This window comes from Microcebus murinus, chromosome 16, assembly GCF_040939455.1.
Source record: "Microcebus murinus isolate Inina chromosome 16, M.murinus_Inina_mat1.0, whole genome shotgun sequence".
NCBI classification, from domain to species: domain Eukaryota; kingdom Metazoa; phylum Chordata; class Mammalia; order Primates; family Cheirogaleidae; genus Microcebus; species Microcebus murinus.
This window is the reverse complement of record NC_134119.1, coordinates 1,402,402-1,536,994: the sequence shown is the minus strand read 5'-3', so window position 1 is coordinate 1,536,994 and position 134,593 is coordinate 1,402,402. Positions and strand designations below refer to the sequence as shown.

At 63.3% G+C, this 134,593-nt stretch overlaps 4 protein-coding genes across 8 annotated transcripts in view; 2 read left to right on the top strand and 2 right to left on the bottom strand.

The window, feature by feature from the left end:
• HRH3 (histamine receptor H3) overlaps window positions 1-672 on the bottom strand; it is a 4,802-nt gene extending 4,130 nt beyond the window's left edge. The window contains exon 1 of the mRNA XM_012772903.3: window positions 417-672. Coding sequence (XP_012628357.1) covers window positions 417-672 — 256 coding nt within the window. The remainder of the gene's footprint in view (window positions 1-416) is intronic.
• A 15,327-nt stretch (window positions 673-15,999) lies between these two features.
• On the top strand, window positions 16,000-60,889 carry OSBPL2 (oxysterol binding protein like 2). 3 transcript variants are annotated; one of them, XM_076010820.1, is made up of 15 exons: window positions 16,000-16,094; window positions 30,604-30,774; window positions 30,932-31,052; window positions 34,900-35,044; window positions 38,312-38,387; window positions 43,925-44,059; window positions 44,713-44,810; window positions 49,165-49,347; window positions 50,955-51,062; window positions 51,653-51,742; window positions 53,257-53,380; window positions 54,889-55,017; window positions 56,856-56,979; window positions 57,865-57,955; window positions 59,530-60,889. In XM_076010820.1, exons 4-15 carry the CDS (start codon window positions 34,959-34,961, stop codon window positions 59,630-59,632), a joined length of 1,347 nt encoding a protein of 448 aa, XP_075866935.1. In that variant the 5' UTR covers window positions 16,000-16,094; window positions 30,604-30,774; window positions 30,932-31,052; window positions 34,900-34,958; the 3' UTR covers window positions 59,633-60,889. The 3 variants fall into 3 exon arrangements, with proteins under 3 accessions (XP_075866935.1, XP_075866933.1, XP_075866934.1); XM_076010819.1 differs by lacking the exon at window positions 30,932-31,052 and adding an exon at window positions 17,793-17,881 and having other exon boundaries at window positions 16,080-16,094; XM_076010818.1 differs by lacking the exon at window positions 30,932-31,052.
• A 6,174-nt stretch (window positions 60,890-67,063) lies between these two features.
• Window positions 67,064-72,772, top strand: ADRM1 (ADRM1 26S proteasome ubiquitin receptor). 3 transcript variants are annotated; one of them, XM_076010821.1, is made up of 10 exons: window positions 67,064-67,171; window positions 67,855-68,068; window positions 68,673-68,789; window positions 70,152-70,272; window positions 70,521-70,607; window positions 71,245-71,326; window positions 71,500-71,732; window positions 71,973-72,130; window positions 72,286-72,388; window positions 72,538-72,772. In XM_076010821.1, exons 1-10 carry the CDS (start codon window positions 67,125-67,127, stop codon window positions 72,642-72,644), a joined length of 1,269 nt encoding a protein of 422 aa, XP_075866936.1. In that variant the 5' UTR covers window positions 67,064-67,124; the 3' UTR covers window positions 72,645-72,772. The 3 variants fall into 3 exon arrangements, with proteins under 3 accessions (XP_075866936.1, XP_012628363.1, XP_020137664.1); XM_012772909.3 differs by having other exon boundaries at window positions 67,065-67,171; window positions 70,152-70,275; XM_020282075.2 differs by lacking the exon at window positions 67,064-67,171 and adding an exon at window positions 67,183-67,325 and having other exon boundaries at window positions 70,152-70,275.
• A 144-nt stretch (window positions 72,773-72,916) lies between these two features.
• Window positions 72,917-126,110, bottom strand: LAMA5 (laminin subunit alpha 5). Its single transcript, XM_012772904.3, has 80 exons — window positions 125,750-126,110; window positions 120,873-121,025; window positions 112,493-112,610; window positions 111,512-111,630; window positions 111,259-111,429; window positions 111,047-111,144; window positions 103,272-103,387; window positions 103,040-103,158; window positions 102,864-102,954; window positions 102,451-102,585; window positions 102,229-102,291; window positions 96,700-96,840; window positions 96,473-96,610; window positions 96,262-96,396; window positions 96,052-96,186; window positions 95,841-95,978; window positions 95,193-95,245; window positions 94,879-94,984; window positions 94,680-94,732; window positions 94,484-94,589; window positions 93,979-94,078; window positions 93,636-93,792; window positions 93,418-93,556; window positions 93,175-93,317; window positions 92,995-93,101; window positions 92,727-92,880; window positions 92,276-92,436; window positions 92,090-92,198; window positions 91,231-91,328; window positions 90,850-91,051; window positions 90,587-90,713; window positions 89,991-90,130; window positions 89,430-89,545; window positions 88,955-89,166; window positions 88,399-88,603; window positions 88,021-88,165; window positions 87,739-87,879; window positions 87,462-87,623; window positions 87,157-87,258; window positions 86,972-87,055; window positions 85,980-86,210; window positions 85,267-85,380; window positions 84,992-85,119; window positions 84,704-84,784; window positions 84,399-84,613; window positions 83,860-83,960; window positions 83,568-83,748; window positions 83,334-83,483; window positions 82,980-83,131; window positions 82,802-82,912; window positions 82,484-82,595; window positions 81,747-81,917; window positions 81,374-81,570; window positions 81,149-81,265; window positions 80,896-81,050; window positions 80,432-80,573; window positions 80,249-80,351; window positions 79,585-79,695; window positions 78,573-78,752; window positions 78,335-78,483; window positions 78,091-78,261; window positions 77,857-77,993; window positions 77,630-77,783; window positions 77,337-77,470; window positions 77,098-77,260; window positions 76,630-76,752; window positions 76,391-76,539; window positions 76,177-76,309; window positions 75,958-76,101; window positions 75,681-75,811; window positions 75,383-75,553; window positions 75,170-75,305; window positions 74,950-75,095; window positions 74,690-74,882; window positions 74,453-74,617; window positions 74,208-74,361; window positions 73,992-74,125; window positions 73,810-73,903; window positions 73,572-73,691; window positions 72,917-73,381 (listed from the first exon to the last, which is right to left on the bottom strand). The coding sequence occupies exons 1-80, from the start codon at window positions 126,047-126,049 to the stop codon at window positions 73,242-73,244; spliced, it is 11,085 nt and encodes a 3,694-aa protein (XP_012628358.3). The 5' UTR covers window positions 126,050-126,110; the 3' UTR covers window positions 72,917-73,241.
• Between the last annotated feature and the right edge of the window lie 8,483 nt (window positions 126,111-134,593).

Below are 134,593 nucleotides of genomic sequence, written 5' to 3'. Positions count from 1 at the left end.
CAACGCAGCTCTTAAAACCCCCTCCATGTCCCTTCCCCCAAACCTTCCCCGAACCTTCCCCAAACCGCCCCCCAGCTGCCTCCCCGCGTCCTGAGACCGCAGCAGCCTTTGTTTAGCTGCGCGCAGGAGCCAGCGCTGCACCCGCGCTCGCTGCGCCTTGCGCCTCGCTGAGCGCCCGCAGGCTCGCGCCCCTTCCTCGGGGACATCCCTCTCCAGCCCCCGTCCCGCGGCCCAGGTGGCACGGAACTTCACCAGTGCCCACCGCCCCATGGGTTGCGGACGTCCCCTTCCCAGGCCGGCCCCCTGGCGGGGCGCATGCCTGCCCGAGCCACCCAGGTCCGCGCTCCAATCCCCGCTGGCCGGGCCGGGCTGGGCGCCCTTGGGCTCCAGCGGCGGGCGAGGGCTGGGGGCTTTACCCACGAGGAAGTCGGAGATGGCAAGGTTGAGCAGGAAGAAGTTGTTCTGGGTGCGGAGGCTCGAGTCGGCCACGAAGGCAAGCATGACCAACGCGTTGCCCAGCACCGTGGCCACGATGAGCAGCGCCATGAGCGCGGCCAGCACCGCGGTCCAGGCGGCAGAGAAGCCTCGCGCCCCACCCGCCGCCGCCGCCGCCGCCTCGCCCGCCAGTGCCCCGGACGCGTTCAGCGGCCCGTCGGGCGGCGAGCGCTCCATGGCCCCCTAGGCTCACGCGGCGCCGGGACTCGGGGCAGGGCGCAGGTCGAGAGCCAGGCGGCCGGGAGGGGCCCCGGCCCGAGAGCCTCGTCTTTGCGGGCTCTCGGCCCGGTGTGGTTCCCCGGGGTGCGCCCGGCGCATGGTCCGCGGGGCCGGGGCCGGGCGGGCTGTGCCGAGGGCGCCGGGACCGGATTCCAAGCCGAGTGGGGCCGGCGGCGCGGCAGCTGCAGCAGGAGACGAGCCGGAGCAGAGCTGGAGCCCGAGCCACCGCAGGCGCGACCGTGCACCCCAAGCGCAGCGCGCAGCCGAGTGCGCCCCGCGCCCAGCCCGCCGCCCCCCGCGCCCCGGCAGCGCCCCCGCCATTGGCTGCCATCCTCGCCCCGCCCCCGCCCCGCCCCGCCCCCGCCCCGCCCGGCGCCGGCAGCACCACGGACAGCGCCGCGTGCCCGCCGGGCGGCTGGAGCCCAGCCCCTGTGCGCACCCGGGCGGGCGGCGGGCGGCGAGCCCAGCCGGGGCATGGCCGGGTCTGGGGGCTTGCCTGAGGTCAGCTGGCCGGCGCACTCGGGAGCTGGTGCCTGGGCTGCTCGGCCTCCCCGTGCCCTCGACCCTGGCGACCCCCGCCTGGCCCCTGTTGGAAGCCCGAGCGCCTGTGGGGATCTGGGGTGGGGCTGGGGTGAGGGGAAAGCCTGCGCCCACGCTCCAGGGAACTTGCCTGCGGGGCCCCTCCTCCTTTCATGCTTTGAGAACGTGCGTCCCGGGGGAAACTAAGGTCTGGAGGAGAAGGAATGGGGAGGGGGTCTCCAAGGGCAGGTGCCCAGGCCAGGGGTCCACTCCATCCCCTGTATGCATGGGACCCTGGGGCTCGGTCTCCCTGTGGGCAGGGCCGGGCGCAAGGTCCAGGGTGGCCTGCAAGGCGCAGACAGATGTGGAGTTACATAAGGGGAGACGAGGGGCCGGGGTGGACCCAGCCGAGAGGGGAGCGCCCACCCGGGGCTCAGGCCGCCCTGGCTGAGGGGTGAGCAGCTCCGAGCCCCGCCACGGACACCCCCGGTGGACAGCGCGGCAGGGCGGTCACTGCTGCAGCGGACAGACGAGGTCACTGCGCTCCGGGCGCAGCCAGGGCAGCGGCTGCGCTAGCACCTGCAGGAGGGGATGGGGGAGGAGAGACGGGGAGGCAGTGCCCCCTCCAGAGGCATGTGCTCAGATCCGCCTCAGGGTCACGGACGGATTCCGCCTGAGACGCGCACAGCAGACAGACAGACAGACAAGCCCACGCTCAGACACACAGACACCCAGGCTGGGGACATATCAGACAGCAGACAGGGAGGGGACAGTGCCAGGGGAGAGCCGCGCACTTCAGCGGGTGCCTCAAAGAGGACAGAAGCGCACGTGTCTGTGGGGGCGGGGTGGAGGTGGCGGGTGGGGGCGCCGCTGCAGGCAGGACCCCAGGTGCTGGCACACACGGGCACCCAACACGCACAGCAGCCTCCCGGTCACGTGGGGACCCGCCCCTCCCCTTGCCCCAAGTGGTGCTTCGGAAGCTCTGGGGAGCGCAGGGCTGGGCTCCCTCTTCTTCCCACCTGGGGCTGATTGCAAAGAGGAGCCCCCAGACCTGCGGCCCCAGCCGGCCCACCCACCGCAGGGCTTCTAGGCGGCTGCTCTGGGGGAGGGGTTTGGATTCCAGCTCTTCCTCTTCCCAGAAGCCCTCTCTGACCACCTGGCTGCATTCTCGCCCTCCGCCAGCAAACCATGCTCCTCCTGCGGCTCCCCCTTCCCCCCCTGCTTCCGCTCACCTCACCTCAGTGACCCCGGGGGCAGGGGCTGTGCCCGACGGCCCCTAGTGGTCAAGGTGGGACGTTCCTGGAGACAGGCAGCAAGGAGCTGCGGACCCCATCCAGCTGTCACCCCACCTTCCTGTGGCCTCTGTGGGGAGCCTGGCCCAGCCAGCAGCCCCCTGCTGAGCGGAGCCTCCCCCAGACCCTGCTCCTACCCAAGCCCCCTCCCCCCCCAGGCCGGCTCCCCAGGCAATGTCCCTGGGCCCCCCCCCCACAGAGGTCTCAGCAGGTGGTGTGGGGGGCTGGGGAGGGGATCAGCACTCACTCTCTCACTGGCTGGGGCCTTAGTGTCCCCAGCTTGGAATGGGGAACATAAGTTGGGACCCCAGGCAGGACCAAGGGTGAAGGGGCTCAGAGACCCGCCTAGCCGTCCTCCCTCCCCACCTCTCCTCACCTGTCACCCACAACTCTCCGGTGACGCCGGCAGAGGGAGCTTTCCTGGTGGTCTCTCCACCTGCAGCAGCTGGGGGACAGCCCAGGCCCCACCTGCCCACAGCTTTTCTGGGCAACTGCAGCCGATTGCCATGGTGACGGCGAGAGTCCCTCACACGTCGAGAGCACACGGTGTGTCCGGTGCTGGGACGCTGTGTCCTGCCCGTCTTCTCGCTGCACCCTGACAGGAAGTCTGGGGGGGCCCAGGGTTCAGAGCCCACACTGGTCCCGGCTGCGGGACCTTGGGATGTCACTGAATGTCTCTGAGCCCAGGGGGCTGGTGGTGGCCCTGCAGGTGCACACCATGCAGGCCAGACTCCAGTGAGCACTCGTGTGTGAGACCTCGCCAGCCCTGCCCCAAAGGCGGGCGGGCCCGGTGAGCCACCTGCCTGGCGTCACACGAGGCCTGGAGCGACTCTCTCAATGGCCACCCTCCTGGCCCAGCCCCGAGGCCAGCAAGTGAGCCAGCGTGACCAGCACCCATTCCCAGGGCCTTGGCCCTGCCTGGACAGGAGCCCGGTGTCCTCCGGGCTGGGGCCTGACTTGGGCAAGGCAGTGCAGGGGGGTGAGCCAGGTCTGCACGTGGCTGTCCACAAGACGTCTTGCCCTGGGGACTCTGTCCCCAGGAGTGGCTACCCCATTTGTGCACTGCATATGGAAAAAGAAAGTGGTGTAGGTGAGGTGGTCCATGGGTTCAGGGGCAGAGGCTGATGTCCTGGCAGGCTGGTGGGGGGCCTGCGAGGAAAAGGACAGGGCGTGGAGACAGGGAGCTCCGGGCCGTGCCGTGTGGACAGCCATGTGACCGTGGGCACAGCCTGCTGGGTTTTGGATCACACGTAAACGCCCACTGGAACGCATCTACCCCGAAGATGTGACATTCGCAAGCCTGTCATCGGCCACCCCGGAGCGGGTGTGATAGCACGAAGGCAGCGGCCACACGGGAGGCCCACGGACTCCCACCTCCCGGCCCAAGCGCAGCTGCTGCCCCGACCGCCTGGCTCCCAGCAGCAGCCCGACACCGCGCCCCCACTGGGTGCGGTCTTCCAGGAGAGCCACCGCAGGGGAGTGACCGCCGGCCCCTTCCGCGCTGGCCACAGGGCCGAGGACCTGCCCTCGTCTGCAGACCCCATGCCACAGTCCCGGGCCCCTGGTGTCCCGATCCACACGCGTGGGGTCCCACGTCGCAAAGCACACGTCCAGGACCCTCTGCCCAGCAAAGGAGGAGGGGGCGTGGTCCCGCGGCCACGGAGCTAACCCTGCCGTGTCACTGCCATGCCATCTGGGAGCCGCCAGCCTCACGGGGTGTGGGGACAGCCCTTCCAGAGGCACAGAGCTCGGGGGCAGTGGCCCTCGGGGACAAGCACCGCCCTGCAGGACGTGGATCAGGAAGCGGAGACCTTTACGTGGCACTGCGCCTGCCACAAGACCACGTGGCCAGGAGGCAGGACAGGGCGGGAGCCGCCCCCGTCCCCCCAGGGCCCCGCTGGGGACTTGGTGCTTTCGAAACGTCGCCTGTGCAGGGTCAGAGGTCGTGACTCCGAGGAGCACAGTCCCACCAGGGGGCACAGGAAGGGTCCCGCTGAACCCACGCCTCAGATATCTCCCAGGCACGTTGAGCTCCTCAGGCCTGGGGGCCAGCGGACACGGAGGGGGGTGACTGTTCGTCAGGGCCAGTGGCCCTGCAGGAGAAAGGGGACAGGGCCCTCTCAGGCAGCACCGTCCCCTGCCTGGCGACCCTGTGAGTGGACAGGAGCAGCCCGGGAAGGTGTAGCAGCCAGGGGCTCAGACCCCCGGATGACAGTCTCCCCCAGACCCGCAGAGGTGACAGCTGGGGTGGGGGTGGGAGTGGACAGTGGGGGTGTGCCCAGGACGGCCAGAGACCCGCTGCCCGTCCCTCGGTCTCTCCCAGGCGTCATCCCCACGAACCTCTGGCCCCCCCAACCCCGGCTTGGCATCGACTTCCTGGAGGGCCCACGCTGGCCAGGTCCCGATTTTGGAAGGGAGGCCATGGCGTCCCCGCTGGGCAGGAGAGTCCTGGGCAAAGGCTGAGAGGAGGGAGGGGAGGGAGGTGGTGTCTGGAGGGAACAGAGTTCCAGGCAGAGGGAACAGCAGGCTCAAAGGGCAAGAGGTGGGAGGTGTCTGGTATGTTCCCGGGACAGCGAGGGGGCCAGCGTGGCTGGGGCGCAGAGAGTGGGGGTGTGGGGGGACCTCTGAGCAGCAGGTCACATGGCACCTCGGGCTGATGTTCTCTCAGGTGAGACGGGAGCTCCCGGGGTGGGTGTGAGGGACATTTTAACAGGGTCCCCGGCCGTGGTGGGAGTGGTCTCCAGGAGGATGAGGGCAGGGGGGCAGAGGGGAGGCCTTTGCAAGAATCCTGGCAGGAGACGGTGGTGGCAGCGGGCGGCAGACCTGGCAAAGCCATCGTGTCAGGTTTAAGGGGGAGAGGGGTCCGGACAGGTGCCCAGTTTGGGCTCAAACACCTCAAAGGAGGCGTTGGTGGGAGTGAGACGGAGCAGGTCTGGGGGAACAGTGGGGTGCTCTGTTTGAGACCGCTGAGACGGAGTTGCGTGTCGGACATTGGAGTGAGCAGCCGGGGTCTGGGTGAAAGGAGCTCGGGCTGCAGCGGCCACGCTGGTGTCACCGGCGTCAGACTGCAGGGTGCCGTGCCGCCTGCCCGGCTGTCCTGGAGGCGGCTGTGGCTCCAGCGTCTCTCCGGGGCGGGTGGGGAAGCCCCTTCTCCCTGGAGCCAGGGGCTGCCCGGTGCTGTCGCTGCAGGACTCGGCCCCTGCTGTGCAGGGACGCAGCCGCTACTGAGAATGTCTGGCAGCAGGGCCCAGGGCCAGTGCAAGGTGACTGTCCCCGGCCATGGCCAAGGACTCGCCAGGGTCTGGGTCCAGCACCAGGCCACCTCTTCAAAGGAACCGTGATTTGCTTTGTCTTTCTGCCAGAGCTCATTTGAATATGGGAATGTAAATTTTTCTTTTTTTGTTCCATGTCTTTTTCTCCCCCTGGTGACATTCTGAGCCAGCTCTGGGTGCATCCGGATGAGCTCAGGGCTCGGGTGTGATAAGAGTGGCGTCTGAGGCCACCCATTCGGAATAAAAAGCTGAGTCTGAGTTTCTCTGCCTTTGGGGACAGGGCAGAATCGGGCCCACGGCCCAGGTGGCGGGACGGAGAGAGGGGCAGGAGATCCAGAGGTCTAGCTGCTGTAGTTTGGCTGCAAGTGACAGCACCCAACTCACAGAGGCCCAAGGAAGGAGCGTTTTTGTTTCCTCAGCTGCAAAGTCCGGAGTAACGGGCTTCAGGCACGGCTGCATCCAGAGCTCAGAGGGCGGCGGCTGCTCCCACCTTTCCCTGGGTTCACTCAAGGACAGGTGCAAGGGGCTGCCATAGAGCCCCCTCCGGCCTGGCTCGGGTAGTCTGGTGCCTGAGCTCACAGTGGCGGGAGTCAGGCCCCCTGAACCGCCCCCTGCAGCCCCCCACTCCCGGCACGCTGCAGACGGTGGTCCCTGCAGCGGCCCTGGCAGCCCAGGGGGGCCAAGCACTGTCCCCTGGGATGGTGGGCTTGGTCGGTGGGGGGGGACTGCGAGATGGCCCTCGCTCTGGGCTCTGTGCCTCCCACCGCCCGCTGCTGTGAGCACAGCCACAGAGACAGAGAGGAGGCCGAGGTGAAGGGTGAGGGAGTCAGAGTGAGGAGGCCACGGCCCTGTCCCTCGCCAGACCTGGTGGCTCTGGAGGCCCCCACAGGCTGCCCGGGAAGGAAGCCGGCAGCCCCTGGGTCTGCCCTCCGCACACCCAGAGGCACCAGCCGGCGTAGGGGCAGGGCTGTGCAGAGCACTGGGCTCCAACCGCGTCACCCTCCCGCCCGGCCCTTGGGACCTGGGTCTCCACCTGGGCCGGGGGAGGGGGGCTGAGGGCAGAGGGGACACAGGTGCCCGGCTGGGGGCTGGAGAGGGCAGGGGAGTTTGCAGAGCTGAGTGGAGCTGAACTCTCCCGACCCAGCGCTCTTCCCTCCTGAGGCCGGTGCCAAGTGGAGATGGCAGGCACCAGAGACGGGTCATCCTAGGAAGGCTGCCTGGAGGAGGCCTTGAGGACCGAGGGCTGGTCTGAAGGGCAGCGGCCCAGTACAGGGCGGCAACTGCTGGAGGAGCTGGCGGAGTTGGGGCACCTGCCTCCTGGAAGGTCCGTCTGGGAAAACCTGCAACGTCTGCCTCCCTCCAGCGGGTGAGCGTTTGCCGAAGGGTTTGCGGGCAGATGGCAAGGTCTGGGCTGCGTCTGCGCAGGCTCCCCCTGTGGGTTAGAAGCGAGTAAGTGACAGGAAAACAGAACTTTCTCTCCGCGCCGGAGCGCTGAGGCCGGCTCCGTTCGTGGCCCTTGGAAAGGCCCAGAGGCCCCGGGACAGCTGGAACCCAGCTGCAAACCCAAATGCAGCCGTGGGGGAGCCCGGCCCCAGCCCAGGAGCTTCCGGCTGTCCCCAAGAATAGTGTCTGCTGGCCCTCCTGTGGCTGGTCCCGCAGAGCCCCGCCAGCCAGGGCTGCCCGGGCCGGGCGCAAGCCCACACCTGACCCCACCTGCCCTGCACCCCCAGGGCCTTGGAACCAGGCACAGCCCGAGTCAGGACGTGGGCAGTAAGCGTCACCCCCGTGGGGTCACTGGGCCTGGCCAGAGGTAGGGACGGGCCACACTGAGCAAGCGCCCCGCTCTGCTTCTGGAACCTGCAGCCCAGTGTGGGGGGCAGCCCGCCCACCTCCCCCATTCCCGCCCCTGCACCTGCACCTCCAAGCCCCTTCCCAGACCCCACCCCTCGCTCAGCCCTGCCTGGCACCCCCAGGCTTCCCCTTCCCAGAAGCCCCTCGTGTTGCTCCGGGTCTCTGGATCTCTCCTGTGCCGTTCCCAGAGCCGCCGACCCTGGGGCCCGGGAGGTGCGAGTGCACGCGTGTGCACCTGCGTGTGCGCTCGCTCCCCGGGCGAACACATGGCGCCCTGACCCCTCACGGAGCCGGGGCTCCCGCCCCCCTCAGGCAGCCTCCACGGCAGAGCAGGGGCACCCTCGGTGGGGCTGGGGGGCTGCTCCCGGAGGAGTCCAGCCCTACTTGGACGCGACGGCTCCCAGGCCCCCGGACTCAGAGCAGCTCCCGGGGAACCAGCGCCCGCCAGGAGAATGAAAACTCACCGACTCCGCGGAGTGCTGGGCGCAGGGTCCAGCGGATGCAGGCATCCCTGGGCCATGCGGGAGGAAGGACAGGGCCTGGGGGACTCCCAAGGAGCGGGCTGGGGTGTGTTGCGTGCTCAAGCATGTCTCTGTGTGTGTGCATCTGTGTCAGCGCATGTCTGCGTGTGTGTCCGAGTGCACCTATGTATGTCTGCACGTGTCTGTCTGGCTGTCTGCGTGTGCGTGTCTGAGGGTCCGGCCGAGGGTGAGCCGTGGCGGAGGTGCCAGCAGGAAGCTGGCACTGCCCCGTTCCACCCTGCAGGGGACAGGCGGGGTGAAGACACGTGCCCGCCCGTACAGGATCTGGGCCAGGGCGGAGTGGGGAGGTTGCTCTGGAGGCTGAGCCCTCCCCGGGCGAGGCTCAGTCCCTGGCTGGCCCCACACGCATTCACTCGCAGCTGGGAACGAGGGGCCAAGCTGCCTGTGGGGCTGCCACGCCACGTGAGGGCGCCGGGAAGCAGGGAGAGGCCGGGGGCTTTGCTCCAGAGCTGGAGCAGTTTTCCTCTCCTCGCAACGCGCCAAGGCGGCCTCAGCGCGGCCCAGTGCAGCTGGGAATGCGGCCGTCCGCCGGAGCGAGGTCGTGAGCAGGAAGGGGCAGTGCTGGGTGCTGGCCCAGGACCTGGAGCCCCAGGTCACAGCTCCAGGTCACAGCCCACCTTCCGTGGGGCCCCCCGGGCTCTCATGGCAGCCGAGCCCCCTTTCCCACACCCGCCAGACCCCAGCCTGGGTCCGCCTCCTCCTGGCGTCGCGTAATCCCCTTGCTTTTCCTAAACGTGCTCTGCGGACCCGGGCAGAACTGGACATGTCCCCGTGATACGCACTGAGCCCGCTAGGCGGCTCCTCCCTCCCCAGGGCTCAGTGTCCCCGTCTACACCATGGTGCAGTGCAGGAGGGGAGGAGGGGTCCGGGAGAGGGGTCCCACGTGTGGAGGAGTGGGTGTATTGGCCCTTCACTGGCGGGGAGGAAAACCTTGGCATGCATCCACTGGTGGCACCTCCTTCAGGCATGGCTTGATCCAGGCGCCTGGCTGCTGTCATCAGAACCTGTGTCTCCCCAGCCCGGGCTAAGCCCCGCCCTCCTCCCAGGCAGCCACCCCTGTGGCGTGGCCCCTCCGGGCTGACAGCCCAGCTCGCAGTCCTGGGCGGATGGAAGTCCTCTGGCCTGAGCCCACGGCCTGAATCATCACCCTGAAGACATGAGTGACGTCCCAGGTCCCAGTCACGTGCCCTTGTCTGGGGCCAGAGGTGGGGTCAGCCTGCAGGTGGGTGGTCCCAAAGGAGATTCCTGGCTGTTCCGAGAAGATGGAGTGGGTGCCAGGCACAGCGCCAGGTCCCTATCACAGGAAGCTGCGGCAGTGCCCCCGGGCCCTCCCGAGAGCCCCACGACTTTGTCTCCACTGGGCCTCACCAGGCCGAGGAAACCGAGGCACAGAGAGCTTGGCAGCCTGCCCAAGACCTCCATGAGCAAATGGCTGGGCCTCGACCCACACGGGCTCCAGGTTCCCCGACTCCCAGGCACCTGCCCAGGCCAACCTGCGCCCACCTCCTGCAGACACGCGGGCATGTGTGAGCGCCTACCCTGTGCAGCTGTGCTAGGGCCCAGAAGGCAGAGTGCTCCTTGGCCGTGTCCCCCTGGCCCTGAGGACCTCCAAGTCCCGGGCCTCCTGGCGGTCGGCCTCCCCCTCGTGGGCAGCCCTGGCAAAGCGCCCAGCGCAGGCCTCTTACCGGCCCGCCATCTCTTCCCCAGGACAGACCCAGCCTGCTCGCCCGGCCTGTCACCATGCCTGAGCGGCCGCTGTCACCCAACCACTCCCGAAGCCCGAAACCGGAGGGGCAGCCCCGAGGCTGCTTCCCGCCCACGCCCTCCTTGCTCAGGACGGCAGAGCGTGCCGGGCGGGCCCTGAGCCTCTGGCCCCGGCTGCTCGGGACATCTGGAGGGAAACAGCAGAGCAGTGAAGCCGCAGGCATAGGGTGCCGCCGGCGAGCCACGGGGCGCCCGGGCACAGTCCCGCCCAGTGGCCGCCAGCCCTGCCTGCCCAGCGCCGTGAGCACGGGCTGACATGCACAGCTCTGCGGTGACAGGGCCTGGCACACGGTGACCCGGCTATCTTCCCTGACTCCCCGTCCCGGGGATGGGATGGGGAGCACCCCGTCTCCAGAAGGACCCCAGATGCTTGGCTGCCTCTTACCCAGGCCCCCCACCCAGCCCAGCCGACAGACAGAGCGTCTGTGCTGCCCCAGGGAGGGGTGGGCAGCGGCCGGTGCCCCTCCCCGCAGGAACCAACCGCACACACGGCCTCGGGCACCTCGACCCGTCCCCCTCTCGCGTTGGCCCCCAGGCGTGTTTACACCGTGCCCCTCCGCCCCCACGCCTGGCAGCTCCCCTGGCACCGGGGGCCCAGCCAGCGGCTCTGGCCAACGCACTTGGCTCCCGGCGAGTTAAATCTAACCCAGCGCAGCTGTCTCCCCGCCGGCTCCCGCCTGGCCCGCAGCCCCCGCACAGGCACGTGCCCAAACCCTCCCTCCCCACGTGGGCCCTCGGGAAGGGTGGGGACAGGGGCTGGAGCCCAGACTTGCCCACACCGGGCAAGCCCTTTGCCCAGTGGCCCCTGGGGTCTGTGCCCACTCTCAGCGGCACCCCGGGGCCTTGCGTGGGGCTGGCAGCGCAGCAGGTTCTTGGCAGGTGTGGTGAGAAAAGACAGGAATCCCCTTCCCATCAGTCGGGGTGCAGGCAGGAAGAGGGGACCCCCGGGGCGGCGCTGAAGCTGGCCGGGTACCAGGGCACGGGCGAGCAGAGCGAGCGAGGCGGGGAAGGTGGGCTGAGATCTGCTGGCGTCTGGCGTCGCCCCTCTCCCAAGGCAGTATCCTGGGCCCACACCTCACGAGTGCAGGGCGCTCGTGGTCCATGTCCAGAGATATCCACGTTTCCGTGCCCGGGGGAGACCCGGGCTGCAGGCAGGCCTGGCACAGGGCTCTGACTGATCCCAGCCTTAGGTGGGACCAGCAGGCAGCCCCCTCTGACAAGTGGCCACGCACAATCTTCTCCCCTTAGCCCCATGTTTTATTTAGGTTGGCAATGGACTCAGCCAGCATGCTGCTGTCCTACCAAAAGTGACACAGCCAGTGAGATGTGAGCAAGTGCCAGTGTCTCTTCAGGGACAGGTCCTCAAAGAGCGCTGACTTATCAGGTTGGGCAGCACTTTTGCCCTTTCTCTTTCCTCCTCCTTCTGGTCAGATATGCATGTGATGGCTGGAGGACCAGCGGCTATTCTGGGCCATGAGGTGACACTGAGGATGGAATCCAGGACTAGGAAAATGACACGAGACAGGAGCTGTGTCCCTGAGGGTGTGCAGTGGCCTGCCAGCCTGGACAGCCTGGGCGTGTGTCACATGAGAGAGAAGTACGTCTCTGTCTTCTTGAAGCCTCTGCTATTCTGGGCTTTCTCAGAAATGCAACTCTAGTCCTGAAGGGCAGGCAGCCAGGTTGGTGCAAATGTTCCCCCCAGCAAGGTAGGAGGCCGCTCCAGTGTCCTGCGAGAAACTTCATGGGGAAAAGGTGCCCAGTCCCAGTAAATCCTGGGTCCGCCTTAGGCCCTTCCTGTATCACGGGGCCCCCACGTTTACCAAGGATGAAGGGCTCTGGGAGGCCCCACGGTGGGGGACACCTGTTGGCCTTGTTTAAACACTTTTCCCAAACCTGCTTGACTGGGGAACCTTTCCCCAGAAGCAGAACAGCAGGCAGAAAGGCCTTGGGAGTCTGGGCCCCGGGCCATGCCGGCTTCGCCCCCACTCTCATGGGGCGGGTGTGGCGTCTGACCGAGATGGCACCCTCCACGGCGCTCAGCACAGGGCTGGGCACGCAGTGCGTACACACAGTAGGTGCAAGGGCGGCTGCCGCCAAGCTCAGAAGTGGAGCCCCCGGGCAACCCGTGAGCAGGGAAGTCCAGGCCCCTTCCTGGCCCCGATCCTCCTGTTCCGGCTGTTCTGGATGGACCGGCCTGTCCACTGGGCAGGTGGCTATCAGGGCAGATACAGAGGCTGCTGGGGGGGGGGGTGCTGCAGGTCAGGTGGGGGCCAGCCCAGGGAGAGGCAGTTTGCAAAGCTGCGGGGTAAAAGTTTGAGAATACAATACCATGTTTTTTCTTTTCTTTTCTTTTTTCTTTTTTCTTTTTTTTTTTCAGACAGAGTCTCACTTTGTTGCCTGGGCTAGAGTGAGTGCCGTGGCGTCAGCCTAGCTCACAGCAATCTCACACTCCTGGGCTCAAGCAATCCTCCTGCCTCAGCCTCCCCAGTAGCTGGGACTACAGGCATGCGCCACCATGCCCGGCTAATTTTTTGTGTATATATTTTTAGTTCTTCAATTAATTTCTTTCTATTTTTAGTAGAGACGGGGTCTCGCTCAGGCTGGTTTCGAACTCATGACCTTGAGCAATCCACCCGCCTCGGCCTCCCAGAGTGCCAGGATTACAGGCGTGAGCCACCATTACAGGCCCGGCCACCATTTTTTTTTCTTTTGGCAGAATTTAATGGGTGCAGATTGTTCAGGTCCCAAAGACATGGGGAAAAAAAAAAAAAAAAGCAAAAGCCCTTTGCTGCTGCTATTGATAACTTGTCTCTCTTCACGTGGTGGGTTCAAAACTAAAAATACTCCCCTTCCGATGACAGGGGAGCCAAGCGCTGTCACGTTGTGGAGGAGACTCAAAAGTTTCGGTGGGGAGGGATCAGCTTGAGCCACGTGAGGGCCACGGCCAGGCCTCGCCCTGGTGGCCCGGCCACCCTCCCGCCATCTGGGCTGCATCCACATAGAAGGTTCCGTGGCATTCCATGGGAGAAGTGGGGAACCGTCCTCTCCACAGGCCTGGGCAGAGCCGGGAGAGAGCTGGTGGCCAGCAATGCCAGCAATGCCGAGGACCTGCGTTCTTGGACGCCAAGCCCGTCTGGGGCCGCTGGGGGCGTGGACAGATAAGGAGATAACCCCAGGCGGGAATAGACAGGGAGGGAAGAGTGAAGCAGGGGAAAGGGCAGCAGCTTCACCGGTGGGACTGATACTGCCGTCCCTGGACCCTGTGACCCTGGGCAAGCTGCTGCTGCTGGCCAGGCCTCAGTGTCCCCGTCCAAAGGGGGAGCAACTGTCTCTGTTCTGTCTCCTTCATGGTGAGAGGGAAGGAAGCAGGCGACCCCAACGTGGCTGTGACTGCTGGGCCTGGCACGCAGGGCCTCGGGGAGGGTCAGGATAGCACCTGGGCGGTGACCGGCCCTGTGGTGGGGGAGGGAGGTGGTGCCCCCTCCTTGGCTGAGAGGACTGGCAGGGGGAGGCTCCTACAAATTCAGACAGGGAGCTCCTGCCACCATCCTGAGCATTCAGGCCTGGTCTGGCCCCAGAGTCCTGTTGAGACCTCAGGGCTCCATCCACGTTGCCCCCCGACATTCAGAAGGAGCTGAGACAGGGAGGCACCAAGGGTGGAGGGCAGCACAGTCGTCACTGTGGGGTTCACTCTTGGGGTCGGCTTGGTCAGTTCACGTGGGAGCAGACACCCCCAATCACCTACTAGACCAGCACTCCTCACACTCTAGGAGCACACAGGGCACACCCGCCTGCCAGCTGACCCTGCGCATGACCCCTGGCAGGGGGTCCAGGGGCCACAGCCACCCAGGAACACCTGGACATCTTGTCCACGTGCAGATCGTGGTCTGGGAGGCCTGGGCAGGGCTCTGTCTCTGTGACGGGCTCCTGGGCCAGCAGCCCCCTGACCGCACCGTGCCTGGAGCTGTGGGGGCCGCTGCTCCCAGCAGGGCCTGGGAGTCGCTCGACCTGTCTGAGGCTCATCTGTAAAATGGGACCAACGCTGCTCAGGACCCACTTGACCGGCCTCGGCAGACACGAAGCCAGACTCGGCTCCTGTCATCATCATCATCGCCATGGCATGGCCCATCTCTGTCTCCTTGTCCACGCCCACCTTCTGTCCCAGGGCAATCTTGCCTCTGGAATGGGCCTCTTGAGCTAAGGAAGACAATGAAAAACTCTCCTAAGCTGGTCCTAAGGCTCCCTCCCTCCACCCACTGCCCGAGGGAGGACTCCCACCCAATCCCAGGTGGGGACCAGGCAGGAGAAGGCAGTGGGGTCACTTGGAGCCCAGTTACTGCGTCTGTTAAAAGGGGTCAACCCCCATCCCAGGCCCAGGACCTTGGAGATCACGCCCCCGCCCCCACACCCAGGCCAGTGAAGCTGGCCGGGCAGCCCTGGGTGGCCTGGGCAGGTGAGGGTCCTTCTGCCTGCCCCTGACATTGTGCTCAGGGTTGGTGGAGCCCCTGAGGGGCACGTGCCCTGCACAGGGGCCAGAGTCCTGGAGACAGGTGTGCAGGGTGGTGGGTCTCCCAGACCCTGAGCCGTGGAGCCTGGTCATTGCTATGTCGACTGGCCTCATCGTCCTTGCCCTGGCTTAGGGCCCTGCGCACCTCCCCTTCTTTCTGCCGGCTGGAGTCGCTTTCTTCTGGGGTAACCATGGCAACGCCTTTGTTTCTGAGTCCGCCCGCCTCCCTCCCTGCTCTCTCTTCGGGAGAGGCGTAGAGGCTCCTTCCCAGTCCCCGCACGTCCCCAGCCGCTGGCAGACAGTGGGCCGCCCCTAGGATGGGGGGCGCCGTGTTCCGGGCCCTGCGCACAGGCCCCACGCGTCCACTCACTCACACCCCGATGTTTACCGAGGGCCCCAGCCTCTGCCACGGGGCCACAGAGGCCGCGGAGGCCTGTCCCCGCCCCAGGGTCCTGCTAAGGGCCACCTGGAAGGGGCAGACACGGTCCGAGGAGGGAGCACAGAGGCCCGACTGGCGCTGGCACCGTGGGGCCTTCAGAACCCGCTGCGGGATCGCGGGGTGGGCGCTCTCGCAGCGCGGGGGTCCTGCGCCCGCTCGGCTCCGCTTAAAGCCGGCTCAGGCAGGAGAGAAACTGGCAGCTCGTGTAACTGAAAGGCCAGGGCAGCGCCTGCTCACGCCCGCCTGCAGCGGCCCGGGCCTGTGCTCTTGCCTCCCCTGGCTGGCCTCACGCGGCACACCGCCGGGCCTCTGGCCTGCAGCCTCGGATTGCAACCCTGTGTCGCCGGCCGGGTTCCGGAGGGGTCCGCGGGCAGAGGGGCGAGTCTTTCGACCTCGGCGTCCCCTCTGGTCCCGACACGCTGACCCCACAGCGGGGGTCCCGGGGCAGAGTCTGCCTGGCCAGCCCGGGGTCACCGGCTGCCCCTGACCCAGCTGCTGTCACTGTGAGCGGCGGCCGGGCTCACGGCACCGCGCTGCCCTCAAACCAGCCCCGGGCGCAGGTGGGCGCCGGCAGAGGAGCCCGGTGTGCGAAGGGAACGCGGGGCTGCAGGCTCAGAGAGGTGCGTACGTCGCCCAGGGCCGCACAGCAGAGGGGCCCGACGTCCGCACGGGGGTAAGGCGGTGGGTGACAGCGGCGACTGCATGGCACGGTGGGGGGCAGCCACCCGCCGCGTCCCCGCACGTGCGGGAAGACCGCAGGGTGTGGCAGCCCGGGCGGGCCTCGGGGCAGCACCGCGCCGCACCGCGCCCCTCGCCGTTTGCAAACCCGCCGGCGCCGCAGCCACGCCCCCTGCCTCGCTCGCGCGGTCAGGATCTGCATAGCCCCGCCCCCTGCCGCGATGGGCTGGCCGCGCCGTCACTCCTCCGCGCGGGCGGGGCTCCGGGGGCGGAGGGCGGGGCCGCGGCGGCGACGCGATTAGCATAGTCCCGCCCCCGGCGCGGCCCTCGGGCCGGGTGCTGATTGGGCGGCCGGCGGTGACGCGGCGGCGCCGGGCGCAGCGAGTGGCGGGCGCGGGCTGTCAGTCGGCGGGGCGGCGGGCCGCACTTCCGCCTCGGTGTCAGTGGGTCGCGGGCCTGCCGGGCGGGGGCGGGGTGGGCGGCGAGCGCGGCGGGCGTCCGAGGCGCCGCGTCCAGGTGAGTGGCCCGCGGCCGCCCGGCGAAGGCGCGACCCCGGCGGGCAGCGGGTTCTGGCGGGCGGGGCGGGCGGGCCCCGGACCCGCAGGCCGCCCGGCCCCTTCCCGGCCCGGCCCAGGCCGCAGCCCGGCGCCGCGAGGAAACTTCGGGAGCCAAGTTGGGGCCCGGCGGGCCTCGGGCCGGGTCGGGCGCTGCCCCGGGCTGGGCGGGCGCCGCGCCCCGCTCCGCTCGGCCCTGCCGCTGCGCCCGTGCGGGGCGCGGGTCCGTCCGACGGCGCGGCCGGGGCCTGGCGGGCGCGGCGGAAGCAGGTGCGGCCGGGAGCACCGGCCCTCGCGACCTGCCGCGCCAGGCGCTGCCCTCGCGTCCCCGCCCGGTCCCCGCCGCGCCCTGCGCCCTGGTGGTGCCCTCCCTGCGTCGGTCTCCGCGGGCGGGACCTGCCGGTGAGAACTTTTGCCTGGCGCCCCCGGGCGAGCTGGCCCCGGAGGTGCCTGCTTCCTCCACAGCCGCCTCTCGGTGCTGGGCGTGTCGCAGACTTGGCGCAGGGAGACTGAGGCTGTCCCCGGGTCGCTGCCGCTGGCGTGCGTGGGGACCGCGGGCTGGCGGTGTCCCGCTGGCACGGGCCGAGTCCGGGCGTCCCCTCCCGGCAAGCTGGCTCACGTCTTCGCGGTCCCGTTCCAGCGGTCCTTGTGGAACAGGGCCTCCCGGAGTGCTAGGATGGTGGGCGCAGCCACGGTGCCTGGCCCAGAGTTCACACTCTCAAATGCCACCCTGTACTGCCTTTTCTTTCTTTCTTTCTTTTTTTTGACAGGGTTCTGGTCTGTCACCCAGGCTAGAGCGTATGGGATGTAGTGGTGTGATCGCCGCTACTCCACTGGTGGCCCTGGCCTGGGACCAGCAGCCTTTGGACGACCCCCTTTTCGGGGACTGCCTTTGCACGTCCTGAGAAGTGGTCTCCTTCGGGTTGGTGCCACGGACGTTTCTTGAATGCCTGCCGCGTGCCTGGCTGCATGCTGCACAGCCCCTCAGCCCGGCGGGGAAGTTGAGGCGCAGCTGAGAGCAGAGGTGCCCAGGCTGGCACAGTCCCGAATGGCAGGGGACCCGGGCGTTCTTGCGTTCCGTGGTGTCCTTCCTAGCGTTGTGCCAGGGCCGCTTTCCCTCTCTCTCAGACTCAGTTCCTTGGTCCTGACGTGTAGCGTTTACTTTGCTGATGCGAGGAACAGGTGAAGTCGTTACCTACAACACTCTCCGAGGCGGAGCGTGTGCTGGGGAATGCTAGTTCCCTTTCCCCGGGGTTGAGGACAGGAACCACCTCGGGGGCAGCACTTCCTCCTGTCCGCCTGGCACAGTGCCTGGGGTGGTGTTGTCATTTAAAGCGTGGCGATGAGTGAATGGGCGACTGAATCTCCGGAGTAGAATGTACCTTTCCTGTCCACCTGCTGGTAGCAGTTCTCACCTGAAGAGATGATACTTAACAATGACTGTCCCAGCACTGTTTCCAGCACGTTATAGTCTCTTCATTCAGGTAATGCTCTCAAGAGTCTGCGGGACTCTTGTGTTCACTCATGAGGAGGCTGAGGAATAGAGAGGTTAAGTAACTTACCCTAAATCACACAGCAGTAAATTATAATATGAACCAGAGATTTGAACCCAGGCAGTCTAGCTCCGGAGCTCACACTTTTTTTTTTTTTTTTGCGACAGAGTCTCGCCCCGGGTTGAATGTAGTGGCGTCATCACAGCTCACTGCAACCTCCAACTCCTGACTCAAGCATCCTGCCTCAGCCTCCCAGGTAGCTGGGACTACAGGGGTAAACACCACACCTGGCTAATTTTTCTATTTTTAGTAGAGATGGGATCTCTTTCTCTTGCTCAGGCTGGTCTCAAACCCCTGAGCTTAAGCAATCCTCCTGCCTCGGCCTCCCAGAGTGCTAGGATAATAGGTGCGAGCCACTGTGGCTGGCCCAGAGTTCACACTCTTAAATACCACCCTGTACTGCCTTTTCTTTTTTTCTTTTCTTTTCTTTTCTTTTTTTTTTTTGACAGGATTTTACTCTGTCACCCAGGATAGAGTGTATGGAATGTAGTGGTATGATCATAGCTCACTGCAGCCTCAAACTCCTGGGCTCAAACAATCCTCTTGGGCAGGGCGAGGTGGCTCACGCCTGTAATCCTAGCTCTCTGGGAGGCTGAGGCGGGCGGATTGCTCGAGGTCAGAAGTTCGAAACCAGCCTGAGCAAGAGCGAGACCCTGTCTCTACTATAAATAGAAAGAAACTAATTGGCCAACTAATATATATAGAAAAAATTAGCCGGGCATGGTGGCACATGCCTGTAGTCCCAGCTACTTGGGAGGCTGAGGCAGCAGGATTGCTTGAGCCCAGGTGTTTGAGGTTGCTGTGAGCTAGGCTGACGCCATGGCACTCACTCTAGCCTAGGCAACAAAGCGAGACTCTGTCTCAAAAAACAAAAAAAAACAATGCTCTTGTCTTAGCCTCACCAGTAGCTGGGACTACAGGTGCACACGCACCACTGCGCTTGGCTAATTTAAAAAAAAATTTTTTTTGTAGACATGGGGATCTCTCTGTGTTGCCCAGGCTAGTCTTGAACTCCTGGCTTCAGGTGATTCCTCCTGCCTCAGCCTCCCAAAGTTTTGGGCTTATAGGCATGAGCCACCACGCCTGGCCTATACTGCCTTTTAATACCAGGATTTTTCCTTTAACATTTTTGTTTATAACATTCTTCTAATCATGCTATGTGTCAGAACTCTGTTTCTTGTAGCATATATAACTAACAGATTTTCATTTTTTTGTGGGCCTGAGTGTTTATAAAATCATTTGTTTCTTCTAAAATAATTCTCCATCTGGCTCTCCAGGGTTTTGCTGAAGTACCCCACCTGCTGCCTCCTTCCTTTGTCACTAGCAGTCACTGGTGCTCACCACGTGGAAGGGGTGAATTGGGGGCCGGGGCGCCGACTGATGCGTGCAGTTCAAAGTATGAGGTTTTCGTTTTGAGTTCAGTTCTGAGTGGACTTCATGCAGTGAGTCTTAGAGTATACACTGAGGACATTTTTCTTCTCTCCTCCCAAGTGCATTTAGAAGGGTCAGACTCTGTTGTGCCTCACATCTTGAAGAGCTCTTTTAATGTTAAAAAGCGCCTTGGGGCTTTCATCCTAGCATCTGCCCTCCGTGCCCTCCACCAGGAAATGGCCGCTGAGTCTTGGGTGTGACCTTAAAACCTGCCTGACTTGGGAAGTTTTATTACGTTCAGTTAATTATAAAAGTGACATTTCTTTTTTTGATGAGGAGATTTTTAATACATTTCATGGACTCCCAGGCTGTCTTGTAACAGGGAATTACTCTCTCCTGAAAGTGATCTCTTGAGCGTCCCTGGGGAAGCCCCACCTCGTCTGGCTGCAGCGGAGTAAGGTCTCTTTTATTTATTTATTTTTTTTATTTTGGCATATCATGGGGGTACAGATTTTAAGGTTTCAATAAATGCCCTTTCCCCCCTCCCCCCACAATTCTGAGTCTCCAGCATGACCATCCCCCAGACGGTGCACATCTCACTCATTATGTATGTATATACCCACCCCCCTCCCCCCTGCCCAATACCCTATTACTGTAGTACCTATGTGTCCACTTAGGTGCTGCTCAGTTAATACCAGTTTGCTGGTGAGTACATGTGGTGCTTGTTTTTCCATTCTTGGGAAACCTCACTTAGTAGTATGGGTTCCAGCTCTAACCAGGAAAATATGAGATGTGCTATATGATCGTTGTTTCTTAGAGCTGAATAGTACTCCATGGTGTACATATACCACATTTTATTAATCCATTCTTGCATTGATGGGCACGTGGGCTGTTTCCACAGCCTCGCAATTATGAATTGTGCTGCTATAAACATTCGAGTGCAGGTGTCTTTTTTGTAGAGTGCCACGAGTAAGGTCTCTTAATGGCAGCAGTGCTGACCAGCCCTCAGGGGGCTGGCATGTGTCTGTCATGAGTGTAAGCGTTTCCGAAGGTGGTGTGGGGGGAGTGGGGCTCCCTGGGTCCCCCAGGTCCTGACTGTCGCTCTGCAGCTGTTGGGCAGAGGCAAGTCCCTGTTCACCGTTGCGGCGGGCCACTGTGAGGCTGTACGTGAGAGTGAACGTCAGGTGTCTGGCATGTCGCAGGCGCTCAGAATACCCTTGGTGGCCCCACCTGAGAGTGCTGAGACTGACGTCACCCCAACGATGACACCACACACACAAATGCAGTTTAGAAAGAAAGCCGAGGAAGTCTTTGCTAGGCAGATTTGTGTTCTTTTCGACATGTGTTACCATTGAATGACCATTCAAATGAGGGTCATGCTCATAGAAGAGCTCTGGGCAGGTGGGGACGTGGCTGCTCTAACTCAGGTGGGGCCTCTGTGGGCGGCTTTCGGGGTGGAGTTGTCCCTTCCCGGTCATTATCGCACTTCCTGGTGGGTGTGGACATTTGATTAGTATTGAGTACTCATGGTCAGGTGTGAGGTTTACTTCCAAAACTTAGTGCACTGTAGAATTGATCCGTAAAGGCTAAGAGGAAGCCAGTGTTTGCACATGACTCATGATTAAAAAATACCTAAACCCTAAGAGTTAATATTTTAATTCTAGTTTGACACTGTAAGTGCAGTTTCTGTGTGTACTGATGTGTGTCCCTGATATATTTTTACCTTTTCAGTTCTTGCTGATGAATGTCAGGTTTTGGTGCTGCAGCCTCAGGAGACTGTGGGTCTGGGTTTGAGTGCCGACATGGGCGCGTGGCGTGGTGCAGCGCGCTGGCCCGTCCCGCAGCTCTGGATGATAAATGTGTTAAACGGCTCTCGGAGACGTTTCCATGAACTTTTTGGCACTTCTTTCCTTTTCCTTCCAGATTCAGAAGAGAACGTGGGGTCATTCGGCAGGATTTGGCAGCGTGTGTGTTCTTTCCACCCGAGCTTCTGCTCACACGAGCACCACACCCGCGTGCCGTGCTCGGGAAGGGAGTGAGCCTTTAGAAAGGACCGGCCTGAGAACGGGGGCGTGTGGACGCCCGACGTGTGTCTGTTTCTCGGTGCTTCCTCCTCTGCCTTCCAGGGCACTTGCTGGCTTTACTTAGAGAAGCAAACTCTGGGATCGGTGCTGACGCGCTAGTGGCTGGCGCCACAGCGGGGAGGCCTGGCCTGGTCTCCTGGCCTCAGCTGTGCCCTCTCACCCAAGCGCCCAGGGGGCTCTGTCCCTGAAGCTGAGGGGCGTCAGTGTGGGAAGGGTCCGAGGGGCTCTTGGCTGGGCAGGCCCCGAGCGCATCGCTTTGCCAGAGGGGCCAGGACCCCGGCTTCAGAGGCGCCGGAGAGCACGTGTCCTGGGCTGGCTGGGGAGTCCTTGGGGAGCGCGGCCTAGAGGACAGCGGTCTGGGGACGTTGTCCTGGTTCTGGAGAGGTGGCAGCAGGCGGGAGGGAGGCTGTCATATGCGAAGTGAGTGGCTGAATAAACAGAGGGGTCAGGGCTGAGAAAGGGTCAGCTGGAACCTGGCCCCTGGCATTGCTGTGCTTGGCCAGAAAGTGACGTCCATACTGCCTCAAAACCAGGGTGGCTGTGTGAGTTGGTGTCCAAACCAGGAAATCGGAGGGTGAAGGGAGCACTGCTCACAATCACAGCGGGAGTCAGGCACGAATCGGGGCTGAAAGAGGACGTGGGCTGGATTGTCTCGGTGCCTGGCGTCTGCATGAGCTCTGGCTTTGTGTTGGCCTCTCCTGCTGCTGTGGAGCAAAGCCAGGCTCGAGATCTGACGGTCACCTGTATTCGGGATGCACGTCAACCGTGGGCGGTGTCACGACACCCGTGTGGGCAGGGCAGGGCAGGCGGCCGAGCTGGGCGCGGAGGGCGAAGTGCCGTTGGGCCCTGCCTCCTGCCACGCTGCCTCTGTGCCTCGGGCTTCGGGCTGCAGGGCTGAGGTTCATCAGCGCAGGAGGCTTCTGGGCCAGTGTGGGGTTTTCAAAGCTGGCTTCTCACCAGAAAAGCCTGGGAACCTGGTAGAGCGCAGGCCCAGGCCCCGAGTCTCTGCGTCTGAAGCTGCGTGTTGAGCAGGTTCCTGGGCACGTGCTGTGGCCCTCTGCACGCGGCCCCGGGCCTGTGCGGGCTCCCACTGTGCGGTCAGAACCCTTTTTAGGATCAAGGACTCTCTTGAGAACTTAGTGAATAATCTGAATCATCTTTCTGGGGGAAAAAATGAACACAGAACTTTGCAGTTTTTTCCTTTTTATTTCTTTCTCTTTTTTGTGGGGCTGGGGAGGGAGTGTTAGAGATTCATGGATTTCCCTGACCCTGGTTTAAACACCCACCCCCGCTGGTGCTCAAGAAGTGCAGCAGGGAGTGGCGTGGGCAGGCCTGACGCTGGGATGACAGACTTCTCAGCGCCATGAAACCGGTTAGCTGAGCACGGCTTGTGCAAGACGGGACGGAAGGGCCCAGAGCAGAGGTGTGGGGGAGGGAAGTGGAGCCACACTCCTTCCCGGTAGGGTTTCTCCCGGTGGGCTCCCTTCCTCCTGCTGTTTAATTTTCCCTCCTCCTCATGGCTCCATCCTGCGTCCAGCCCGGGAACCCGCTGTGCTAGCGGGAGTTTCTGACCGTCTGTCACACGTTTGCCGGGCTCTACTCCTCTTGCGGCCGAAGGGTTTGAGCCTGGGGGATGCCAGCAGTGGCAGGCCAGGCAGGGCCGACCGCCTTGGTCCACGGTTGCCCTCAGGGCACTTGGGCTGCCCTTGTGGTGGCTGTCTGAGAGCGGGAGCCTGCAGGCTTTGGCAAGTGTACCATCCAGAACTTTCTCACCCAGCCTCTTGGGCTGCGTTTGGACAGCTTTTTTCTGTGTTGCATAATGGTGAGGTTGATTAAAACAAATGTTTTTGTGGAAAAGAGCTTCTATTCATCTTGTGTGTGTTTGGAAATACATTGTACTGGGGTAAAAGATGATGCTCCCTGAAGTGTGGGATGTATTTTTGGCACTTACTATGCAATAGTGAGCAGTTCGATCCAGTCGAGGGGATTTATGGCCATGGGGCGGCGGGGGGCACTGGGCGGAGAGTCACTTGGGGAAGAATGCAGCTCTCCGGGCTGCTCTGCAGACCAAGCCGGCTTTACCCTTTGCCTGCCTGTGCGGGCCACCCTGTTGGTGCGGATAATGGTAAACAGTGGGCGCATAACGCTGTTGTTTACGCAGCACGGTAGGTAGGTTCGCTTGCTCTCTCAAGTCTAGAAACTTTCTGTTTCTTGTATGAATTCTTAAGTCAGGCTTGGGCCAGGAATGTGTGCGTGCCGATTTGTCAGAAGGAAGAGCCGAGACCTGTCCCGGCAGGAAGCGTTCTGTCCTGTCTGGTGGCGGCAGCTGATTGTGAGGCGCCGTGCGTAGCCCCACGCCGGGAAGAGCGTGCAGCCCTGCGGTGGTGGAGGCCTGGGCCGTGCCCGCTGGTTTTGCCCTCAGAAGAGCACTCGTGATGGTGCGTCACATGCAGCTGACGTACCCCGTTTGCCAGAGGGCGAGGGACCCGTGTTTGGTCAAGGTCACGCCTGGGTCCTTCCGCCGTCACCGAGGCAGGGTGTGTTTGAGGCCCCGGCCTGAGCGACCTGCAGCGCGTGCGTCACCAGCGAGGGTCTGCGGTCGTGGCCGAGGACAGGCAGCCGCGCCTCCCCCTTTGGAGAAATGTTTTTGTTGTGAGAGCAGGACTTGTTTATTTGATTCTAAATTTATGCACAATCTGTAAAAATAACCCCTGAGCTTTTACGGTGACAGCAATATTAAGGCTCGGTCTTTCCTGAACAATCAGCAAACGCACGTTTCAGCGGGCGGGGCTTGAGCCATCCCGGGGGTTCTGGAACTGAGGCTAAAGGGCTGGGCCTGGTTGGGGTCCTGCACAGGGGGTGGGTGTTTGGGGGCTGCTGTGTGGGACGGCTGCCGTTCCTGCTGCTCCCAACAGAGGCCTGGGCCTGAGAGTGCAGGCTGGTGACGCCCCCTGCGCCCCGCTGCCTCCCGCTGCCCTCCTCCGCCCTCTGGGGCCAGAGGTGCTTCCAGGGCCAAGCACAGCCCAGGGCGGCCGGGAGCGTTGCGGTCCGCGATGGACGCCGCTGGCCTTGCGGGCTGACCCCGCAGTCAGCGCTCACGATCCTGCCGCATTCCCAGCACTCGCAGTCGCGGGCGGCCAGCAGGGAGGGCACTGGACAGAGCAGACGAGGACGTTTCCGACACGCGAGGTTCTGCACTCGGCTGCAAAGCCGCAAGATGTTGACGCTCTGTGTTTTACAAGAGAAACTGGAGACCGGTGTGGTGATCAGCTGGACACCGGAGGGACGGGGCCTCCAGGCATCCCGGCGACGTGGGTGTCATTCGCAAAGTGGACGTGTAAAGACTGAAACGCTGGCCAGGTGTGGTGGCTCACGCCTGTGATCCTAGCACTCTGGGAGGCCAAGGCGGGAGGATTGCTCAAGGTCAGGAGTTTGAAACCAGCCTGAGCAAGATCGAGACCCTGTCTCTACTGAAAATAGAAAGAAATTAATTGGCCAATTAAAAATATATAGAAAAAATTGGCCGGGCATGGTGGCTGGCGCATGCCCGTAGTCCCAGCTACTCAGGAGGCTGAGGCAGAAGGATTGTTTGAGCCCAGGTGTTTGAGGCCACTGTGAGCTAGGCTGATGCCACGGCACTCTAGCCTGGGCAACAGAGTGAGACTCTGTTTAAAAAAAAAAAAGAAAGACTGAAACGCTAAAAAGCGGTGACCTCGATGGCAGTGCAGCTGAGAGGTGCCATCCACACCAGGAACGGGGTCTCCGAGAGGCCTGACCGCTGCTGCCCCAAGACTGAGGGGGCTCAGGGCCCCTCAGGTGGCTTCCTTGGCAGGTGCTGGGGGAAGAGAGAGCCTTGGGCTCCCTCGGCCCTCCGCGGCACACGGGTGCCACCCTGCTCTCAGGCTGCTGTCCCTCAGCGCGTCCGTGTCACTGGGCAGCCTTTGTCCTGCTCTCTGCGGGGTTTAATTTTCCCATCCTCCAGCCTTGATCCAGGAGACCGTCTGTCCTTTAATTCCTCCAGAAAGCTGGTTCTGTCCATTATGTGCTCAACTGTGACTCCAGGGCTCCTAAGTGACCCGTGTTTCCCGGTCTGGCTGCTCTGGCAGCGCTGAGCTGTTACTGTAGCATCCTTCCGGGGCTCTGAGCAGCCAGGTTGGGCCCTGCCAGGTCCCTGCTGGCCTCCGGGGAAGGAGTAGCTCTGTGGGGAGGCGACGGTGGCTTTGGTTTGCTCCTCGGCTGGCCCTGTGTAGCCCTTACTCTGCTCTGCGCCGGGTGGACTCGTCTGTCAGCCTTGACCTTAAGTGATGGCAGGTGTTCGGAAGAGCACGGTGGCGTTGCACCAGGAACTTGGCACGTGACTGCGGCTCGGTTGGCTCTGCCGCGGCGTGTCCTCCATGGGAGCTGGTTTATGTGCCCGTTGAGCATGTGCAGGTGCGGAGTTGCTGAGCTTCCCGCTCAGCTTGGGCACTTGAGTGGCCTTCCCGCACCTCCTGTGGCGGTGCCTGCTGTGTGGTCGTGTGGCGTGTGACCTCTTGGGGGGCAGGTCCAAGCCTCTGGTCCCCATCCCCTGCGGCTGCCCTGGTGCCCTGGTGCCCTGGTTTCTGAACCCCTTTGCCACCCGGAGGTGCCGCTCCGCACAGCTCAGCCAGGACCTGGGTGCCGAGTGGACCACAGTTTCCTGACTCCACTGGCCCACCGTGCATTCCCCGTGGGAATGAGCTAGACCGTCGGTGCTGGTTACTTTGGACTGTCAGGAGGGTCGGAAGGAGAAATGTTCTCTGAGGTTGGAGTGCTGGGATTTTTAGGGTCTTTTCTAGGACAGAACCCTGTCATTGTTAATAGCGGGGACTTCTTGCCTTTCAGCAGATGCCGCATAAGGTTAGAGGCTGGTGCGGTGTGCTCTGTGCATGGCTATGTGTTTGTTAGTGCTGCTCGCTGATATATTTTTAAATTATAAAATAAAACATATTATTTTGAGTAATTTAAATTTAGAACCTCAAAAGTGGTAGTAGCATCTTCCCGTCACAGGTGCACTTTCCCTGCTTGAGAAGGGCACCCAGGCAGCCTGCGTGCTTCTGGTGGGGACTCTGTGCGGTGGGCTTTCAGGACCTCGACCGTGGAGTCAGCGCAGGGTCCCCGGGCGGCCAGGCACGCCTCTCCAACTGCCAGACCTGCCTTTCTAAGAATGACGCAGAGAGGGACTTGCACTATGAGAGTGAGAACACAGGCTTCCATGCAAGTGGTGGGACAGGGACAGCACCTTCAGGGGAACTTGCCAGGGCTCCTTTCTGGGAATGGTGGGGAGCCTGGGCCTGCACCCCAAGAGGGCAGTAAGCTTCCCCGGCCCCACCCTGGCGCAAGAGGAGGAGGAGGTGCGAGGCGGCTCCAGCTCGTGCCTCTGGGCTTTTCTCTAGACTTAGGAAAGGCAGATGTGGGCCAGAGAAAGCCGGTCCGTACAGACACAAGACAACCCCAGCAAAGTCCTTTCCTGAAACACTGTCTCAAGGACCGTCTTCTGAGTGCAGAATAAAATCTGCATGTGGAAGAACATGCTCGGGAAATAACAGATCCTGCCTTTCTGCCAGTGCTCTTCTCCAGCAGTTGACTTTCTGCATGTTCTCAACTTCGACAGAATGCTCAGTTATGCAGCCCAACTTTTGCTTCCTTTAGCGGGAGAATCTTCACTCCAGAGGGATTTTCAGTCCCAGCCCCAGATCTCCCCCTCGGGTGTTTAGGCTGGGCCTGGGGCTCGGGGCCTTCTGGCTGTGGAGGAGGCCTGTGTGTCGGACCAGGCCTCTGAGAAGTCTGGGGCAGGCAGAGGGCAGATGGCAGGAAGGACGGAGGGCCTGGCCGGGCGCTGGGGACATCCGCGCCCAGAAGCCCACACTCTGCCTGCTCATCCTCCCTGGCCCAGGCTGGTGCTGGGCGCAGCCCCGGGTAGCTCTCTCAGGGGCTGCCCAGGAGAGGCTGTCCTGGGAGCACCTGTGGGTCCCAGTCCCCCCTCACCACCAGCTTTGTGGGGGCAGGGCCACCTTGTTTGCTCCAAGGCCTAGCACCGAGTGAGCTCCTGGCGCTTGCTGGACGAACAAATGAAATGCAGGACTTTTGCGCTGAGTTTTGGTTTTGGCACCAGGACTTTGTAATAGGTAAGGAAGCACGAGAAAAGGGGAAGGGAATGGCTCCTGACCTGCTTTTCATCGTGGGAGACGGCGCACACGAACCACGGGCGGAACCTGCGTGGCCCCCTGCGTGGCCCCCTGCGTGCCGCTCGGCGTCAGCAGTGTGCCAGCCCAGCCCGTCCTGTTCCACGCATCCCCCCATCTCAGAGAAGGCCCCAGCCCTGCTGCCATTTAACCCGTGCATATTTCAACGTGTAGCTCTAAAAGACAGGCTTCTTTAGAAAGATACTCTTATGATACTTTAAAAATGAACAGTGATCCTGTCATCAGATGTCCCCTCTGTTCAGATTCCCAGTGGTCCTACAGTGTTTCCACCTGACCCCAGCCACGTGGCCGGACCTGAATCCCACTCCAAGCATGGTGTTAGTTGGTGTGTGTTTTTTCCTTTTTTATTAGAGGCAGGGCCTCGCTCTGTCTCCCAGGCTGGAGTGCAGTGGCGCCGTTATAGCTCACTGCAGCCTCCAACTCCAGGGCTGGGTATGTCTTTTTTAAGGTAGTAGGTTTTTTTTCTGTTTTTTTGTTTGTTTGTTTTGAGACAGAGTCTCATTCTATTGCTCAGGCTAGAGTGCTGTGGCGTCAGCCTAGCTCACTGCAACCTCCAACTCCTGGGCTTAAGGGATCCTCCTGCCTCAGCCTCCCGAGTAGCTGGGACTGCAGGCATGCGCCACCATGCCTGGCTAATTTTTTCTATATATTTTTAGTTGTTCAGCCAATTTTTTTTCTATTTTTAGTGGAGACGGGGTCTCTCTCTTGTTCAGGCTGGTCTCGAACTCTTGAGCTCAAATGATCCACCTGCCTCGGCCTCCCGGAGTGCTAGGATTACAGGCGTGAGCCACCACACCCGGCCTAAGGTAGCTGTTTGGAGGTATAATTAGCATAGAATACACTGCACATACTTAACGTGCACAGTAAGTTTTGACACGTGTGTGCACCCACGAAACCGTCACCGTGCTCAAGATAGCCAGCGGTCCTCCCAGCTGTCTGTTGTGCTTTTTTCTTTATAATTTATTGCTGGAAGAATCTGGCTTTGTCCTGCCGGGGTCTTGCTGACCGTATCCCCGAGATGCAGTTTAACACGACACTCCCGCGTCCCTCAAGCCGCCACCCCGGGGAGACCTCGCGCGCCGCTCTCCTGTCCTCTGAGTGCCGTCTCCTGGAGAGGCGGGTCGTGTCCCGTGGGGCTCCCGGCTCTGGAGGCGGCTGGCGCGTCCTCATGGCATGTTTCCTGCGCTCCCCCGTTCTCTGTGCTCCCTCGTGTTGACAGGTGAAGCCCCGGCACGGCTGCTCTGGAGGCGGCGTGTGTGTCCCCAGGAGGCGCCTGGCGCCGGCTCTGCGCGTCAGTCCCGGGCGTGTCAGTCCCGGGCGCGTCAGAGCACCAGGTCCAGCAGCGACCCCTCAGCTGCGGTTCGGTGACACTGGGGCGGGGAAGGCAGGATGAAGGCTCGTGCTGTCCCCGTGTGTACTGTTGGCAGTTTTCATGACAGCGTGTGGGTTTGCCGGTGTCGTCATCCGGTGGTGCCCGCGCGGACTCTGGACCTCACACGTTGGCTGTGTCTCGGTCTCTCGCAGCCTTTGGTGCCTCGATCGTCTCAGCTCTGCAGCGGGAGCTGCCGTAGGTTCATTCTGAGTCTTTGACAGGACCCCACGTCCCAGTCTGCCCCGCTGTTGTGGCAGGACGCCACCCACTGGGCGGTTTGCCACGAGCAGACCTTCGCTGGCTCGTGGTTCTGGAGGAGGGAAGGCCCCGTCCAGGTGCCCGCACCTGCCGAGGGCCTTTCTGCAGCGCCATCCCCTGGCAGAGGGTGGTGGGGCCAGGAGAGGATGAGGGGCACGGCGCGGGAGGGGAGGTGTGCGAAAGGGGGGCTGAACGCGCCCCTTCACAGCAGACCCACCCGAGACCACGGCAAGGGTCCGCTCACGGAGGCAGAGCCCCCACCGCCCAGCGCCCCTTGGAGGTCCCGCTGCCTGGCGTGGCCACGAGGCCCATCCAGCCTGAGTTCTGGAGGGGACAGGCATTCAGACCGGAGCGCCCCAGTCATCCTGAGTCACGTCCTCACTTCCTGCGGGGTGAGGTGGGGCCCGGTGGATTCCCCTCCAGGGAACCCACTTCCTCCGGTGGCTTCCGGAGGGAAGTTGCCGGCGCCGCGGCTGGGCGTGTGGCGTCGGAGAGGAGCCAGCCGTGAGCAGCTTCTCCGACGTGCGAAGGAGAGCAGGTCGCACCCGAGAGCCGGGCTCTTTGTGCTGTTTCCAGAAGCCGTTTTGGCGCCAGGTTCTCGGGCGACTGGGAAGTCGGGAGAGAGGCAGAGACACGAAAGTCCTTGGGGAGAAGCGCAGCGGCTTCATCCCGAGTGAGCTGCCTCGTAGCTGCTCATTTGCCTTCGCTGTGGGCGCCAGAGCCCCAGAGACGAGCCGCTTCGGGGTGTCTCGGAGCACCGTGCGGCCACTCCGGCACGGAGGGCACGTCCCGCTCAGGGCCGCTCTCGCTGCCACCGCGCCGCCGGTCGCGCAGACCTGCAGAGAGCCCCGGGGCTCGGCTTTGATCTTTCTGACGCAACTAAACGTGCTTATTTTCAGAATAAGTTAGACCTTTTGGGACCGGGTTGACCTTTTGCTTCGTTGTCTTGTCATGTATAAAGTGCCGCTCTTCACAGTGGGGGGTGAACGTGCCTGGGTTCTGCTGGACACCGGGCTAAAACGACATTGAGAGAACTCAGGTTTACATCAGTTTATCCCGATAGCAGCTGATCTGTGTGGCACTCAATTCCCTAGAATTCAAAATTGGTTCCAGTGGATGTGAAACAAATATTTTAACTTATTTGTTATAAGATAAGTTTCCATTTATTAATAACCATGTGTTTCCAGCTTCTGAGGAAGGTTGCGATGACTTTCGGTAAAACTCCCTGAGCCGTGTGTGAGCCCTGGCGCCGGGCGCCTCGCGGGAACACGTCTGCGCTCACACCGCCCGCCCACGTGGCCTCCCCGAGCTAGCGCCTCGCTGTTTCTCACAGGGCTGTAGATGGTGATTTCCAGACACAGCTCTTCAAATACTGGCGCTTACTGATCTCTCATTCGCTGACCGGTCTTACATTGTATGATGTTTACAGTATGCTTCTTCTCATTTATGGTTTAGAAATTACGTATCTGTCACGAGGTAGGAGTTTGTTTTATTTCTTAGACGTAAGTGAGATGCATCCCAGGAATGGTGAATGGATACTTTAAAGATGTTTCTGAGCCGTGCGCGAAACTTCTGAAAGCTAAGTTTGCCAAAATGTTTTTCCCTTTAGATCCCAGCGTCTGTTGGATTTCTACCAAGAGAAAGTTTGTAGCGTCAAATTCCTTACACTGCTGGAGGGGCCAGACGCGATGATTCAGTAGAAGAGCTCAGACCCCGGCAGCGAGGGGGCCCGGACGCTGAAGGATGAATGGGGAGGAGGAATTCTTCGACGCCGTCACAGGTGGGTGGAGAGAGGAGGCGAGCGGGGGTGGGGGCGGCAATGGGAGCGTGGAAACCGCTGGATCCAGGTGTTGGACTCGGCATCTGGGTGCGAGGATGGCTCCACGGAGCCGCACACTCGAGGGTCACTTTAGACTAGACGCTGACTTTTCCTTAAGGCGCGACGTCCCGTCTCACACGTGGGAAAGCCTTGACTTTGCATCCAGGAGCCAGCCTGAGCGGGCGATGGGGCAGTCTTCGAGTCTCCCTGGGGGCTCGGTGATTTTGTCAGGATCCCAGGTGAGATGGTCAGTGTTCTTCTTTGTGCTTGACGATCGAAACCTTGTTGATGTCACCGCTGCAGCTCGTTTTGCCTCTCGCGTGCCGACGGGCGCGTCACCTGCTCACGGCGGCTCTCGCCGTCCCATAGCTGTTCAGCCGCTTCTCGCTCTTTTTTTTTTTTTGAGACAGTCTCACTCTGCCCAGGCTAGAGTGCCATGGTGTCAGCCTAGCTCACAGCAACCTCGAACTCCTGGGCTCAAGCCATCCTCCTGCCTCAGCCTCCCCAGTAGCTGGGACTACAGGCATGCGCCGCCATGCCCGGCTAATTTTTTTTCCTATATATATTAGTTGGCCAATTAATTTCTTTTTTTTTTTTAAATTTATAGTAGAGACAGGGCCTTGCTCAGGCTGGTTTCGAACTCCTGACCTTGAGCATTCCGCCTGCCTCAGCCTCCCAGAGTGCTGGGATTACAGGCGTGAGCCACCGCACCCGGCCCGCTTCTTGCTCTTTGCATGGCCAGTTGAAATAGTGGCGTGCGGCCTGTGGTCGGAGAGGAATCTGCGCCCCGGGGACGAGAACATGGCGGGTGACGAGAGCGTGGTGGGTGGAGGGGTGTGGCGTGTGGCCTGTGCTCGGAGAGGAATCTGCGTCCCGTGGACAAGAGTGTGGCGGGTGACGAGAGCGTGGCGGGTGATGAGAGTGTGGCGGGTGAGGAGAGCGTGGTGGGTGGAGGGGTGTGGCGTGCGGCCTGTGGTCGGAGAGGAATCTGCGCCCCATGGACAAGAGCATGGCGGGTGACGAGAGCGTGGTGGGTGGAGGGGTGTGGCGTGTGGCCTGTGCTCGGAGAGGAATCTGTGCCCTGTGGATGAGAGCGTGGCGGGTGATGAGAGCGTGGCGGGTGATGAGAGCGTGGCGGGTGACGAGAGTGTGGTGGGTGATGAGAGCCTGGCGGGTGGGGAGGTGGCGGGGAGGGGGCAGACCAGGGACGCAATGGGGTGGCAGGTTCACCTCGGCGGAGCGCCCGTCTCCTCCCTGACGCTAGGAGGTGGCGGGACAAGTCTTTACGTGCGAGACTGCTGGCTCAGCACTCCTCTGCTGCTCTCTGTCCCGCAGAGTCAGCGTCTGGTTTCCTCTCCGAGAGGCTGCCACTGCCGGAGTAATAGGCCCTCGAGGGACTGTGCTAGTGCGTTTCCTCCGCAGGGGCAGGAATACGGGAATGGCAGCTCGGAAGTGTCCCCACAGGCCGGGTGATGGTGGCGGTCTCTGGAAACACTTGTGTAGTTGCTGCCGTGCAAGGGTCTTCCTGACGGCCCCTCAGGGACACCGGTGGACGGCTCTGTTGAACTTCGGTTTCACGTGGCCCCGCTGGCTGGGCCGCAGTGGGCGTCACCGTCTGCACAGGCCGATGGGCCAGCCGCCCACGATCGTCTACTTACTCTCGTGCGAGGTCCCAGGAGAAGGGGACGCTGAGCTCCTGACCCTCTTCAGAGGCCAAGTTAGGTCATTCTTGTTCCTTCTCAGCTGGTGCTGGCCGAACTCCAGCCTCATCGGCGGCCGCCCTCAGCTGTTCCCACTCAGCGAGCGGCCGCCAGGTGGCCTCAGCCTCGGACCCCCTTGCTCTCCAATGGGAGGCCACGTCTGGTCATCGAGAGCCCCGCCTCAGCGTCCCTCCTCTCTAGGAGTCTGTAAGAAGTCCCCTTCACCGGGGCGTGTGTGACCCCTGCTCCCCCAAACACCTCTGAGCTTTCTGGGCACGGTCGTGGTGGTTTCTCCAGGGTTGTGGTGGCTCCCCCATGCAGGAACGACGCCCAGCGGGGCTGGGGAGACGCTGGTCCCGGTGGCAGTGCTTCTCCGAGTGTCCCCAAGATCAAGGCGGAAGGGACAGATGTCTGAGTGACAATAATTTCTCACCTTGGTCATTTGGCTCCAAAACAAGTAATAGAAAAGGAGAAAAATGCAAAGTCTCTTAATGCAGCGAACTGCCCGTCTATGATACGGAGTCTTCAGGGCTTCCCTGTCTGTGATATTAATCAGACTTGATAACTCATTTTAAAAGTGTTTAAGCCAAGCAGTTATGAAATGAACGACTCCATTAGGAAATGACTTTCTCTAAGAATCAGTACCACTCAAATGAAAGGTTTTAAAGTACGCGAACAATACGTACAGGATTACGGGCCACGAAAACACAAAGTGATTTAGTGGAAGTGGGCGTTTCCGAGTGACCAGATTACAGGTGATTTCAGCTTCCTCCTTTGCTCTTCCGTATTTCCTCTTTTTTTAATTTTTTTTGAGACAGTCTCACTCTGTTGCCTGGGCTAGAGTACCGTGGCGTCAGCCTAGCTTACAGCGACCTCAAACTCCTGGGCTCAAGCGATCCTCCTGCCTCAGCCTCCCGAGTAGTTGGGACTACAGGCATGTGCCACCATGCCCAGCTAATTTTTTCTATATATTTTTAGCTGTCCAATTAACTTCTTTCTATTTTTGGTAGAGATGGGGTCTTGCTCTTGCTCAGGCTGATCTTGAACTCCTGAGCTCAAACAATCTGCCTGCCTTAGCCTCCCAGAGTGCTGGGATTACAGGTGTGAGCCACTGCGCCTGGCCTGTATTTTGTCTTTCTGTTAATACGGTAAATGCATGTTCTGTGTTAAGATGTTGCGGTATTTGCATAGCGGTGGCCTAACTGGAGATGAGGCTTCACCTGGTGGAGTGCGCGGTTGCTGTATTTTCCAGGGGGGAAGATCCTGCGTGGTGGAGCACCCTTGTGCGGGGAGTGTTTCCAGGATTACTTCAGAGTGAGGATTAAGTAGATGCTGCTTTGGGGATAGGCAGCAAAAATTAGGGGTGATGGGCTAGTTCAGAAAATATTGATCATTTAAGAGGTCCGTTTTTGATGCGCCCTTTCAGAACCATCGGGCAGTGCGTCCCAACATTCTGTAAATGCGCCAGTGTAGAAGACACGCGCGAAGATGCTTTTGCTCGCTCCTAGGGAAGCGCAGCAGCAGATCTAGTCACACACCGGGTTTGACCGGTTCCCTGCCTGCCCTCCTAGGCCTGCCCTTCCCTTGTGGGGTCCTCATCCGTGTCGCCACCCGGCTCCCGCGGGCACTGTGCAGCCCCAGCCCTCGCTCCAGCCTGCTCCGTAGCACAGACCTGTACTGACTGAGTGGAAGGGAGACACTCTTCTTCTTTGCCTGTAGTCACCTTTTCCTTCCTAGAGAAGGACCTTGTGGCAGAGAAGGCCGGGAGCAGTGGCCAGGCCTCTCCTGGGACTGGGGGTCCCGGAACATGTCACACAAGTTCCAGATGGTTCATCCTCCAGAGCCCCTTCTGCATGGAGTCCACTCCAAGTCCAGCCCCCACGTGACGTTGCCTCGGTAGTTAGTGATGCGTTGGGGGCTGTGGAGGTCTCGTTCCTTTGAAACCTCATCACGGGCATATTTTAGAACAAGATGCAGAGCCTAGTTGCAAACCTCGTGCGAAGACGGGGCCCACTGCAGCCTAAAACTGGCTTTGAACTCTGTGCAGGCGGCCCACCCAGAGGGCGTGAGTCCTGGATTAAAGTGAAGTCCTCCCTTCAGGAGGATGGAACTTGTGCCCTGAAGCTGTACCTCCAGCCCCTGGTAGCGGAGCCTGGGATGTCTCATGCTCCAGGGGGAACAGCGTTCCCAGTCTCTGTTCCAAGCTAGCATGTTCCCGCGCTCTCTGCCACGGCCTTTATGTCTGGGGAAGCCGAAGTCATTCCAGATGTGTCCGTTAGAAACAACGTAGAGCGTTCGTAACCTGCTTGTGTGGTCGGAATTCCTGGAGGTAGGTTTTACATCTTCCAAGTCCAGCGAAAGTTACCGTTCTTCTTCCCCTGTGCAGGCTTCGACTCCGATAACTCTTCCGGGGAATTTTCCGAGGCAAATCCGAAAGTCACTGGGATGCTTGATTTGGACACCAGCAAAAGTGACAGGATCGGGAAAATTGGGGAGAGGCCCCCTCAAGAGAATGGAATGCAGAAGCACAGGTATGTCGTCTCATGTATCTTTTTAGAGTTTTCCAGAGTGCATGTGTCCTCACCCCACAGTGTCCCCCAGCCCAGGGGTGGTGGGCTGCAGCTCCCCCACGTGCCCCCGGTGCCAGCTGCTGCTCCAGGAGGCTGGCACCTCTGCTGGGCTCCTGCAGCTGGCGGGTGGCAGTTTTCTGACCAGCGATTCCCCGTCTGTGAGAGGCCGACACTCTCCTCCCTGCACCCCTGGACTCACGGTGAGCGGGGTTGGGTCGCAGGCTTTGTGCTGGCCAGCGGGCAGCACTCAGACCTCTGGTCCCCAGACCCCTTGCTGGTTTCCTGCAGATCTGCCTATTCTTCCCAGACAGCCAGATTCATCCTTTGTCTCCTGAGTTCTGTTGCCACGCATTGACCTCTGACGCGTGGAGATAGGAAGGGTTCGGTTAGCTTGGTGCAGTGAGACCGTGCTCCATTTTCCTCCTACCACGTTTTCACGTTCATGGTGGGAGATTCTGGGGACAGTGCCCATCGAGAGGGGTCTTCAGTCTTCGTCGGCAGAAGCAGGAAGGCAGGATGGGCCGGCGGGCGGGCAGAGGCTGCCCTGGGAGCTGCCGGCCTGGGAGGGTGGGGCTCTGCGCATCTGCGGTCTCATCCCTGTGGACGGGGCTGTCCCTGGTGGCTGCGTAAACGCCTGCTTGGTGGGTCCTTGTGGGTACCCTGAGTGCCTCACTAACCTGTTACTCATTCGCTTGCCCAGCAGATGTGAGAGCACCTCCCCTGGGGTCTGGGGCCCTCTCGGGTCTGGGCCTGCCATGCTCCCCGTCACCTGCTGGCACCTGACCTTCCTCCATGCCCAGTGGCCTGCGGCCAGCCCGAAGTGCCCTTGTCCTCCCACAGCCCCCGGCCCCGCCCCTTCCCTGATGCTCTGGCCCTTTAAATGCCGTCGGGCCCTTCTGTCTCTCCACGCCCTGACCCCACCCTCTGCCCCCCCACCACACGGAGTCCCTCCACTCCCCGACTCCCGCTCCCTGTCCCTGCTGCTGCATGCAGACCCACTTTTCAGAAGACAGATCTGGCCTTGCCGCCTCCCCGCTCTGCCGGGCAGGACCACGGGCGCAGCCTCACAGTCCTGGTCCCACGCAGCTCTGAACAGCACCCCCTGCGTGCACAGACACCGGCTCGGGCTGAGCTGTGGTGAGTGCCCAACAGCCTCCACGCCCGACTCCTGTGGCTCCTGCGCCCCAAGCCCTGTTGCCCCCGGTGCCCGCTACGGGCCTCTGGGTCCTTAGATGCGTCTGGACCTTCCCACGGCGAGTTCCTGTCCAGTCACGTGTTGGCCCGGGGCCTTCTTTCCTCCTCCCTGTCTCAGTTCCTTTTCTTCCCTCCCGCTTCTGTGCAACGGGCATGTCCTTGGGGGACCCTCTCCTGACTTCTGCAGCGCCAGGTCCCCTCCTGGCAGTGACCTCGGGTCCCTGAGTGCTCGCCCTTCATGGCGGGTGGAGCTGGGTGCTGCTTCCCAGGGCCAGGCACCAGGTCCCCTCCTGGCAGTGACCTCGGGTCCCTGAGTGCTCGCCCAGCATGGTGGGTGGAGCTGGGTGCTGCTTCCCGGTGCCAGGCGGCAGGTCCCCTCCTGGCAGTGACCTCGGGTCCCTGAGTGCTCGCCCAGCATGGTGGGTGGAGCTGGGTGCTGCTTCCTGGTGCCAGGCGGCAGGTCCCCTCCTGGCAGTGACCTCAGGTCCCCAAGTGCTCGCCCAGCGTGGCGGGTGGAACTGGATGCTGCTTCCCGGTGCCAGGCACCAGGTCCCCTCCTGGCAGTGACCTCGGGTCCCTGAGTGCTCGCCCAGCATGGTGGGTGGAGCTGGGTGCTGCTTCCCGGTGCCAGGCACCAGGTCCCCTCCTGGCAGTGACCTCGGGTCCCTGAGTGCTCGCCCAGCGTGGCGGGTGGAGCTGGGTGCTGCTTCCCAGTGCCAGGCACCAGGTCCCCTCCTGGCAGTGACTTCAGGTCCCCGAGTGCTCGCCCAGCATGGTGGGTGGAGCTGGGTGCTGCTTCCTGGTGCCAGGCACCAGGTCCCCTCCTGGCAGTGACCTCGGGTCCCCGAGTGCTCGCCCAGCGTGGCGGGTGGAGCTGGGTGCTGCTTCCCAGTGCCAGGCACCAGGTCCCCTCCTGGCAGTGACTTCAGGTCCCCGAGTGCTCGCCCAGCATGGTGGGTGGAGCTGGGTGCTGCTTCCTGGTGCCAGGCACCAGGTCCCCTCCTGGCAGTGACCTCGGGTCCCCGAGTGCTCGCCCAGCGTGGCGGGTGGAGCTGGGTGCTGCTTCCTGGTGCCAGGTGCCCATCGCTCAGGGGTTTTCTTTTCTGCTGGCCTCGAGGCTACTGATTCCTCTTCCTGTCCCCAAGACAAGCAGCTTCGACCGGGCTGCCCGATGTGGCGCTCCGGGGTGCAGCCGGGTCTGGGCTGGCAGGAGCACGTGCTCTCGCCGTCCTGGAGACGGAAGCCCTGGAGTCGGGCTCAGATGGCGCTTCAGAGCAGCCGCCAGGAACACGAGTTGGGTGGGAAAGCCCTGGGGTCCAGAGAGGGCTGTGGGCAGCGGGGGGGGGGGGGCGCGCACCCCCCACACCCCTGGTGCCCTGCCAGCGGCGTGTGTGGGTCTGGCAGGCCTCCCCTCAGAGCTTGGATTTACGCCTGTGCTCAGACACCTCCCCAGGTGGAGACTGTCTCTTTCTAGCGCCCCGTTCCCAGTGGCCCCCAGCCAAGGCAGCTGGGAGCAGGGTGGAGGATTAAAGTCTCGTGGCGCAGCCGTGACTGCCGCAGCCGTGACTGCCGGCCTCCGTTGCAGTTGGTTGGAAGGTTGCCTGCTAGGGATGCACCTCAGGAAAACAAACACGTGTTTTAAAGGGGCTGGAAAAGGTTTCTGATGCATGTGCCCCGGTGGCCTTGTGGCCCGCCCCGGCTGTGGTGCTGCCACTGCCCCAAGCGTCTGCTCTTCAGCGGGGGCCACCGCAGGGCCGTGAGGTGTGCAGGGGAGGGCCTCCCGGCCGTTGGCCTGTCCCCCCTCGGGGCGGGAAGCCGCAGCACAGCCGCTGCGGGGCCAGGACCCCTGGCCTGGTCGTCCTCCCCGTCCCCAGGAAGCCCCACCCAGAGACCCAAGAGCAGGCAGGCCAGAAGGCAGAAATTTCGTGTTCAAACGGGAAAATCAAAGAGAAAAGTGAGCATGGAGCAAAGTCGCCCATGGCGGGTGAGTCTCGTGTTGGAGCCACCCACACGCGTGCCTCTCGTGTCCCGCAGGACGTCCCTGCCCGCACCCATGTTCACCAGGAGCGACTTCAGCGTGTGGACCATCCTGAAGAAGTGCGTCGGCCTGGTGAGTATGGCGGCTCTGCGACCCCCGTGGGCTGAACGCCCTGCGCGCTGCGCGTTCACGAACAGCGCGGAGTTACGGCAGTAAAACGGGAAGAGAGACATGTGTCAGGGCAGTGGCGTGCCGTGGGTTGCACACGTGGCCTTGGAGCCATCACAGGCTCCTTTGGCCCGCCGTGCTGGGAGGGGCTCTTGGTCACGGGCCACCCCGCCATCCGCACAAAATGGTCCCTGGCCACGCAGGGCTGCAGGTGCAGCGTCTGCCACACACCTTTGTCAGGCACTCAGGGTTTGGGCAGAAAAGCTACTGGAGAGCGAGTGTCCAGAGCCTGGACTTTCGCTTTTATGGTCCTCACGCCCAGGCCTGCCCCACCCTGCCGCCCCCACCTGCCCGCTCTCGGCCGGCACCTGCCGCTGGGACTCAAGTTCATGCCTGCAGGTGCCGCAGGTCTGTTTCTCAGGTGTCCTCCTCCCGAGTTCTGGTGATGCCGTTTGTTTTTTGCTCTTGTCCACTTCAGTCCATTTTTCCCCAAAAGGAACTTCATTTTTTTCTTCAACTTTTTATTTTAAAATAGCCCAGAGTGTTCCCATGCACCACTGCCCAGCTTCCCCGGATGCTGGCATCTCACGGGGTAACCGTGGGACGCGGTTGGAACAGGACCCCTGCTTGCCCGAAGTCCGCGTCCCTGCAGTTCTTCCTGCCCCGCCCCCGGCTCCCTCCGCGTGTGGTCCTCCCCTTCCTGTGCCCCTCCACCGAAGGCACCAGCGCCTCAGTCCCTCCGTCTCTTAGGACCTTGCCGTTTTTTTTCTTCAGAGACAAGGTCTCACTCTGTCACCCAGGCTGGAGCTCAGCGGCATCATCACAGCTCACTGCAGCCTCGCGCTCCTGGGCTCAAGCTGTCCTCCTGCCTCAGCCTCCCACTTGTGCGCCACCATGCCCAGCTAATTTTCTGTTTTGAGTAGAGATGGGATCTTGCTATGTTGCCCAGGCTGCTCTTAAACTCTTGGGCTCAAGCGACCCTCCTGCCTTGGCCTCCCAAATGTCCCCGTTTATTTAGTTGCTCGAATTGTTGTACTTCGTCCTCAGGGAGCTCATCCAGGTCGAGTCCTTCCCCTTCTGCTGGGGTGCTCTTTTGCACACTTGCACTCAGGCACTAGAGGACGCTCTGGTTCAGCTTATGCTTTCCTGCTTCAGCCCTGGAACCAACCCCTTCTGCAAGGAGCCCGTTCTGGGAAATGGCATTGGGGAGCTGAGTCTGGGTGCGGGGTGCGCCCTGTGCTGCCCAAGGGCCGTTGCTTCGGGCCTCCCCCAGACAGAGCTGGAAAACGGAATGTGTGTCCCAGCCCACACATCTGTGCTGCTGTGCACATCCGTCTGTCGTCTGTTTTTTTTTGTTTTTTTTTTGAGGCAGAGTGTCACTCTGTTGCCTGGGCTAGAGTACCATTGCGTTAGCGTAGCTCACAGCAACCTCAAACTCCTGGACTTAAGCAATCCTCCTGCCTCAGCCTCCCGTGTAGCTGGGACTACAGGCATGCGCCACCATGCCTAATCTTTTCTATATATTTTTAGTTGGCCAATTAATTTCTTTTCTATTTATAGTAGAGACGGGGTCTTGCTCTTGCTCAGGCTGGTTTCAAACTCCTGACCTTGAGCGATCCGCCCGCCTCGGCCTCCCAGAGTGCTAGGATTACAGGCGTGAGCCACCGCGCCCGGCCTGTCTGTCATCTTTTAAGATAACACATCTGAGTTTTTTTTCTTTGAGCAGTATTTTCTCCTACATTTTTGACTATGTGGACAATTCAGGTCTTAACAAAAGTATCTGTCTGGAGATTGAGGACGAATGTCTTTTCATGCACTTGACAAACCACTTGATTCGAGACTCCAAGACCAAAGCACTTTTTCAACAGTGTGAGGCAATTTAGGTGGCGCTCCCTGAGTGAGCGACGGCAGGACGGACCGCGGTTGGCGCCGTGGCTCGCCCGTCACACGCCTTTCCAAAGCGCTCGTCTCCTGGGGTCCTGATGACACCCTCTTTTTACTGCTTCTCAGCTCATATCACAGAAGTGAACACGCGTGTTAATGTGGACGTCTCACACGCACGTGACCAGGCCGTGACAAGCCCGTTCGTCACAAGTGCCCGCGTGACCCGCTGTGGCCGGCGCGGCTCCCCCCGGGCCCCCGCGAGCCTCCTCGCAGTATTGCAAACTGAATCCCAGACATCTTTTCGTTGCGAACGTTTCGTATGTGTTGCTAAAGGAGTTTTTGACACAGACACTGTATTTTTATTCTACTTTAAAAATAATACAGTTCTTGGCCGGGCGCGGTGGCTCAGGCCTACAATCCTAGCACTCTGGGAGGCCGAGGCCGGCGGATTGCTCAAGGTCAGGAGTTCGAAACCAGCCTGAGCAAGAGCGAGACCCCGTCTCTACTATAAATAGAAATTAATTGGCCAACTACAAATATATATAAAAAATTAGCCGGGCATGGTGGCACATGCCTGTAGTCCCAGCTACTCGGGAGGCTGAGGTAGGAGGATCGCATGAGCCCAGGAGTTTGAGGTTGCTGTGAGCTAGGCTGATGCCACAGCACTCACTCTAGCCTGAGCAACACAGTAAGACTCTGTCTCAATAAAATAAAATAAAATAAAATAATAATAGTACAGTTCTTTAATATCATCAAATATCTACTCTTGTGTTCAGATTCCCACTTGTCTCAAATGTCATTTTTGAGTGTTTTTGGATTATGTGTGTGTACCTTGTTTGGTCCCTTCTGTTGGGAGACGTTTTTGTTGCTCTTTCTCTGAATTTAAAAGCTTTGGACACTCGGAGCCAGACGCTAGTTCACGAGGAGTGGCGTGTTGGAGGCCGCTGGCGCGCCGCTCTTTACGCACTGTCGGGAAGGCTCCTGTACCGGGAGCGTTCCCTCCTTTGCTGTGAGCGCAGTTTGTGCGGAAGGGTCGGGCCGTCGGTGACTGTTCCTCTCTGTCTGGGCCTTTGCTAGTGTGTCCTTCACCAGTGGCATCTGGTGTGACCAGTGTAACCAGCTGGTTTGCTTTCAACTGTGGAGTCGAAGCTGACATCGTCCAGTCCACACGCTGCTCTGTCTTGGGCCAGAGGCAGTGTCCTCGAGTCGGCTCAGGGTCCTTTGCAAAGGGTGCTTCAGACGCCCCCGCCACCCCCAGCACGTGCTGCCCGGATCCCGACCGGGCCGTTTCTCCAGGAAAGAGAATTCAGGACAGCTGGGCTCGAGGCGGGCCACCCGGTGGGCTTGTTTCCAGGTCTTTTGGGGGACAGAGCCAGGAACCGCGCTTTCATTTGTTTCAGCACCACTCCAGACTGGGGCGGCAGGCGTTACCCAGCCTCTCGTGCTGCACGTCTGTCTCTCCTCCCTCACTGGGGGCCCGGGGCCCGGGGCCCGGCAGAACGGTGGAGGGTTGACTTAGAGCAGCACATGGTCACTGACTCATTGCTTTGTCCCACATGATAACGGGATGAGTGCCGAGTATTTACTGAGATGGTGCCAGTCTGTGGCTTTCGTGGCTCTCTTTGTCCTCGGGGTAGGTCTCAAACGACTGTGTGTTAAAAAGTCATCTGGGTGATTAGGCCACCAAAGGAATCAAGTAGATTCATTTGTTTCATTTTTGTTGTTTAGAGATTGCTTTTTAAAATTTAATTTTGTTTTAAAATCATGGGTCCTAAGTCATAGTTGTCAACGTATATTCCAAGACGTTCCGCTTCCTGCCCCTCCTTGCACTCTCTTCTTCCCCCACAGGTGACCCTTACACGTTTTCATGCTGTGTCTTGCACATGTTTTACAGTCGATTACGTGTCTTCTCCCCATTTCTTCAGATAAGTGCTGGGCTGTCCTCTGCCCTCCTCCCGTTCAGCCGTATGTCCATAGCAACGTCCGGCTGCTGCCTTGTCTTTTGTAACCCCACTGTGTTCCCTCACGTGGCTGCCCCGTGGCTCGCTGGACCGGTGTCCTGCAGTAGACATCTGGGTCACTGCTGTCTTTCCCTGGCACAGGCAGCGCCCCGGTCCGCAGCCGCGCCCGCTGAGGCTCTGGGGCAGGTCCCAGGAGCGGGGGCTCTGGGGGCCGCCTGGCCTCGCTCGGGGGCTGCACCGGCAGGTGGGGGCTTCCCCCCGCAGCCTTGCCCACAGCGCCAGGCGGGATCTGCGTGTCCTGCTCCTGGCCTGGGCGAGGTGGGGCCATTGCCTCTCCTGTCCGCTGTCGGCTTCCCTGGCCCTGGCGCTGTGGCCCGTGGCCGCTTCTCCGGTTTGACAGGCTTTCAGTGCTCAGGAGGGACTTTAACCCTTGTCAGGGCACAAACAGCCAATGTTTGTCGTTCTGCTTTTCTGCCCGTTATTCCAGGGCCTCTTTCTTTCGCCCTCTCTCTCCACGGGTGTGTGTCTTCCTCCCTTCCCGGTCAGTCCTGCTCCCTGCCCGCTCTCGGCCACGCCCACACGCCTGAAGCTGCCTCAGTTGTGCCTCCAGCTCCAGCCACTCCCTCGCCCCCGTGTCTGGCGTGTCCGGTGCCATCCGTGCACCAGCTGCCCACGCAGCCCGAGCTCAGGGCTCTGTCCCGCCCCATGTTCTTGGGCCGCGGTCGCTCCCAGCCCAGGTGTGAGCAGAGGCCTCCTCTCTGCACGATGCGTAACCGACATCCGGAGCTTTGCAGCCCAGGCTGGTGTGTCCTTGGTGCTGTGCCACACACACTGCCTGGCCCTAGGGACGTGGACCAGCCGTGCCCATCAGCCTCCTGACAGGCCCCGTGACCTGCTGGGGACCCCGAAGCCCATCCCTGTCCCTGTCGCCACTGGGTAGCTCCCGTCTGTGTGCGTCCTCCTCCTCTGCCCCCGACTGGGCCTCCCCAGACCCTGGTCCTCCCTGGAGAGCCCGTCCTGGCGTGCACGGCTGTGCTCCTCCGGCGAGGCCGTCCGTCTGATCTTTCGGAAATGCTTCCCTAGAGAGCCGCTGGGAGGGGGCCCTGCGCTGGCCCCCCTGGCATCTTCCACTTCTCTAGTACTCCGAGCTGCGCAGCGCCGGGGCAGAAGCTGAGACGCCTTTGCCTGCTCTGGGGCCTCAGGGCAGAGCCTCGGGGCCGCGGCGTGGAAGGTCTCGCCTGCCAGGTGTTTCCTGGCACCTGGCGGGGGAAGCCAGGGAGTCTTATTCATGATGTGAAAGCTCTGCTCTGGGACCGCTGCTCCAGGAGCGCAGTGGGCAGTGTGCGTCGTCACGGCAGGACAACCGGGCCAGTCTGGGAGCTCCCGTGGCCATCCCGTGTCCAGAGTGGGGTGCTGGCCAGGGACGTGGAGAGAGCTCAGCAGTGTTGTGTGGGAAGACTGCTCTGGGCCTGGGGATGTCTGGGGGAGGCTGGGATCACTGGGCGGGGCTGGGAGGGCGGCCAGCTGCTTGGCCACGAGGTCCCGAGATGTGTCCAGCGCTGGAGTCTGTGGCTCGAGGAGGGGTGCCCAGAGCAGGGGCAGCGTGGGGCCCACACGTCAGGAGCGTGGCGAGCAGGTCTTCTCTGATCCTTCCAGGAGCTGTCCAAGATCACGATGCCGATTGCCTTCAACGAGCCGCTGAGCTTCCTGCAGCGGATCACGGAGTACATGGAGCACGTGTACCTCGTGCACAGGGCCTGCCGCCAGCCCCAGCCCCTCGAGCGCATGCAGGTGGGCCCGGGGCCTGCGAGGACAGCGACCCCACCTGAACATCGGCCACGTAGTTGTGGGGACCCAGGCTCTCGCCCGCACGTAGGGGCGACTGTGAGGAAGGCCACGGGGCTCCGCTGGTGCTGGGCGGGCCACCGAGTCCCCACGGAAATGCCGCGGCTCTTCGCGTCCCTGCTGCTCTGGCAGGAGTCCTGGCCCTCAGAGCTGCAGGCGGCGGGCCTGCTGCCAGGCAGTTCATGGGGCCTTTGGCACCATCACTGCCCCTCGTGTGTGTGTGTGTGTGCGACTGTGTATCGGTGTAGGTCTGTGTGTGCACGTGTGTACGTGAGCATGTGAGTGTGCACGAGTGTGTGGGCACATGTGTGTGAATGTGTGGCCCTGCGTGTGAGAGACAGACAGACCGACGTCGGGGCCCCATCTGCGAGGAAGGGCCAGGCCACAGGCGTGGGGAACAGCGTGTGGTTCCTCCTCTCTGTGGCTTTGAGGGTGTGGCGGGTGACAAATGACATTCCTGGGAAGTTCTATAATCTCAGGATGCGTCGCTAGTGGGAGACTGGGAAGTCACCTGAGAGCAGGTAATGGCACCAAGAAGCCAGGTGCCGTCCACGCTTTCCTAGCTGACACTGTCCTCTCCCGCCTGTGCCCTCCCGCAGTCCGTAGCTGCCTTCGCCGTCTCGGCCGTGGCCTCCCAGTGGGAGCGGACGGGCAAGCCGTTTAATCCACTCCTGGGAGAGACGTACGAGCTGATCAGGTAAGAGGAGAGAGGCCCCGCCACAAGCGTCCCGTGAGTGGGATTCTTCCACCCGCGTCGATCCCTCTGCTCTGAGAGGGAATGGTTCAGACGCAGTTTGCTCACGCGTGTGCAAGGCCACAGGAAGAAGCTGTTTCGTGTGCGAGGCATGCTGTGTTGATGATGTAACAAAGCCCTAGGGAACGCAGAGTTGAGAGTAGAACATGTCACCGTGTTGGACTCCAGAGTGGGGATGTGTGCAGTGTACGTACACAGTTTCACATACGTGTGCAACGTGTACGAGATGTGTAGGATCGGCAGGTTTCGCTAAAATGGAAACAGGTGCTAATGTGCGAGGCAGGCCCTTTTTCCAAAGCGTCGTCCTGGTGCTGTTGAAAGAGCAGGTGAGCCGGGCGCGGTGGCTCACGCCTGTAATCCTAGCACTTTGGGAGGCCGAGGCGGGCGGATTGCCTCAAGGTCAGGAGTTCGAAACCAGCCTGAGCGAGACCCCGTCTCTACCAAAAATAGAAATAAATTAATTGACCAACTAAAAATATATATACAAAAAAATTAGCCGGGCATGGTGGCGCATGCCTGTAGTCCCAGCTACTCGGGAGGCTGAGGCAGGAGGATCGCTGAGCCCTGGAGATTGAGGTTGCTGCGAGCCAGGCTGACGCCACGGCACTCACTCTAGCCTGGACAACAAAGTGAGACTCTGTCTCAAAAAAAAAAAAGAAAGAGCAGGTGAGTCCAGAGAGGAGCACTGCACAGAGGGGCTCGATCCCCGGGCCTGCGCCCCCGCAGCGGGTGAGTGTGGTGGGGGCTGGCCTGCTGGCACTAGGAGACCCCCCACGTCCTTAGATGTCACTGAAGTCCCTGCCTGCGGGCTTTCGATCTAGGCCGACCCCCGCTCCTCCCTAGACCCCTGCTCCTCCTTACACCCCCTCTCCTCCCTACACCCCCGCTCCTCCCTAGACCCCTGCTCCTCCCTAGACCCCCGCTCCTCCCTACACCCCCGCCTCTCCCTAGACCCCCGCTCCTCCCTAGACCCCCGCTCCTCCCTACACCCCCACTCCCCCCTACACCCCCACTCCTCCCTACACTCCCACGCCTCCCTACACCCCCACTCCCCCCTACACCCCCACTCCTCCCTAGGCCCCTGCTCCTCCCTACGCCCCCGCTCCCCCTACACCCCCACTCCTCCCTACACCCCCACTCCTCCCTACACCCCTGCGCCTCCCTACACCCCCGCGCCTCCCTACACCCCCGCACCTCCCTACACCCCCGCTCCTCCCTACACACCTGCTCCTCCCTACACCCCTGCCGTTCCTCCCTAGACCCCCACTCCTCCCTAGACCCCCACTCCTCCCTACACCCCTGCCGCTCCTCTCTAGACCCCTACTCCTTCCCAGTACTGATGGGGGGGCCCCTCATCAGCTCATCTTAGCCCTGTGTGCTATAAAGGGGAGAGGGTTCAGCCATGAGCATATGCCTCCTTTTTGGATTCCGGTTTAGTTGAGATTCTGTTGGGATGTTTTATTAAAATAAATCTGTTTGCTTTTTTTTTTTTGAGACAGAGTCTCACTTTCTTGCCTAGGCTAGAGTGAGTGCCGTGGCGTCAGCCCAGCTCACAGCAACCTCAAACTCCTGGGCTCAAGCGATCCTCCTGCCTCAGCCTTCCGAGTAGCTGGGACTACAGGCATGTGCCACCATGCCCGGCTGATTTATATGTATATATATATATATATATATATATATTAGTTGGCCAATTAATTTCTTTCTATTTTTTTTTATGGTAGAGACGGGGTCTCGCTCAGGCTGGCTTTGAACTCCTGACCTTGAGCAATCCGCCCGCCTCGGCCTCCCAGAGTGCTAGGGTTATAGGAGTTTGCTTTTTTAATTACAAGAGAGTGTTCTTTATAGCTAAGTGCAGCGCTGGGAAAAGCGGAAGGAAGAGCTGTTCTCGTGGTAGCGGTTCCTTTTGTGGAAGTGCGGGTGCGAGTGTGCGTGTTCACGTGACATGATGGTGTCAGTATGCACCCTTTCTCATCTCACGTCACTCCACGGTCACTCTCCCATGAAGTCACAGCTTTTCCAATCGCAGCTTTTCATTGGTTCTGCGGCCATTTCTCACGCTCCGCATTTCTGCGTGTCCTGGCTCATTCGCGGCACTTTCTGTTCTGTAAAATGGAGTGACGGTGCGTTCGCACAGTGGCATCTCGATTCCGAGACGTACCGTTCTTTTGAAATTTCAGGTCGTTATTTCGGGCCCTTTATTGTATCTTACGTGTTATCAGCGATTGAGATTTTCCCGGTGGTGAGTGAGTGTGGGATTCGGGGCCGTTGGTTTGCGTCGGGTGGGTCTGCTGGCGTGGGAGAGCTGCGGCGTGCGCCCAGGCCTGCTTCCTAGGCGGGCGTGGGGAGGACTCGTTCTCTGTGGAAGCACAGGCCTGCCTGCGGTCTGCACGCGGCCACTGCGCGGCTTGGGCAGCAACCTGAGTGCCATCGTTTCAGACTGCGAGCTGTCCCCCGCCCGTCCGGGTGGTCCAGCTGCTGGTGGGGACAGCGCCCGGGCTTTTAGTGCGGTTCAGGGGTGCGCTGCGCCGTGGAAGACCTGCTCTCGCAGTCCCGCTCCCTCTGGGAGAGGGCCACGCGGTGGCGCAGCCCAGCAGGAGGGGTGTGGGGAACAGCTCTGCTTCTGCAGTTTAGTAATGGGGAAACCGAGGCCGGGACGAGGGAGACTTGTCCCAAGAGTCACTCCTCAGGGAAGCTTTTGTTCTGAATTCATTCTGCCTTTTCTAGATACTTCTCTTGAGCCGCAGTTCCTGTGGCTGCCCTTCCACCTGCCTTGCCTTCTGCCATCAGCACTGACCTGCCTGGCTGTAGAGAATTATTATTAGTATTATTGTTGTTTTCTTTGAGACAGAGTCTTGCTCTGTCACCCCGAGTAGAGTGCCATGGTGCCATCGTAGCTCACAGCAACCTCAAACTCCTGGGCTCAACCAATCCTCCTGCCTCAGCCTCCCGAGTAGCTGGGGCTACAGGCATGCGCCACCATGCCCGGCTAATTTTTTCTATGTATTTTTAGTTGTCCAGCCAATTTCTTTCTATTTTTAGTAGAGACGGGGTCTCGCTCTTGCTCAGGCTGGTCTCGAACTCCTGAGCTCAGGCAATCCTCCTGCCTCAGCCTCCCAGAGTGCTGGGACTGCAGGCGTGAGCCGCTGCGCCCAGCCAGGAAATTATTAAAATATCTTGCAAAACGTAAATCAGAGCAGGAGAAAAGCTCTAGCTGACAGGAGGAAGAAGATGGACGAAGGGAGCACACGCAGCCCGAGATGCGACCGGGGTGCGAGCTGTGAGCGCTGGTCTTTCTCGGGACCTCCCCTCGGGCTGGGCCAGGGTTCCGCAGACGGAGGAAAAACCGAAACTCCTTCCGAGCTGCAGTGCACGCCGCTTGTCACATTTCTATTTCCAGACCGCGCTTGTCAGCGTCTGCTGCGTGTTGTGCCTCCGTGAGGCCCTCACAGGCCTCAGGGGAGACGCCACACGCGTGTGCCGACCCCCTCGCCAATATCTTCATGCCTGCCGATTCTTCTTGTGCAGCTAAAAATACTCTTTCTTTTCTTAGACAAGTGTTCATTTTGTAAATTATATACCTTGGTAGACAACCTTTTAAAATCCACTTTTTCTACTTTTCTTCCTCTCTAATGATTGGAAATTCTAATTCTAGTTAAGTTAGTAATTATGTGGTTTAGCTTTTATAATTTTTAATGACTACAACTGTAGGTGTATTCACGGTTCCGGAACAATTAAAAACTGACATTTTTATTGAAAAAGAGAATGTGCTGAAAATCCTGTTTCCTGGCCAGGAGTATTTTGGGGCATGAGACATTTCATCACGAGATCTCGGGAGCCGTGCAGACACCCTCCCAAGAGGCCCTGGGTCCCCGCTGGGCCTGCGGGCGGGTCGGGGTGAGAGCCTGGAGGCACGCCTGGAGGAGGCGCTTCCCCACCAACGCCACGGGCACCTGTGGCCCAGCGCCCATGCGGCCTGGGTGGCCCCACGCGTGTGTGCGGGTCAAGGCAGGGCCCTGCACTGTTGCTTGTGCTGTGGGGTCAGGTGTGGTCCAGGGAGGCACCTGTGTGTGTCTGTCTGGTGTCAGCATCAGGCCAAGTGTGAAGTCAGAGGGCAGGTGGTGGATGTTCCCGCCTCCAGGAGCCTCCCGCCCGCGCCAGGCACTCGAGCGCCTAGTGACGAGCGGCGGGCTGTGCCAGGCCTCTGCGAGCTGACCTTCCTTTGGCCTTGCGGTCGCTGACGTGGCTCTTTCTTTTCCCTCTCCTTCCTTTCCTCCTCCTGCTTTCCTGTCGGCCCTAGGGAAGATCTGGGATTCAGATTCATATCCGAGCAGGTCAGCCACCATCCCCCCGTCAGCGCGTTTTACTCCGAAGGCCTCGGCCAGGACTTCCTGTTCCACGGCTCCATCTACCCGAAGCTGAAGTTCTGGGGCAAGAGCGTGGAGGCGGAGCCCCGGGGGACCATCACGCTGGAGCTCCTCAAGTGAGTGGCGCGCCTCGCTCGGCCTCTGCGGCAAGCTGGGACGTGTGTCGTGGGCTGGGAAGGAAGCCGCCTTCCTTGGGCGCCGAGGCGCTTCCTTCTGGCGGGGAATCCTGTGCTCCTCCTGCCAGGCAGCCAGCTCTTCCCGCTGCAGCAGCGCCTTCCAGGGAGGCTCCCGATCAGGGTGTCGCCTGGGGAAATTCTTCTCACCTCTGATTGCTGTCGTGTTTGCACACAGCAAACCCAAGTGTGGCAGCGCAAAACCGGGTTTATCGTCTTGCATGGGGAGATTCAGGGCTGGGGCCAGGCCGCAGATCTCTGGGAGGCTGCAGTGGAGGCAGCCGAGCTGCAGTGAGGCCGGGCGGCCGCACACCTGTGTCCAAGCCCCCCCCCCAGGCTGCCCACAGCTTGGCAGCTGGCGTCCCTCAGGGACAGCGCACACGGAAGCCACCCTCCCCACACCCAGCCTTCCGTGTGGGGCCGGTCTCGCTGGGCTGGCGGAGCGGGAGGGTGACGTGGGGTTTGAATTCCGAGAGGGATCGCTGGAGGGGCCGTCCCGGGGGCTGCCCCCACTCCTGCCCCCACCCCAGTCTACACCCTCTCCATTCCACCCAGTGGCAGTCACAGATGCCTCCGAGCAAAAAACGATTCCCCTGCAAATGGCTGGATGTCAACCCCCCCAGACACACAGTCCTGGCAGTGACATGCGGTGTTCTGTGTGGTGGCCAGTTCTCTGCCATAGGAGTCTCGTCAAGCCGCAACCTGCTGCAGCAAAACATTTGATGCGGTTTCCGCCGCGTGTCGGCCTGGCCTGGCTGGTTGCGGGAGGTGCCCCACGGCTCTGGGGGAGCAGGGTCTTCCGGCACCGCCCGGGGACTGCACCTCGGGCTGGTGGGGTGGCCAGGCCCTGCCAGGGTGCCGTGGGGCTGACACTGCTGCTGTCTCAGCGTGGCCTTTGCCTTCCTGGGGTGAGGCATGCAGAGCCGAAAAGTTGCAAACCTGATTGGTGAACAGGTTTGGGTTCCACCTGGGAAATCTGAGGAATCCCAAATGCACGCCATGAAACACTCCGGCTCCGAGTTGCGGCTCCTTCACGCAGCCTCTGTTGAGACGGGGATCCGGGGATCTGCGTCTCACGTTTGCGGGTTTTTCCTCCTGGCAGGGCCATTTGGGAGGGTGGGGAGTAAAAGAAAAGGGCGTGTGGGGTGCTGCTGGGAACCGGGGACCCCCCACACCTCCTCCTGCCACCCTCCAGCTCCCCAGAAGGCTGGGACCCGCGTGCAGGGTGGGCGGCACCGCGGTGCGTCTGGTGAAGTGGCTTGACTCCTGACAGCCTCACAAGGATGCTATTGCTCTGGTTCAGTCTTTTTTTATTGCTTATTAACTTGTCTTGACATTTAAGCAGAAAGCTTTGTTGATGCTACAAAGGAAAAAAGAAGTAAATTTCAAACAAATGCTAAATAAGCAGGGGCCGGGGGAGGGACTTCAAAGCAGCCCTTGTGCGGGTCCCGCAGCCGTGCTCCACTCCACTCCGCCCGCCCCCGCAGTTTGGGTCACACGGTGTCTGCTTTTCGGGCCCCTGACCCACTTGCTTTCCGGCCTTCTCACAGACACAATGAAGCCTATACCTGGACCAACCCCACCTGCTGCGTGCACAACGTCATCATCGGGAAGCTGTGGATCGAGCAGTACGGCACGGTGGAGATCGTGAACCACAGGTAACGGTGCCCGCTCGTGGCCGGGCTGTCCGAGACTCTGGGAGGGGCTGAGTGAGCCGCGGGCACCCGCTTTGGGGCGGCTTTTAGCTCCCGGTGATGGGCCGCTGCTGCCAGACCCTCTGCCTGTGGTCTGGCCACGACGTCACCGGGTGCTCCGTGGTGGTGGCGGCGTTTTCAGTCAATACTCACTGTGTTTTGAGAGTTTAGCCGACACCAGAGTGGTGCCATCCCCAGGTGAAACGTGGTGACCGTCCCCAAACATCGTCTGCCGTCCTGTCTCTAACACTCGTTCCTGGAAGTTCACACCGGGCCGACATGGCTTCTCAATAGCCTTAGTGAGACACACAAGCGATGTGTCCCAGAACTCACCCATTGCAAGTGGAGACTTGGATAATTTTTAGTAAAGTCACTGAATTTTGCAGCCATCCCCGCCAGCCGGGTTTGGGACATCTCTATCTTTGTGGGTATGACAAAGGCCCGTCACACCCATCTGCAGTCACTCCCTCGCTGCCTGCCCAGGTGGCTCCAGCCTGCTTCCCTCTAGACATTTCGTATCTCACAACAGAAGCCTGTGTTTGGTTTTCCTGCAGGACTGGACATAAGTGTGTGCTGAACTTCAAACCATGTGGACTGTTTGGAAAAGAGCTTCACAAGGTGGAAGGGCACATCCAAGACAAAAAGTATGTCTGCGTCCGTATTGGTTCCCGGTGTGCTTGTGTGGCGCGTGTGCCGTGCAGGGATGTGGTTGTACCAGTGACTCCGCTTCCTTCTCTCCACTAGCGTGCACTGCGTGTCGTCAGGCCAAACTCCAGACCTTAGCGTGTGTGGGCGTCACTGCCATGTGGCTGGCCCATTCCAATCTTTAAATCAGGGACTTTTATAGGTTTCTGTGAGCAGAGAAATGGTCAGTACTGTTTTAACAAGTTTTTTTGGGGGGTTCCTCCTATTGGGTTAATTACTTTATGTTCTGGGTCTCAAATTTCTCAATTTTTTTTCCACTAAGGAATTTGAGCCACATATAATGTCAAGAGGTTTCATCGAGCTCCTAAAATCTGTACATTTTCAGTTAGAAACCCGTCTCCAATTTAAAACAGTGGGTGCTTTTGCTCCGACCACCCTCTCTTGGTGCCAGAAGCTCGCCTGTTCAGACAGCCTGTAAAACGTGTCCGGCTTGGGACCCACCCTTTCTCTGCAAGTCACACGAGGACTCGGTGTGTGCACCTCCGTGGCAGTCCTGCTGGTGGGCGTGGCGCTGCCCAGCACCCAGGGCAGCCTCTCCCTTATGGGCATCAGCCGGGAGAGACTGGCCTGTCCCTTCTCAGAAGCAGGTGGGGGAGCCCAGGCTGGGCCGCGGACCCTCGGAGAGCTCGTGGAAGCCGTGTCTGGTTTCCTGGCTTTGCATCCTGAATTCAAGTGTGCTCCTTGCTTGGAGGGCAGCGTGTCCCCAGCCATTTCCCCGTGGTCTCCGCATGTGGGTCTGCAGGCCACGTCTACACTTGGCTCTGAGACACACATGCCCTCGGGTGTCCTGAGCCTGCCAGAGCACCACTTCCCTGGAGGAGGCAAAAAAGCAAAAGCAAAGAGAGAGTGCCATGTTGTAGTGGTTTCCCTTCCGTTTGGGATCGGGCAGAGAGCCCTGGCAGCCGATCTGTGACAATCTCCAGACTTGGTATCAGGTGGACAGAGCAGGCAGGTACCAGGACAGAGCAGACAGCACCAAGCGAACACGAGAAAGGCTGTTTCTGTGATACTGGTACCGAGAGAAAGGGCTGAAGGACATACCGTGCAAGAAATTCACTGTGTTTAAGAAACGATATCAGCTCAAGTTCGGCTCACAAAGGAAAAATCATAATATATGGACACATACGGCTTTAAAGTTAAAAACGTGCATGTTCTTCCTGTCACCTCCTGTTTCCCACAGTGCTGCAGGCCCCTTTTAGGTTTTGCACCTTCCTTTTCTTTTCTACGTCGGTGCATCAGGGTTAGGAATAGCTACCCCCGAATGGCATGAGTAGAAGTCCTAAAATGCACCTTTTCATTTTTGCATTTCTGTCCAGAGATATCCCAAAAATGTAGAAGATATCCCATGGCAGAAGGGACGTTTGTTCTGTGGTCAAAGTCAAGGTGCTGCATGTTCAGATGGGTAGTTTGTAGCCGCTCTTAACCTGGTCTTGAAAATCCCGTTTGCCTGCAGCAAACAGAAGCTCTTTGTGATCTATGGCAAGTGGACGGAGTGCCTGTGGGGCACAGACCCCGCCTCCTACGAGTCCTTTAAGAAGCAGGAGAGGAGAGGCGGCCACCTGCGGAAGGCTAAGCTGGTAAGGGCCTGCGTCCGGCCGACGCCTGCGGAGCGGAGCTGGGGTGAGGGCCGCCTGGCCACTGCCACCACCAGCTCGTGCATGGGGGGGGGACCAAGAGCCCCCGTGGCCCAGGTGGGAGGGACGGATGTTCAGAACTTGTCTGTGTAGATGAAACTGCTTGTGTGTGAGTCCTGGCATTGGTGGTGGGGTTTGCGTCTCGACTGAGAGGACGCGGCTGTTGTAAACCGTGGGCTCGGGGCGTCATGGCGTCTGTCCCCCCAGATACTCTGGAAGAATCCGGGGGAACCTCACGTCAGGCCATTTCTTTTGTGGTAGCTCCAAGTTCTGGGCCCTTCTTAATGAATCTCCTTTCCTCTGTTGCCTGCGTTAGCCCAGACGTATTTGAAAGATCGAGTGAACTTCAGTTTTGTTTTTTACTTCTGAGGGGCAGGCGATGTGCTCGGCAGTGCGGAGGCGCTGGCGGGACTGTCTGCCAGGGCCTTGGAATACTGATGGTCCCGAGCCCAGTGTCTCTTGCGCTCAAACTGCAAGTGGTAGTTCCAAAGGCGTGCCGTATTTCCCAGATAATACACTGGAACGTTCCAAACCTGAGATGCCCAATGTTTATTTAACAAAAATATTCAACCTCCTCCAGGATTCTGGTTTTGATATTGTGACGTTTAATGTGTGCTGTTAGGTACCTTTTCTAATAATTCTCTTTTACTTAAAAAGAGAAAATAAAATTCCGTTTAGAGACTGCACAGACTCAGAGCGTCAGGCCCATTTAGGGATGTCTTTTAACTCTTCCGCTCTGCCTTCGTGCTGCTTCGGGCAAGCTGCAGATGGGGGTGTTCTCTGCGAACACCCGTCCGGAGCTGCGTGCCCGCAGCCACGTCCAGCCTCAGAGCCACGCCGGCGTGGGCACAGCCGGGGCGAGTCAGGCAGGGAGTCTTGGGCTTTGGCGCCCGCTGTCAGTGTTCTGCCGCAACAGCTGCCTCTGAGAAGCCAATTCTTTCCCCAAGACCTATTTGTGTCCTTGTATTAGGATGAGATGTGCAGTCGGGACTCAGCCTAGCAATGCTGAGATACCGTGAAATAGCCACGTGTGATCCGCTTCTCAGCTGAGAGCAGAATGTAGCCCTTAGCACAGAAACACGCCTTTCAGGAGGTCCCCGTCAGCTCAAATGGACCTGCCGCTTTGGGAGGCGTCGCCCCAGCTCGCCGTGCGCGGACTCGGGGAGCGTCTCAGCGGCGGTGCGCGGCTCCCGAGAGGCGCGTGCCTCCGCCCCGCCTGCCTCTCTCTGGGGTCCCGGCGGCGCGGCACGGCCCTGCCCAAGGCCACGAGCCCTCTCCACACTGACAGGCAGGGTCGCAGACCGGGGAGGCACTCGGTTTTCTCCTTGGCTAAAAAAGGAAAGGCCGCGTCGCCGTGCTCGGGGCTGGCGGCTGGTCTGAAAGGCGCTCCGAGAATAGCTCTGCCCGGGCTGGGCCCGCCCGGCGGCTGCACAGCACGCTCTGTGTTTCAGGACGACGGTGCCGAGAAGGCGGACAGCGACGTGGCCGACGACGTGCCCGAGGCGCAGGAGACCGTGCAGGTCGTCCCCGGCAGCAAGCTGCTCTGGAGGATCAACACCCGGCCCCCCAACTCCGCCCAGGTCTGTGCCCCGCCCCCGCTGCCCCTCCTCCTGCCCACGCCGTCTCAGCTGACAGGTCACAAGGGGGCCTGGGCCCCGCCGCCGCCCTGCTGGCCACGGGGTCTGGGAGCCGCCACCGCGCTGGCCACTGGGTCTGGGAGCCGGTGCCCCTGCGCCTGCTGCCCCTCCCCCTGCCCACGCCGCCTCAGCAGACAGGTCACAACGGGGCCTGGGCGCCGCCGCTGGGCTCACTGCGGGGTCTGGGAGTCGGCGCCCCGGCGGGATGGGCGGGCTGCACCAGGGGATGCGCCTGGTGCAGCCCGCGTCCCTGCGTGCTCACGGCCACGTCAGAGCCGCCCCCAGGCACACGCTTGTCCTCTGCCGCGAGTGGCACGCACACGGCTGTCCTGCCAGGCCCTCTTCTGTGTCATGGAAAGGGGCTCCAAACCGTTGGGGGACTGTTATTCTGACCTGTCAGTTTAGATGCTTAGACGCGTCCTGATGTTTGTCTTTGATCGTTGCACTTGTAATTTCCATTACATATAAAATATATTACGTATGTGGTACAAGTAAATAATACAACATATGTGATATATTGTGATAAGGATATATTCACGCAATATATTATTATGTGATGGATGTGTAACATACTATTTAATAAGTTTATTTTAATCTTACATTATTTATATATAAATTACATATAACTTACGATAGACATTTCATTGTATTTTGTGTCCTGTGGAGCTAGCGGCGCGAGTGTAGAGAAAAAGAAACAACAAAACACTGGGCACGTCAGCCCAGCACAGCTGCGCCACCCTCTCGGTGGAGCGTGAGCTGGCGTCGCGGTGCTAGTTAAGGGTTTTGTCTAGAAAAACTCAGCCTTTTCAGGGAAATTCCCCTTCCTCTGTCCTTTGGTTCAGGGGGTTTATTGAATCCCTCCTGCCTGCCAGGTGGGCCCGGGGCTCTAGGAGCCAACGCAGAGACCTGGAGGGCCTCGCCGCAGGGAGGCGGCCGGCGGTGGACACACCTGAACGCCACAAGGCCTTATAGGGCGCCGGGGAAACACGCCAGGGCGGGGAAGGTTGATGCTGTGGCTTCAGTCACGAGGGGGCGGGCACCCAAGGGAGGGCAGGGGGACAGCTAGGCGCAATCCCAGGCGCAGACTGGGGCAGAAGGGCCACAGGCCCGGAGCTGTGTGGGTGGGGGCGGGGGCTTCAAGTGACACGGGGCACCGGGAGTCATTTGAGCAGAGACTAGGTGGGGCTGAGGTGTTCCGCGGCCCTGCTGGCCGCTCACCAAGACCCTATGGGACGAGGGCACAGAGAGGGCGGGGGTGCGAGGCCAGGGACGGTGGGGCCAGTGTGTGCAGCAGGCCCCGCACGTGCTGGGCTGCAGACGCCCCCCCCAGACACCTGGGAGAAGCTGGGCAGACGGAAGTCCGAGGCGGGCGTCGGGCGTCTGGGCTGAGGAAGGGAACTTGGGTGACCTCGGCACGGGGTGGGTGTTCCACCCGAGCTGGGGGGCCACAGCCTGGGGTCCCGCAGCCCCAGGGTGCAGGGGAGGCATGGGCTTGGGACCAAGGGTTTAGGGCAGGACACAGGTGGCCTAGACAGGATGGTTTCCAGCAAGCGAGCGGCATGACTCTTCTCTCTGTGAAACTGTGAAGGAAAAAGAAACACATGCTAATTTTGCTGTCGCGCCTCAGACTGTAAAAGTCCCAGCCACGGCGTGCGACAAGTGCGTAGTTGAGATGGAGAAGGCGCTGGTCGTGGGCGGGAGACGTGATCGGAAACGCGGGCGCCCTGTGGGCTTGGCACTGTCCGTGGCCGCTGAGCCGCGTCTCTGTGCTGCTCTCGCAGATGTATAATTTCACCAGTTTCACCGTGAGCCTCAACGAACTGGCGACGGGCATGGAGAAGACCCTGCCCCCCACGGACTGCCGCCTGCGCCCCGACATCCGCGGCATGGAGAACGGCAACATGGGTACGCTCGCGGCTGGTGCGGGGGTTGGGGGGACTCGAGGCCGGGGACAGGAAAGCACAAAGGCCTGGCCCGGGGTGTGACCCCCTTCCAGAGACCCTGCGGCCTGCAGAGCTCAGTGAGGGGTGGCCAGGCCTCGGGTAAAGACGTTAACATTCGATTGCCAGGAAAAGGAACAGGAGCGTATACAAAGCACAAGCCCCCCTTTTTAATTACCAAATTCAGCAGAAGTGAGGGTTGGGGTCACTGGGGACCCCATGGCCCACGCCCAGCTGGGCGCTCATCCCTCTGCACGGCCGCGAACTCGCTTTTTCTTGATCACTGACTGATCTGCATCAAATGAGCAGCAAAGCCGCTCCTGGGCCTGCTTGTCAGAGTGCCCCCGGCTTGGCGTTGGCTGTATTTTAGCGGAGAAACCCGCCTTGGGGTGTGGCCCGGGCAGAGAGGCTCGTAGCCACTGTGAGGTGAGTGGCCGTCACCGGCAGCCACACGGCAGCTTATCCCGAGAGGTCAAGGCTGAACGAAACTTGCCTTTAATGAAAGAGACAGATGCTGGGTTTACGTCCTTTGGGTTTTGCTGCCCGCCTGCCTGCCTCGGTGTCGGGGGACTTAAATTGCCGCGCAGGCTTCAGACACCTGCGGGCCACGGCCCGCGCGGCATTGCTCCAGAGCCATGGCGCGCGGAGCCGCCCGCAGGTGCGGAGGCAGCCGGGCCCTGGCATCTGCCTTTGGTCTCCTAGTCACAAGGCTCTTTACCTGGCTTTGCACCCAGAGGGGGCCTTGTACCTGGGGGTCAGGGGCACGTGGGGTCCGAGGTCTCTGTCGGACGTGGGCAGGTGGCTTTGCTGCCAGCCTGACTTACCCAGGGGCTTGTCTGCTTGGCCCTAGACCTGGCCAGCCAGGAGAAGGAGCGGCTGGAGGAAAAGCAGAGAGAAGCGCGGCGGGAGCGTGCCAAGGAGGAGGCGGAGTGGCGGACCAGGTGAGGGCTGCGGGGCCAGGCGCTGGGCAGCCAGGAGGGCCACACACACCTGAGGGAAGGAAGGAGGGCCTCCCACATACCCCTTGTGGCCAAGCAGTAGCTGATAAAGGTGGTGACAGCAGCAGCCACCCCCGGCTGCCACCGTATAGATAAGGGTCCCAGGTAGGGCACACCTGTCTGACGCCACCCAGCTGGGAGTGGCCTGTGCACAGAGGCCCGTCACCCCAGACCTGGGCCTCACCCTCACGCTTCAGTGGCGTATTTGACCCCACGCATTCTTCTCAGACACTGCACATTTAAGGAGGTGTCATCTGCACCCCCCACTCGCTCAAGGAGAGCACACCTGAGAGTGTTGGTGCCGCCCCAGGGGCCACGGTCCACGCTCTGTGCTGGGAGCACCCGGGCTCAGGGACCCGGCCCTGTGATGCCACGTGGCACGGAGCACCAGGCCAAAGCCACGTCCTCGCTCAGCCACGCTCAGGGTGGCCTTCACACCCGTGGGCAGGAGAGGTTTTGCTGTGAGAATTCAGTGCCGTGGCCGAGAGACGTGGGTAGGGATGGGGACACGGAGCGGGGGACACACATCCACACCCTTCCTGCGGGGCCCCCAGAGCTGTCGGACGGCAGGAGCTTTGTTCCTGTTTCCAACTCAGCTGCCTCAAACTGATTTTGTTTTCTTTATTGTTTGGTTGTCACAATATGAGAATAATTCAGGTAACAAGGATTCCGTCAATAAAGTGCTGTAATTAAGCATAAGTAAAATATATGCACACACATAAGGAAAACATGTCTGTTACAGAAAGTTCTGGGTACTTTTGAGCCGTTTCAGTCTGTCTGGCGATGCCCTTCCTAGTGTTTGTTTCCAAGGCCAGTGACAGCCCTGTCTGGTGACTTTGGTGGCTGCCACTTGGAGCCCAGTTCTAAATGCTTGGGCTCCCAATTCTAGTTAGCACGAGGCTTTTGATAGTTGGATATTTGGAATTTGCCCTGGTCCCCGATAAAAACAGCTTAAAAATAGTTGACCTTCCTTCATGCTGCTATTTTTTTAAATATTAAAAAATATATAGTGAAAATAATGATCTTTCATCCTCGGGAAATAATTCCTTCTCCCGAGTGAGCTCCCCGAACGCTTCCCAGGTCCCTGAGCGCCAGCGGGGCCCGCCCGTCCCCAGGCCCAGCAGGTGCTGGAGGGCACGGCCACCGTCACTGCCTGTCACCTCTTCCCTTGTCCTCAGAAACAGTCGTGGGTCTGCTTTAAATAGAAGGCCACGTGAGCGAGTGACTGCCCTCAGCTTGAGGAGGCCCCGCGTCACTTAGGACGCGGTGACTGTCCTCTGGTAACGGCTGGTGTGACGGTTCTGTGCTGCGTTAACGCCTCGAGATTTGGGGGACGTGCAGCTGACGTGGATGACGCTCGTAGGTCACAAGTGAAATGTGCTCAGTGGTCCCCAGTGAAGTGGTCGCCCTGGGCTGCACTTTCCAGACACGTGTGGCAGTGACGGTGCCTGCTGGGAGGGACACGACCGTTGCCCCGCAGGCCAGCGGCCGCTGAACGTGGTCTCTGTGTTCCACAGGTGGTTCTCCCCGGGCACCAACCCCTACACGGGCACAGCCGACTGGCTGTACGCGGGCGATTACTTCGAGCGGAACTTCTCCGACTGCCCAGACATCTACTGAGGTCGAGGGGCGCCAGGGCCGGGCCTGCGAGGCTGGGCCCCTCGAGCGGCCAGGCTGGCCTTGGTCACGGCGGAGACGGACTTTCGGACGACTGTGCTCACGGGGACCGCGCCGTCCCGGTGAGCGGTGCGTCTGATCAGCTGCCGGTTGCCCAGCCATCTGCTACTGTGCAGTCTCTTCACGCAGCTTCACTCGGGACCATCGATTCATCCTGGTCTGAACAGGGGACTCATCCGACGCGGCGAGGACCAGCGGCGCTCACGGGGCTCAGGGCGCCATCGCGGGGCGTGGGCGGAGGGGAGCTCGGGAGGCCCCGTGGCCTCCTCGCCTCTCGGGTCAAGGGCGGGCTTTGGAGAACGTTCTCAGCTGGGACCAGTGGGGAAGAGAGGGGCTTGAAAATAACGCCGCGGAGGGCGCGTGAAGCCGGGAATCGCTCTCTAAACCGTGCTGATACAGAAGGGAAGATCTTCAAAGCATCAGATCGAATGAAATGAAAAGTTGTCAGATTCTGTATTTTTTACCAATCTTCGATAATGTAAAGATTGCCTTTAAAATATTTAAGTTAAAATTACTTGAATAGTATTTTGCTGAAGAGCAAGATAAGCATTAATCACCAATCGTACACTGTCCAAACCGAAGCATCGCCGTGACGGCCCAGCGTGAGCAGGAGCAGCGAGAGCCGCACGGAATCCCCGACGCTCCTGCCCGCGGGAGGCGGCATCCCCGGACGCTCCTGCCCGCGGGAGGCGGCATCCCCGGACGCTCCTGCCCGCGGGAGGCGGGCAGCCGCGGTGTCCTCACTGCAGAGCCTCACCGTCCCCGCGCACCGCGCCCACGTCTCACGGGGCCGTCTCTCAAGACGCGCCGCCTGCACCCACGGCACTCTCGCGTCCTGCTCCCAGCATGCATGTGCAGAACACAGCGAGTCACATCCCGCCGTGCGCTGGGGAGGGCCAGAGGTGGAGCCCACTCGCAGCGGTGTAATTAAAGTCATTTAACCAAAAGTAGGTGTGTGTCCATCTCAGCACTCGTCTGTGTCAGGGGACTAACCTTATTTATGTAGAAATGTCGACATGGTAGGTCATGGTAGAGCTCTTTGAATCAAAGACAATCTGCTGTGTGCGCGTGTGCACCACATGCGTGTACACGGCCGTATGGAGTGTGGGTTACTAAATCGGGCACTTCTCAATGAGAGGTCATCCTTGTGTGTCTGCGCTTCAGAATCACATTTTTAATTAAACACTTTTGGAAAGTGGGTACCTGTTCTGAAAGCTTGGTTTGTGGCTTGGGAAACGGGGCGCGGCGGCACTTCAGCCGGGTGTGGCGGCATCCTCGGGGCGCAGTCCCTCGCCGCCTGCTCCCGAGAGTCCAGCGGCGCCACTTGGAGACTTCCGGTGCGCCTGAGGAGTCAGGATTTCGGCATCGTGAGAAGAGGAGATCCCGAAACGCCCGCTGGTTAGAGCGTGGAGCCCCGCGCAGGCCAGGGGAGGCTCCAGCTCTCCAGGCGGCTGCAAAGGCGTGTCCTCCAGGGGAGAGAGCCGAGGCGCCAGCGGCGAGACTCGGAGACACACTCAGAGCAGCCGTGCTCAGGCAAGTCTAGCAGCTTCTTGCAGATCATCCCATTTTTCACTGCTTAAAATAACTGGCCAACAGTTCTGTGTTTCTGAGTCTCCTGGGGCCAGGCTCCGGGTGGTTCCGCCTCACCGACAGCCCCCGCCCACCCGGCCTGGCTGGTTCCTGTGCCTACTCAGTGTCCCCCGGTCAGACGCTGGGGCAGGAAGGGTGGGAAGGCTGCCAGGAAAGCACGGCCACGTTTCCAGGTTATCCTAATTTCTGGTTACAATCTTTTGTTGCTGCTATTTCCACAAAGACACCTAAGAATGCCATCACTTAAACTTTGTCACCCTTGATACGCTGATGTCACTATCTCTAATAAAGAGTTTTTCAGGGCCGGGCGCGGTGGCTCACGCCTGCAATCCTAGCACTCTGGGAAGGCCGAGGTGAGTAGATTGCTTGAGGTCAGGAGTTCAAAACCAGCCTGAGCAAGAGTGAGACCCCGTCTCTACTATAAATAGAAAGAAATTAATTGGCCAACTAAAAATATATACAAATAATTAGCCGGGCATGGTGGCACATGCCTGTAGTCCCAGCTACTCGGGAGGCTGAGGCAGGAGGATTGCTTGAGCCCAGGAGTCTGAGGTTGCTGTGAGCTAGGCTGACGCCACGGCACTCACTCTAGCCTGGGCAACAAAGCGAGACTCTGTCTCAAAAAAAAAAAAAAAGTTTTTCAGTAGAAGATGCATCTTAAAAGGCGACTGGCCCCGCACTGTGGAAAGCAGTGGCCTTCTCCGGGGCCACACGTTTGTGTGACACTGCGCCCTCGACCTGGGGTCTCTGTGGTTTTGAAAGCAATCCTGTAACCGAGAACCACTTCATGGAATGAAAGGTCCAGCCAGCTTTCTTCCCCATAGAACGTGGTATTTCGGTTCTGCTCCCAGTGGAGGCTGGGTACCGGCTGCGCTTCTGCGGGTGTGAGGCTGAGCAGACGCCCGTCCTCCGAGAGCACGTGCGGCCTCCCTCCTGTCAGGGCTCACCGTGCTGACCAGGTGCCATGGGACGGACTGTGGGCCCCAGTTGCCGGCCACGCGGGGTCTGCCCGACACTCCCCTCTGAGACCGGGTCGAGGGCTGAGGTCACCAGCGCCCACGGCCTTCTTCCCTGGGCCTGCCTCGGGTGGCGGGAAGGCTCGGGGAAGCAGGCCCTGGCCTGGAGGGACATCACCGAGTGTTGCCCGCCCAGGCCGCCGTGAGGGCCGGACCCTCCAGAAGTCTCATCTCCACAGGAGCGTGACCCAGACGTGGCGCCTGACATGGACCAACACGGCCCGACCGCTCTGTGCACACAGGTGCCCCGGAAGGGGGCGTCTGAGCCTGGCCGTGCGCCGCAGGGAGGGAGGGGCAGCCAGGCAGCGCCCCGGGAGGACCAGTCCTGCCGGCTTTCCGGCCACTGTCTTCCCTTTCCGACTCTGTCCCCAAAGCCCATGGCGGCGCTTGTGCTTCTTCTCAGAGGGCTGGGGCACAGTCGGCCACACGGGCATCGTGGCATGAGGACGCTACTGCCGGACCCTGGGGAGTGCTGGGCGCGGCCCCGACGGTCGCAGGGAGCCTGGCTGGGCCTGGTGCCCGTGCTGCCGGCCACTCATGCAGATGACCTCGAGCAGGAAGGGTGTGAGAAAGTCGTGCCAACGTCTGTGTACAGACCGCGTGGACAGATGTTCCCACTTCTCCAGGGAAAGTACCTCGGAGTGGAAACCTAATCTGCTGCCTCCCCAGAGGAGACATTCCAGAGTACACGTGTGCCTCGGACAAGCTGCTCCACGCCGCGCGTCATCGGCCAGTTGCACGTTGAAACGGCAGCACCCCTGGTTCACCGTTAGGTGACTGAAGTCCTGAGCCTTCCCTGCAAGAAGACGAGCCCCGAGCATGGCCAGCACCGTTGCTGCCCGGGACGTGCGGCCACAGGAGCTCTTGCCGCAAGTGGCGCTGCCTCGTGGCGGCTCCTTACAGAACTAGACGTTAGTTACTCAGCGTCAAAACCAAAATGAGCTGCCGAGCCACAAGAACACATGCGGGAGTCTTACGTGCGTATTTCGAAGTGAGAGAAGCCAATCTGAAAAGGCTACACGCTGTGTGATTCCAAATCCGTGACATTCCGGAAAAGGCAACACTAGGAGAGAGTAAAAGATCAGCGGTTGCCAGGGGCCGGGGGAGGGAGGAGAGGGATGAGTTGGTGGAGCACAGAGGATATTTGGGGCAGTGAAACTTTTCTGTAGGATACAGTAACGGCGGATAAATGTCATCATAAATGTGTCACCCTGCTGGGTGCGGTGGCTCACACCTGTCATCTCAGTGCCTTGGGAGGCCAAGGCAGGAGGATCGCTCGAGGCCAGGAGTTCGGGGTTGCAGTGAGCTGTGATTGCAACACTGCACTCCAGGCTGGGCGACAGAGCAAGACCCTGTCTCTAAAAATAAATAAACTTGTCAAAACCCGTAGAATGTTCAACGCTGCTGTGGTTTGGATGTCTCCTCTGGAATTCCAGTGTGGAGACTTGATGGCGAGGGTGAGTCAGGGCCTCTGCAGGGCGAGTGGGCCGTGAGGGCTCCCCCCTCGGGAATGGGGCTCAGGCCCCCCCCACTGTCTGCTGCAGCCACTGCATGTGTCCCCTCCGGGGACACCCCAACAAGCACCGTCCTGGAAGCAGAGAGCAGCCCTCACCGGACACCACAGTTGCTACCTTGACCTTGACTTCCTGACCTCCAGAACCACGAGAGGTGTCAGTTCCGTATGAGTCGCCCAGTCTGCGGTGGTCAGTTGTGGCAGCACAGATGGACCAAGAGGAGCCCCACGGTGACGGTGGGCTTTGGGTGACGACAACTCGTCAGTGTCACTTTGTCGGTTGCCACTGAGGTTGCGCTCTGGGGGCGCTGGTCGAGGGGAGGGTGCGGGGCGGGAGGGCTGCGGGAACTCTCTGTACCTTCTGCTCAGTTCTGCTGTGAGCCTAAAATTGTTCTAAAGAATTGAATCTATTAATGAAAAAAAGTTTAAAAAAGCCTACACCTGCCAAACTTTCCCCAGTGGCTGTGCCATTTTGTGCTCCCAACACTGGCAGACTCGGCATGTCTGTGAGTTTGGACCATGCTCACAGGGGTGCTGTGAGCATGGTTTGCATCTTCCTCGTTGAGCATCTCGCCACCCGGCTTTCTGCAGGTGTGGGCCTTGTGTTTTGTTTCTCGATAAACAGGATTAACGGGAACGCTCCTGCAGAGGATCCGGTAGGTTTATCCAAACCCCTTTAGCTGAATACACTTGTGGGTGACACTGCTTTTCTGGAAGCTGAACACATTTCACAGACATTATTGACCGACTTCAATCCACACAGATCAATGACCAGTTGCAAAATAACAACAGCTGCTGCCCAGCGTGTGCCTCCCTCACGCCAGGCTCCGTGCCGACGTGTATGTTCTTTGGGTCCCCACAGTCCTGACACGGGGCAGCATGTGCTGTGGCCCCGACGGCCACGGCTGGAGCCACTGAGGCTGGCAGTCCTCCGCGCTGCCGTCGCTGGGCAGCGGCAGCCAGAGCGGCCTCCTCTGCGCCGTTTCCTCGCCCTTGCGCTCCCAGGAAGGGTGGAAACTGCAAGCATATGTAAACAGCTCTGCTTCAGGAAATTGTTTGAGCCACCTGAGGCCACAGGCCACCAGCCTGAGTAGAGCAAGTGCTAAGTCCAGGCCGTTGGCCGCTGCCGGGAGGGGAGCCCGGCGGCTCTGGCTTCTGCAGAGCTGGCTCCCGCGGCCTCCGGTGGCAGCGTCTGAATCCTCCGTGGCTTTGAACAAGTGACACTCACTCGCCTGCTGGCCATCTGCTGGAAGGGCAGGTTGGAGTCTCTTGTTTTCCCCCCTTCCCTTGTTTCACAGGGCATGTCTGCGGGGCTGCCTCCCGGGCTGTGCTCAGCAAAGGGGCTCTGGAGTCTTCCAAGTTCTTACAAGTTTTCCAGGACCCCAAGCAGCTTTTGTTTGTGTGGCTTCATCTGTTGATACTTATCAAAAGATATTTAAAAATATGTATGCACTAATTAAAAATGATAGTAACAAGACCACTACTTGTTGAATTAATAAAATTTTAAATGAAAAATAGCTATGTTTTCCAAAACAAAAAGGTAAATCTCTAGATCAATTAACTTAAAAAATTTAAGCATTATAATAGCAGAAGACGGAAAAGTAAACAGGACGATGTCCACTGACAAGATGACGGATCTAAGTAGGGGGACATCCTGCATCAGGGTGTCATATAGGCGTTAAAAGGAACAAGCTAGAGCCACTGTGCAACACAAACAAACCTTACAAACATTAAGTGAAAAATATACCTTTACATTTTTTAAGAAAAGGCTTAAAAACCTATTTTTGGGGGATGGAGTCGAGATATGTTGCTCAGGCTGGTATTGAACTCCTGGCCTCAAGTGATCCTCCTACTTTGGCCTCCTGAGTGGTGGAGACTACAGATGTGCACCACTGCACCTTGCTGGAAACCCCAAATTTTATGTGTGTGTACACAGAGAGTAAATCATCACGATGCGCGTGGTGGGAAACAGTCAGCACAGTGCGAGTGCTAGAAAGGGAGGACGGAGCCAGAGAATGGGCTGGAGACAGGCATGACACTGCTTTTTTCACTTTCTTAAAACGCTCAAAGATCTGAAAGGAAGTAAATGATGGGTAAAAGAAAATTATAGGGAACCATGACATTGTCTTACAGTTTCGCAAGTATCTAGTCTGGCTTAATGGAAGACAGCTGTGTTCAATCTGTTCTGCTAGCACAAGGTGGCCTCTGGAAAATTCCACCGTACACTCATGCCACAGCAGGGTGGGAAAGGCAACATCTTGGTGTCAGTATGAGATGGGGTCTGCAGGACACCCTGCAGGGGCATGGTTTGTGTAGCTCTCGTTTGCTTTTTTTTTTTTTTTTGAGATGGAGTCTCGCTCTGTCACCTGGGCTAGAGTGCAGTGGCGTCATAGTAGGTCACAACAACCCCAAACTCCTGGGCTCAAGGGATCCTCTTGCCTCAGCCTCCCCAGTAGCTGGGACTACAGGTACATGCCATGTCACCTGACTAATGTTTCTATTTTAAGTAGAGACGGGGTTTTGCTCTTGCTCAGGCTGGTCTCAAACTCCTGACCTCAAGGAGATCCTCTGGCCTCGGCCTCCCAGAGTGCTGGGATTACAGGTGTGAGCCACCCTGCCCGGCAGGTTTGTGTAGCTTTAAGCAAATCCCACAAAACTTCACTGTTCAGGCAGCGGGCTTGTGCTTCTGGAGCATTCCCATGTTGCCTTTGCTGTAATTTATGTCAAATTAACTCAAAGTAACACGAAGCTGACACTTCCCTAGCTCCGGTGTCATAAGACTAACTCCTACCTTTTTTAACCTTGTGACTGTTTTCTTTGAATCTCAGGTCCTGGAATCTTGCTCGTGGGATAATGAGTGTCAGAAGGCTGTCTAGCTTTCTGCGGGCTTCGAGGTGGCCGCTCCATGTGTCCCAGTCCCCAGGTGTACAGGGGTCCCGGCTGCCTGGCCACCCACGGACACCTGCCTTCTTGGGCATGTGGGCCCTGGCACCTGTCTCGGGGTCCCTGAGGATCTGAGCCCTATCCGGGCCCACCGCCCAGAGCCTGGTCCTTGCCTACTCGCCTCCGCCTGTCCCTGGGAACCACGCACAGGGGTGACATCTCAGCCCACCGGCCTGAAGACCGCCGATGGCGTGGGCTCCGGCAGGTCCTGCCCCTTTCTGGAGCCCGCTCGCGGTTCCCGGCGCCGCCGCCAGGGGCCGCCGCCGCTCCCCTATGACACAGCAACAATAGGGACCGCTCTGGCCCGCGCGCCCCGCGGCCCGCGCTTCCGCCGGAAGGGAGCCGCCGGCGCGGGGGCGGGCCGGGGCGGGACATGCACGACGGACGGCTTCCCTCGCCAATTGCTGGCGGAGCTGGCGGGTAAGGGTCGGCCGCGTCGCTGACGGCGCCCAGTCGGCGGCGAGAGCGGCGGACGGGGCGGGCCGAGCGCGGGCTTCCGGCGGGGCCCGGCAGGCGCCGAGGAGGAAGAGCGAGCCTGGACGGCGCCTCTCGGCCGAGTGTGGGCGCGGGCCAGGTGCGGGGGGCGGCCGGGCCCGGGCGGCCGGGGCCGGGGGCGGGCGGGCGGGCCGGGGCCAAGGGCGGCCGGGGCTCTCGCGGGTCTCCTCGGGCCGCCCCGCCTTCCGCGGCGCCGCCCGGGCCCAGCGCGGGGCTCGCAGGGAGCTGGCGGCCCCCGCGGAGCGTCTCGGCCCGGCCCGGGCGAGGCGGGGGGACGCGGTTGCCGCGGGGCGCGCGTCAAGGCCGGCGTCCCGCCGAGGGGGCGTCGCGCCGGGTCTCCCGGGGGGCCGGGTCGGGCCGCTCCGAGTCGGACCGCAGCCGGCGAGGGGGCGCGCCCTGGGCGGTGGCGCCGGACGCGCTCGAGAAACGTGAGGAGAAGCCCGAGCGCTGTCCTGGCCGGGCTGCGTCGGCCGCGGGCTGCCCGCGTGGACCGCGCCTGCCCTGGCCTCGGGCAGCCCCGGAGCTGGCGACGCTGCCCGGGAGTCGGGCTTTCGCGCCGGTCGCCACAGGGCAGCACGCGCGGGTCTCAGTGCGCTCTGCTCTTCCAGGATGACGACTTCAGGCGCTCTGTTTCCAAGCCTGGTGCCAGGCTCTCGTGGGTCCTCCAACAAGTACTTAGTGGAGTTTCGGGCAGGAAAAATGTCACTGAAAGGCACTACCGTCACTCCAGATAAGCGGAAAGGGCTCGTGTACATTCAGCAGACGGATGACTCCCTCATTCACTTCTGCTGGAAAGACAGGACGTCTGGGAACGTGGAAGACGTGAGTGTCCTTCAGCCTGAAGCGGGGCCGCTGTGCAGGTGGGGTCTAGCCTTGCTGCACCTGCACACGCAGCCCGCGTTCTCGGTTTGGGGGGTGTTGGCAGGATACGCGGGGACCGCTGGTTTTGGGCCTGTCATCAGCTGTTTTGTTCATGGATGTGTGTTAAACTTTAGATGTTGGGTTCCTGGGATTGGAGGAGTCACTGCCCTCAGGAAAGCTTTCGCAGTGGTCGCTTTATGTAGCGTTCTCTGTTCTTCACACTGAAGTGTTTTGTTGCCTTTGAGAGCAGGTCAGAGTTGACCTTTTAACTCATCTTGGAACGTTGTTCCCAAAATGTCTGTATTAAAATCCTTCAAGGTCCCAAAGCCCACCTTCCCTGTTCTCCACCCAAGCTGTCCCCTGGCCCACACTCGGGGGTCTACCCTCCACGGTGGTGTCTCCGCCCTGTGGAGACTGCCAGCTCGGGACACAGCAGCCTGCTTATCTCTGTCCCCTCTGCACCCACCCCGTTAGACACAGGATCCAGCATGTTTTCCTGAGAGGCGGGGGACTCGGTGCCGTGTGTGTGCGTGAGGCTGACTCTGCTCTTCTCGTGGCTTCCCAGGACCTGATCATCTTCCCCGATGACTGCGAGTTCAAGCGGGTGCCCCAGTGCCCCAGCGGGAGGGTCTACGTGCTCAAGTTTAAGGCAGGGTCCAAGCGGCTCTTCTTCTGGATGCAGGTGTGTAGGCGGGCTTGCCCCGTCTTTTGCCCTTTTCTTGCTGTTACGCAATTAAGTTAGAAACTTGTTTACCATCTTGTAAAACACACCTGAGAGGGAACCTAACATTTCCGGTGTGTCACCTGGTGGGGTGAAATGCTGGTTCATGGCTGGGTGCTGGGCACCCTTTTGTGGTAGGGAGTTTCCAGGAAGACAGGCTGGGCCCATGTCACTGAGGCATGGACTGGCAAACGCTGCCTCTGGTTTGAAAGACTCAGTGCTTGAGCTCTGTCCCCTCACCTCAGTCACTGAGACTCCCAGAGCAGAAGAGGTGGCCCTGGGTCATGTGCTGTCCTCCCCTCCCCAAGCTCTCCTGAGCTTCCCCTGAGTGTGCCTGGGCTCGCTCACCTCAGTAGTGTGTCCTCGGAATCCAGGAGTTGCTGCGCATTCTGCCACCTGTTGGTGGCATTGGGCTCATTTCCATTCTTGTGCCGCTGCTTTGCCAAGAATCGTCTGGTACGTGGGTTATTTCCCATGTGTGAGTGTGACCCGCAGGTTAGAGCTAGAGGTGGGGCTGTGTTCGGGGGGCCTGCACACGCTTCCTCCCAGGAAAGGGTCTCCCTCTCTGTGGGGCAAATGGTCTGTGTGGCAGCTGCTCACCTCTGCCCGAGCAGTGTGGTGGCTGCGAGGACAGGAAAATGAATGGGTGCAGCGGAGTTCCAGTTAAGCTCTACTTGCAAACAGATGGGGGCTGTGGTTTGCCAACTGCTTGTGTAGAACATGTTTCTCCAGTTTTGCCAAAAAATGGTAACCAGCTTTCATCGCTCTTTTTTGTTCCCGATTTTACTCATTGACACCTTTCTTCCCCCTTTGCCCAGAGGGCGGGGACTGTTGGTCTTGTCCTTGCTGTGTCCCTGGTGCCCTGCAGGGTCCATAACAGGTGCTCAGCAGTGGTTATGGGTGCCTTTGTCTCCCTGCTCCATACGTGTGCATGTGTGCACACACACGTGCTGTTTCTCAGGGGCCCGTGTGGCCTGGGCAGTAGTGTGCTGAGAGGCCAGTTCATTTCCTCCCTCGGGGTGAAGGAGGGACAATGCTGTCTGTGTACAGAGTCACAGATGCTGTCAGGGCTCTGCTCTCCCCACCTGTGAAGTGGGCGTCGTCTGGCACAGCACCCGTGATGACTCGAGAGGGGACTGTGCACTGAGCACGTGCTTGCCTGCCTGGGCTCCGTCCCGTCTCAGCGCCCTGTGGCCAGGCACGGGGACTCCATCTCTGAGTCCCTCATCTATAAGCCAGGTTAGAGGAAGGTGGTGGCCAGCACTTAGCAGAGAGCTGCCCCGACACTGGCTGCTCAGCTGAGGCCCTTCATCCCCCCCACAGGAGCCCAAGACTGACCAAGACGAGGAGCACTGCCGGAAGGTCAATGAGTATCTGAACAATCCCCCGATGCCTGGGGCGCTGGGGACCAGCGGAAGCGGTGGCCATGAGCTCTCTGCACTAGGTGGTAATGAGCACCCCCAGCCTTTCCTGTGAGGTCAGGGCCCTGGCCTGCGACTTGGGTCCCTGGGGCGCAGGCCCTGAGTTCAGCTCACGGGTGATGCTCACTGTACAGTTCAGGAATGGCCCGAGCGGGTGCTGTCCGGGTGCTTAGCTAGAGGCTCCCCCGTAGCGGTGGTGCCAGCCTGGGCCCAGGTGCATGGCAGGTGGCTCTGCGTCCGAGCCCTGTGTCTGAGCCCCTGTGCTTTCCAGGCGAGGGCGGCCTGCAGAGCCTGCTGGGGAACATGAGTCACAGCCAGCTCATGCAGCTCATCGGACCGGCCGGCCTCGGAGGACTGGGTAACTTGCGCCACCCCAGGCTCTCAGGAGCCTTTGGTAGAAGTTGGAACTTTGCTGTGATTGCTTTTAAAGTCAAGTCTGTGTTTCCCAATTTAAACTTCTCATCTGCTCTGAGCAGGGCTGTGAGCGTGTATGTTCCCTGTACTCGTGGCCCTTTGGGAGGCACCTGTTGTTCGCCTGTGCCTGGGAGCTGGGTGGGTGAGGCCTTCCAGGCCTCCAGTGAGGGCCCCAGCTTGGAACTTTGGGGGAGTGTGGCTAGCTGAGGGGTGGGGCCAGAGGACAAGCGCTTAGAGCTCTTTTGTGGGGTCCCTAGTCCCTACTGGTTGGTACTGCCAGCCAGCACTGGGGTGTGGGCGACTGTTTGGCCCTACAGCAGTGCTCATCACTTGGTCAGGACGTGGACTATGTTTATCAGTAGTGTGTTGGGAGGGGTCAGAGACGGATTCCAGAATACAGGGTCTGAGCAGTCACTAGCCTGTTGTCTCTTGGCCTGCCAAGTTTCCGTCTTCCCTGCTTGTCCCTTGGCTTTGGTGTTGAAAGCTCCTGCCCCTTGGCTGGGGGAGGTGGGCCAGGTTACTCCTGGGTGGGTTGGGCTTGGGGGGAGCACCCTGAGCACACGCGTCCTTGCTCCTTGCAGGTGGGCTGGGGGCCCTGACTGGGCCAGGCCTGGCCAGCCTGCTGGGGAGCGGAGGGCCTCCGGCAAGCAGCTCCTCCTCCAGGTGAGCCCTCGGCACCCCACTCCGCCACACAGGGTCCCGTGGGAGGTGGACGTGGACCAAACCCGCCTGGAGGAGGCCCCCAGGGTAGCGTCCCTGGACCCTTGGAGTAGGACAGCGGTGTGGTGGGCCCCAGTGGGTGTGTGGCTGCTCTAGCACTGTCCTTGCTCTTGCAGCTCTCGGAGCCAGTCAGCAGCGGTCACCCCATCCTCCACCACCTCTTCCGCCCGTGCCACCCCAGCCCCTTCTGCTCCAGCAGCCGCCTCAGCAACTAGTCCAAGCCCTGCGCCCAGCTCAGGTAACGGAGCCAGCACTGCGGCCAGCCCAGCCCAGCCCATCCAACTGAGCGATCTCCAGAGCATTCTAGCCACCATGAACGTGCCGGCCGGGCCAGGAGGTGGCCAGCAAGGTAAAGAAAGTGCCCTGTCGGTGTGAAGCTGGGGTGCAGATGCCTGCTGCCTGCTCGCTCGCCGGCTTTCCCGGGCATGGGGCTGAGCTGCTGCGCTGCGTGCCACTGGAGCTGAGCCCCAGCTCGCCCTACCCCAGCCTTGCCACACACCTGGCGCTTCTGGGGCTTAGAGTGTTGTTGCTGCCCTCTGCGGGGCACCTGGGTCAGCATCGAGCCACTGACGGCCACGTGTCTGCCTAGTGGACCTGGCCAGTGTGCTGACCCCAGAGATCATGGCTCCCATCCTTGCCAATGCGGACGTCCAGGAGCGCCTGCTGCCCTACCTGCCCTCTGGGGAGTCGCTGCCACAGACTGCGGACGAGATCCAGAACACGCTGACCTCGCCCCAGTTCCAGCAGGTAGAGGCCGGGCCCAGGGTGCTGTCCACTGTGCTTGAGGGTGGGGGAGGAGGTGGCTCTGCCCCCACTCCCATGTGGCCTGTCACCCTGAGCATAGGACGGCTCTGGGGCGCCACTGCCAGCAGAGCTCAGGTCTGCACGGCTCTTCCTTGCAGGCCCTGGGCATGTTCAGCGCGGCCTTGGCCTCAGGGCAGCTGGGCCCCCTCATGTGCCAGTTCGGCCTGCCCGCAGAGGCTGTGGAAGCCGCCAACAAGGGCGGTAAGTACCTGCTCCCACACCCCCCCCCCCCCCCCCGCCACGGTCTGTGTCGCCGGGGTTGACGTCACACTGTCTGACCTTTACCCCACCCCTCTGAGGAAACCTGACCAGGTACAGACAAGCCACCTCCTGTCTCCAATGCATTTCAGACGTGGAAGCGTTTGCCAAAGCCATGCAGAATAGCGCCAAGTCCGAGCAGAAAGAGGGCGACACGAAGGACAAGAAAGATGAAGAGGAGGACATGAGCTTGGATTAAGTTATTTGCTGTTGTCTTCCTGGGAGCCGCGTTCTTAGTCCTGTGACTTCAGTAGTGCGTTTGTGGTTTGTTGCACACCCTCACCTCCGTTCCAACTTACTAATAAAGTCTTTTCTTTTATCTGCCAACTCCGGCTTTGCATGGTTCCCCTGGGCGGTGCAGTCGCCCTCGCCCCGCCTCGGTGGCCAGGAGGCCACGGCCCCCACCGGGCCCAGCTCCACACGGCCTGGTGCCTCCCTGTCCAGCTAGTTAGTGTTCAAGTCAAGACTCAGTTCAACAGAAGTTACTTTTTAATTTTTGTTTGAAGAAGGAACCAGTGATTTATAAATCTTATACTATTTTCAAAAGGTGGAAGGGAGAGAAAAAGTATAAAACCCCCAGTTTATAGTATTTTACCCTTTCATTTAAAAAGATATAACTTAAACCATTTCCAGAAGTAAGATTTGTCACCCATACAACTAGAGTCCAGATAAATACAACGTCTGTGAAACACGAGAGAGTCCGTGTGTGTCACCAAGCTGTGAGGGTGCTGCCGCCAGCAAGGGAGGGGTATGCCAGGGGGCCCAGCCCTGGCCGGGGTCCTATGGGGGCAGCTCCCTAGGTGGCAGGGCAGCCCCTGGCTCCCACGGCCCCCTGGATCCTTGCAGAGTGAGGCACTGCCACGGGGGCCTGGTTCACCACCAGCTTCCGCATGCAGCCACGGTAGGCGGGGGGCCCCGGCTGCGCAGCCGTGGGCTCTAGGTGCAGGGAAGACAGGAAGGCCGGTTGGGGCAGCAGCTAGGGTCTCCCAGGCCTTTCCTGGTGCCCATTACCCACCCGCCCAGCGTGGCTCCTGCGCTGCCCCATCCTGGGGGGTGGTGGGGAAGGGTCACCCTGGTGCCTGGTCTCTGAGGGGCAGCCCTCACACCCTTGGCCAAGGCCACTCACCAGGCAGGTCCCCGAGGTGCAGAGGTGCCGGAGCGGGGGCCGAGGCTGCCAGCAAGGGCCCCACGGTGTGGTTGCTCTGCGCGTCCACTTCCAGCCGGAGCACGTTCCCGCCTTTGATCACTGTGGGGCAGACTCCTTGTGGCCGGAGCACTCGGCGCTGCCTCGGCCCTCTTGCCAGCCCATAGCTGCCCCGACCCGGGCCCACCCAGGCTCCCTGGCCATGGGCAGGGCCCCTCACCTGCCAGTCGGTGCCAGTGGCTGTCACACAGCACAGCGGGGCGCGTCACTGATGTGGAGAACACCCCTGCCCCGTCATCTGCCCGCAGCAGGACCTGGGAGGGCAAGTGTCAGGCCCTGCCCTCGCAAGGCCACCAGGGAGAGATGAACCTGCCCTGGTGCCACGGCCCCAGCCAGGCTTACCTGCTGCTGGAGCACCTGCAGCTGCAGGTAGGGGGGCCCTTGGACCTGGCCCAGGTGGAAGATCAGCCCGGCTGCTGCCCGAGGCCGCACCTCCAGTTCCAGGCTCACGTCAGGCAGTGTGGCCCCCGGGACATCTGTAGGGAGTGACTGTGAGGGGAAGGCAGGCCTGGCCCCCTGCCCCCCTGCCCCCCAGCCCAGGACGCAGTGCCAACAGACCTAGCGTAACGATGCCCCTGCTGCCTGGGAAGAACAGGCCCTCCTCTAGGGGACCTGTGACACAGGGTGTGACCCCCGCCGTCCGTGTGGGGGCCCCCAGGGGCCTCCCGTTTAGCCTCAGTCTCTTCAGGCAGCCCCTGAACCCGACGGCCACCTGTGGGGGACAGATGGGCTGGGTCAGGCCCCAGGGTTACTGTGGGCGGACGGGGTCAGGCTGGGCAAGGCCAGGGTGACATGGCTCTCACAGGGGGCTTGGAGTGGTGGCTGCCTGCAGGGAGGCCCCCCACAAAGAGGGTATGGGGCTGGAGGCGCTTCGGCCCCTGGTGCCGCTGGCGGGGCCCCTCCTGGCTCCAGGCCCAGCTGCCGTCTGTCCCCAGCTGGATCCGACTCTTCTCCCAGAACAGGGATACCTGGACGGGCAGGAGGTTGGTCAGCGTGGGTCCTCCCAGGTCCCTGCCTATGTTCCCCTTCTCGGGCCTCACCTTGTGCCACCGGCCAGTCCGTGCACGCTGGCGGCTCTGGACACGGAGCTGGGGCCCAGGGCCTTGCGTCTGAGCGACGAAGTGTCCATGGCTCAGGAAGAGTGCCAGGGAGGGGCTGCCAGCCGTCCGGGGGGTGGCAAGGAGCAGGAGGCCTTGGGGGGCTCGAGGGCGGACACGCATGGAGAGGCGGGGCCTGCAAGCCGGACAGGGCATCAGCCTGGGCGGCACCTCCGTGCCCACCCCAGCCGGCCCAGCCTTACCTGTCCCTGCGGGGGGCCAGGATGCCCGCAAACTCCAGGTGACTGGACAGGGAGCCTCCAAACTGGTAGGAGTCTGGGAGGGTCTGGGGGTGCAGGGGCGGCGTGCAGGTGGGGTCCTGGGTGGGCTGGCGGCTGCGGCGGGAGGCCTGAGGGCACAGATGGGACATGCAGGGTCCACTGGGGGCCAGCCCAGCCCTGACCCCCATTGCCGGGCACCCACCTTCCCAGCTGCAGCGCGCAGTCCCTGTGGCCTCTGCACCGGAGCCTGGGTTTGTGGGGCAGGGACGCAGCCTGTGCTCACGTTGACGCTGCCCACGTTCTGCTGCAGGTCAAACACGCGCTGCGGCCCCAGGAGCCTACGGAGGGTGGGGGGCGGCCGGTCAGCAGCTGGAGGGGGGCAGCCGGGACCTCACCCCCGGCCCGCCTGGCTCACCGCCGCACGAAGACATTGCTGATGCAGCCACTGAAGTTGCGGAAGGTGCCAGACTCAGGCAGGCCTCCCAGGAGCAGCCTTGGCGGCCCCTCAGGGTGTGGCTGGAGCCCAGGGGGCGGCCCCCGGTGGGACTTCATCTGCTGCAGCTGGTCGTCCACGTAGAGCCAGACCCTGGGGGGAGGAGGGCACTGTTGTCCCGCTGCTCTGCGTGCCCTTCCTGCCCCGGAGGGGGTGGAGGCCCAGGCAGGTGCAGGCAAGTGTCCCTCCGGCCCTGGTGGGGCCAGGCGGCGGGGCTCACCCCGTGGCGTTGCTGTAGAAGGCGACGTAGTGGGGGGCACCGTCGGCGAAGCCCCCTCGGGTTTTCACTTCAGTTCTCAGGAGCCGCAGCGTCACGTGGCCCTGCTGCAGTGACACCTGGCATAGCCCGTCCTGGGGACAGCGGCAGGTCAGCGGCCAGGCCAAGGGCCCGGACTCGCTCGCTCCAGCTGAGCCGGCAGCCTGTGCCATGGCGGGGTGGGAGGGGGTGTCAGCGTGGTAGGGACGGGCCCAGGGGTGGACAAGCGGGGTGGCCTCACCGGTGACGCCCGGTAGTAGAGCAGACTGCTGTCCTGGGCGCTGCGGAAGCCAAAGCCGGAGTAGACGTCGCCGGAGAGAGGCGCCACATCTGGGAGTGCCAGGGGCAGGAAGCCGTGGCCGTGGAAGGTCATGGCGCGCCCCACCTGCAGGAGGGAGGCGTCCCTCAGTGCCCGCCACGCCCGCCCCAGCACCAGCCGCGCCAGGGAGGGGCTGCTCACCAGCAGGTCGGCCGTGCAGCCGGAGCTCACGCCCGTTGTGTTCAGCCGCTTGAGGTCCACGTACTTGCCCAAGGCCTTGATGCCCTTCACGCAGCCGCGGATGGAGCCGCCGGAGGGGAAGAGCCGCTGCAGGCTGCAGCGACGCGGGTCAGGGCACCGCCTCCGTGACCTGGCCAGGCAGCCGTGGTCCCACCCGCCCCAGCACCACACTCACCTCAGGGGCAGCTGGTCGGGCGGCGCACCCCCCAGGTAGTAGGTGTCGGCCAGGTCCAGCGCGTTGTCCTGCTCGACGCTGAACACCGTGGCGCGCTCCACGCGCACCAGCACGCGCTTGCGGTTGCCGCCCAGCAGGAACACCTGGATCTGAGAGGCACCAGCGGGGGCTCCAGGCCAGCCATGTCCCTGCATCCCAGCCCTGCTCCCCCCACCCCTCCTGCCCCCCGCCCGCCCTACCGCCTTGCTGGCCGCTGTCAGGGGTGGCGGGGGCTGCAGCGGGACGGCCTCCTTCAGGCCTGCGCCGAAGTCGTACAGGAGCACGAGGCCGCCCTCTCGCACCGCCAGGCACAGGAACTGGCTCTGTGGGGACAGGGCGGGGTCAGCTCGGGGTGGGGTCAGCTCGGGGTGGGGTCAGCTCGGGGCGGGGTCAGCTCGGGCTGGGGTCAGCTCGGGGCGGGGTCAGCTCGGGCTGGGGTCAGCTCGGGGCGGGGTCAGCTCGGGCTGGGGTCAGTTTAGGGCTGGGGTCAGCTCGGGGCGGGGTCAGCTCAGGGCGGGGTCAGCTCGGGGTGGGGTCAGCTCGGGGCGGGGTCAGCTCAGGGCGGGGTCAGCTCGGGCTGGGGTCAGCTTGGGGCGGGGTCAGCTCGGGGCGGGGTCAGCTCAGGGCGGGGTCAGCTCGGGGCGGGGTCAGCTCGGGGTGGGCCATGCCTGGTGCTTCAGGAAGAAGACGACCCCGTTGTAGGACACCAGCCGCAGCTCCTGGTCGAAGCGCTTGGTGTGGCTGAGCTGCGTGTCGAAGCTGATGCGGGCGAAGCCAGAGCCGTCCAAGTAGGAGCCGTCCGTGAGCCAGGGGTCCCCAGTCGACTTGGAGCTGCAGGTCAGAGGTCTTGAGGTCAGCAAAGGGCAGGCAGGGGGTGGCAGGCGGGTGGGTTCCAGGCCCCGCATACCGGGCACAGGGCTTATCCACGGCCGTGTCCAGCTGGAAGGTCTGCTCGAAGTTGTAGAGACTGACCACCTCCTCGTTCAGCGTGTCCATCTCGATGCAGCCCCGGTAGCCGGGGAAGCGCAGGGGCGCGGGGGGCTGTGTGCAGGGTCAGAGGGTCAGGGCGCCTGGCTGAAGGCGCCTCCCCACCCAGGACAGACCAAGGGGCCTCGGGCTGCAGCAGGAAGGACGGAGGCCAGATCCCAAGAAGGACGAGACGCGGGCTGCCGAGCCCACCACAGGCAGGGGCCCCCTCACCGTGAAGTTGCTGGGGTAGCCCCCAACGTAGAAGACGAAGTCGTCGGGCTGCAGGTTGAGCAGCCCCTCCGCCCCTGGTGCCACTGTGTCACCCTTGGTCTCGTGGACCATCTGCCTCTCCACGGTGACGGACATGTGGCCAAACTGGAGGGTCCTGAGGGCAGAGGCGAGGGTGAGGAACAGACGGGCGCCCCGCAGGAGACCCCCGGCCCTCCCAGGCCTCCCACCTGTCGATGCTGATGGCTGCGAACTGCTCCCCGATGTTCTCGTCGATGCTGAGGGCCGCGGGGCCCGCCTCCCCCAGCCGGTACACCCAGTGCACCTTCTGGTCGCGCAGGGACACGCCCATGTAGTCCCCGGTGGCCTGCGGCAACAGCGGGAATACGGTCAGGGCAGGGACCAGCACTGACCGCTTCCAATAGGCTGCCCTGCTCGGTCCGCCCACCCAGCCGGCCTGGTACCTGGCGGCTGCCCATGTACAGCACGAAGTGGTCCCCGGCCACCTGCCCGGGCGTCGGCTCTGGGCCCTGCAGGTAGAACTTGAGGGCCGTGTAGGCGGCAAGGTCGGCGAGGTCTCGTGGGGTGCGCAGCTGCACCCCTGAGCGCCCGTTGAACTTCATGGGCACCTTGACCTGTGAGGGGCACGGCCCATCAGCGCCCACCACCTGTCGCCCCGTGCCCACCCTCCCCAAGACTGATGCCCACCTTGCCAGCGGCTCCCCGGGCCTGGGCGATGAGCTCCCGCACGCGCCCGATGCTGGCGGACAGGGCCAGGCTGGCGTTGTGCGCCCCGCGGTTCTCCAGGAGGCCCAGCGTGGCCAGCAGCTGCGGCAGCGTCTTCTCCAGGGTGGACACTGCGGGGAGGCGGGCAGGCACGGCCCTGACGGCTCTGCCCCTGCCCTGCCCCGCCCCGCCTTAGGGCTCCTCGGGGGTGCCAGCCCACCTGAGCGGCCAGCATCGAGCACCGCCTGGCCCAGGTCCTGGCCCCGCAGGCCCCCGTACTGGCCCTGCCAGCGCTCCAGGTTCTCCTGCATGTCCCGCAGCTGCGACTGCACTCGGGCCGCCGTGTCCTGGGCTTCGGTGGCCACGGCCTTGGCGTGGGCGATCCTCTTGCTCGTCTCGTCTGGCGGGCAGAGCGCAGGCCCAGTGGCATCACGCCCCTGAGTCCCTCCACCGGGCCAGCAGCAGGGGCGCCCGCCCACCCCTGGATCTCGTGAGACCCTTGTACCCTGCAGCTCAGCACAGCCGGAGCCGACCCTAAGCACCCACCCCCCGGTGTCCCCATCCCAGCACAGCCGGAGCCGACCCTAAGCACCCCCAGGCGTCCCCATCCCAGCACAGCCGGAGCCGACCCTAAGCACCCCCAGGCGTCCCCATCCCAGCACAGCCGGAGCCGACCCTAAGCACCCCCAGGCGTCCCCATCCCAGGACAGGCACTCAGCCCCTCAGGCCAAACACAGTCCCGGGACGCCTGCCCCACGTCACCTCCCGCCACCGGGTGCCCTCAAAACCTGGAGAGACCAGGTCTCTCTCCGCCCCGAGCCTCGAGGGACAGCAGTGCGGTCCTCGCCACCGTGGCTCCAGCCCGCCGACCTCTGCTTCTGCACTCAGTGGCAGCTGCTGCCCCCTGGGACACCTTCCCACAGGCCCACAGCCGCCCAGGGCGAGCACCGGCACTCCTCCCCAGAGCCGCGCCCTGCCCAAAGCCCTTCCTCCCGCCGGCCTTCACGGGCGGCCTGGGCCGTGCTGTGTCTGTGTCTCTGGCCAGAGGTTCGTGCCCCCGTTCTGCCTCCGGCCCTGGGCTACCGCCCCGGGAGCCCCTCAGCAGCACTGACCCCAGCACATGCCCCCCCCAGGCCGGTGTCCCCGGTCACAGAGCCCTACTGGACAGCTGGCTGGCTGCGGGACACCTCAGGCCTGGTGTCCCATCCACCTCTGGGAGGGCCGCTGCGTACCTGTGTCCATGGCCAGCATGGCCTGCACCTCCTGGATTTGGGCCACCAGCTGGTCCTTCCTGGCCCGGACGTCTCGGAGCTGGGTCCCAGCGCCCTGCAGGGTGGCCTGCGCTGTGGGGGAGGCAGCCTCAGCACTCGGCACGCCACGCAGCCCACCCAGGCCCTCGACCCCAGGACCACGGCCGACATGCAGACACAAACAGACAGCCCCGACGTGGGGGCCCTGGGCGTAGGGGGAGGCGCTGGGCCTCGGGTGGCCTCTGGCCCCGCAGGCCTTCCGGCCCCGGCACAGGCAGGCTCGGCCCCGTCTCACAGATGGGACGCAGCGCTCAGGAAAGCCGGCGTGGGGTCCAGAGGCCCCTTCTCACAGCTCGGCACACGCGTGGCCCTCGGGCCAGGGAAGCAAGGGTCACAGGTCCTCCGACCTCCTGGCCCTCTGGTGCCTCCCGTCCCTGTCAGGCCCCTTCACAGAGCTCCCCGGGCTGACCCGCCAGCGGGTGGGAGCAGCATGGTGGTCACACACACGCGGGGCCGCCCCCGGGGCCCTCCCGCCCTGATTCACACTGGACGACCCCCAAACCCCACATACGCATGTGGCCGGAGACCGAGGGTCCCCGCGGAGCCCAGATGCCCAGAGGGTCCCCGCAGAGACCCCAGTGCTCACCGCGGCCCAGCCGCTGCTCCTGCCCGCGCACGGCCTCCTCTAGGGCGCTGCTGTTGGCCCACAGCTGCCGGGCTCGGGCCGCCAGGCCCCGCTGCACCACGGTCTGCAGACACAGGACAGGTTCACGCCGAGCACGGGGGCGGGGCGGGGCAGTGGGGCGGGGCGGGGCGGGGCGGGCCTCACCGTCCACGTGCGCTCTGCCTGCTGCAGGGCCTGGTTGGCGGCGCCCTCGGCAGCCCGCACGGCCTGCAGGATGCTGCTGTAGGCCTTGGACGCCTCGACGGCCCTCCGGATGAAGCGGTCTTGGTTGACGCCGAGGATGATGCTGTGGCGGGAGGCGTGGGGGCCGCAGGGTGTGGGGGCCGCAGGGTGTGGGGGCCGCAGGGTGTGGGGGCAGGCCAGGACCCCTAGCCTGGCTGTGCCCGCCTCCTGAGCCCAGCCTTTGCCCACACCCACCGCCGGCCGGGGGTGCCCGTCCTGTTCCTCCCTGCCACTCTGGGCCCCACCTCCCGTGGGCTGAGGAAGGCCTAGTTCCTTCGGGGACGATGGCTTCACGCCCGGGGGCCCTCCCAAAGCAGCTGCCCCTGGCGGGGGCCTGGGCTGCCCCCCTGGGACAAGCCCGAGGCCCTCCTCTGCGGGCCGCGCACCTGGACAGGTTGAGCGCCAGCTGGTCCAGCTGCCGTGCGTGGGCCTCGGCAGACTCCACCAGGCCCGCCTTGCTGGCCGCCGGGGAGAAGGCCTGGGTCTTCCGCAGCAGGGGCGCCCGGGCCCCGTCCAGGTTGGCGGCAAGGCGCTCCGACTCCTGGGGGCAGGTGGGTTAGCAGGCCCTCATCCTGCTCGTTACTCACCTGCCCCGGCGCCCCGCGGGAGGAGGAATCGCAAGGCGGGGGCCGTGCTCACCTCCCTGGCCCTGTCCACGCCCTGCAGCAGCTCAGAGGCTCGAGTCAGGGCGTCCCGCGCAGCCTGCAGAGTGGCCTTGAGCGTGGCATCGTCCCGGGACAGCTCCTGCTTCCGTTGCTGAAGCCAGTGGGGGGGGCAGTGAGGAGGAAATGGGGGTGAGAGGGAGTGAAGGGAGGACGCCACAGGCCGGGGGGCGGGAGGAGGGGGCAGCCCGGGGCCCCTCACCAGGGCTTCCTCCAGGCGCTCCTGGTTGCGGCTGTTGAGCTCCTCAGCCTCCCGCGTGGCGCCCACCGCACGGTTCAGGGCCTCGCGCAGGTCCATGAGGCCGGCCTCGTGCTGGGCCAGCTGCTCGTGGGCGTGTCTGGCCAGGGCCTGGTTCTCCTCCCAGCGGCTGCTCAGCTGCTCCTGCACGCGAGCCAGCACTGGCCGGCGCCGGGGTGCGAGAGTGGTCACTGCGGCGCCCGGGCCCCCCGTGAGCCCCGGTCCCCACCCGGCGCCCCCATGCACAGGATCCGAGGCCACTCCCTGCTCGCCTCCGCCCGGCTCCCAGGCCAGTGCCCGCCCTCCCCCGCTGCCCGCCAGGGCCCAACCCACTCACGTCCCTGGGCTGCGGCCAGCTCGGCCTCCGCCGCCGCCCGTGGGGCCCCCAGGTCGCGGGCCCGCATCTCCCTGAGCAGTCGCTCCACTTCGGCCAGCGTCCGGCGCAGCTGCTCGCCCGAAGGGGCCGAGGCGTTGGCTGGCCACAGGTGGCCCATCTGGGACACCAGCCCTGGGGGAGGGGTCCGTCAGGGCTCGGTGCAGGCTGGACGGGCAGGCCTCTGCCGCCGGCTCCCAAGCCTGAGACCCCCACCCCGGCACACAGGCCCCCAGCGCGGAACCTGAGGGCACCCTGGGTGGCTCCTCCCCAGCCCCCGCCGCCCCCCGACACCCTGACCCCATCCCCTTCCCTGCCCCCACCTGGCGCGCCCCTGCTTGGTGGGAGTTGCACTATCGGGCTGGGCCAGGGCCCGGCTGCACGGATTCGGGGAGCCCTGACCTCCCCTTGACCCCACGCCCAGCTCAGTTGGAACCCGTGCTGGGAAAATCCAACCAGCCCGTTGCCCAGGGAGCTCGTGCGGACCTGCCGTCCGGTGTCTCCCCGCCCTCGTTCCTGGCCATGCTGCTGCTGCGCCCGCCTCCCGAACCCACCCTGCTTTCCGCTCAGAGGCACCGTCATCTCTCCCCCGTCTAAACAGGGGGACCCTGCCTGTTCTTCAAGGCCAAGCTCAGCCAGTGACCCTCCGGGAGCGCCCTGCCCTGCTCTGAGCCCCGACACGGCAGCGGGGCCGCCCCTACCGCTCAGGGCTCGGTCCACAGCCTGGATGGCCACCAGCAGCGTCTGCGCCCGGCCCAGCGTGGCCTCGGTGTCATCTCGCAGCCGGCCGGCCCGGTCGCGGGCCCCCGTGGCCTGTGAGTGCAGCCACCGTGAGCCCACAGCCCTGCTGGCAGGGGAGTGGCGGGGGTTGGGCAGGCGAGTTGGGACCTGAGCTGAGGGTCGGGGGCACCCAGGGAGTTGGGGGGCTGCTTGAGGGTCGCAGGGAAGAGGGGCCTCTGGGTGAGGAGCCCTGGGAGGGGCTCCGTGGGGGCCACCAGGGGAGGGGTCTCCAGTCCTGCCTGGCTGCCCAGCCGCTGCGCATCCTGCCCAAGCCTCGTGCTCTGCTGCTCCAGCTCCTCCAGCTGCAGCACCGTCTGGGGGTGGGGGCCCGGGGGGCTCCGGAGCTGGCCCTGGGCGGGGGGCGGAAGGTGAGCGCCGCGCTGCGGGCAGGGGCAGGGGAGGTGGGGCGCTCAGTACCTGCAGGTCTGCGATGGAGGCGTTCAGCCTGTGCAGCCGGGCCCAGGCCGCGGAGCTGGCGTTGACGCCGCGCAGCTGCTCTCGGATGGCGGGGAGGAGGGCGCCAGCCCGCTCCAGGTCGTCCAGGAGCAGGACCACACAGTGGTCACACACTGCGGGCGGCGGGGCTGTCAGTGTCGGGGTGGGGGTCGGGGGAGGGTGGTCGGCTGGGGCCCTGGGGTCAGCGTGGGAATCTGGGGTCCCTCGGGAAACCGAGGGGGCCAGTTGGCGCCACCGTGGGGGGTCGTGGTTAACGCAGGGGTGGCCAGGAGGTGCCGGTGGGGCGGGCGGGGCGGAGTGCAGCGCGGGGCTCACCTTCGCAGTGGACGCCGCGGCCCCCAGGCCCACCGGGCACGGGCACCTGGTGCTGCTGGCTGCAGCTGTCGCAGCGCTCGCCGCTGAGCCCCGGGGGGCAGGTGCAGTGGCCTGTGTTGGGGTCACAGTGGCCCCCCGGGCACTGGCAGCCTGTGGTGGGAGGGGTGGGGTGAGCGTGGCCAGCCTGGGGCCTTGGGGAGCCCACCGCCCGCCTGCAGCCCCGCCTGCACTCACGCCTGCAGCCCCGCTCCGGGAGCCCCCAGTAGCCGGGGGCACACTCTTGGCACTGGGGTCCCCCAGCCCCTGGTCGGCAGTGGCACTGCCCGCTCTGAGGGTGGCACTCAGAGCCCTCGGCAGCCGGTCCACAGGCACACGGGCGGCAGCCCCCACAGCTGTCGAAGCCGAAGTGTCCGTCCTGTGGGGATGGGCTGCTGTCGGGGCCCAGCCTGGTCCCCAACCCAAAGGCCTCGCCCCAACAAGCCCCGCCCCCAACCCTGGCCCCACCCCATGCCACGCCCAGCCCTACCTGACAGCGGTCACAGCGCGGCCCTGTCACTCCTGCCTTGCACCGGCAGCGCCCGCTATGGGGGTCACAGGCCTCTGTCCCGCATGGGGTGCAGTCACACCCTGCAGACGGGGGCGTCAGGACAGCCCTGGGCCCTCCCACTTCCTTCTGGAAGCCCTCGCCGCCCCAGCCCGTGGCTCTGCACTGCCACCTCCCTGCGCTGTCTGGTCCAGGCCTCCTGGACGATGCCACCGTCCTCCCACGGTAGGAGCCTGGCCTCCTCTGCTGCTGCCCCCACTCGGCCCCCTGCCACGCCTGCCCTGACCCACGGGCCTGGCTGCGCGCCAGGGGGCTCCAATGTGGGCGGGGCCCAGCCACGAGCAGGGAGGAGCTGCCTGTGGGGGTCTGACCGTGAGCCCAGGTCAGGCCTGGTCCAGGGCCGTGTCCGCGCTGTCCGGCCGGTCCCACACCAGACGCCCAGCCTGCTCCAGGGGTATACCGGCCGCGCCCTACTGCTCCTGCACCCTCCCTGGGAGTGTGCCTCCCCGCCGAGCACCTACGGGTGCAGTTGCCAGGCAGCAGGGCGTTGCCGTAGAAGCCGGGGGCACAGCTCTCGCAGCGGGGCCCGGTGGTGTGGCGCATGCAGCCACGGCAGGCGCCGGTCAGGGGGTCGCAGTCGCTGAAGAGCAAGTTGGGGTCCCCGTTGCCGCTGCAGTCGCAGGGCTGGCAGGAGCTGCCCAGCACCAGGGGGTTCCCGAAGAAGCCGGGTGCACACCTGGGGGTGGCAGGGCGTGGGCGGAGCCATCAGGGGTCTGCGCCCTGCCCCCCACCAGCAGGCCCCGACCCGCGGCCCGTCCCAGCTCACCGCTCACAGGAGGCCCCGGCGTAGCCTGGCCTGCAGAGGCACTGGGCGTGGCCCCCTCGCAGGACGCAGCCCTCGGCGAAGCTGCGGGGACCGGTGGCAAGAGGTGGGTCACTACGCACGTGGCACCCCCTGGGCGAGCACCCCCTGTGCTCAGGCTGGGCCGGGGGCCGCCCCAACCCTCCCTCCCCGCAGAGGGCAGAGTGACCCCAACCAGCCCGCAGACACCAGGGCTCCGGGACAGGTGTGGAAGGAGCGTGGCTGCCCCGGGGCCCCGCCCGTGGGGCTTACTTGTTGGAGGGCACCGCCAGGGGGCAGGGGCAGCTGACACAGGGGGCCTCGGGGTCCCCGGGCCTGCTGCTCACAAAGCCGGCCTGGCAGCGCTCACAGTGGTCCCCCTCGGTGTTGTGCTGGCAGCCCTGGGGCACAGGGGACAGTCAGAGCCCACAGCAGGGTCCCTCAGCTGCCCCCTGCCCTACCAGGGCGCTCCCCTTCCCCCTGGACCTCAGTTTACCCCAACACGCCTGACCCTTTGGTGAGTGCCCCTCCCCCCAGTCCCCACTCACCACGCAGACGCCAGAGCCAGGGAGGCAGCGGTCCGAGTGGCCGTGGCACTGACAGAGGACGCATCGGCCCAGGAAGAGGCCTTTGACGTCCCGGTAGTAGCCGGGGGCACATTCCTGGTCGGGGGTGGCACGGGTGAAAAATGGAGAGGGGCCTGCCCTAAGCAGGTGACCCAGGGGACCTGCGTTCAGCAGCGTGGGGCTGGCGGTGAGGGGGGCCACAAGCCCTGGGAGCGCAGCCTCCATGGGGTCAGAGGCCGGGCCACGGCCAGCGCCTCCCGGCCCTGCCCCGCTGAGGAGGGCCAAGGATCTGGCTGCCGTCCCCGGGCGTGAGGACACAGGTCCCAAAGCCACTCAGACGCCCTGGCTCGGGAGGACCTGGCCTGGGGCCGGTGACCACCTGCCACGTGCTGGGCGTGGTCAACCGCAGACCCCCTCAGGCGCAGGAGCAAAGTGAGAGAGGACGGACAGATCAGGGGTGGAGGGACACGAGGCAGGTAAGCGGGTGGGGGCCCAGGTGAGTCAGTCTGGATGGTGGGTGGTGTCCGGCTGTGTGCAGGGAGGGGCCGCTGCGGGAAGCTGTCGGGAAGGCAGGGCGGCGGGAGGGGGGAGCAGACCGGGGACGGGTGGCGGGGCAGAGGGGGGAGGGGCTTGGGAAGGGCGAGGGTGCTGGGACAGACGGCCTCGCGGCCCGGCGCCCACCCTCAGCAGCTCACCTGGCACGAGTCCCCGCGGTAGTTGGCAGGGCACATGCACAGCTCCACGTTGGTGGCTGGAGGTCCCCCTGCCACCTCGCCGGCCACCTCCAGCGCCACCCTGTGCAGGGAGACGGCGGGGGAGGTCTGCGAGAAGAGCGCGCGGATCTGCAGCTGCTCCAGGCCGGCCAGCACCATCATGAGCTCCTCGCGGGACACGGCGTTGTGGGTCTCCATGTGCCGGAAGTTCCCCTGCGGGTCGGGGACGGGACCTCAGTGGGCTGCCACCAATGGGGCGGCACAGGGGTCCCGGAACAGACCCTCCCCGTGCCCCTGTAGGGGGCGAAGGGCCGCAGAGGTCACAGGGGCAGGAGGACGCACACGCGGCTGTCCCCCTCGGGCACAGCCAGCACGGAGAGCCCTGCCTCGCCCCGCGTACGAAAGTCAACTCCAGATACGCGGAGACTCCAAACACCCAGAGAAAACGTCTTCGGCGTTCAGAAGAAAACATAGGAAGCGTGTTCTGATCTCGGAGACCCAAACGTTCTCAAACTAGACACGGAACCACCAGCTGCGAGGGAGAGCTGGGCAAATCCGAGCACGCGGGATGTAAAAGCCGTTCGTCAAGAGCTGCCGTGAGGAAGGAACACGCTACAAACCGGGAGGACAGCCCCTGCTCCGAGCCCGACAAAGGGCTCCTCGTGCCAAAATCAGCACACACTCCTCCGGGAAGATGAGCAAAGGACCAAGTCCAGGAGAAACGGGCAGAAGAGGCGGAAGCCAAACGCCACCAAGCGTTGGACACGGACAGCCACTCGCCCGCCACTGGGCACGGACTCGCACGTGAGCAAGAGCGTGACACCCGCGGGTGACCAGACAGAGGAAACCCCACGACGATGAGTGCTCAGACCCACCAGCCGCCCGCCCCTCCTGTTCCTAGACTCTTTTCCGTCACGGAGAACGGGCACAAAAAGCCCCTCCTGGCCCTGGGTGCCCGGCCCAGCCACACCCACCTCCACCAGCTGCAGCTGCCCGCGGTGAGCCTGGCCGGGCGCGGGGTACACGGGCTCCAGGAACATGATGCTCATCTGGTTGCCCTGGGGAGGCACGTGGGCCTGGTGAGGGCCGGACGCTGGGCTGGGCCACTGTCCCACGGGGCCAGCCGCCTGCCCGCCTGCCCGGTCCCCCCGGCTGCCACCTGCAGCACCACGTCTGGCCGGCTCTCCGTGGGGATGAAGACGTCTCCCCGCTGGGTCTCCGAGTGCAGCTCATAGCGGAGGGTCCCCCCGTAGGAAGACACCTAGAAGCAGGACAGAGGGAGATGACCGGGCTGGACCCTGGCCACAGGCTCAGGGCCTGACAGCAGTGGCCTCACCATTACCCGGCACCGCGCCCTGGGCCAGGGGCCCCCACCTCTGGACGTAACTTCTCCACCCCCTCCCAGTCCTTCCGCGTCCTGGCTGTCCCGGAAGTGCCCTCGCTCGCCGCGACGCCCCTGCTCACCCGGTCGCCCAGGTAGGAGGGCGGGGCCTGCCAGTACAGCTCGGGGAAAGCCTCAGGCACGTGCCGCAGGTCTGCGTGCAGCAGCTCCGTGTCTGCCCGCCGCTCGTGGGGCACCACCTGCCGGTCACTGCTCAGCAGCACCCAGCCCTCCATGTCCACAAACTGCGGGCACACAGGGGGGGCACAAGGTGGGCGCCCACCCCCACAGCCCCCACCTGCATTCCAGCGTGCCCTCCCGGAGAAGGCGACACCCTCGGCCCCAGCCCCCGAGGCGCACCTCCTGGCGGGTGTAGACGGAGCTCCTGCAGCGCTCCGTGGCCCCAAAGCAGAAGCAGCGGGTGCAGCCCTTGGGGTTGGCGGCGTCAAGGGAGAAGGTCCCGAGGCGGCACTGGTCACACCGTGGGCCCTGCACGTTCTCCTGGGGGCAGACGGGCCGCGAGGTCAGCCGGCCGTGTGCAGGCTGCCCGACCCCACCGGCTGTCACCCGCTGGCCCACTGGGACAACTGCCCCGAAAGCCTCCAGGAAGCTCCCCTTGCCCACGGTGTCATTTCAGCTGACCTTGCAGTGGCACTGGCCCGTGAGGGGGTCACACACTCCGGGCACAGTGCCCGCCTCGTGGCAATCGCAGGGCCGGCAGCCGGGGAAGCCGTGGAAGCCCGGAGCACAGGTGTCGCAGCGGCGCCCGGCCACGTTGGGTCTGCACCTGCCGGGGCCGGGAGCCAGCTGAGCCTCCCTCCAGCCGAGGGTCACTAACACGAGAGCCCGCAGGCGTCCCCCACCCGGGCAGCATCTTCCGAGAACGGCGGAGAGGGCGTGGCGGGCCCCAGGAGCACCGCTAACTGGGGCAGGGCAGGCGCCAGGACCCGCTGGCGAGCGGAAACGCTGTCCCCAGCCCCAAGACGGCCAGAGGCGGCAGTGACGCCCGCTGGCTCTCACCTGCACTGGCCGCTGTCCCTGTCGCAGGCGGGGTCCGTGAGCTCCTGCACACCGGGCCCCGAGCAGTTGCACTCCGCGCAGCCCACCAGGGGGTGGCAGCCGAAGGTCTGGGGCTGGCACAGCAGGCAGTCGGGCAGGACGGTGCGCGGGGGGCAGATGCAGCGGCCCGAGAGCTCGTCGCAGAGGCGGGCGCCGCAGTCGCAGGCTGTGGGGAGGGCGCAGGGCCGCCTGAGCGCCGCCCTCACGCCACTCAGAGGCCCGATGCCGCCCCGGGGGCTGCGTCCCTACTGGGCAGTAGCTGCCCCCAAGTCGATGTCTAGCTGGGGCTGGGGCGACCACAGAGCCCTGCTGGTCCCAGAACCTCCCGGCGGCCCGAAGGCGGGGTGGGCATCGGCGTCCTGGGTGGGGCCACAGACAGGACGGCGCAGGGCCGGCCCGCCAGGACCCAGTGTTCTCACCGCTGCGCCCACGCTTCCCGGCCGAGCCCCTCCGCTGGGAAGCCCCCCTCGAGCTCGCTGCCAGCCCCGCACTGGCGCTCCCGCGCCTGGGCACTCACGCCTGCAATTGGGGAAGCCCCAGTAGCCGGTGGCGCAGCGGGAGCAGTCGCGGCCGATGACGTGGGCGCGGCAGGGACACTGGCCCCCGAAGGGCTCGCACGTGGGGCCCGTGGCACCCACTTCGTGGCAACCACAAGGCCGGGCCCCGTTGTTATAGAAGAGGGAGAGGGAGATGGCAGCCTTCCGGCAGAACAGGGTCGAGCTGCTGGGGCTGCGTGAGGGGCAGGCAGTGAGGCCAGCGCCCCGCCAGCACCCCACATGGCCCCCCTGACATGGTAGCCCTGGCCAGCGCCCCACCACGCCCCCCAGCCCCGCCCAGCACCCCGCACGGCCCACCTGACGTGGTAGCCCTGGGCAGCGCCCCACCACGCCCCCCAGCCCCGCCCAGCACCCCACACGGCCCACCTGACGTGGTAGCCCTGGGCAGCGCCCCACCACGCCCCCCAGCCCCGCCCAGCACCCTGCACGGCCCACCTGACGTGGTAGCCCTGGGCAGCGCACTGGCTGATGAAGTCGTAGGATTTGTCTAGGGGCTCCTCCCTGAGGTAGCTGGAGCTGTAGGCGTCCTCAGGGACCACGAGCACGTAATCCTAGGGCATCGGAGGAGCGTGGCCAGGGCCCACAGGTGGGCAGGGCAGCGGGGCAGGCACCCAGTGACTGGCAGAGCACCTGGGCCACTCAGAGGGGCCGACCTCGGGCCAAGGCTGCCGCAGTGTTGACGATGCTCCCGGCATCCACACAGGCCCACCTGCTGGGCACCCCTTCCTCCTCCCTCTCCCATCGCCCAAGCCCACCTCCTCCAGGAAGGCTGCTCTGACCAGCAGGGCCCAGGGGGCTGGTGGGACAGTGACTCGGCTCTCAGGGCCCCCCCGAGCCTCACAGGCAGATCTGGGGGTCCCCAGAGGTAGAGGCTGCTGTCCTGGCAACCAGCACAGGGCTGGGCCCAGTGGGAGACAGCCCCCGGCTAGTGACCCACGGTGGTGTGACAAACGTAAGGCCAGCCAGGCCCAGAGCGAGACGCCGGCCTGCACTCACCAGCCAGAGCCAGCGGCCCTCGGGCACACGCACGGTCACGGTGAGCTCGCTGTCGGTCACGTCCAGCAGGGCCCGGCCCTCACACACCACCAGGGTGCGGCAGCCGTAGCCGTGTGGGCAGAAGCTGGTGTTGGCGTGGCCTGGAGGGGCGGAAGGCACGGCTGGGCCCCACACCCACCCGGGGCCCAGGACGCTACCGGAGACACCAGGGGCCCAGGACACAGACGGTGGTGCTGGGCCGCCGAGGAGCGCCCACCGACACAGGCTACCCGCCCGCTAGGCCGGCCCATTGCACCACGAGAGTCACCCGTGGTCATCCACGGCCCCGCTCGGGGCAGTTCCTGGGCTTCCCGAGAATAAAACCCACTTAAGGACCGTGTGAGCCACCGGCTGGCGTCCTGGGTCCTGCTCTGGGTTCACTGTGTGTGACGGGAGCACAACAGGGACCCCGATGCCCGAGGCAGGTATGGGGCTGGGGAAGGGGGGGCAGGGCTGCCACCTGCAGGAGCCCTGGCTCATGGCCAGGTACTGCGGGCCACGCTGTGGTGCGTGTGATCTGGCCACGTCACGTGGCCCCACCCACCCAAGACACTCACCCTGCCAGACGCGGCCCCCGTTGATGAGGACCTCCACGGGGAAGGTGGGGTGGGCCGGCTGGTAGCCGTGCAGCAGGAAGGCGTAGCGGCCCAGGGCGGGCACGTGGGTGGTGAAGACCACGGTGCCCTGAGGCGGGAGGCCATGGTGAGTGGCAGAGCCGTGGGGACCAGGACCCCCGAGCAGCCCCCCGCGGTCAGGCCGCCGCCCTGGGTGCCGAGAGCTCCACCCTGACGCCCAGCGCTCGCCCGGCCCACGCCCTCACCTGGGGGTGGCGCAGCAGGGTGGGCTCCGAGTCGGGGTCCAGGGCGGTGGGGGGCCGAGGCTGGGGGCTGGCTGGGGGGGTGCCCGGCGCCAGTTCCTGCGAGCGGGTCAGCGGGAGGCCCGGCGGCAGCAGCAACACCTGGCAGTCCCTTAGCACGACGGGCTGCGGCGGCCGCGGGAAGCGCGAGGGCAGGCAGGCGGCGCTGCGGGAGGCGGCGCGTGAGTCCGACCACCGGGCCCTGCCCCCCGGCCCCCCCTCCCCGGCCCCCACAGGCCCTGCCCCCCCGCGGGCCCTGCTCCCCGGCCCCCCCCTCCCCGGCCCCCACAGGCCCTGCCCCCCGCGGGCCCTGCTCCCCGGCCCCGGCCACTCTCGCCCTGCTACCTGCTGGGGCCGAAGGTGCCGTGGCTGCTGACGCAGTGGACCCGCGGCTCCACGAACTCGGGGCTGAACTCCTCCATGGGCACCAGGGTGACGCGGTGCTGCGGGCAGAGACCAGAGGCCACGGTGCCGGGGACGGTGAGTGGGAGTGCAGGGACGGCTGGTCTCACAGCTCAGAGCCGGGAGCACCGTCCGAGCTCAGGCGTCCGGCCGAGTCCACCCAGCGCCTGCTGCAGCCCCACGAGCCCCGCCCTGGACGCAGCCCCGAGCGGCAGTTTCCAGGGCCCGTGGCTGCCCCTCCTCCGCCCACCCTTATCTCGCGCCTCCGTGGCCCACGGGACCGGCACAGGCCGCCCTCAGCAAGCAGAGGTCGCAAGCGGGTGTCCCTTCCCTGTGCCGTCACTGCGACGCAGGGACTGTGGAGCAGACACGGCAAAGACAGGGACTTGTGAAGCCCTGCAGTGCCACACGGCAGCAGGCAACACGCAACATCCGTGGATGCCACCTCTCGACATAACACGCTGTGATTCCTTTATAGAACGTTCTAGAACAGGCAAATGACCAATGCTGTCTGTGCCGGGAGGTGGCTACTTTGGGGCGTACGGGGCGGGGCCCTGTTATTTCCAGGCAGGGCACAAGAGCCCCCCGTGACCGCCGCGACTTTCCTGAGCGTGAGGCAGCTCGATGGAAACCTGACAACGACCCAGCCAGCGAGGTGCTGGGGGAAGGGAAACCGCGGGGGACGGTTCCGGAAGAAACCCGCGTGGCAGGAGGCCAGTGACGGGGTGGGGGACTTGGGGCCCCAGCACCGTCCTCTTCTGAGAGCAGCTGACCCCGCGGCAGGGCGCGGCGGGGGCCTTACCAGGAAGAAGCGCGCCTGCTCGGCCGTGAGCCGGACGCTGGCCTCCGAGTCCAGCAGGAAGACGGCCAGGTGGCCCTGGGCGTCCAGGGCCGCGCCCCGGCACAGGGAGCTGTGGGGAGGGGCGGTCAGCGGGGGGGCAGCCCTGGCCGAGCCACAGACCTGTCCCCACCCCAGCTCCGGGCCCACCTGTACGGGCAGGGGTGGAGGGTGAGCACCCCCTGCTGGGAGGCCCGCTGGGGGGTCTGCACAGCCACACCCAGCTCCTGGCGGGCGTCCTCGTTGGCATACTCCACCACCAGGGCGTAGTGGCCTGGCCGTGGCACTGTCACCTGGAGCTGGACGTCCACCTGGGGGAGCAGAGGGTGACCACAGGGCCCCCCACCCCGGGCCTGCCTGACACCGCTGAGTCCTGGTGCCCAGGACACCTCCGGGGAGGGGGAGGGGCTGGGCAGAGGCCGCAGCTGACCCGCCTACAGACGGGCACCAAGGTCGTGCCCACGGGGAGCACATGCCAGTCTCTACCACCTGGGCATTGCCTGGTGCCTCCCCCCCTGCACCTGTGTCCTGCCACAGGATCCCCACCCCTGGGCCCAGGTCCCCCCATGCCCACCCCGCCAGAGGGTCCCAGGACACGCACGTCACTCCCCAGGCAGGCAGCCAGCAGCGGGTGCGAGGGGCTGAGCTGCTCCGTAGGGCAGGGCCGTGGCAGGCTGTTGTCGTGGCGACACAGGGCCTCAGGCCCGGCCGCTGAAGGGAAGCCGTCCAGGGGCAGGTGGGTGTAGAGGAGGCAGCTGGGGGGACACGGGCCGTGGTCAGCACCAGGGGCCCCCAGGTCCCCAGGGCCTGTCGGGGGCAGCCTGGGCGCAGTGGGGGTCCAGCCCTGCCCCGTCCCGCCGCGGCCTCACTTCTCCCCGGCGTGCTGGGCAGAGGGGCGGTAGGTGCAGGCCTCGGTCACCCGCAGCTGCAGGAGGGCCGCCTCGTAGTAGGCGCTGGGCAGCAGAACCACGTAGTCCTGGCAGAGGGTGGGCGGTGGGTGCGCGGCCGTCGGCCAGGGCCTGCCCCACCCCTCCCGGGCCTGCACTCACCAGGAGCACCCCTTCCGCCTCCACGAGCAGGGCCCAGGTGCCGGGGTTCAGCACAAAGGGCTCCCCGAAGCCCCTCTGGGGCACGGTGACGAAGGCGGGCTCCGTGCTGGGCGGGAAGGCCACGGGCTGGCTCTGCTGGGTGCCTGCGTGGGGCGAGACTCCGCGCTCAGCCCTCCGCCCCACCAGGCTGCGCCTCCCCCAACACACCTGGGCCCGGGCGGGCCGGCCCGCGGCCCCACTCACAGCCGGCGCAGGCGGCAAACGTGCCCTCCTCTCGCACGGACACCCGCCCGCTCACACTCGCAGGCCCGCGGTTGACGTAGCGGAAGACGAGCCAGAAGAGGTCGGGGGAGGTCAGGTTCAGCCTGGCCACGATCCTGGGCTGGGGGCAGGAGGACAGCAGGTCACCCTCCCTGGCCACTGCCAGCGGGCCCTGGGCCCCGAGGGCCACCGGCACCCACCTGGATGGGCGTCATCTGTGCGTAGCCCCTCCAGCTGAAGTTCTCGAACTCAAGGGGGTTGAAGCCAAAGCGCAAGGCGTGGCCGTCGGGCGTGGCCGCCTCCTCCAGCTCCAGCCGCAGGTGGTGCAGGTCGGGGAGGTAGTGGTCCCTGGCAGGCCTGGCCACACAGGGGCTGGTCAGGGCAGCCTGGCCACCGTTCTGGGCCGGGGAGGCACTGGCCCCACGCAGCTAGCTGGGCTCCGCGGGGACGCTGGGACCCCCGTGGGCCCGTGGAGAGGGACGGGGAGAGCCCAGAGGACATGCTACCCCCAGCCCCCAGGGCAGTCAGGCGGGGGGCACCCACTCGCTGCAGGTGGGGCCCTGCGTGTTGGGGCGGCACCGGCAGGCGCCTGTCCGAGGTTCGCAGCCCTGGCCCAGCGCACCGCCGAGGTCACACCGGCAGCCTGTGTGGAGGGGCAGGGTCAGACGCCACCCGGCCCTGCCCAGCGCAGCCACCCCCGGACCCAGCTCAGGGCCCTGCTCCTGCCCTTAGACAGGCCCCTGGTCTCTGCCACCCTCGGCGGGGAGCAACAGCAGCTGAGAAGCCGACTTACATGTACCCGCAGGGCTGCCTGGGGCTCTCGGGACCAGGACCGATTATGGACATACGCCCAGGGGCAGGGTGGAGGGGAGTGGGCTGTGGTCAGGGTGGAGGCTGGCCGGGCCCCGAGAGCTGCCCAGGGGATGCCAGTCCGACACCTGGGCCTGGTCCTGCTCGGGCCCACCTGTCCTCCCCGGGCCTCAGCCTCTCCCCGTGTGAGCCCCGAGAGGGCAGGGCTGTGGCCTGACGGCCGAGGAAGGGTGCTCACTGCGGCAGCCGAAGTAGTCAGCCTGATCGAGCCCAAAGAAGCCATCCTTGCACGCGGCGCAGGTCTGGCCGCACACGTGGGGCTTGCAGAAGCACTGGCCACTGTCCTGGGGGCCGAGGGAGAAGGTGGGACGGGTTGGGGGAGGGTCTCGACCTGCCCCGTCCGAAGCCCCCAGCACCCTGGGCCTCAGACTCACCAGCTGGCACTCGGCAATGCCGCCCAGCGTGCCCCTGGGGTCGCAGCTGCAGCCTGGGAGGGCAGGGTGGGTGGGGTGGGTGGCAGGGGTCACAGGGTCAGAGAGGCAAGGGGCAGGGGATGGGGGTAGGGAGCTGGGGGCCAGGAGGCCCCACCCCCAGACCTCCCCAGCACCCCACCTCCCGCCAGGGCAGACTCACGGGTGCAGCCCTCAGGCGTGCTGGGGCTCAGCCCCCAGAACCCAGGCTGGCAGCGGTCACAGCTCAGCCCTTCCACGTGGGCCCGGCACGTGCAGGGAGCCTGGGCCTAGGACGGGAGACTCCGGTCAGGGCAGGGTCCTTCCCTCCTGCCCACAAACCCTCGCCCCGGAGCCCCGTCGAGCGGCGGGCATCTGGGACTGGGCAGAGGACCAGCACCAGGAAGGCATGGCCCTGGGGCTGCCGTGGCCAGAGGCAGCAGCAGCAAGAAGCCACCGTTTCGCAGGGTCAGGACGGGACCGAGCACCGGGGCTCACCTCAGGGATGGTGGGATCAGCGGGAGCCAGGCCGGCAGGGTGGCAGGAGCCTGCTGTGGAGACAGAGAGGAGCCAAGGCCGTTCCTTGACGCCAACCCTGAAGGCCAAGAACCCACAGCCCCCAGGGAGTGGGGAGTGCGCAGGCCCACCATACCCGGGGCAGGCGTGAAGCCGCGCACCTCCTGCCCCAGCCCCACAGCGGCGAGGACACCTGCCCCCCACTGCGCACGCTGTCAGTATGCACACAAGCACATACTGGACGCGACACTGTGCATGGCATATGGACATGCATGAATAAGCACACAAGCACACACGTGAACACACATGAACACTCGCCCACTATATGCGAACATGCACAAAGAACAGCCACACAAACATGTGCTTCAGCACTCACTAAGCACCCACACGTATGGCACATAGACTCGTGTAGTATCTACAGTGTGGACACATGTTCACTCACAGGTTCACTCGCACCATGCGTGACAGCTATGCAAACATAGAGTATATGGACACAGTCACATAACACGCAGCACGTGGACACACACGTGACCAGAACCACAGGAACACACAGCATGTGAACGACACACAGACACGCATGGCAGGTACAGTGCTGAGTGCACAGCCCGCTGCCTGTCCCCAGCAGCTCACCCTCGCAGTGGGGGAAGTTGTAGGCGCCAGGCACGCAGACGTCACACCGCAGCCCGGTCACGCGCGGCTGGCAGTGGCATTGCCCGCTCCGGGAGTCACAGGCCGCGTGCAGGGCCCCGTCGGCGGAGCAGAGACAGGCTGGGGGAGGGGCAGAGTGTGGGTGCACCGCGGCGGCTGCGCCCGCCCTCCCCACGTCCTCCCAGGCACTCACGGACGCAGTCGGGGAAGCCGTGGAAGCCGGGGCTGCACTCCCCGCAGGCGGGGCCCGCGTAGCCAGGGCGGCAGCGGCACGAGCCCCCTGCGCTGCAGAGCTGGTCCAGGGCTCCCCGGGGGTCACAGGCACAGGCTGAGGGGACAGAGAGGTCAGGCCCGGGCGCCACGCGGTGGCCCAGGCCCCCCCCCCAGCTGGCGCTCAGCTCACCGTGGCAGGCGGGGAAGCCGTGGTAGCCAGCGCGGCAGCGGTCGCAGTGAGGGCCGGCAAACTCGGGCCGGCAGGCGCAGCGGCCGTCCTCGTCGCAGCCTCCGGGCAGCGTCCCTGCGGGGCTGCAGCTGCACACTGCAGGGTGGGGGCGGCGTCACGGCAGGCCCGGCCCAGGTGCCCATGCCCGGCCCGCCCAGAGGGCATCACTCACGCTGGCAGAGAGGGAAGCGGAAGTAGCCAGGGGAGCAGCGATCGCACGCGGCTCCCTCGAAGCCCACTCGGCACACGCACTGGCCTGTGTCCACGTCACAGCGGCCGTCCGCCGCTCCGGGGCTGGGACACGGACAGGCTGCAGGGAAGCGGGGCCACACGCTCCGTCAGGGGGCCGGCGTCCCCCTCGGGCCAGGGCCGGGTGGGAGGGGACGGGGCTGGACTCACGCTGGCAGCCGGGGCCGTAGAACCCCGGGGCGCAGAGCTCGCAGTGGGCGCCCTGGAAGTTGGGTTTGCACACGCAGCGTCCCACCCACGGGTCCTTCCGGCAGGCATTGCCCTGGGTCCCGGCGGCGCTGCAGTCACAGTCTGGGGGAGCGGGCGGGGGCGGCTCAGGGGCCGGCTGACCCAGCCTCCCCGCTCGGAAACCCTCCCTTCACAAACCATTTTCTTTTTTTTTTTTTTTTTTTTAAACAGAGTCTCACTTTGTTGCCCAAGCTAGAGTGAGTGCCCTGGCATCAACCTAGCTCACAGCAACCTCAAACTCCTGGGCTCAAGCGATCCTCCTGCCTCAGCCTCCCGAGTAGCTGGGACTACAGGCATGCGCCACCACGCCCGGCTCATTTTTTCTATATATATTAGTTGGCCAATTAATTTCTTTCTATTTATAGTAGAGACGGGGTCTCGCTCTTGCTCAGGCTGGTTTCGAACTCCTGACCTCGAGCAATCTGCCTGCCTTGGCCTCCCAGAGTGGTAGGATTACAGGCGTGAGCCACCGCGCCCGGCCACAAACCATTTTCTTACACTTCTACAGAACCCTGATCAGAAACTAACAGAATAAATATGTCGAGAGGGGAAAGCTGGTGTTTTGGGAAAACAGTGGCATGCGATGAAATGAGGACAGCTATAAATACTTTTAATTAGTTGTTGCGACGTAGATTCCAAGTTAACTGCAAGTATTAACATGGCAAGAAATAACGTAAAAACAAGATCATAACAAGCTGCAAGGAAAATTCTAGTTTCTTTATAAACAACTGTAGGAGTTGGGAAGAAGGAAGACGTTCAATGTCTTAACTTAGGCACGAAAGGAGGGTTGTGGACTCAATTTAATCTTAACCGCCGATAGAAATAAAGGTTTGGCATTTACCGAAAACGTAAGGGTGACCACCGGTCAGGCCAGAACACGGAACGAGGCTCTGCAAGTCCCCCCCCCCCAGAGAGAAACAGACAGCAACGCACAAATAAGCAGACCAAACCCCAGCGTGCTGCTCAAACTAGCGATATAGGCAGAAAAGAAAAAATTTAAAGCGAAAAGGAGAGACGACAAAGAGCAGGAACAAGCCCCCACCGACCGCAGCGAAGACCATCGATGGTTCAGACGACATCTCCTCTCGTAAGATAAAAACCAGAACGCGTCGGTTTGACTCAAAGGAAACGACGGCCAAAGGCTCTTGGACAAAGGGCTCAGGCGGGTGGAAACGGAGAGCCGTGCCAAGGGACAGGCGATGCCAGAGCAGAGGTGAGCACAGACGGAGCGTCGGCCCGGGCAGGGCACGGCGAGACAAAGAGGAACGTCGCGCGCTGAGAACTGGGACGCGCCACCCCAGAGACGCGGCTAACGCGAACCTCTCGGGGCAGGACAAACGCCGTCTTGAGGTGCATGAACCTAACACTTTTAAAGCCGAGAGGAGACTCTGGAAAAACCACGGTCGTAGAGAGAAAGGCTGACTATGCCGTTAGATTGTGACCACTCAGACAGACAAAAGTTAAGCAAGAACAGAGTGGATTTGAACACCATAATTAACAAGGCTGCTTTAATGAACAGAAACCGGTACCCGGCAGAGAACACACAGTCCTGTCAACTGTTGGTGGAACAATCTAAAAATGGCCATGTTCTAGGTGAGAAACAAAGAAAATCTCAAATTCCGAAGACACGAGGTAGAAATCACCAGTATATCAAATCTGACCACGGTGCAATAATACTAGAACCGAACAGCCATGAAAAAGGACAGAAGGGAAATCTCGCCACATGGAATAAAAATAGACATGCAAGTCAGAAAGAGCAAAACCCCAAATCGCAGACCACTTTACTTACTTATTTATTTATTTTTTTGAGACAGAGTCTCACTTTGTTGCCCAGGCTAGAGTGAGTGCCGTGGCGTCAGCCTAGCTCACAGCAACCTCCAACTCCTGGGCTCAAGCCATCCTCCTGCCTCAGCCTCCCGAGTAGCTGGGACTACAGGCATGCACCACCATGCCCGGCTAATATATATTAGTTGGCTAGCTAATTTCTTTCTATTTATAATAGAGACGGGGTCTCACTCTTGCTCAGGCTAGTTTCAAACTCCTGACTTGGAGCAATCCGCCCGCCTCGGCCTCCCAGAGTGCTAGGATTACAGGCGTGAGCCACCCGCCCGGCCCATAGACCACTTTAAAAAGAGCATGGATCTCAAGCCCTATGGGACATACCTAGCCAAAGCTATACTCTGAGGAAAATTTATAGCTTTAAACTTAGGTTTTCCAACCTCAGCACATTCTGGGCTGTATACCTCTTTAATGTGTGGGCAGGAGCTGTCCTGTGGGTCATAAGATGTTAGCAGCACCAGCCTCTACCCACTAGACGACAGTTACATCCATCAATTGTAATAATTCAATGTCTCCAGACATTGCCAAATGTTCCCTGTGGATTTAAATTGCCCCAAGCTGAGAATCACTGCTCTAAACACCTTTGTTGATAATTAAGGGAGACTGAAGATAAATAATTCAAGTGATAAAAAGTAATAAATCAAAGAAAGCAGGTAACAGGAATTAAAGATTTTATTTCAAAACTTATTATATTAGAAAGCAACATCCTTCCCCTAAATTAAACAAACAGAAACCCCAGCAGCTCTTATCAGTATAACCTTAGCTGTGCTTTGAAAACACCAGTAGATCCAACAAACCTCTGTTATGTCTGATCAACAAAGAAAATAAAAACAGACAATAACAGAAAACAAATGAAAATTTAAAATCACAACAGAATGTCGTACATAACTTTATGCCAATACCTTCAAAAATCCAAACAAAATAGAAAATTTGCTAAGAAAATATAAGTAACCAAAACTGACCTATGATGAAATAGAAAACTTAAAAAAAAAAAAAACTACCCATAAAAGAAATTAAAACTTTAATCTAAGACCCCCATTGAAGAACAGGCATCAGGACCAGACGTTTTTATAAGTAAGGTCTATTGAACTTTTAACAACTAGATAATCTCTGAGATATTTAAGCTGATATGGAACATAGAAAAGCACGTATCATTTCCCAAGCATTTTATAAAACCAAGACAGAAAATCTCTCATCCAGTCTCACTTGTGGACAGACACGAGACATTCACGTCAACACTGGGTGCACCTGAGGGAAGATGTTAACACCATTCGTTGTATCGCGAACAAATTAGAAGTGAAACACTGTGGACCATACACGGTCACTGAGTACTTGCTGTGGCCAGTGAGGAAAGGAGAAATTGTCAACAGTTTACAGCAGGGATTAGCGAACCGCAGTCCGAGGGCTCCTCTGCCGGCATTTGTAAACAAAGTTTGCCGGGAACTCGGCCAAGCCGCTTGTTTATGGCCTGTGGCCACTTTCGAGGTACGACCTGCCACGGCAGAGCCACGGAGCTTCCACAGGGACCACGTGGCCCTCGAAGTCCACAACATTCACCGTCCGGACCTTTGCAGACAACACTTGCTAATCCCTGGTTCACGCCGCTCACGAAAAACTAAACGTTTCAACATAAAAAAGAAAACTATCAAAGAACCAGCAGACGGGAGACAGCCCTCGTGCCGGAGAGCCCGAGGAACGCGACCTGCTGCAGATCCAGTGGAAAGCACCGGCAGACTCACCCGGACGTTTAAAAATTGGGCACATCTAAAAAAGCTGCCCAGGCCGGGCGCGGTGGCTCACGCCTGTAATCCTAGCACTCTGGGAGGCCGAGGCGGGAGGAACACTTGAGGTCGGGAGTTTGAAACCAGCCTGAGCAAGAGCGAGACCCCGTCTCTACTAAAAATAGGAAGAAATTAATTGGCCAACTAAAAATGTATAGAAAAAATTAGCCGGGCATGGTGGCACATGCCTGTAGTCCCAGCTACTTGGGAGGCTGAGGCAGGAGGATCGCTTGAGCCCAGGAGATTGAGGTTGCTGTGAGCTAGACTGACGCCACGGCACTCTAGCCCGGGCAAAAAGTGAGACTCTGTCTCAAAAATAAAAAAAAAAAAAAACTACCTGAAAAACACGGGGCACAGGACCAACAGGAGAAAGACACGAGACTGGCCAGAAGTGGATGATACCAGACGCCAACCGCCAGCGGCAGGGCCGAGCCGGGACAGCGAGTCACATCCGCGAGCTACCGGCGTGGCACGGTGCTCAGCAGCAAAGGAGAAAGAAAACCATCGCACGAAGGTAAGAAAGCAACCGGAAGGTCAAGATTCCACCTACGAACTGGCCAAAGCGCAGCCAGACACCGAGAAACAGCAGACGCCACCCCACCGAGACCCACGGACCGCAAAACGCGTCCTGGTGTCCCGTCCTGCCGTGAAAGGGAAGCCCTGCCGTCAACCGTGACGGGCCCTCAGCCCCAGGAAGCGTCCCAGCGCCAGACACGCTGAGGGGCGGCGTGTCCGAGTGCAGGAGGTGTCGCCTGCCCGCCGAGCGGACGCCGGCCATCCCCGTGAGTGGGCGGGGCCAACGTGCCCGGCAGTGTAGCCGCACGCAGGCAGACTTTTATTTTAAGAGAGCAATTTGGAAATCTCCAGCCAGACGCGTCCCAGACATGCAGGTCTAGTAACCCAGAACCTTCTCCTGGGAAACCGTCCTTCGGAAACAAGGCCCTGCACGGTGTTGGCTGCAAGGGCGGTGACCCCAGTGTCATTTAAAAAACAAAATGAGACCAGGCGTGGTGGCTCACGCCTGTCATCCTAGCACTCTGGGAGGCCGAGGCGGGCGGATAGCTCGAGGTCAGGAGTTCGAAACCAGCCTGAGCAAGAGCGAGACCCCGTCTCTGCTATAAATAGAAAGAAATTAATTGGCCAACTAATACATATAGAAATAATTAGCCGGGCATGGTGGCGCATGCCTGTGGTCCCAGCTACTCAGGAGGCTGAGGCAGGAGGATCGCTTGAGCCCAGGAGATTGAGGTTGCTGTGAGCGAGGCTGACGCCACGGCACTCACTCTAGCCTGGGCAACAAAGCGAGACTCTGTCTCAAAAAATAAATAAATAAAAATTTAAAAAATAAGAATAAAAAATAAAATGAGACGCAGGAAGGATGTATTTCCCTCTTCAGGCTATGAGGGGAGAAAAAGAAAAAGGAAAGACTCTACATTTCTGATAATTAAGGATCGGTCAAATAAAAGCTGGACCCGTCTATAGGACGCAGACTCCACGACAACCTGTTCCCAGGATTGCGTGGTGGAGACACAGTCATGGGACCACACGCGTGTGCACCTCAATGTTTGCAAGAGCACGTGTGCGGAGAACGTCCGGACAGCGTGAAGGGGGTCATGTGCAGGCGGTATGATTCTAGATAACCTTTTTCTTTGACTTTTACGCTTACCTATGTTCTTAAAGGTTTTCCAGTGTAAAAAATATGCATGGTTTGCGTAAACGGAAACGAACCAAAAACAAGTGGCCGCAGTGAGAATCCTCCCTCCCGCAGGGCCTTCCTGCCACAGTAGCGGCCCAGGGCAGGACGGGGACGGTGGGGACCTGGGACACTTACTGACAATCTGTCCGGCCGGCAGCACCTGCTCCCCGGTGTCATTGCGGGAGAAGGAGGGCATGGCTGGGGGCGAGAGACCGCGTGTCAGCCAGGCCTGCCGGAATCCTGAGTCTCCCCGGCCAGCTGGGTCCCTCCACGTGGCGGGAGATGCAGGGGGACAAAAGGGTCCCCCGGGCCCCCCCAGGGTCCCAGGGGTGGCAGCAGAGCCCCGTGGGTGCTCACGGTAGCAGTGGGGGAAGCCCACGAAGCCCTGGGCGCAGGCCTGGCACAGTGGCCCCGCAAAGTTGGGCCGGCAGTGGCAGCGGCCGGTCAGGTCCTCACAAGTCCCGTCGGTGAAGTCCGACTCGCAGTCGCAGCCTGGGCGGGGACCGGGACGCGGGCCGGTGAGCCCAGCGCCTTGGGCCCCAAGGGCTGGCTCCAAGATGGGGCACGGTGGCTATCTCCCCAGTCCGGGCTTGGGGCCAGGCCTCCCAGCGCGTGCCAAAGCCCTGGGGTCCCACCCCGAGCCTGGGAGACTTCTGCCCGGGCAGGCCAAGGGGCTCAGGACGTGCCCCGGGGCAGGCCCACAGGCCCAGGGACGCCCCTTCCTGGGCAGCCCCCGCGTCCCCGGACGCCTCCCGGCTGAGCCCACTCACGGCGACAGATGTAGGGGGAGTCCAGCGGCTGGTCCGGGGCGCGGTAGAAGCCGGGCAGGCAGCGCTCGCAGTTGATGCCGGTGGTGTGGTGCTGGGGGCGGGGGCGGGGCTGCTGAGTCCAGGCACACCCCCGCCCCACGGCGGCTGCCAGCCCACCCCAGCCCCGCCCTGCCCACCTGGCAGTCGATGCAGACGCCGCCCCCCCGGAAGGTGCCGTCCTGGCTCTGGCTGGCACGGCGCCGGGCGACCTCGGGGTCGTAGTAACAGTCGTTGGCGTGGCCGTGGCAGTTGCAGGCTGGAGAGGAGGGGCCCCCAGCTGTCAGCACACCCACCCCGGCCCTGGAGCACGTCCCGTGAGACAGCCACGGGTGCCAGCAGCACACGCGTGTGTGGGGCGGGGGCACTCACACTGGCACTCGTTGGCGCTGTCGGCGGTCGCCGGCTCCCACGGCTGCTGGTTGAATCCGGGGCAGCAGCGGTCACAGGAGCCCCCGCAGGTGTTGTGCTGGCAGGCGCACTGCAGCCTGTGGGGACAGGAGTGGCGGGTCCTCAGTCCTACCCGGAAGGCACCTGTGGTCCCCTGCCCTCAGTTTCCCTGGCTGTCATGCACCCAAACACCAGCACGGCCCAGCCACAGGGGCTCTGGCCCTACTGCTCCGGCCTCAGGGAACGGACAGAGGTGAGAGGACACGGAGGGACCAGTGTCACAGCAGCCAGGGCTGTGGAGGGTCTTTGTGGACAGTGGGACCAGGGTGTGCGTCTGTGGGTGGCAGGGCCCGGAATAGGGCGCCTCCGTGGTCAGTGCAGGTGGCCCTCGCCTATCACCTGCGGGTCAGCCTGGAGCCCTGGGGCCTTCGGGATTGAGCTGTGGCCTCCCGACCGTAGCCAGGACCCGGGCCCAGGGCCCCCAGGGCCAGCTCCGAGGGCAGGGTGCATCAGCACCCCCCAGCCCACGTCTGACTCAGCAGGCAGCCCTGCGCTCAGCCAGACACCCCCACGCTACAGGACGCCCCCGGGGGCCAGTGGCCGAGAACTGCTTCCTCTTCCAGTTGGGGCAGACCCAGGTTGGAGGGCTGGAGTCCTGCCTGTTGTCCCGTGGGCAAGGGGACAGCTGGTCAGACACGAGGCCCGAGGTTGCAGCCACCAGCTGCTCAGAACAGACCAGGACGCAGCCTGGCCTCCCGCACGCACCAGGGGCAACCCAGCCAGGGCGCGGCAGGAGGCACAACCCCACCCAGGCTCTCTGTGTGCTCGGAGGCTGCAGGGCTGTGCGTTCCCACGCAGGACCCCGGAGGGTTAGAGACCCAGAGCCTCAACCACCAGCTCTAGTCCCGCCCACCCAGGGGTCCACAGAGCCTTGGGAGTCAACGCCACTCCCGCTCAGAATCCAGAAACATCTGGAAGGGCCAGACCCTTGGTCGAGAGGGACCGGAAAATAAACTGCCCATCTGCACGGGTACCAGCAAGGAAGCCGTCTGTCCTCTCCCGCCCCTGGGGATCCACGACCAGGGGCCTGAGGCTCGTGTCTCACTTTACGAAAGTCTAGGCGGTCAGGGCACCCAACCCAACGTGTTAACATAAAACTCGGTACCAGGCTGGCGACGCCCTGGGGTATTTAGTAAAAACTCTTGAAAAACCACCCTGCGGGGGTCCTTCCCCAGCCAGGACACACGGGAACTCGGGATAAAACCTGCTGAAGACCCTGCAGGGAAACGACACGGCAGCGTCAACAGACACAACCAACAGCAGGACCAGACCCCGAGAACCTCGTGTGACGGCACGATCTGGCACAAGCTGTAAAAAAGCGTTTAAGATGATCATAAATGGAGGAATCTCCGATGCAATGAAAAATGCGATGCTGTGAAAAATAGGCAGATGTGAAAAAGAACCAATCAGAAGTTCTAGAAATGAAAATTGAAATTAGACTCAACAAAGGGGCCAAGCAGCAGGTCAGACGCAGTGGAGGAGAAAGAGATGGAAAGTACCAGAAACGCGAGACAGAGAAAGCCACAAGGCAAGGTGTGCTCGCCTGCATCTGGGGAGGGGAGGACACACGGGAGGGGACTGGTTTCGAACTATCTTTTTTTCTTTTTTTTGAGACAGAGTCTCACTCTGTTTCCGGGCTAGAGTGCCATGGCGTCAGCCAAGCTCACAGCAACCTCAAAGTCCTGGGCTCAAGCGATCCTCCTGCCTCAGCCTCCCAAGTAGCTGGGACTACAGGCATGCGCCACCATGCCCGGCTAATTTTTTCTATATGTTTTTAGTTGGCCAATTAATTTCTTTTTGTTTTTAGTATAGATGAGTTCTCGCTCTTGCTCAGGCTGGTTTCGAACGCCTGACCTTGAGTGATCCACCTGCCTCGGCCTCCCGGAGTGCTAGGATAACAGGCGTGAGCCACCGCGCCCGGCCGAGGGGAGGGGACTGGCAGAAAACGGCTGAGGACGGTCTTGAGTTAAGGAAGACGCATCTCAGACTCAAAAAGCACAAGAAACGACGCCAGCCCTCTTGCAGAGTAAACCCGCAGAGCGCCGGCCACGAGAGGTCATGAAGGCGCCCAGGAGAGGAGGACAGGCCACAGAAGACTGGCGCCGCATCGACAACCAGCTCTCCCCAGCACCAAGAGACGCAGAGACGGTGAAATAACTTCTCCAAAGTGACGACAGATGCTGTCGCCTGAGAGCCAGAACAAGACGCCGTTTTCAGACAATCGCCAAGAGACCGTCCTGAATCGAACAACTAAAGGACACGTTCAGGAAGAAGGAAACCGAGTCCAGGGCATGCAGCGAGAGACAAGGGACAGCAGGGGACATAGAACTCGGAGAGCCGCAGGTGACTCCGTGGTGATCAGTGAAGGGACAGAACTGCAGAGGTGCCACGTGGACAAGAGTCAGCGTCCCTGGCTGCCTCCAGGGAGGTGGCCGGAGAGCTCCCGAGTCCGGATTTGGTTAAGTCAGGTCTGCCCGCTGAGAAGGAAGCGGGGCCTCTACGGTAACAGGACTAGGAAGCAAACTCAGAAGTGACCACCGAGAGAGACACGACATCCAACCTCCAGATGGAGGGAAAAGGCAGGGGCACAGGTGGGGTCTGGCGCAGCGCTGGGCAGGTACGAGCACCCAGCGTGGCCGTGCAGGTGGAGACGCGGGGTGGGGAGGGGTGAAGGGCAGAGACGAGCCCGCCCTCCCTCCCTGCAGCAGGGCAGAGGTGGCAGGTGACGCGTGCATGGAGAACAGGGCAGGCTGGGGCTTTGGGGGCTGTCTGTGGCCGGGTGGTGGCACAGGGGCTCTGCAGGGGTCAGTGGTTCTGGGAAAGGTGCCCCAACCCCCACGTCCCACAGGCAGGTGGCACCTCCCGGCAGGCCAGGGCTCTTGGCTGCGGGCTTCCTGTTGTCTGAGGCCAGCTTGGCCGCTCGGTGGGCTCTGCTCCCAGCCAGCGTGAGCTGTGCCCTCCCCCACCCCCGTGACACTCAATCTCCCAGCGCCACGCAGCTGTGCTCCAGCTCAGCACCTGGGCTACGCCGGCCCAGCCTGAGTCCTCTGGCTCAGGTGACCAGGCCACTCCCTCCAGGCCACGAGCCACATCTGGAGGAGCCTGGGGCTCGCATCTCTGCTCGGCATTGGCCACGAGGATGTGGTGGCCTCCACCCATCCACCCCCGCTATAAACTGGGGGCGTGGACGGGGCAGGGAGGCCCCAGCAGAAGGCAACAGGGAGGTCCCGAGCCCACAACGCGAGAACCGGGCTGGCCGTGTGGCTCCGAGGCGCCAGGAGTGGCGGGTGGGTCTGCCCGCTCCCCGCAGGGGCTGCCTGGCAGCGGGCTCCAGGATCCCGGTCTCGGGTCCCCCGTCACGGCCTCTGCGGCACCTCCCTGGGCTGCTTCCGTCTGGCCCTCCCCTGCCCCGTCACCTCCAGCACCCGGCCCACAGGTGCCACGTGGCACCGCTCTGCACGCTTCCCGGCTGCCGGCCACGTTCCCGGAGCAAGCGCGAGTCAGGAGCTCCACGCTGGGCAGAGGCGGGAGGATCCCGCGTGCCCAGGGGCTGCTTCCAGGCGGGACGAGCCCAGTGCCGGGCTCCGGTGCCGACCCTAGCCAAGGACTTAGGTGGGGACACTCGGGGTGCCAGGACCACCTGGGGGTCGGCCTCAGGCGTGAGACGTCTGATGGCGGCTTGTTGAAGACGCGGATTCCTGGGCCCTGCCTTCCTGGGGACTATGGTGGGGCCCGGGAGCGCACAGCTGCCAAGACGGCCGCCCTCGCGGGCCAGGCCGGGGGAGCAGGGGCTGCGCGAGCACAGGGCCCATCGGGCAGCCGTGGCGGCCCCTCCCTGGCCGGGCTTCGCCCTGCCCCTGGCTGCGGTGCAGGTCAGTGTGGGGGTGCAGGGATGCCTCTGCGTGCTGAGGCCGGGCTACGGGAGCTGGGGGGAGCCCCATCCACCTCAGGGACGCTGACAGGCGCTCGGGACTGATTGCCCTTTGACCCCTCCATGGGGCCCCATGACTGCTGGGTGGGAGGGGCAGCTGGCGTGGGGCCAGAGGAGAGCCCGCCTCTGCCAGCAGCAGGGCGCCCCAGGAGGCTTCACTGGGCAGATAGGGAAATCAAGGCCCACCGGGTGGAAGTAAGTTTAGGTCACATGGGAAGTGGGGGTGGGGGAGAGGCAGCCAATGGAACCTGGACTCCTACCCCGGGGTTAGGCTTTGGTGACAGCAACTGGCAGAGAGCCTCCGGCCTCAACACAAAGGGCCTCACCTGAAAGGGGCCTCAGCTGAAAGGGGCTGCAGCAGAAAGGGGTGGCACCTGAGAGGAACCTCACCTGAGGGGGCCTCACCTAAAGGAGCCTAACCTAGAGGGGCCCCACCTGAAATGGCCTCACGTGAGAGGGACCTCACCGAAAGGGGCCTCACCTGAGAGGGGCCTCTCCTGAAAGGGGCGTAACCTGTAAGGGGCCTCAGCTGAGAGAGCCTCACCTAACAGGGCCCCACCTGAGAGGGGCCACAGCTTGACGGGGCTCAGCTAAGAGGAGCCACATGTGGATGGGCCTCAGCTGAAAGGGCCTCACCTGAAAGGGGCCTCACCTAAAGGAGTCTCATGTGAGAAGAGCCTCACCTGAAAAGGGGTTCACCTGAAAAGGCCTGACCCGAGAGAAGTCTCACTTTGAACAGGGCCTCAGCTGAATGGGCCTCATCTGAAAGGGGATTCGTCTAAAGGGGCCTCCCCCGAGAGAAGTCTCACCTCAGAGGAGCCTCAGCTCAGAGTAGCCGCAGCTCTAAGGGCCACAGCTGAGAGGTACATCACCTGAAAAAGACCTTCAGCTGAAAAGGACTACAGCTGTGAGGGGACTCACCTGAGAGTGGCCTCAGCTGAGAGGGACCTCACCTGAAATAGGACCTCAGTTGAAAAGGGCCTCACCTGAGAGAGGCCTGACCAGATGGGGTCTCCCTGAGAGGGGCCTCATCTGAAAAGGGCCTTAGCTGACAGGGTTCTCACCTCAGAGGGGCCTCAGCTTAGAGGGGCCTCAGCTGGGAGAGGACTTACCTAAAAGGGCCTCACCTAAAAGGGGCCTGAATTGAAAAGGACTGCAGTTCTGAGGGGCCTCACCTGGGAGGGGCCTAATGTAAGTGGAGCCTCATCTGAGAGGGGCCTCACTTAAGAGGGTTCTCAGGTGAAAGGGCCTCAACTAAGAAGAGCCTCACCTGAGAGGGGCCTCACCTGAAAAGGGCTTCACTTGAAAGGGGCCTAACATGAACAGGGCCTCAGCTGGGAGGAGCCTCAGCTGGGAGGTGCCTCACCTGAAAGAAGCCTCAGCTAAAGAGGCCTCACCTGGGAGGGAACTCGGATGAGCCTCATCTGGGAGGGGCCTCAGCTGAAAGAGACTCGCCTGACAGTGGCTTCAGCTCAGAGGGGTCTCAGGTGAAAAGGCCTTATCTGAGAGGAGCCTTACCTGAAAGGGCCTCACCTGAGAGAGGCCTCACCCATAAGGGACCTCAGCTGAAAAGGTCTGACTTGAGAGGAATCTTCATCAGAAAGGGGCCTACCCTGAGAGGGCCCTCAGCTGAAAAGGACCTTACTTAAAGGGGCCTCACCTGAGAGGGTCCTCAGGTAAAAGGGCCTCAACTGAGGAGCCTCACCTGAAAGGAGCCTCACCTATAAGGTGCCTCAGCTGAGAGCACCTCAGCTGAAAAGGATCTCACCCGAAAGGGGCCTCACCAGAGGGGGGGCTCCCTGAAAGCCTCATCAGTGTCCTCACCTGAGAGGGGCCTCACCCATAAGGGGCCTTAGCTGAGAGCACCTCAGCTGAAAAGAACCTCACCCAAAAGGGGCCTCACCAGAGGGGGGCTCCCTGAAAGCCTCATCTGAGGCCTCATCAGTGGCCTCACCTGAGAGAGGCCTCTGCTAGGAGAGGCCTCAGCTGGGAGCAGCCTCAGCTGAGAGGGGCTTCACCTGAGAGAAGCCTCACCTGGAAGGGCCTCAGCTAGGAGGGGCCTGAGAGGGGCCTCATCTCAAAGGTCCTCAGGTGAAAGGGGTCTAATCTGAGAGGCACCTCACCTGAGAGGCCCCTCAGTCAAAGGGCCTCCGCTGAGAAGGGCCCTGAGCTAAAAAGGACCCTGGTTGAGAGAGGCCTCACCTGAGGGGGACGGGACCTAAAAGAAGCGTCAGCTAAAGAGGCCTCACCTGAGAGGGGCCTCACCTTGAAGAGGCTTCATTTGAGAGAAGCCTCACTTAGAGGGCCCTCACCTGGGAGGGGCCTCACCTGAGAGAGGCCTCATCTCACAGGGTCCTCAGGTGAAAGGGCCTCAACTGAGAGGAACCTAACCTGAAACGGGCCCTCAGCTAGAAAGGACATCGCCTGAGAAGGGCCTCACTAGAGGGGGTGCTCCATCACAGGGGCCTCAGCTGGAGGGGCCTCACCTCAGAGGGGTCTCACCTCAGAGGGGCCTCAGCTCTAAGTACCTCAGCCCAGAAGTGCCTCACCTAAAAGGGGCCTCATCTGAGAGAGACCTCAGTTGAAAGTGTCTCAACTGAGAAGACCCTCACCTGAAAGGGCCTCACCTGAAAGAGACTCACCTGAGAGGGGTCTCAGCTGAGAGGGGCCCTCAGCTGAAAAGGATCTCACCTAAAGGGGCCTGAGAGGGGCTTCTGCTGAAAGAGTCCCTAGGTAAAAGGGCCTCACCTGAGAGTGGATTCAGCTGAAAGGGCCTCATAAGAAAAGAGACTCACCTAAAGGGCCCTCACTTGAGAGGGTCCTCAGGTGAAAGGGCCTCAACTCAAAGGGGCCTCACCTGAAAGAGCCTCAACTGAAAGAGACTCACCTGAGAGGGGCCTCACCAGAAGGGGGCTCCCTGAGAGGGGCCTCAGCTGGAAGAGGCTCAGCTAGAGGGAACTTAGGGGAGAACAGCTGCACCTGAAAAAGGGCTCACCTGAGAGGGGTCTAACCTGAACAGGACCTCAGTTGAACTGGCCTCACCTGAGAAGGGACTCACCTAAAAGGGGCATCCGCTGAGGGGGTCCTCAAATCTAAGGGTCTAAGCCGAGAGGTGCCTCACCTGAAAGGGGCCCTCAGCTGAAAATGACAACTGTGAGGGGACCTCATCTGAGTGGGGCCTCAGCTGGAAGGGGTCTCAGGTGAAAGGGCCTCAGCTGAGAGGTGCCACACCTGGGAGAGGCCTCACCTCAAAGAAGCCTCAGCTAAAGAGGCCTCACCTGAGAGGGGCCTCACCTCACAGGAGCCTCAGCTCAGAGAAGCCTCACCTGAAAGTGACCCTCAGCTGAAAAGGACCACAGCTGTGAGGGGCCTCACCTTACAGAGGCCTCGTCTGAGTGGGGCCTAAGCTGGGAGGGACTGCACCTGAGAGGGAGCTCACATAAAGGGCCTTACCTGAGAGAGGCCTCACCTCAAGCCTCAGCTAAAGAGGCCTCACTTGAGAAGGGCCTCAGCTGAGAGAGGCCCTCAGTTGAAAAGAACCACACCTGAGAGGGGCCCTATCCCAGATGGAACCTCACATGAGAGAAGCCTTACCTAAAGGGGCCGTACCTGAGAGGGACCTCAGCTGAGAGGGTCTCACCTGAAAAGAACCTCACCAAAGAGGGGCCTCAGGTCAGGGGAACCTCAGCTGCAAGGGCCTTACCTGAGAAGAGCCCCACCTGAGAGGGGCCTCAGCTGAAAAGTGCCTCACCTGAGAGGGCCTCACCTGAAAGGGTCTGAAGGGTCTTTGGCGTCGCAGACATCCGCGTGGCCGTGGCAGACGCAGCGGCCGCCGATGCTTATGTCCTTGATGCTGTAGTAATACTGCACACGGCCCGTGAGCGCAGGCCAGACTCACCCCCTCCCCGTCCCCCAGGCTGCCCCCGGGAGCACCCCCCCCCCCGGGGCCGCCCCACACGCCAGGCAGGGCGGGCTCACCCGGCGAGTGACCGTGGGGTCCCGCAGCGCCTTGCCCATGAGGTGGCCCAGCAGCGTGTTGGTGCGCAGGAAACGCAGGCGGATGTTGGTGGCTTTGGTGAAGTTGCGCAGCAGCGGCGAGTAGGAGAAGTTCATGGCCCCCGGGCGCCCGTTCACCAGGGACACCACAATCTGCAGGAGGCGTGCACGGTGAGGCCGGCTGTGGCCACCGGGGCAGACCGGCAGAACCCGCCCCCGCGCCGCGCCCGCCCACCTCGCCATTCTCCAGGGGCACAATGCGCGAGTACTCGGTGGTGCAGATGGCGTCGTCGTCCCGCGTGATGCGCTCCAGGGTGCGCGGCCCGAACCGCTCCAGGCAGTCCCTCTTGGAGGCTGCGGAAACACCCGGAAAGGGAGGGCTGAGGCCACCAGAAAAGCCGCAGACCCCGCGGCGGCGACCCTGGGCGCCCCCCACCCCCCGACGTCCCTGAGCCTGACCACCCAGAACGCTGCCTCCTGGACGGGTCACCTGGCCTGGCCTCCCAGCCAAGGCCCCGCCAGCCGGCAGCACTTGGGCAAGAGGCTACTGGATGCTGCCGAGGGAGGGAGCCCGGTCACACCGGCCACGCCGGCCAGGCACACACCACGCCGGCTCAGCACCCACACCCCTCGCTGCTCTCCCTGGGACGAGTCTAGACAGCAGGTGCCGTCCCACCCCTTGGAGCACTGTCTTCATGTCCTTCCTTGGGGACAGACCCCGACTGCTTGTGAGAGAACTGTCCCTCCTCCACTCTCGGCCCAGGGAGTTTTGGGGAACACATGACCAAGCCAAGTCAGAGCATCCCCGTCCTGCCAACATGACCGGTCAGCGTGGCAGGTGGCCAAAGGCAGCCAGCGAGCCAGTGCCAGGAGCCGGCTCTCCTGACACAGGCAGCTGAGCTGGCAGGAAGCGAGCTGGGAGCCGCCAGGGCCCCATGTCACCACAGGGAGCTGTCGGACACGAAGCCAGCACAGAGGGAGCCAGGAGATGGCACCGAGATTCCTGGCGCCACCAGCCCCCGGGCCCAGCTGTGCCGGACGTCGGGGACGTGAGCTGATAAAGTCCCGTCTGCCTCCCGGTGCTCAGAAGGACAGGCCTGACTCCCGTGGGGGCTGGGCGTGAGGGCCAGGCTGGTGACCGGAGACCTCAAGAAGGCATGGCCACAGCAGCCCCGCTGGGGACCCCCCCACCGGCCCCACAGCTCCCGAGACTCACAGGCGAAGAACTGCCATGGCTGGTAGGTGTGGCCGAAGTCCGTGGACCGCTCCAGCACCCAGAGGTCCGGCCGGGGGGAGTTGGCAAACTTGATGAGCACATAGGCCACGTGGAAAACCTGCGGGGACCGGGGGTGTCAGGGTGCCTGGGCCTCCCACGCCCGTCGGCAGGGCCATGGCAGGTGACGCAGGACACAGGTGCCCCAAGGGGGCAGATGGACCCAGGGGACAGGGCCTGCGCCGGGGACAGTGATGAAGACAGGGACCAGCCCTCTGGAAACCCCCTCCCGGGCCCGAGGTGCCTTGGCCAGAGGGTCGGGCCACGCTGGTCCCTCAGGCCCTGTGGCTGCGGGCAGGGCTCACCGGGAGGTCCAGGCAGTGGGGCTGGCCAAGCACGTCCCAATGTCCCCACAGCATGATGTCCAGCCAGGACAGGTGGCCAGACAGTGCCCCCTCCGCCAAGCAAGTCCAGCCCCAGAACATACGACAGCCAGTGCCGGCCCAGGAAGGGTTCTGCCCTGTCACCCACTGACTGGCCCCAGCCACTGAGGCCCAGGCCAGGTGGCATGGAGCAAGCTGGGACCCAGTGCTGCCATCAGGGCCCCAGGGGAGACAGACTGGAATATGGGCCCTTCCGGTGCTGAGCCAGGCTGGGGGACCCCACTAGCCCAGGACTGGGGGCTGTGGCTTCCCTGTGGCCCTGGGCTTGTTGGGCAGCCCTGCCCCAGGGCAAAGGGAAGCTGCTTCTCCAGGGGCATCATGACCTCCAGGCCCTGCCCAGGGGGCCTGCTCCGCCTCTCCCGCTTTCTCCCCACGCCGCCCTGCCTGATCCCAGGGAGGAGCCATAGCCTAGATTCTTGTTGTTCTGGCTGGAGAACCACATCTTGGACCATCCCCACGTGCCTGTGCCCCTGGGGCTTAGTAGGGCCCTTCCTCAGCACAGCCTTCGCAGGACACTTTGGACACCGCCTCCAAGAAGCCCTCCCTGACTGCAGCCCATCCACTCCACCCTCAGCCCTGGCCACCACCCTGCTGATCACCACTGCCCCAACTGGGCATCTGCACCCGCACCCCCTCCCCCGCGGTGGCCCCGATGGCCCCACGCCTGCATCCAGGGTGCACACGCACCCATCAGCCAACAGCGTGTGCTGGGGACAGTTCCGCAGGTCACCCCGGCCTGTCGGGATGAGCTCCTGAAGCAGCAGAGGCTCATGGGGGCTGAGGGCCCTTCCGCGCTGGGGGCTAGGGGTGGGCTCATGCTGCCACAGGTGCCCCCCAAGGCCCCCAGGGCCTTAGCACTGGGCAGCTCCACCCCTGCCCACCACAGGAGTGGCTCCCTGCAGGTGGGGGCCGTAGCCCCCCAGGAGAGACCTCTGGCCCCTAAAAACTGCCAAGGTCGACAGGCTGACCATGGAGTGGGCGGGGGTCTGAGACCCTCCCAGCAGAGGGCGTGTGCCCAGGCGGGACCCCACCGTCACACCCCCGGTGTGCATGTCCCATGCAGGTGCCCCAGGTCCCTCCCACCTGGGGGGCAGCCAGCCTCTAGGCTCAGCCCCCACATGACGATGGGGAGGGGTGTAGTTTCCAGGGAGGGCGACCCCATCCCCCCACCAGTTCCTGCAGTGCAGGGAACAAAGGGGAAAACGCCCCAGGGGCCTGCCAGGGTCCCTCCATCTGCCCCCCATCTGCGCAAGGATCCAGCTCCCACCAGGACTGGGGGCTCCCGGCGGAGGGCAGAGGCTCAGCCGGTGCGGACCCTGGCCCACAGGTGGGCTCTGAGCTGCCCGCCAGGCCTCTGAGGGTGACGTCATACCCAGGGCCCCCCGGCTCCTGCAGCTCCAGGGGATTCCTCTGTGGCAGGTGCGGCCCAGGACCTGGGGGTGCTGTTGGCCTATGGGCCCGTCCTGGGACCAAGGGCCCACAGGGGAGAGTGGGGGGCCCCCCAGGGCTGCTCAAGGGTCATCGCACCCCCACCCCGCCCGTCACGAGTTGGCCTGAGGCTGCTGTGCTGTCCCCCATGGAAGGACCACAGGCCCTTGTGGCTCCAGCCCTGGAGGGCACAGGCTGCCCCGAGTCCAGGCAGGGCAGAGCCCCAGGACCCCAAGACACACCAGGCCCGCGTCCTGCCCGGAAGGCTTGGCGTCAAAGGGACACCAAGTGGAACCCAGCGCGGCCTTCCCCTGGGGTGGGGGCGGGGGCGCAGCCTATTCACCCGCTGCCAGGCTCTGAGGTCATCTTCCCCTCCCCCGTGGGTGGGGACAGAGGGACCAGCACTGTCCAGCCAGGCAGGGTTTCCAGCGTCTTCGGGAACTGACCCCGCACCCGGCCCCACACCTTGGCCTTGCAGACCCCCGTGGCCGGCGCAGGGCACTGCAGGGAGCCGCACGCTGGGCAGGGTCACAGGCTGCTCCTGGGGAGCAGGCAGCACAGCCCCCCAGCAAGGCTCCCGGGGAGACGGAAGGATCCGGGGCCCCTGGGGCCCGCCCCCGCCTTTCCCCGAGCGCTGGGGAGGCTGCACCCTGCGACGTCCCTCCCCTCGCCCTTCCTGCAGGCTGGTCGCATTTTTCCCAGCTGAGAGCACTTGCACAAATATTGACACCATCGCGGACACCGATGGGCAGGGAAGGGCGGCGTGGAAACATCCCCCCCACCGCTAGGATCCCGGACTTCCGTCCGTCGGTCCACCCGAGCATCTGCCTGTCGGGAAGAGCCCTGGCCGGCTGTGCTCGAGGCCTGGCCGGCTGCATGGACGCAGGTGGGGAGGGAAGCCCCGGCCCGAGGGCTCCCGCCTGTCCCAACCTGGTCTCAGCATCCAGGCAACACCAGCCGCCCTCGGCACAACCCGCGGCAGGCGCAGACCCCCGGCCTCCCTGGACACAGCCCGGCCCCCTCCACGCCCCGCCCGGCGCGGCTGCCAACTCGAGCTGACCTTTCCGCTGCTACATAGTTCTGTGCAGAAGGAAAAAAATTTCTTTTAAAGCAAAAGGCAAACAAAAGCCGACCGGGTTATTTTTAAAAATCTGGCTATTTCGGGGCAGGCTCGTCTCCAGGGCGGCAGCCAGGCCAGCCCGTCAGCTGCCGCGCCCCGCCCCTCCAGCCCGACCTCAGAGGGCCACGGCCCCCACAGGGGGCTTGCCCCAGCGACCCTGCCCCTCGGGGAGTCCGCAAGAGCCCCCAGAGCACGGGGCCTGGGGCAGCCGGTCCGGGTGGGCTCCGGCCTCCAGGGTTCTGTCCCCAGGGTGTCCACCGCCCCTCCCCAGGCGCAGGGCAGTGGGAAGAGGTGCACAGAGGATGACTGGGGCAAAGTGCCTTCGTGACGGCAGGAGTCTTGGAGGGAGGATGCCCCGGAGATGCCACCTGGCCCCGGAGCAGGCCAGCAGCAGCCACAGCCCCGGCAGGGACAGTGTGGAGGGCACCCAAGAAGCCACAGCACACACTACTGTCCCCGACGCAGAGCTCGGGGAGAGGAGAGAGCAGGAGCCAGGGTCTAGACCAGGGGTCCTCAAACCACGGCCAGCCAAGGACATTTATCCGGCCCGCCAGGTGATTTTTTTTTTTGAGACAGAGTCTCACTTGTTGCCCAGGCTAGAGTGAGTGCTGTGGCGTCAGCCTAGCTCACAGCAACCTCACACTCCTGGGCTCAGGCAATCCTCCTGCCTCAGCCTCCCAAGTAGCTGGGACTACAGGCATGCGCCACCATGCCCGGCTAATTTTTTCTATATATATTAGTTGGCCAATTAATTTCTTTCTATTTATAGTAGAGACGAGGTCTCACTCTTGCTCAGGCTGGTTTCGAACTCCTGACCTTGAGCAATCCACCCACCTCGGCCTCCCAGAGAGCTAGGATTACAGGCGTGAGCCACCGCGCCTGGCCCCACCAGGTGATTTTGCCACAGCTGCCTGTCCTGCTTAGCAGCCGACTAGTCCCAGGCCCCCAGTGCGCATGGGTGGAATGTACACCGCGCTCTCCAACGGCCCTCCGACGGTCTGAGGGACAGTGAACTTGCCCCCTGTTTAAAAAGTTTGAGGACCCCTGCTCTAGACAGCTGGGTGAGGCCAGCAGAGAAGGCTGGTGGGGCCTCGCAGGCCTCGGGGATGGTGGGGGCCGAGGGTGACCCTGTCAGCCCGCAGCCTCCTGGGCTCAGACGCCCACATCACCAAGTGCTAGAACCGCTGGGGCAGGAGATGGAGCACCATCCTGGGCTGCGGAGACCAAGGTCGGGCGGGCACAAGTGCCACCGTGCTGCCTGTCGTGGGGCCGGGGGCCAACCCCACCCGCCCAGCGGTGTGAATCACAGGCAGTCCATGACTCAGCCCAGCCCTGCAGGAAGAAGGGCACTGTGCCAACCCCCGGGGACAGGCCAGGGGCCTGGGCGGAGCTGGGAGGGCAGGAAGCCCCTCCTAGCGGCAGGCGTCGCAGCCAGCCAGCGCCCGGACCGGTCCCCTCACACAGAGCACCGGGGCCCGGGCTGCCCTCAGGGGCCCTGCGACCCGAGCCCTGGCCCGGCCCTGCCTTTGCCGGGCGCCTGCCGAGCCCCGTCCCCACCCCATGGCAGAGACCCCACCTGGAACCCTCCATAAACCCACCGCAGGGCGGGTGCCCGGGCAGCAGGGCCGGGTGGCCACGTCTACTCGGGCCCCAGCGGGGTGACGAAGCGGCCGTCACACAGAACGCCGCACATGGGCCCCGCTCCCCAAGAGACGGTGGGGGGAAGTGCTGGGGAACACAGACTGCCCCGAGCACAGACGGGGCCCCAGGAACCCCGGCTTGTCCAGCCCACGGGCGTCCTGGGCAGGGTCGTGGGCTAGAGGTCAGGGCCGGAGGGCAGGGCACAGGCACCGGCCATGCGGACACCAGACCCTCAGTGGAGCCTGGCCAGGTGGATCCCGTGACCCCCGACCTCCCTGCCCCTCCCCCATGGCCCGGCCCAGGTCAGGCCAGAGGGTCAGCCTGGGCCACAGGAAGTGGAGTCTGTCCCAAGGGGACCCTCAGCCCCAAAGCCAAACAGTTTAGTCTGTGCGGAGCTGTATTGGTGGCAGAGGCCACCACGGTGGGTTTTGTTTAAAAACAGACAGAAACAGGAAGCCTCTGGGAGCCTCCAGCGCCTGGGGGGTCCAGGTGGGACGCCGAGTCTCCGTGCCACAGTGCGCTAAGGGACCAGTGTGGCTGGTCTGCAAGGGCCAGGAACAGCCACGGCCTCCCGCCAGGCAGGCACAGGTAGGGGAGGGTCTCACTGCCGGTCCTGTGCTGGGGGAGGGGCACCCCAGGCTTGGCCGGAGGACCTGCCCCAGGGGTGCCGCGCAGGACCCCCCTCGGACCCCCCCAGGGAGCCCAGCTCAAGAGGCCATGTCCGGCCCGGCCCCTGCATCTGTAACCTGAGCCTGGCCGCGGCCGCACTTCCTGTCCTTCCCTACACAACCCCACTGACCGTCCTGGCACACTGGCCACATGGCCAAGCGCCCGGCCAGGCTGGGAAGCCAGGCCAGCGGCACCTGGCACCCGGAGGCTGCCTGAGGCCAGGGCAGGTGCTCCCAGCCCACTTACGGAGGAGGCCGAGCCCAGGCGTCCACACCGGCACTGTCCCTCTCCTGAACCCCTGCCTCAGTGTCCCCGAGTGCCCAGGTGCCAGTAGCTCCACCAAAGCTTTGCCTCCTCAGCACCCCATCTCGTGGGGGTGCCGACCTCCGCCCCTCCCCGCCTCCCACCCCCCACCCAGCCCACTGTCTGAGGCCCACAGGCCCTCCCGCCAGCATTTCCAGCCCCGGCAGCACTTTGGGCCTGGAGCCCACCCGCCCAGCCCACCAGCCAGGGCCAGCCCAGGGCCCTGTACCTTGACCCCCACTCGCCCTCCCACCTGGCCCTGTCTGTCCTGCAGCCTCTCAGGGCCAGGACAAAGCCGCTGGGGCTCAGGAGGGAAGAAAGCAGGGTGGTCCGCACCCCCTGCAGCATGGCTGGGAGGTGGGCTGTGGCTGCAGGTGGAGGGAGGGGTGCTGGGAGAGCCCTCCCCCACAGGCCCCCCCAGGGTGTCTGGAGAGGGAAGGGACGTGGGGACCTGCCCTGCCCTGCCCTTAAGGCCTGGGCACCACCAGCGGCCTGCCGTGTGGCCTCAGCCCGGGCACTGGTCTGGGTGGTCCTGGGAAGAGGCTGCCTAAGGCCAGGGATCTGACCGCTGGGCTCCAGAGGACACCAGGAGATACACACCCACCCCAGGACCCCCAAGCAGGTCATGCTGGGACTTGGAAACTGCCCTGAGTCACCAGAGTCACCAGCCGCGGAGCCTCTTCCTGGGGCCCCACCCCTGGAGGAAGAACCCCTTCCGAGGTGCGGTCAGCAGACCCAGGCCGAGAGCCCAGCCAGCTGCTCCCCGGGGACCCCTCAGAGACCAGCACCCCACCCACCCTGTGCCAGCCCTTGGGCTGCCCTCTCGAGAGCCGTGACCAGCCCTCCACGCCCTCTCCGCCCCAAGGCGCAGGAAGCCCTCCGTGCCCACCCCCTGCCCGGGGCATCCGCTCCAGAGCCCAGAACAAAGGCAGCCAGCAGCCCGCGCAGGGGGTGCCCGCCCACCCGCCGCTTCCTGACCGGAGCCCAGCCCTGCCCGGGACCAGCGCCTGGAGGACCTGCCCAGCCCGGGCGGAGCCTCACCTGCGGAGAGGGACGCTGGGCCCTCTGCCCCACCCCAGCCAAGGCTGGGAGCCCCGCTGTGGGCCCTGGGGACATGTCCCCAGTGAGCAAAGGTGGAGGAGGGAGGGGACAGTGGAGGGGTGGGGGGTGGGTGGGTGACCTCCTCCCAAACGGCTGGAGGGCTCCCGGGTCATTTCCCAGCGGGTGACACAGGTTTGGAGAGGCAAGATGCTCACTCAGCGAAGCCCTGCCTCAGCCCAGGAACAATCTGAAAGCAAATCCGCTACAGCCCGTGCGTGGACGGGAGCCCAAGGCTCACAGAGGGCCCCAGAGCCAGGAGGCGGCTCGCACCTGTGGGTCCAAGCGCCAGTCCGACCTCCCCAGCACCCCCAACGGCATGCTGGGCACTGTGCCCACCCCAGGCGCTGTGCCCACGGGCTCTGCAGCCACCCTGGGGTTGCCATGGAGATAGGCCCTCTCCCTTCCCCCAGCCTGGCCAGGCCAGTCCCTTGCAGAAGAAGGGCCAGGAAGCCTCCAGTGCCTCCTTCCCTCCCACCAGCAGCCGCCTGCCTGTCCCCCTGCATCTCCTGCAGGAGAGAATTCACATACACAGCTTCCCAGGTGCCTCCACTGCTGAGCCAGAGAGACAAGGGACCCCGTGCCCCACGGGTTTCTGAGGCCCCCAGGCTCCAGGGAATAGGGAGCCCAGACTCGGTGAACCCCAGTGAGATGAATGGACAGGCGCCAAGCCACACCCCGACCTGGGCTGGGTCAGAGCACCGGGAGGTCAGCATCAGGGAGCCCCAGATGGCAGCCTCCGCCCAGCCCCTCCCGCCTGCCCTCCCGCCCGGGCACGAGAGGAGTCCACGGCCCCCTGGAAATTCCACACTGCTCGCTGGCACGTGAGCTGCCCCCCACCTCCTGCCTGCCCGCTGCGCCAGGCGGGGCACAGAGGCTTCTGCCCCTCAGGACCGGCCTGCCTCTCACACTCTGGGACCAAGGCAGGCACAGGGGCCTCAGAGAGGAGCACAGACCCGCCCGGCCACACACAGGACGGGGCAGAGCAAGCTGGGACCCAGGCCTCTGCACCTGCAGGGCGGGGGGCTGGGAGGGCGGACCCTGCGGCCCGGACTCTGGTGCTTCCGGCTCAGCCTCATCCCCAGCCCCCACCGCCCCGTCCCAGGGAGACGCTGGGACGGAGATCTCTGGCCCACTGTGCAGACCAGGACCCCAAGGCCGCACACGGACACGGTCACCCCAAGTGGGATGCAGCCTGTGTGGGTCTGAGCCAGCCAGGGTTAGAATCGGGGCTGTGGTGGGGGGGCTTGCTTTTCACTGGGGAGCGCCTGGCCCCAGCCTGTGCCTGCACCAGGCCTGAGCAGGCGCCTAACCCCACCTAGCCCCACCGAGGCCACCAGTGCACAGGTATCCCAGGAATGTCCACTTCCTCAGCCTCCTCTGCATTCCTGCGGCCCCTCCCACACCCGCCAGGAATTCCTCAAACACCAGGGCTCCCCCACAGGGGGTGGAGGGACCAGGGGCTCCCAGGATTTCCATTCCTGCCAACTGAGCTGTCCACTCAGCACCCCCACGAGCCCCTCCATCCCCGTGCTGCAGGGGTGTCCACAGCGGGAACAAAAGGCCCCGTGCCCGTGTCCCGCCTGTGCCCGGCCCCGGCCCCAGCCTCTCGCAGAGTGGAGACCTCCCTTTGGGCCAGAGGTGCAGGATGGGGGCCCAGCAGGCAGAAGGAGGGCCCTACCTGCCCCAGGTCCAGGGTGACGTTGACCTCGTTGTACTCCAGGCCCCGGGACAGTGGGGGGCTCTGCCACCAGCGCTCTGTGCCGTCCACGGCGTTGCTCACGGGGTGTGCTTTGTTGCTGTTGGCAGCTGTGCAGATGTCACAGTACTGGCCCTGCAGGGGACCAGGCGAGGTCAGATGGCTGAGAAGGGCTGGGGACCCTGTGGCCCCCAGAGTCACCCTCTTGCCTCCCAAGCCCTGACCCTGTCCCCCTTGCTCCACGTATCCATTTGCTCAGCACGCACAGACTGGGCGGCAGCTGCTTCCTTGGCCCAGGGGATGTGCCCACGTGGTAGGGAGGAACGCAGAAAGGCCAGGGAGGGAGAGGGTGCATGCTGTGGGTGGGAACATCAAGGTGGGCCTCTCTCAGGGGGTGGCACCTGAGACCCACACAGGAAGTGGGAGCGTGCTCCAGGCAGAAGGACGTCAGTGCAAAGGCCCTGGGGTAGGCAGAGCCAGGGAGCCAAGGGAGCACATGGGGAGGGGCAAGGTACACGTCACCCTTCCTGCCTGCCACTGCAGGGGCTCAGGCAGGTTGTGGAGCAGAAAGGGAGAGGAGGGGAAGCCACAGAGGATCACCCAGAGACGAGGGGGGGCTGCGAGGACCTCCCCTCCACCAGTCTGGCCCCCACCCCAGGCTCTTGCCCACGGCCTCTCGGATTAGGGTCGGCAGAGAGACAGCATTAAGCTGTTCTGGCAGCCTGTGGGGACGGGCCCAGGTGGAGGTGTGGGGCAGCGGGTGAGGCCCAGGCTCCCGGCTCTGCCCCTTCTGAGCCCTGGGACGGGGCCAGGTCACACGTCCGCTGAGCCTCAGTGTCCCCATCCACAGAGTGGGGATGACGCACACCTGCCTCCGGCCACCCGGAGGATTAACAGGTCACACCCAGGGCCTGGCAGCTGCTTCTGTCATGGTCCAGCCACCTGCTGGGGGGAGGGGCCTGTGCTCCAGGGACAGTCGAAGCTCCCAGCAGGGTCCCGGCCTGCCCCCGCGGTGGGGGAGGAGCAGGTGCAGGAGCTGGGGGGATGGGCAGGGCCCGCAGGGGCAGAGCTTGCCTGGCTGCTGGCCCGGCGGAGCCCGCCCTCCCAAGGAAACCAGACCTGCCGTCCCTCTGCACACAAAGGCAGACTTGGCACTGGCAGCCTCAGAGGCTGAGTCTGGGAACCTCGGCCGCCCCACCCCTCCCTGCCTCCCGGGAGGCCAGACCTCATCCAGGGAGCAGGAGGTGGGAGCGTGGGAGATGCCCTGCACCCCACCCCCCAGGAGCTCCAGGGCCTGCCCTGAGCCCCCCCACAGGCGGGGTATGCTGGGCCCTGACCCATCCCTCTGTCCAGGCCTCTGCGCCCATCCTGTGGGCTTCCAAGACCTGTGCTGGCATTGGGTCACCCCCTTCCCGGCCCGTGCCCCTGCCGTCCCCTGACCACAGTTCAGACGCCCCCCCCTTCAGCAGGGCCTGCGGCTCGGGGCCACCGAGACGACCTGCAGCCCTGCTTCCCTCATCTTCCTGCACGGAGGAGACGGGTCATCTGTCCATTCCTGACTGGCGGGTTTACCACTGTCCCCAGGGTCCCAGAGCTCCGGCGGCGACGGGGACCCCAGCCCACTACCAGAGCTGCCACACAGAGGGGCTGGGGCATCAGAGGACACCCAGCAAAGTGCCACGGCCCGCGTGGGCCACACCGCCAAGTTTAACATGATCCCCAAACCGACCCCTGGGGCGCAGGCTCCAGGGCCTGTCGGGGCTCCAGAGGTCAGGGCTCCAGAGGTCGGGGACAATGCAGCCCCAGGGGTGAGGTGGGGGCCGGCCGGGGTGGGAAGGCCCCCAGGAAGCAGGTGTGGGCAGCAGCCAGGCAAGGCCGCCTGCTGGGCAAGACCCTCCCACACATGTGAGCGCCCCAGGGAGGCTGGGCGGAAGGTCAAAGGTCGAGGGTTGGCCTCTAGTCTTCCAGGAGCCCAGGGAAGCCTCGGCTTAGCCCCTGCCAGGCCACCGGGTTGGCCTGGAGAGTTAAGAGCTCCCTTCACCCCTCCTCTGCGGAGGGTCCTGCCAGGAACAGAGCTAGGAAACAGTGGAGGGGCTGATAAGGACTTCCCCTTCCAGTGAGTCACCACCAGGACCTGGCTGCCCCACCCGCCCCGACTTCCCCTGCCGGGCCAGCCCGGAATTCCTCTGATGCCCACCTGAGGCTGCAAGGGCTGGGACCCCGAGGGGCTCTCTGCCTGCTCCAGCTGCCTGGTCCGGACCCCCAGCAGGGCCCACCCCAGATCCCATCTGGGATGTCCCAGGCCAGCTTCTGACCGCCCCCTACAGCCTCAGTGCCTCCCTCCTTGTTGGCACAAAAATGGGCGCTCTGGACAGAGACCGAACTGTGGCTTCATCTCCTGGGCTGCCCACCTTGCCCCACCCACCCCTCTGCTCCAGAGGGGCCTGCAGGGCCCTGTCACCCACCCAATCAGCAGCCAGGGCCCTCAGCAGACCCACGGCACTCAGAGAAGGGAAGGAGGTGTCCAAGGTCAGTGGAGCAGCCATTGGCTCGCATCTGCCAGCTGATCTCTCTATGGCACCCGCATCCTAGAGCAGGGTACGAATCGCTCAGCGCTACCTACTTTGTCGGGGATGCTTTTGCCCCCCTTGCTAGACCTGAACTGGGTAAGGCGAGGCCACCATCCTAATCTGGCCAGCTCTAAAACATGGAAGGCCACGGCTGCCGTCTGCTGAGCAGCCCAAGCTTGTGAGCCTCTGTGAGGCAGGCAGTCACACTGTGCCCATTTCACAGACAAGGAGCTTGAGTCTCAGACAGCTTGAGTCTCCTCTCCTCCTCACCACACAGCTGAGACAGAGGAAAGGGACTTTGATTCTAGGCCACCAGATCCCAGCCAAGCCTTTAAGCACTCTAAGGGGGTAACTATAAACAAACGCCAAGGGGCATCCAAGTAGTACCGTGTTTCCCCAAAAATAAGACAGGGTCTTATATTTATTTTTCTTTAAGAGACACCCTAGGGCTTATTTTCAGGGGATGTGTTAATTTTTTTTTAAGTACAGTACAACAATCTACATTGATTCAAATAGAGTTAAGTCGTCTTCTTCTGGAACATTATCACAACTTTCCAAGCCCTGAATTTCTTGCGACTCTATTTCCTTTAGAACCATTGGCCCCAATCTCTCATGTCGAGCAATAGAGCTCTCACGGGGCAGATGAGAAGGGCTGCTCGTTCTCTTTACGGCTCCACGACAAAACGCACGGGTTGTGCAGATGCGCTGCGTAGCCACGCCGGTCATTTTCGGGGTAGGGCTTGTATTGCGCAAATGCTTAGAAATCCTGCTGGGGCTTATTTTATGGGTAGGTCTTATTTTTGGGGGACAAAATGATAACCCTTTGAGAAGGCCTGCAGTCCCCGCTGGGAGGCACAGGCAGGGGACCTGGGGTTTGGAGGTAGCCTGGGGCCTCCCCTGCCAGAGCCACAAAATCCCAGCTGAGCAACAAGGGCGGGCCTGGGGGAGCTTGGCCAGGTCCCCGAGGCAGGTCTGGAGACACCCACGGGTGCTCCTTCCCGAGACCTGGCCCTGGTGGGGTCAGCCAGATGTAGGGGGGTCCCCAGCCAGGAGGTACCCAGGTTCTACTGTTAACCCAGCTGGACTGGGTTCTGGCTGCGGGGCCCCAAGCAGGTGCTCAGTTTCTGGGGCTCAGGTTTCCCTTCTGAAGGGCTTGAGACCTCTGGTCTCAGAAGGCTGTGCTGGGCTTGAGGAGAGAACACACATGAGTCCAGGAGCCCGCAGGGGAGGTGTTGGGGGGCGGGGCCAGGATGGCCAGGCTCAGCTCCCCTCCCCCACTGGAGGGCCGGGGTGGGGCCCAGCTCAGGCTCCTTCATTCATCCCACAGCTTTCTGGCTTCTAGGCCCTCTCCCCCACCCCAGCTAATACTACCTCCAGCTACTCTTCCTTTCCCCCAGGTTACATGGGCCCCTAGGGCCCCAGACTCTGCCTAAGCGGGGGCGGGGTTGGGGAGATGGGCCTAGAACCCGCGGAGCTCCTGGAGCAGACGACACCCTCCCCAAAGCAACCCCAGCTCCAGCTTAAGTCCAGAGGACCTCAAAAGCCCAGCTTTCCCGGTCAGGTGGCTGCCTAACTGACCCCAGCTCCAGGCTCCTGGCTTGGGAGGGGCACTTCCCCCAGAGGGTCTGCAGGGATCGAAACCACATCTCCCTTGGGAGACTGGGCCCAGGGACCCTACCACCTGCTGGGCAGGCACTGAGGCAGCCACGTGTTGCCATCCCCAGTGAAAACTGTGCAGCTTGCCCTCCCCTAACTTGGGGGTCCCACCGAGTCCCCAGAACCTAAGGAAAGACTTCAACTCCTGGCTTGGGACAGTGGGAGCCTCAGGTGGCTGGCCCCTCCCACCCCATCCCGGCCCGGACCAGAGGCCAGCAGGTTCCAGCCTGTCCCCCGGGAAGGTGGAGCTGCCCGCCCCCTCTCCACAGGCAGCCTGCGGCGGAGGCCAAGTCCCGCCCTCGCCGGGATCCCGGACTCGGGGCCGCCGGGGACTGGGCACCAGCCCTCCTCCCGCCCGGGGTCACGGCGACAGAACTAGACGGGCGCCCGGCTGCCCCCGAGTCCGTGGCGGGGACACCACATTCGGCCTTCCCCGAGGGACGCGCAGTTCCCCAGATGAGCCAAAGTGGCCAGGCTGGGGTCCCTCTTGGTCCCCTACAATGCGCAACCGCAGAGTCGGGACGGGAGAGTCGGTACTTGGACGCACCCCGCCCATGGCGCTCCCCTAGGAGTCGGGCTGGAGTTCGAGTCCGAAAGCCGCGGGCGATGTTTCCCACCCCTGCCCGCGCTCACCTGGATGGTCTGGCTGGGGTCCCCACCTGCCACGGGGCCCCCCACCAGCTTGCAGTAGAGGTCCTCGGTGGGGCGCGGGGGGCCGCGCGCCGGGGCCTCCTCGCCGCAGGTCGCGGACGCGGCGATGCGGGCGCCCTCGGCCAGGTTGAAGTAGGGCGGGTGCAGGCTGAAGCCGCTCGCCTCCCGCGCCCGCGCCGCGCCCAGCAGCGCCAGCCCGGCCAGCAGCAGCGGCGCGGGGCCCCGGGGGCCGCCGGCGCGCGAGGCGCTCTCCGCGCAGTGCCGCGCGCCGCGCTTCGCCATCTTCCGGCCCGGGCCGCGTCCCCGCGCTCCTGGGACAGCCGCGGCGGGAGCCCAGCGGGTCTGAAGCGAGGCGGCCGCCCGGCTCGCTCCGCCCGCGGACGCCAGGCCCCGCCCCGGCCCGCCCGGGCGCCCGAGCCCCGCGCCCCGGGGAGGGGGTCGGGGGAGGGACAGGGCAGGGGGAGGGGCGGCTGGGCGGCCTTAACCCTTGGGACCCCGGCCGGCCCGCCTCCCGGAAGGGGCACCTGCTGGCCCCGGGCCAGGCGCGGGACTAGGGCACCAGCCCGCCCCCGCCGCCGCCCCAGGTCGTAGCTGCAGGTCCCGCCCGGGACCGTGGTGCTCCCCTCCGGCCCCAGCCCGCGGCCCAGCCTCCCCTCTCTGTTTCCCTAACTCTGGGCACCTCTCGCCGGCCCCGCACTGTCTCATCCCGCTGGTGTGCAGGAAGGTGCGTTCTGCCAGCGGTGCCCGGCCGTGGAGGGGTCCCGGTTTGCAGAGGGACAGTGAGGTCCCAGGGGGGCCCCTCTGCTTCCTGGGGGGCCAGATTCGACCTCGCTGGCCTCCTGCCTGCCCCACTGCGCTTTAAAATACTCTCAAATTGGAGGGGCTGGACCCACCACGGAGCCCCTTGGGAAGACTGGGGTGGGTGCTCACGGTCCCGTGGCTCCTAAGGAAGTCCGGGCTCTCACACCTGTTGAGCGCCCCATGTGTGCCTGGGCGCACCTGTGCTCCAGGTCACCGTGGACTCCAACGACTCTGCCCGGCCCTGAGCCCCCACACCGACCGCCCTCCCGCCCGGCCCGGCCGCAGCTTGGGGACGCTGGAGGCAGAGCCCAGGGCTGAGTCCTCTGTTTCTGCCCTTGGGTGGCTGCGGCCACTGGGTGCAGGGGCCTTCTCCCCTCATCTCCTGGGCCAAATCTGCCTCCAGGGAAGCCCCGAGGGGGTGGGGGTGGGGCTGCAGCTGCTGGGCCAGCTGCTCCCCCGTCTTTGAGCCAGGCCAGCTGGGCCCAGGTCCCATGTGGGCCGTGGAGCTCACAGCTCGCTAGGTTCCCCCGACAATCCTGGGGGTCAGGCTGGGTTTGTGGGGCACTGGCCAGCCGGTCCTGGCGGGGGTCCTGAGCCGGCTGCTGTTCCAGGAAGGCTGCACCACCATCCACATGCTCCTGGCCGCCTACAAATCTCAAATCCCAAGAGGCTGGGTGGCCCCTTCTCTTCCGAGTTGGGAAATGAGCCATAGGACCCTCCTTCCCTCTTTCCACTTTCCTTCCCTGCAGTTCTTCCGGAACTTCACGGTTAGTTCTCCCACCTGGGGGCGGGGAGGTCAGGTGGCTCCCCTTTGCAGGAGAAGCTCCTAGTGGGGGAGGGGCCAAGGAATCCGGAGTGGGGCGCAGGTTTGGCTCCTGAGCCGAGGGACAGGCGGGCGCTGCCTCTGGGCAGTAGCGGGTGAGCAGGTGGGGGATTGGCACCGGACAGTGTGCTCTGCCTCCGGCTGCCCTGGACAGCTGGGGGCTCAGACGGCCCGGGGGCCAGGGGCTGAGAACCCTCCCCCCATGTTCTGGCTGGACTCCTGAGAACCTGCCAGCTTCCTGATATCCCCCGGGTCCGGCGGGCAGAGGTCCTGCCAGGAGTCCTCTGAGCCCCCTAGCGGCCAGGCCGGCCAGGGAGGGAGGGGCGGCTGCCTGAGAGGCGGCTGCCTAAGAATGCACTGAGTCAGCGGAGTGGCCGGCTCCAGCGCTGGGAGGGTTAATCGCGGCTCGCTGGTTCCCGGCAGACAGCTGCCCCAGGAGCAACTGAGGAGGGACAGGGCGTGAAGGGGACAGAGGAGGAGAATGTGGCCAGGGGCTGGGTGAGGTGTTTACCCTTTGCGCAGCCCTGTGCGCTTTGGGGGGGGGGGCGGCGGGTCAGGAGCCGGGTGGGGAGGTGGTGGCAGGGGGAGGGGCAGCTTGGCTGTGCCCATCCCATGCCCTGTCCTTGTCAGCTTCCAGGGAGTCGCTACCAATGGGCCAGCAGCGTCTCTCCTCTGAATCCTGGGCAGCTCAGCCGCCTTTCCTGCTTACTGACAGAGAAACTGAGGCCCAAGGGCCAGGGCTCAGTGGAGAGCACACAAGTTAGCAAAGAGACAGGAAGTCAGTTGTCCATGTCCTACCCCCTGTGTACTGGGCATCTTTGGGGGCACCAGTCCCCCACGGTCAGACAGCCCCAGCAGTGCTGTCCGGAATGCCCGGGACAGGGGTGCCCAGTGTGGCAGTGGGGGTGCAGTTCAAGGGGTCAGCTCGTGGCAGGCCAGGGAGGCAGCCCATCGCCCTGGGTCCTGCCAGGCTCCGGCTGCCCAGCCCAGGGGACAACCTGAGATTTGGAGCCCTCCCCACCCAGCCCAAGGGTGACAGGAGCCCCTGGGGGGGGCAGGAGGGGACAGAGGTCGGTGGTGGAGGGGTGCCCTGAAAGCAGCCCCTCTCACCTGAGCCCCCCACTCCAACGAGTGGGTTCCCAGGGGTGCCCCCCCACTTGGCCCCCCGGGGGCAGCTGGGGGAACCCCCCACCCCCAGGCCAGGCCACAGGCGCATCTGACTCAGCCTAGGCCGTGAGCTCCTAACCTTGGGAGCCTCCTGGGGACGGGCTCACAGCTGCACTGAGGACACGGGCGCCCCCTCACTGCACACGCAGCTGCGTCACTGGCAGTCACACTCGTCACTGACGGTCACAATCGGTAACAGATGGCTGGATGGCTGTGCAGACCTCTCGTCCCCAAGCCCGGCTCTCCTGCTTCCCGCCCCCCAGGAGGCTGCGAGGGGGTGCGGCACCATCAGGAGAAGCCACTAAGTGGGAAGCAAGGCTCACGCTGGCCGCCTCGGGGCCAGCCGCGGCTGAGGCCTGGTGGCTCTCTGCTCTGGGACTGGGAGTGTCTGTCTCAGAGGGACAGTGTTTGGGGCAAGGCCAGCGCTGCGGTTTGGGATATCAGACGGAGGCCACGTTTGCCTTCTCAGGGCTGCTCTGGTGCCCTTCCAGGGAGCCGGCTGGCCAGAACCTCCATCCCTGCGGCAGTACGCAGGGTCCAGCTCCCAGGGCCAGGTGCTGGGAGCACCCTCTGCGGGGAGCACCCTCTGCAGGGAGCACCCACTGTGGGGAGGAGGTCTCATCGGGGCGTCATAAACCCAGCGGGACGGGGACAGCTTCGGGGCCTCCGTTGGCCACTGCTTGGTCCAGGACCTGGCCGTGGCCCTCGGCTGGCCCTGTCCACTGCAAGAGAAGCCAGAGCCTGGAAGCTGGGGGCTGGCCCGAGGGGGCCCCTATCACGGCCCACCAGGCCCTGGGGACCTCCAGCTCCCCCTCATCTGTCCCCGCAGACCCTCTAAGTTTTAACAGCCATGACCCTCCCTCATCCGGCCACCTCCGCCCCCAGTGAAGCCCCCAGAGCTGTCCCTGGTCTGATCTCTTAGCATTTGTGTTATCAATATCTACTCGAACCGGAGCAGCTTGTGCCCTGCCACGGCCCAGCAGCTGGCAGGAGGACGCGGTGCGGCAGGAAGCGCAGCCTCTGGGACTTGCCTCCCACGGGCGGCCCAGGCTGCCGGGTGCCCTGTGGCTCTGGGGGGGCGGTGAGAGCAGCCCCCTGTTCCAGGGAGCACCCCTTGCTATGCCCAGATGGCCTCATTCCTGTCCCCTCCTGCCACCTGCAGTCTGGGGGTCCTGTGAGCCAGAAGGAGGGCTTGTCTCGGGGGGCAGCCCCTGTGGGGGGGTACATCCGTGTACAACAGCACCCCATCCACCCTTGGGACCAGCCCCTGGCCTGAGGACAGGACCCCCCCAAGTGCCGCTCCCAGGGCCTGGCCAGGCCCGCAGCCCCCGGGGGAGCAGAGCAGGGGCCCTGGCCCTCCCTGGAGACCCACCTGTGCGGCGTTGGGTCCAGTCATGAGGCTGCACCCGGGACCCCACCCCGAGCCTCCCCCAGGGGTGCCTGCCAGCACCTCGCTGGCCTATGCAGTAAAGGGTGAGACGTCCTGACCCCAGATCTTGGGGGACCCTGGGAAGTCCACGTTCGACGCCAGGGTGCCCACATTTCTGCAACATTGCTTTTTATCCTATTTGACCTTTGGCCCCCTGCCCCCAACCCATCCCACCCCCATCGTCCCCAGCCGCCTCCTCCATGCCCAGACCCTTGGGGGGGCGGCGTCCAGGCTGGGGGCCGCTGTGCCCCTCGCACAGGACAGGAGCAAGGCCCCAGCAGGCCCCACCCCCGCCCCGTGCTGGGGCCTGGCCAAGCTCTGGTTCCCATGGCGCAGAGAGGGCCCTGCTCTGCTCCGAGAGGTGCCCGCAGGCGGCCTTATATGGCCAGGAGGCCTGAGGCCCAGGAGGAATCTGACTTCCGGGAGGGCCCAGTGGGCAGAGCCAGAGCTGAGGGCAGGATCGGGGCTGCGGCCCTGAGGACGGGACACCTGTGGGTCCCTCATCCGCAGGCTGTGCCACGTCCCCGCCCGGCAAGAGCTGGGATTTCGGATCAGCCTGGCCCTGCGGCCGCCAGTGAATGGTTTCCAGACCACACAAACGCCCCAGGGCTTCCGTCCTCTCTGCTGTGGACCTGGCGGGCTGGCGCCTCTCTGTGCCCTGACCCAGGGCCTCGAGGATGGACGGACGTCCACCTTCCCCCACTGGTCTCTCTTCCTGAGCCCTCTGCGGTTCCTCGTTCCCAGGCTGCTCTCTGCCTGTCTCTGTCTCTGTCTCTGTCTGGGTCTCCCCTGCCTGCTGCCCTAGACCTGCTAAGCCCAGCCGAGGGTCCGGGTGGCTCCGGCAGGGCTGGGTGGGCCGTGGCCATGGGGGCCGGCAGACCCTCGGGCCCTGGGACGAGAGAGTGCCTCAGCCGCTCAGTGAGGCAGGGCCGCCATCCCCCCCGCCTTGGTCCTGGCGCCGCACCTGGGGGCCGCAGCCTGGGACAGCCTCCCCGAGAGCCAGGGTTTCCGGCTCCTCCCAGGGACCAGGCCTGGACAAGAGGGTGAGATGGGGCTGCTACGGCCCCTGCCACGTGCCTACACTCTGCAGGTGGCTCTCGGGTGACCGCAGGGGGTCACTGTTCCCATTTTACAGAGAAGAGGAAGCTGAGGCTTGGGGAGGTGCCGTGGCCGAGGAGGGCGCTGGCGTGGTGGATCCTGGACGTGGCCGCGACAGAGCCTCCGTGTGCTGGGGGCAGAGGGCCCGGGCAGCACCTGCCTTGCCCACCGCAGAGCAGACCCCACGTCCTGTCCTGCAAGCTGCAGGAGCCCGCCCACCTCTCCCCTGCAAACCACCCCGCTGTGCCAGCCCCACTGAGGCAGCAAGGGACTGGAGGGGCGGACTGGGCAGGCCATCGGGGAGCCACTAGCTGGGATGCCACCAGGCACCAGGGACCCAGACAACTGTCCTGCAGCCCCACTGTGAGGAGGGCTCCCTTGGTGCTGGGACTCTGCCGGAGGGGACCCGCAGCTGTCACACCAGGTGGCCTTTCTGAGGCCAGTTGCCCAGTTGCCTGCCGGAAACCTTCCAGCTGTGCCGGCCTGAAGGTCCCAGTCCTCCCGCCACCCTCTGGGCCCTCAGGCTGCCCCAGAGCCTCGGAGCCCACTGTGCTCCTGTCCCCCCACCCCCGCAGTCTCTGCAGGAAGTGGCCGCTGCGCCTGGGGGGCGCCTCTCCCCACCCCCGCCCCCACTCCTGTGCTTTCTCCCTTCATTATTCAGCAACTTTCATTTCTCTTACTTTACTGCACATGACACCAGCCCTACCAGGTCTGCTTCAGGGGCTGGTGCCACAGCAGGGACACAACACACCAAGGTCCCTGTCCCCACGCTGGTTGGTCAGGGCTGGTCCCAATTCTCTAATTACCAAGGACCCAGAGACGGTGCCCCCGGGCTGGGCCTTCTCCGCACTCAGAGCGCCTTCCTCCCACGGCTGCCCCTCCTCCGTCCTCCCGCCCCACATGTGCTTGGGGTCAAGGGTGAGATGCTCTGGTTCATGCCAGTCCCTGACGGGGCCCACAGGGCAGGGACGGCGCTGTGTCCTCACTGTGGTGTCCTGAGCCCAGCGCCGAGCAGCTGCTGGACAATGGTGGCCGGACAACCGATCGCCTGCCCCCCCCCATCTTCCCTCTGGCCTGGAGACAACGTCCCCCACCAGGTGCCGGAGGCCCTGGTTTGGGAGTCAGGCCGAGCAGGCGACAGCTGGGGCCGGACACCAGCCTCCTGTCGTGCCCACCTGTGGTCCACGCCAGGACCGGAAAGTCGGACGAGCGTGGCAGACCCGGGGGTATGGGAAACCTGGGCGTGGCTGGCGGGGTGCACACAGGGCAGCGCTGTGGTGGCACCCCAGTCTGGTGACTGTCAAGTGACTAAACACAGTCACACCCGACCCGGCAGCTCCACGCCGGTGACCCCTGGAGAGCAGTGTAGACACGTTCTGCACAGACACTCGCAGTCGAACGTCCCTGGCGGTGCCGTTCACGTCGGCCGGAAGGTGGGAGCAGTCCCCATGGCCGTCAGCAGGTGAGTGGACAGAGGATGTGTCGTCCCTGCGACGGAGTGACCACTGGCCTGGAAGAGAAACAGCGTCCAGACCGAGAGGGAGCCCCTGGAGGAGCTGCCCGGGGACTGGGAGCAGGAGGCTCCGGACGAGCCGCGGCAACAGGCCCCTCCCGCTCAGCTGGGCTCAGACCAAGGGCCAGGCAGGGTTGCAGACGCCCAGGCAGGTGGGTCCCCGGGAGACCTTCTGGTGGAGGTGAGGAGAGGCAGGTGACCTCCCGGTGCCCGTGGACCACCCACACAGCCCGGCGTCACCAGCTGGGCCCTGTCCGGTGCACAGGGAGGCGTGGGCCCGTGTTTAGGGCTGCGGCGAGCCCAGGACACCCGACCCTAAACAGGAGGCTGACTCAGCCTGGCGCATGAGACACTGAGGGGTCCCAGCCCCTCCCGCCCTGCCTTCAGCAGGCCTGCCAGGGCCCCGAGTCCCTGTGCAGCAGGGCCAGGTCTCCAGAGCTTCCAACTGTCAAGCGACACCCCAACCACTTCCACCTACTGTCACCCCAATTTCACAAAAGGACTCCAGAATGCCAAAAAGGAGGTGAGGACGGCTTTGGGGAGGCAGGCAGCCCGATCCACAGGGGCCACGGGGCTGGGCAGGGAGGTGCCCATGTGGTGGGCTCAGCTGGCTGGTCCTGACCCCACGTGCCTGCCCGGTGCCCACTACTGCCAGGCAAGGCGCCTCCAGCTTAGTTCTGTGATGGAGTGATGGCTGGCTGGGAACAGAGAGGTGGGCCAGGAGAGGGGGGCCACACAGGACCTGGGCTGGGCCCCGCCCACGGAGAGGGCTAGGGTGGGGGTGGGCTCAGCTCCAGGGCTCTGTTTGCCCCAAGTTTCAACATTAACAAAATATTTGTCCTGCAGCTCTTCTAGGAAAATATTTCCCGGTGGGAATGTAAACACACGGAGACTCGGGAGGCTCCTGTGGGCTGCCGATGGTGGTGAGGTCTACTGGGAACCCAGGCTCCTTCTTGCGAGGAGTCAGGGCATCCCCCAGCAGCCAGGGGGTGGGGGGTGGGGCTGAGCATGGCCTCCCACCAGGTTCCCTCTCAACCCAGGGCGTGGAGGGAGAGCTGCCACGGCAGAGCTCCTGGCGACCAGGGCAGGGTGGGCCGGCCGGACGCTGCTGCCCTGTGCTCCTGGCTCCCTGGTGCGATGGCTGTGTGGCTTCAGGTCAGACGCGTGGAGCCCTCCCTGTCCTCCACGCCTCGCTGAGTGGGGTTGTGTTTTTCTGACTTGGCCCCGAGCACCTCCCGCCACACTCTGAGGGAAACCTGGGCCCGTGGGGCGGCCCTCAGGCGGGCGCTGGGCCAGCACTCAGTGGCGGGACCTGATGCTCCGACCACCTGGGAGGGAGCAGCCTTTGCACCCCATCCTACAGACAGGGAGGCTGAGGCTCGGGCTGAGTGTGACCCTGACTGCCTGCCCAGGTGGGGGGCTGTGTGAACCCACCCCGAGGGCCAGAAGGCACAGCCCCGACCTTATCTGGGGGGTGCGTACCCCACCCTTACTTAGAGGTTCCCCAGCAAGGGCGGCCGAGCACCCTCTGCAAGGCAGGCAGAGCCTGGGTGGCGATCTGGGCCCCTGGGCCCTGCAGAGCCCTGGGCCTCCTTATCTGCACCAGGAATGTGCAGACCCCCCCCCATCGCCCCCTGCCCACCCAGGTGGAGGAATGTGGCAGAGGCTGCTGGGAGCCGGGGGGCCTGGGGCGCTGGATTCTCCGCCTCCCGGATTCCGGGGCCTGGCACCAGGATGGCTGCTCTGCCTGCCTCTGCCTGCCCCAGGCGGCTGCTGCGAATCCGCCTCCCCTCAGCCGGCAGGGACATGGGGCAGGGGCCGCCATCCCTGTTATGCCTGCTCTGTGAACGGCCCCTCCTCTGAGAGGCCTTCCCCGACTCCCCACATGCCCCCTTCATCCTCGCAGATTCCCGTCGAGGCCCTGGACCAGGCCCCGCTGCTGGTCTGGGCGGACATGGCCCTGTGGGGCGTCCTGCGCACGGTGGGGTGCTGAGC

Excerpts from the sequence above, each read along its gene's own strand:
- ADRM1 (XM_012772909.3), top strand. The coding sequence starts at position 67,125 with ATGCACGACGGACGGCTTCCCTCGCCAATTGCTGGCGGAGCTGGCGG. Across the intron at positions 67,172-67,854 it reads ATTGCTGGCGGAGCTGGCGG|GATGACGACTTCAGGCGCTC; the intron begins GTAAGGGTCGGC and ends CTGCTCTTCCAG. Across the intron at positions 72,131-72,285 it reads CCTCGCCCCAGTTCCAGCAG|GCCCTGGGCATGTTCAGCGC; the intron begins GTAGAGGCCGGG and ends TCTTCCTTGCAG.
- LAMA5 (XM_012772904.3), bottom strand. The coding sequence starts at position 126,049 with ATGGCGAAGCGCGGCGCGCGGCACTGCGCGGAGAGCGCCTCGCGCGCC. Across the intron at positions 87,624-87,738 it reads CCGTCTACACCCGCCAGGAG|TTTGTGGACATGGAGGGCTG; the intron begins GTGCGCCTCGGG and ends GTGTGCCCGCAG. Across the intron at positions 76,753-77,097 it reads TCTTCTTCCTGAAGCACCAG|AGCCAGTTCCTGTGCCTGGC; the intron begins GCATGGCCCACC and ends CTGTCCCCACAG.
- OSBPL2 (XM_076010818.1), top strand. The coding sequence starts at position 30,738 with ATGAATGGGGAGGAGGAATTCTTCGACGCCGTCACAG. Across the intron at positions 30,775-34,899 it reads ATTCTTCGACGCCGTCACAG|GCTTCGACTCCGATAACTCT; the intron begins GTGGGTGGAGAG and ends TCCCCTGTGCAG. Across the intron at positions 57,956-59,529 it reads GAGGCGGAGTGGCGGACCAG|GTGGTTCTCCCCGGGCACCA; the intron begins GTGAGGGCTGCG and ends TGTGTTCCACAG.